This window comes from Melopsittacus undulatus, chromosome 3, assembly GCF_012275295.1.
Source record: "Melopsittacus undulatus isolate bMelUnd1 chromosome 3, bMelUnd1.mat.Z, whole genome shotgun sequence".
In the NCBI taxonomy this organism is placed as follows: Eukaryota; Metazoa; Chordata; class Aves; order Psittaciformes; family Psittaculidae; genus Melopsittacus; species Melopsittacus undulatus.
In genome coordinates, this window is record NC_047529.1 from 99,130,366 (window position 1) to 99,252,261 (window position 121,896).

Sequence of the window (121,896 nt, forward strand, 5' to 3'; positions counted from 1 at the left end):
ATTCATACAGCAAATTATACTGCTGTGGCTTGCATTTGCCTTTATGAATTGCATCCTGTTTATATCCATTTCACAAGTGTTACAATCTGCCTGAACTCCCCTCCTGATCTCCAAAGTGCCTACGATAACCATGTGGCAAATCATCAGCAGCAAATGTAATATGTAACTTTGAAAACAACACCCAGACTGATCATGCAAGTAGCTCACAGCATCAGAGCCAGGACACATCTTCTTCATCTCCTGCAGCCTTGCCCTCCAACCCTGTTGTAGAAGGAAACCAGGCTGTTACCAAACCCATGATGGCTCTTACTTCTCGTCTTGCTATCCTGGTCATCTGCTATTCTTCTTGCTGTCCTAATGCATCTGCTCCAGGGTCCTTGTCAACACTGAAGGCAGACTGGTAGGGCTGCTGTCATGTGGCTACATTTCCTTTACTCCTTTAAGAACAGGTACTACCCCTCTGTCTTTTTTCCCTAAGCATCTGGAACCTCACCCTTTCTCCGTAAGGTAATTGGTACCACATTTAAGATACTTCCAGCCAGGATTTCAGCAGCTAATCTGAAAGAAAGGGAGAGACTCATCTGAGGTCACCGGCAAAAGGATGTGGGAAGTGATGACTTCCCTGGCCCAGCAGGGCACATGGCTCCAGTCTCTGTGCCTGCCTCAAGGGTATACTGCAGGTGCAAGTCCAGCATCTCCTGCAAAGCGAAGAGAGTACGTGAGCCTGCAGACAGCATCCCACAGCATCTGGCCTGTTTACATAGCAAGGAGCTTTAGTTAACATCAGGAGGTTGGCCAACGAATGGAAATTTTACAATTGCACCACACAGCTCTGTTGACTCAAAAGGAAGAGTTAGCTTCAAAGCAACAGAGGCTCCACGTAGCCAGGCTCACGTAGCCCAGCCAGCTGCACAATGAGGCATTTCAGTGGAGGGCCAGGAGGCTGCTGGATGGATGCACAACATTCACACGGGGCAGATAGCAGCTCTCGCTAGGCAGCTGGCAAACGGGCAGCTCCTGGGAGCCAGAGAGCGCCCTGGGAAAGGGGCAGGCAGAGGAGGAAACAAAGGCTGCCGGGAGGCTGCGGGTGTGATGCTGACATCCTCTCCATCAGGCAGGAGCTGGCAGCTGCCTCTGGGTACCCAGGAAGAGACAGGGGATGAACAGGCCGCCGAGTTCCCAGGCCCCTTGGGGGCTGTGACAGCAGCCACACAAAGTGCAGTTCTGTGCATCAGTGAAGGGGGCTGCCCCAGCGTTGTCCCCACCACCTCACCCGCACTATTTTCCGTTTCTTTTCCCAGATAGGAGTGGCCCAATTCTCTGGTGAACACTTTTGCCTTGTCCGTACCTTTAGCCATGAATGAATTTATTCTTTGCCCTGCTTTTTGGTCCAGCAGTTTTCCCAAACGTGCGGTGAGAAAGGCAGGCAGGGGGAATGCTACACCCAGATCTCAGTCCCTTCTCCCCTGCTCTCTGCAGAGCCAGGCAGCCCTGCACACCATTAATTACAGGGGACGGAAATGCCCCGTGCCCAATATCCGGTGAGGCTGAGTGATGACAGCCCACTAATCATTTCCAGAATTTGTGACTGGAATTAAAGGGCCGGGTTTTCTTTTGGTGAGTGTGGGCAGGGCAGCTGGGGGAAGGGAAGGGCCCTTGTTCAGGTAGGGAAGAGTCAAAGCTGTGCAGAATATTACTGCACTGCTGGAGCTATTCAAACACTGGCCAGCTGAGAAGAGATTTATGAGCCTATGGGACAGCCATAGATGTCCTGTGGTACATCTCATGATAGCAATAAGTTACAGCCTTGTGGGACAGCAACTTTCCTCCCATCCATCACACCCAGAACCTTCACTTCCAGCATCTTCCTTACACTCCTGGAAGAGTCCTGCCTCCACTCTGCCAGCCCTACCAGGCGATCAACACTGCCTGCATGCCTGCTTTCCCAACAAGAGCCTGCATGCTCCCTCCCTTCTCACCCACTTGTGCCTAGGAGAGGCTTCCAACACACCTCCTCCAAGCCACTTTCTTTACCATGGTGCTTGAGAGCGTAGGAAGCCCAGCCACTTGCTTTATCCCAGCTGAGTACTGGCCACTGGATTCCCTGGTCCCCAGTGGCCAGTGGTTGGGGCTGCTCCTTGGCTACCTGCTCTGGGAGATGTTCATCCTTGGAAAGGAGCCATCTTTCATAGTTTTGTGTCTCAGCAGGACCCAGCAGCACCCCAGGGACTCTACTTGCAGTAGGAGTGCTTGGTCAAGAATGACCTCCTCAGTTCCCCCACTCCAGACATAAGGTGTGAGCCAGGGTGCAGGACACCAAAAGCAACAAACCCCTTTATTATTATTTATGTCACCAAGAGACAAGCACTCCAAAAGAGAAGCAAGCCTGTGCTTGCTGACCTGGCTCATTGGCCTGAAGCCTCTTATCCAAAAGCAACCCTGGGAGGGCCCCTGAGATGCTTCCCTTTCTAAGCACAGGCAAGAACTCTTTTCTCCTGGGAGCAAGGCACTGGCTCATTTTCCTTCATGCCCCTTTTAGAGGCTTCTTACATCTTTGCCTGAAGCTAAAGGTCTGTGCCATCAGGCAAGGAAGACCCCCATGGTCTTCCCGTACATCTCCACCCTGGGCCCCAGCTATGATGCTCTTCCGAAGGGAGGCTCAGGGCAAAGTCCTGTAGAGATTGAGCTGGCAAGAGCTGTGAAGAGGGAAGCTAGCGAGAGGGTGGGATGCCTGGAGGGCTGAAAGAAACTTCTAATTGTGTCAGAGGAAGAAGAGATTGGGCTGTGGAATGGAAATTAATAAGCTGTCTGCAGGGCATGTGCAGGACAGGCTGGGAGCCTCCTGGAGCTGGGCGACCAGCTCCTGCAAGAGGGACGTCGTATGTAATACCCTTGTGTCAGTGCTATACAAGGAGCTTTGGCGGCAAGCCCAAAGCCATCCTCATTTTGGGATGAGCCTCACTGCCTGACTTCCAGATAAGGATTTTACAGAGATTACTTGCTTCCAATTTCAAACCACTGCAGATGAGATGTTTCCAAGCTTCAGGTGGCCACTTTTTTCCAACTGCTGCAGGCAGGGGTGGAACATCCATTATCAGAGGTCATCAGTGTGGGAAAATCCTTCCCTGCCTAGACTGCCAAATGCAGGGTTTGACAGCCTTCTGCAGTCCCCATCTGCCAAAGCAGGGTGAGGAGGATGGTTGCAGAGAGCTTGGGATGAAATCTCAGCCTGGGAGGTCCCTTACACCAACTTTCAGTCTCAGAGCTGAGCTCAGTGCCCAACAAGGACCCACTTTATGAGCTGTTGCTGTTTGATGTGAAATCTCCATCCTGAGCCCAGGGATTGAGATAGGTACAATTAACAGATTTGATGAAATAACTGAGATAAAAGAAGGTGTCTGATGGATGCCAGGCCAAGCCCTGCCCAGGATCATGCCAACACACATTTTGGAAGGCAAACATGCATCAGGAGTGGTAATTAATTACTCAGGGCTGCTTATCACCACTCTGCCTCCCTGCCTCTCACACCCCACCCCAGTGCCAGGCTGCACGTACGGTAGCAGGGCTCTGACTAAGGCTTGCCTGGGGATCACAGGCAGCACGCTCCCATCAACACACCCCAGCTGTCTCCGGTCCTGCTGGGCTGGGTGCTCCCACCCCAGCCTGGCAGGCAGGGCAGAGCTCTGGGGTGAGCTAGGCAAGAAAGTGGCAGTCTGCGCCCATGAGACCTGAACCCAGTTGGTGCCAGCACCTTGCAGGCCACTGTCAGGATTGAAGCTCTCTGGCTAATAGGGATGCCGGAGTGCTGGTGAGCTTCCAGGAGCAGGATGAAGACCTGGGTGACACTGGGATCTCATGGGGTAATGTAGGGGAGGTCAGACTTCCTCATATGGAGAGCAAAGCAAGGAGGGGCCCCAAGGACAGAGCAGTGGCATTGGGACAGGCCTGCAGTGCATACTGAGGGACAGGGATGCTTGGGAGTCAAGGTGGGTTTGCCCTGCTCCAACTACCAGGGCCACATTGAGGGAAGCTTCCTCTCTCCAAACCTTTAGTCCCATTTCAATGCATCCCTGAATGCACAGCAGAGCTGGCATGTGGGTGCCTGAACAGGATGTGTGCCTGAAGCAGGGGAAGTGGTGCGGGGTGGGGGAAGCCAGACCTCCCAGTGCAGGGTGCCTCCCGCAGGCTAGCCCAATCTCCTGGGCCCTCCCCTGGCTCCTGATGGGCTGCATCTCCCATCACCCCACGGTCACCTCTTCCACCATTGGCCACCAAGAGCTGGGTCCATCAATGTTGTTCAGATCAGCCCATCCCAGGTTGCTCCATCCAGGGATGCTACTGAGGAGCTGGAAACAAAGAAAACCTCGTACCACTGCCCAAAGATCCCACACACTCTGAGATGAAACAAAGAGGCACAAAATGTAATCAGTTCTAAAGTAATGATAAGTTTGGCTTTGTAATGAAAAGTAACCGTTTTGCCTGAAGGCAGTTTCAGGTCCTCAGAACCTCAATACAAAAGGTGTGACAAGAACAGAATGGAAAACGACCAAGGGGTGGGTAGCACCTGGGACTAGCTGATGGCCAGGATGGCAGTAGTTAAAACCTATTGATAAGTAAAAGAACAGGATGATTGCTATATCTGTAATGTTAATTAAGCTGGGAACCACCATCATATTTTGTATGAATGCGGGAAACTTTCTGGAAATGATGTAATGTTCTCAGTGACCATATAAGGATGACCTGTAGAGCAATACGGGGACACACGTTAGGAGGAGCTATCCCCCGTGTCTCCCGGCGCCGTAATAAAGAATACCTGCTTGTCAACTTGAAACTCTGTTGGCGAGTTTGTTCATGGAGTTTTCTCCGAATCAATTTGGCGACCCAGATGGGACCCTCTCTGCTCGGCTGCAGGACCCGCTGAGGACAGGGCTCCCTAGGGCCCTCGGGAGTTTTTCCTGGAGGGACCCCTCGACTCATTCGGATCACTGCGGGAGCAGACAAGGACCATCTTCAGAAAAGGTATTCTTTTATATTTTAAGGGGGGATCCTGCAAGACGCAGTGGCAGAAGGCGTCTTGTAGAAAGCATTGTATATTGGTTTGGTAAGCGTACGCATGGTGAGGAAGCCTTCCGTAAATCGAGATAGGAAATCTCGTGGGTAAAGGCGTATACCCGGCTGCTAGCGTCCGTTTGGTATACACCCACAAGAAGCAGTGGGCATCTTGTGGTTTGGGTTATGCAAGACGCAGTGGCAGTAGGCGTCTTGTAGGAAAGGTTTTTACCGGTATACAATCACAAGAGGCAGTGGGCATCTTGTGGTTTGGGTTATGCAAGACGCAGTGGCAGTAGGCGTCTTGTAGAAAAGGTTTTTACCGGTATACAATCACAAGAGGCAGTGGGCATCTTGTGGTTTGGGTCATGCAAGACGCAGTGGCAGTAGGCGTCTTGTAGAAAAGGTTTTACCGGTTTACAATCACAGGAGGCAGTGAGCATCTTGTGGTTTGGGTCCGCAAGACACAGTGGGTGTCTTGTACAAAAGGTTTTACGCACGAGAGGCAGCGGGCGCCCTGTGGTTTACAGACACAGGGGGCAGTGGGCATCTTGTGGTTCGGGTCCGCAAGGCACAGTGAACAAAAGGTTTTACGCACGAGAGGCAGCGGGCGTCCTGTGGTTTACAATCACAGGAGGCAGTGGGCATCTTGTGGTTAAGGTCCTACAAGACACAGTGGGTGTCTTATAGAAAGTCCTGCAAGACACAGTGGGTGTCTTATAGGAAGGGTTTTGGATTTTACTGGTATTTGACTTCTATTGTGGCTTATTACAGTTGTGATTTTGGTCTTGTGATTTTTGGTATTGGTGACAGACTACTATAAATGTGTCTCTGTTTCAAGTATTGTAACTGTGGAGTGCCTATTCTGTGGCTTGTTATAGTGATGATTTTCGTCTTGTGATGTTAGTGTTGGCAGCAGGTTATAACTATTGTTTGATACGATTTTAGTCTTTGTCTCAAGTGTTGTAGCTGTGTGGAGTGTGTGTGTGGGATCCCGTGTGTGTGTGTGTGTGAATGCGAGATTGATAATGGGAAATCAGCAGAGTGGAGAAATCTTGAAAAAGAGTCCTTTAGGTTGCATTTTGGCCCATTGGAAGGAACTGGGAGGGTCTTCTGGGGGCTCGCTAAATAAGAAAACATTGGTGAAATATTGTAACCAATGGTGGCCTTTGTATAGTTTAAAAGATCAGGAAAAATGGCCTAAAAATGGAACTTTTAATTATGATACATTGTTATAATTAATGTTGTTTTTGAGGTGGCAAGGAAAATTGAATTAAGTAATGTATGCAGATATGACAGATGGAATGCAAAATTAATATACCTTCGCCAGATCCCTTAATTTTGGCTTTGGAAAAGGACAGGGAAAAACTTGAAAGCTAAGCTGGAGAGATGTTGTTCAGATCGTGATACTGGGGAAAGATGTTTAAAGTTAAGGAAAACCAAGAAGGAAAGTAGGGGAGCTCGGGCAGCTCCTGTGGTTGAGTGGGATGAATGCTGGGGAAATGCATGGGATGGCTCCGGTGGCTGAATTGGAGCTAGACTGACGGGGACCTGGGTAATCTACCCTAGTAGATCTACTGGTTAAATTAAAACCGGGGACTAGAGGAAATAAAGTAGAATTTTAGTGGATACAGGAGCAACTTGTTCAGAGTTAAGTCAGAGGGAAAAGAATTTGTTACAGATGTGGGAGCTAATGGTCACCAAGGAAAAAAAAACAAACAAAACAAAACAAACAAAAAACTTTCTGAAACCCTTTCAGACAATTGGAAAAACAAAGGAGAATGCATAAATTTATGCATACTAAATTCTCCAAAATCTATATTAGGACTAGAAGAAGCATTTAAAGAAGGTAAAATGGAATTGAGAGTTAAAAATCAGTTAATTTCAGTTTTGAGTTTATATCTTCAACAGAAAAGCGAACAGGAGGACACCCCCTGAAATAGAAGAAATCCATAATCAAGTATATCTGGGAGTATGGGCATCTGAAGTTCCAGAAATGGCGATAAGAACTGCTGAAAAAAGGTGGACACATGCGTCCTGAGTAAAAGGACCCATAAAAGAATGGAAAAGTTGTGACTGAACCCAGAGACGCCAAGTTGACCCTCAAGAGGACTTGGGATAAGTAACTGAGAGAATTCATATTGACTCCTGTAAATTTGATATGGGAAATGCAGATATAGTTGAAATTATTTTAAGAAACCATAGGATAAGGGCCAGTATTAGTCCATGTCCTATATGCAAACACTGCAATTTGTATATTAGACCTAAGTGTCCCAATTGTTTGAAGCATATTATTACTCGTAGGGGAGACCAGGAACAATTTTTTGAGAAATCAATTACAGTTCTTTTGCATTCGGTGTGAAATTACCACCTCATTGGAACAGTTGTTGTGGGTCAAATACTACTGCCATAGTAGCCGACGGGGAATATACCTTTAAGCTACCAGAGAGGGCAAGACCGGAGGGAATCGGTGCTGCAGCTGAAAAGGTCTGCCGAGGGCTGCAACCCCTGGGGCTGTGACCGCTGAGCACTATGATCCTGACCGGACCTCTTTTGGTGTCGGTTCTGATAGGAACCATATGGGAAAATGCCGTGGCTTCTAAAATCATTCACAACTGTAGTGAATGCATTACCACAACTAGACAAGGGAGAGTAACCTCTCAAATGCTGATCTACCACACCTTTTATGAATGCAAAGGAACAAAGACAGGCAGTTGCATATACAATCAAACTCAGTGAGAACAAATTCAGAAGGAAGATTAATTGGAATAAGTTATAATGAAGTTATAACCAATTTGAGTACCTCACTGTCAATAATTTTTGATGCATGTGATATTATAGATGATGATTTAGATACTAATTGTGGAAGTTCAGAGTAGAGGCGGTACTACAGTAGCCAACCAAAATATATTTGCCCAGGTGGATACCAATGTCACATAAATCCTGATGATGTACCTAGTCAAACGGCTAGATATCAGTCATCACACCTCTGTGGAAGAAAAGGATGGTCTTGTGTATGCTGGAATACTGCAGGCTGGAGATATGACTAAATTTAATAGCAGGAATAGCTGTACAACCCGTGCCTGCAAGCCAGTAAATTTAACTGAAAAATTAGAAACAGAAAAAAAGTAACTAAAATTGGACTTAAAATATATGGAACTGAAGAAGACCCAAATGTGATTATTAGTATTAAGATCAAAGAAAAATATAAAGAGTCAATACAACATCATGTATTATCATGAAATGGAAACTGGAGTCCAATATGAAATTCCCACAGTTGCTAAAAAAATCTCTTTGTAAATCTTGCTGAAAATATAGCTAAAGCATTGAATGTAACTAACTGCCAAGGAAGGGGGGTATAGGCATTTGTTACTAAATTGAATAATAATCAAATGGTTCGCTGTCTTGGATTTAAAGGACTCTTTCTTTGCTTAATATTGGCCAAAGAAAACCAGAATTTATTGGCTTTTGAATAAGGAAAATCCTGACACAGTAAGGAAAACTCAACTAATTTGGACAGTATTACCTGAAGGGTTTAAAACCAGTCCAACAAGTTTTGAAATCAGTTAACACTGGAACTAGAAACATGGAATCCACCCACTCAGAGGGACTCTGTTACAATATGTGAATGACCTATTAATTGCTACAGGAACAAAGGAAGAATATGTCTCGTTAATGGTGGGATTATTGAATTTTCTGGGGCTGAATGATTATCAGGTATCCAGACAAAAGGCCAAACTAATTCAAACCTGAGTTTCCTACCTAGGATATGAAACAACAGGAGAACATAGAAGTTGGAACTGCTAGAAAGGAAGCCATTTATCAAACACCACGACCATCAACCATCAAGGAGTTCTGTACGTTCCTGGGAATGACTGAATGATGCAGACATGGATACGTGATTATGGTGTTCTGGTAAGACCACTATATGAACTGTTAAAAGAAACCTCTCTTTGGAATAGACCGATTCTGTAGAGGAGGGCTTTAAAACAGAGCTAATGAGAACTGCAGCTCTGTGACTTCCAGATGTGACTAAACCCTTTTGGCTATATTCCTATGAAGAGGGAATAGCTTTGGTCCTTGCTCAGAAGCTAGGACCCTATAAGAAGACAGTGGTGCATTTTTCAAAACAGCTGGATGAAGCAAGCAAAGGATAGCCCAGATGCCTAAGAGCTGTGGCTGCAGTTGTCATGAACATTGAAGAGGCTTGCAAATTTACCTTGGGACAAAAGATTACTGTACTAGTGTCTCATGTTGTATTAGCAGTTCTGGAACAGAAAGAAGCCCACTGGTTATCTTCTTCATGGTTTTTTTTTTCTTTTGGTTTTTGTTTTTACCAAATTTGAAAGAAACCTGGAACATGCTGAACAAGAGCCCTGGAACTGTCTAAAGACAAAAGGATAAATATTTGGACTGATTCTAAATATGCATTTGTGGTCCATGGACATGGTGACGTCTGAAAAGAATGAAAACTTTTTTTTTAAAAAAAAAATAAATAAATAAATTTAAGCTGGTGACTCTGATCAGGAAACTGGAAATAATTTGGCCAATATTGGAGCCAAACAAGAAGCTGAACAATCTTAAAATCATTCTTTTAATCCCTGATGACAAACTAACAATTGAGAAATCTAAACCTAGATATTCAAAGGAGGATAGAAAATTGATTGAAGATCTCGAAGGACAGGAAAACAAAGAGGGTTGGGTTCAGATACCTGATGGGCGAATTGTAATTCCTTATAATCAACTCTGGAGGCTAGTTCAAGAGGAACATAATAAAACTCATTGGGGTAGCAACTCTTTGTATAAATATTTGGACAAACAAATTGTAGGAAGGAATCTATACACCACAGTTCAATCAGTGACAAAACAATGTCAGCTCTGTCTTAAGAATAATCCTAAAACTGAAAACAGAAATCAAATTGGGACCATTGGGAGAGGAAATTATCCGGGACAGCAATGGCAAATAGATTTCTCTGAATTACCAAGAAAAGGGGGTTACCAATATTTGTTGGTGTTAACGGATACTTTTTCAGGATGGCCAGAAGCATTCCCTTGTAGAATAAATAATGTAAGACAAGTAATTGGAACATCGTTGTATGATATACCTTGTTTTGGAGCACCAGAGGCAATTTCTTCTGACCGAGGCTTACACTTTAGAGCAAAATAGTTACAAGAAACTAGCAAAAATAGAAGCTGATTGGCAACTACATGTACCATACAGGCCCCAGGTCAGTGGGCAAGTAGAAAAGATGGTTCATCTGATCAGAACATCAGATTGGTAAAATATGTCAGGAAATAAATTAATATTGGTACCAAGCCTTACTGGCTCTATTAAGGCTTTGAACTAAACCTCGGTCGAAAGAAAAGGCTAGACCATGTAAAATTTTATATGGAAGACCATATCAGTCCCAGTTTAAAAGAGAAAGTCTTCTGGAAGTGGGAGAAGGCCATCTCTGAGAGTTTGACCACCTTTACAGCAGTGAAGATAAAGGAACAACCTGCTTGGATACATTATTCAAGAATAAAGAAAGCACCAGAACCAGAGAAGACATGGCAGATTGAACCCTCAGGCTCCTGGTGTATGAAATTGTATCGGTCGTAATTTGAACTTATATGATAACTGGCATACTAGTTTGGGACCAATACTTATACCTGAAATTAATGCAGAATGTTGCTAAAATTGTTAATTGTAGTGGCTGTTGAGTGTGTGCACAGTTGCCTGAATCAGGAGATCAGGGCCGTCCATTAATTGGCATTCCAGTTTCCAACACTATCTCATGGACAAATTTGTGGGTGATATCTAAAATGGTATTACAAAGCCGAATGGCTCTAGACATTATTGGCTTCACAAGGAGGGGGTTGTTCCATAATCAGTGAAAGTTGCTGTTCCTGAAACAAATCTGGAGGAAATTTGGAAATAAATTAAAATCTTTCATAAAATGGCCAAGGATGATACCTCCTGGGGGCTTAAAGAAATATGGAAAAAGTTAACTTCATGGTTACTTGATCTCTCCTGTTTAAGGCAACTGGTTGCAGGATATTGTCTTAATATTAATTACTTGTGGTATAACAAAATTTTCTTTCTGGTATTGTAAATGATCTATAATAAGTTATGAAGACTGGAAAAAGAAATGAAACTTAAGTATCAAGTAGAAACAGGACACTTTCAAAAGACTCTAGATGGTAATGGTATTATATAAAATGTTGCAAAAGAATTTGCAAAAGGACAGAAAAAGGGGGGATTGAAACAAAGAGGCACAAAATGTAATCAGTTCTAAAGTAATGATAAGTTTGGCTTTGTAATGAAAAGTAACCGTTTTGCCTGAAGGCAGTTTCAGGTCCTCAGAACCTCAATACAAAAGGTGTGACAAGAACAGAATGGAAAACGACCAAGGGGTGGGTAGCACCTGGGACTAGCTGATGGCCAGGATGGCAGTAGTTAAAACCTATTGATAAGTAAAAGAACAGGATGATTGCTATATCTGTAATGTTAATTAAGCTGGGAACCACCATCATATTTTGTATGAATGCGGGAAACTTTCTGGAAATGATGTAATGTTCTCAGTGACCATATAAGGATGACCTGTAGAGCAATACGGGGACACACGTTAGGAGGAGCTATCCCCCGTGTCTCCCGGCGCCGTAATAAAGAATACCTGCTTGTCAACTTGAAACTCTGTTGGCGAGTTTGTTCATGGAGTTTTCTCCGAATCAGAGAGCAAAATCCGCCTGGCTTGTAAGTGAGATGCAGCCACTTTTGCAGCTTGTTTGCAGACAGCACCCTGTGTTCACCCTCCTAGCACCTCACTAAGGGGTCAGGGTAGTACAGAAACAATGACAAGGTGCTATATCACTGATGCCTTCTGGCTAAAAAGCCTCATTGCTTTCTGAAGCACCTCATGCTCTGCATGCCTACAGATTTCTGCGAGCACTGGCCATGCTGGGACTGCAGCTTGCAGAAGAGGGCTCACATCTCTGGGAGAACTTGGACACTGTTACAGTCTTGAGAAACAAAAGGCCAGGCTTGGATCTGGATACTCTAAGGAAGAGAGAAAGCTTGTAACCAACTTAGGGAGAGCAGTTTGTGGGAGGACAGGGAGCATGCTCTGTGGGATGGCACGTCGCAAGGTCTGCACACACACAGCAACTCCTGCGTGCAACGAGCTCTTGGAGCAGTGGTAGGGAAGGGATTCAAACATGAGTCAGATGGGTGCTTACTTAGAGGAAGGAAATGGTCTAGCGGACAAACAGCAGACAGCCAGGTGGAGAGAAAGGCCAACAGCTCCTCTCCCGAAACACTGCTCTGACCCTCACGTACCACAGGTTCCGGCAAGAAGAACCAGTAGCAGCACCGGGGGGAAGGGTGAAGATCTCCCCAGCTCAGATCAACAGAAATGAGGAACTCCTTGACATGCTGGTTAATAAAGCATAGCTGCAGCCCATGCACTCACCTTATGATCGTGTCCTAAAACACCCTGCCCACCACGTGCCCCTTGCCCTCCAATGATGTCTGAATGTGTATTCAGCCTGGACAGTGTGTGATACAAGGTGTGGAGGCAAGGCACAGGGACTGAGACCAGCTGGGGAACTGCCTGATGCAAAATTCCCCCCTTCTCCCCACTCCATGTAAGAACTTACAGCAAATTTCTTGACTCCATTGGTATCTTCCTCAGACACACAGCAGAGTACTTAACTGATGGAGAGGACGGACTCTTGGGCTCATAGGATGTTTGTACCAGAAAGCATATGTACTGGCCTTGCAAATAGCACAGCAGGCTGTGAAGGACTCTCTACCTGTCCTGAAGGATGTACCCAACCTGGCATTAAATCCAGCTGGCTTGAGTGCCAAGAGCAATGAAGCTCTGGTCCCACAGACTTTAATATGAATCATTTACCCCCTACACGGAACCTGGATCATGTCCTCGTGGTGACTAACTGTGGGCACTGCTAGCTCAGAGGTGTCTGTATACGTTCTATACCTACTAGCTGCTGTCCTTCCCTAAAGCAAAGTCATCCCCCACACACAAACAGCCCTTGGCTCTACCAGCAGCACCTCAAACAGGTCCCACTCCTTCACAGTGGCTTCTTCACAGTGTCCTTCCCTTGGCTGAGGGGCAGCATAGCTGTGCTATGGGTGCTCTCCCTCTGGTGCTGTGGCCAGTCTGTGGGGACACTGACTCTGTCCTAGGAAAATGATGATTGCAGAAGTCCTCATAACACAGCCCACAAGTGCTGATGCTAACCTGGTTGCCACACTCATTCATGACCTATAAAGCCTGTCCTTTCTGAGTCCCTGGCATTCCGTTTTCCTTGTCAGGGCAGACTACACCAAATGTTGGGTATTTAAAGAGACCTGCTCTCACTAGAAGGTTTCCTTGACCATCCCAGTCCCACTAGCTGATGGGCATCTCACACACACCAATACACACAAGTGTATTTGTGTTCTGGCCCCAGGTCATGAGGAGGATCAGGAAAGGGCTCTTCAGGGTTTGCCTGGTTACCAGGTCACCTTCACTGGTTGCCAGGAAATACTATTCCATTGGAAAAGAGAGGGAATAAGTACCCCTGTGTCCCTTCTGGGAGCAAACCAACCCCAAAGACACTGACCAGACTGCAGGGGAGAGACACAGAGGACCCCACAGTGCTTCCCATGGGGAGAGAAGCAGTGCAAGAGATCTCAACCAAGCCATGGCTCCCAAAAACCTGCTTCTTCTCCTCTGCTTCCCAATATCCCACCAATGTCCCTGCTCGCTCCCTCCCTGCTGCTGCTGCTGGGTCAGTCCGGCTGTGCGGGCTGTGTGATTCGGTCATTTCCTGACATTCAGCACAGAGCAGGATGACCAGGAGCAGATGTACATGAACAGAGTGGGAGACCTAACACTGCGTCCAACAGCACGCTGACAGCATGTCGGGCAAGCCAAGGGAAAAAAAAGAGAAGGAGAGGAGGGGAAAAAACCGAAGCCAACCCACACACGGCTCAATACTTTCCATGTGCTGTGCTGAGAAGGAAATCGCCTCCATTTGCTACGTGCAAAGCCGGGTGTCTGCACAGCGGGCCGGGAAGAGAGGGCAGCCTGTTTCCCAGGTGGGGAGGAGGGGCTGCCGGAGCACGCACAGAAGGGAGGAAGGTGCCCCCACACCCACGAGGGAGCGGGATGGGGCGAGGGGCTGAGCTGCAGGTAGCAGGGGAAATGCCGCAGGTCGGAGGCTGTGTTGGAGGAGCACGCTGGGACGAGCGCCAGGTTGCGTGCTGCCTGGGTTTCCCCATTGCCAGCCTGCAGAACGGGGTGGGAAATCACTGCAGGAGACCAGCTCCTTACCCAGCACCCTGTCTGGCTTCTTGAGCAGGGGTGCCTCCTCCCAGGGGGTACAGCAATAGCAGAGGATGCAGCACTGGAGGGCAACTGTAAGCCCCCACTGGGATTTTGGGAGCTTATCCTGTGGAGACACCCAGCATCCCCCTCTGGAGCCAAGCACCTTAGAGGATGCTTCCAACTACTCCTCCCCACTCCCACCATCCCCACCAGCACAGCAGCTACCCCTGCTTCACCCACACACTTGTTCCCAGGCTGATGCCACGCATTTCACACTCCTCACCCTACCCTACAGCACAGCAAGACATGCTGCAAGCAGCCAGAACATACCTCTCCTTGCCTGCACCCAGGACTGGGGTGGGGGCCAAGCCCTACACCAGCCTTGCCACAACCTTACCTCCTGGCACTCACACCAGGAGGCAAAGCCCATGACTAGAGGTCTGCTACAACCACCCTTGGTCTTTGAAAGCCAGGGAAATTCCATGGACTACAAGATGAATAAGGTTAGGGTGGGGAGGGGGGTTTGGCCTGGGCATAGGCTGCATATCTCACCAGGAGACTCCCACATCTGAAGCGTTTCTCCAGCTGTGAGTGAGGACCACCAGAAAGACTGGAAGAATACCTTGAGCTGTCTGCAGCATACACCTTGGCTGTGAACTGTGAAACTCAGCCTGGTTCCTCTCCAGGCTGCTTAAACACCGGCCCAGAGCCCTGAGCACCTTCCCTATGGCATCTGCAGGCTCGCAGCTGCTGAGAAGGTTACAGTCCTTCCAGGCCCTCACTGGGAAGCCACTGCTCTGTCCTGATTTGACCCACATCCCATGGGCCTTGTCTAATGTCATTTGCACAGGTGTCCCACAGGTAGGGAACCCTTGGAGCCCACAGATCTGAATCCACATCAGTTAAAGCACAGTTAAGCTTTAGGCCACTGCTGTTCCCTGGGAAACAACAGGATTAACATGGCAAAGCAACAGGAAATCCAAACGACCCCTTTCAGAAACTGGGTCTGCTACAGGAAAGGCTGGGAAGGGGAGACAGTATTTTGAAGGCTGTGGAGTCTTCATGAAATCCATCGACCATAAAACACAGGGAAGAAAGTGTGCAGCACAACCCATACAATTTCGTCTGGTCCACCCCTTTTGTCATAGACCTGCACATCCTCAGAAGACCCATTTCAGGATTTTGTGGGGCACACTGGGGTACAGATCACTTGACAAAGCCTTCTGTGATATGCAAAGGAAAGCTTCAGACCAACAGAGCCAAGTCTCCAACACCCCAGTGAGGAGAGGAGAATGGCACTCAAGCTCCCAGAAATGTCCCCTAGTTCACCTCCTGACCCCACAAGGCCCTCTGAGGGTTATGGTCTTTGCAGGATGACACAGGAATTAGGATCCTGGACAGTCCACACTGAGGCCCTCCCCAACCTTTTACAAAGAGCAGAACTTACCTTCAAACACCTCCCACCAGGTGGGACTCTTCCCATTGGCATGTCTTATGGTTCCCCTGCAAGGTGCCATGGCTGGAGACCTCCTGTGCACCTGCTGCAATGAAGAAGGCTGTTGGGCTCAGGGTGATGAGGCTGTGTGTCCTAGCTCTGCAGCTGGCAGCCGGCTCCCGCTGGAGGGGCTGTCCAGCTCTGTATTCGCCACCTCTGTGCTCTATGGGCCACACAATGTTGTCAAGAGCTGATGGTGCCTACTGAGGAAGCTACAGTCCACCAACCTGCAGGATGGGTGGCCCTCTCACCATATGGAGAGCATGGAAGCAGGCCCAGAAGCAGAACTGGGTGCAAAGGCATAAGACAGTGGCTTGTTTTCTCTTGGGAACCAGTGTGGTGCCCAGAGGAGCTAGCAGCCCCCAGGGAAAGCAGGAGGACTTCCAGCAGGGACCCCAGTTCATCTTCTAGGAAGGTGTTGGGTGTCAGCATCTTCTGCTTGCTGATGGTGAAGGCACAGTGGGGATGATAGCACACCACGCTGCCCAGGGGGGAAACAACTCTGAAAGTGGACATCCCCTTTTACTAGGCATCTCCCCCTCTGTTGGTTTATGGATTTACTTTTTATTTTCCCTCCCTCCTTCTCTTCCTCCTCCTTCTTTCCTCCTAATCCATGAACAAGACTCTCAGAGCTAGAAGACAGGCGCAAAGCAGTACAGCTGCACACTCCATCAGCCGCGCGCTGGCAGGCAGGCACACACAGCTGGAGAGGGGAGCGTGCTCTCACACACACAAAGCAGCACCAAATGGAGCACATGGATGAAGGCCAGCCGAGGACAGTGACTCACATACCCCAGCCTCCATTAGCTCCACACTGAGGAACATCAGCAGATGACCGAGGCTAGCAGGAGATTCTGCAATGCTGGAGCCATGCTGGGCACCCACGGACCAGCCAAGTGAAGGATGGATAAATTTTCCTGATCTCAGAGGCTGCTCAACACATCTTGGTGACAGACAGATGTAAAGCTCCATGTTATATTTTATGGATCTAAGTCTAAATATTTATTTCTTCATCCAGGTCTTGACAAGTTCTTCCTCCCTCTTTCCTTTGTCAAAAGTGTCCGTATCACCAGTGGCAAGAGGTGCCTAAACTGGAGAGAGTGCCTGGTGTCACAGACGTGGCATATGGGCAGAAGAGCACAAGATGTGGAGAGCCCTTCACATGGCAGAGCTGGGATGCAAGGAGGCTGTTGTAAAACTGCAGCTGCCACACCAGAGCCCCTGGCTTTGGGGTATTCTCTCCCCTCCCTTAAACACAGCAGGACATGCAATAACTGCCAGATTCTCCTTGCTCAGAGGCTATTCAGTGTCCCAGAGAGAAAAAACATGCTTACGGGAGACTGGCAGCAGAGCAAAACTGGCACCTCTGAGGACACGCAACACCTTTGCAAAGGGCAGTGCTGCTCCCCAGCCCTGCCTGCAACCACTGCAGCACCACTATGGCTGAGTGAGCTTCTCACCTTCTTCACCATTCCAGGGCACAGCAGCAGTACAGGAGAGAGGAGGGAAAAGGGTGCTGTGCTGGTGCAGCATCCATACCCACCTCTCAGTACACAGTGCTGCAGTCTGTGGTGATAACCAGGGCCTTTAGGCTTCTTCCATCCTTTTTAATGCCTCCACCACTGCAGTGTAGCTCTATGCCATTTGCTGTGGCCCAGCTATACATCCCAATGATGTTCTCCTTGCAGTACAAGTTCCTAGCAGTCCTGGGCAGCATCACTTTTATTTGGGATGCTGACTCCCCAGCTTGACAGAACACAGACACACTGCAGAGCACCAGAAGGGAGGCTGGTGAACCACCACTTCATCACACTGCAGAAAAATGGGAGAGGATACTGCACAGACCTGAGCAGTGGTACAGCCTCTCCCAGCCCTGCCTGCCCCTGAAGCGCTTATCTTCTGTGATTTCTTCTTGCACAGCCACACTTCCCATACATCACACAGTGATGCCCGACTCCCCTCTCTCCTCCCCTCCTCACTCTGCTGTGAGGACCGCACAGCCACTCCCCGATGCAGGGTGTGTTGCAGGGTACAACACCAGTCAGATCTGTCATGAGCTATAAGTCTGAGAGAGCTGGAAAGCACTGGTATAAGCTGACCAGCTCTCCTGTGCTTAAGCAACCATACCCTAACTGCCCCAAGCTCCATCTCCAAACCAAGCCTGGGTATCACTCACAGGTTAAAGACTAGGCACTGCCATTCTAACGTGGCGGAAGAAGAAAGTGAAGGCAGGAAAGAAAAAATGAAGTTTTATGGCTTTCTTGTACTTCCTTCACCCCAACCAAACATGATATGGGCCACTTCAGCAGCTCTGTGAAAAGAGAGATACAAGAAAACAAGCATTGCAGGTAGGTGCACTCCTGCCAAGCGCTATGAACATGCTGTCATTCTTCCAAACCAAACACCAGTTTTCAGCTGGTTTTAACTTGGCCATGCTTAAAATCTTTGAGTTGAATTTTGTCTTGCTGGTTGGTTGCCTAATACTGAACTATCTATACAAATATAGATATAAAATATATGATTTCAGCCAAAATGTTTTATCTGTTTCCAAGAACAGTGTAAGGGGAAATACTTCGGTTTCTCTTGCTTTTGTTGCAGAGAAATCTGATGACCTTTTCTTTGAAGAGCTCTCAAAACTGCATGTTTTTGGCATGCGGACTTGAAGTTTGGCAAAAGAAGGAGCAGGGAAGGCCTTTGGTTTAGTCCAGATGCACCCTTTGCTGCTGCCAAACTTAGCCAAGCCTTTGAAATATTCCATTTCACATGTGCTCCCTTAAGACAGCCTTACAGTGCTCACCGGCTAAACACACTGAAACCTTTCCTCTGTCAGGATGCACTCCAGCCAGGGTCTGAGGAGGATTTCCAGATAAGCAAAACTGTGGATCACTGCAATCCAGACCACAAAACCAGGCCCTCCCTGAAATTAGGCAGCTCCTGCCTCCTCACACTCCCCATCCTGGCCAAGGTAGTGTGAGCAATGTATGCATGGGAGGATGGGGAAAGCAGCTGACCTAATCGAGAGACATGACTACAAGAACTGCTGGGAGGAAAGAGGATTTGGGATAGGGATTTGGCTGAAGGAAAACTGGACTGGATCCAGGAGGAAAATGAAAGGTGAACCTCTCTGGGGACTCAGTATGAAGAACTGCATCCAACTGAGAGCACAGAACAAGGATATAGAGGATCCTGCAAGGATGCAGCCATGGAGAAAGCTGGGGTATCCCAGAGCCAGAGGAAACGAGGAGTGATGCAGGAGGAGGATGGCAGCCAGATGCTGAATATCACCAGCACTAAATGAGGCAAAGGCCTGGCAAAAACAAAGAGGTCTTGAACAACATCTCAGGCAGAGGTGGCAGCCAAAAGGTGCACAGGGAGCGTAAGAGCTGATGTTCGTGGGTGTCAGGACAAGATCACATCTGCAAAGAAGTTTCTTTAACATGAAGCATAGAAGGGAAGTTGCGCATCATGGAAACATTGCTATAAGTGCTCCTCCTAGTAGGAGGTGACTCAGTCCTGCACCATGGTATCAGGGTCCTGCCCTGCTAGTGGAAATCAGCAGAGCTCTGTAAGTGTGAGCTGAGGGTCTCATAGAGGCATGCAGGACCCACGCTCTGAAGACAGAGGAGGAATTCATCAGAAAGTAATAAACTGTGAATCTGGACATTGCTTCCAAGCAGCAAGAGACACATCCTGCTTGGTATGGTGCAAATGAAACCCTCCAATGTGGCTGAGGCTCAGAATAGCTCCAGTTGTTTATTTATTTTCATTGTGATGCTCTGGTTTTGCTTGGAAGCAGCCACACTGAAATCTTCGCAGCTCCAAGGTCTCTGACCTCAGCCTCAGCCCAAAGGAGGGCAGAAGGTTTGGAGCCCATCCAGGCAAACATTTGAAGCTTGTGAGCCTCGCTTTGCACTAGCTTTAAGAGCCCCCTTCACAGTCATACTTCATTAGCTCCAAGCACCAAAGCAAACAATCTCTCTATGGACATTAGCTGGCCTTTCAAGGGACCGCTGTTCTCCACGGATGAGCAGTCAACACTACAGTCTCTGGTTTTGCTTTATTTTTCCTTTAAGGAGGAAAATGTTCTTACAACTTCCTTAAAAATAATAATAAAAGAAACAACACAGACAAAAAAATGCACTTACACTCACAAAGCAGTGACACCTTTTCATTTTAACCCCAGAAGCCCACAGGAAGTCCAAGACAAACCTCATCACTTTTTCTGAGGAAACACATCTCCTCTTCCACGTCTCATACCTATGCAAGAGCAGAAAGTTTGCATTCAGGCTGTGTCAGCAGCACAGGGGTGACTTGTCCATCTTCCAGATGGGGTGCCAGCCAGTGACTCATTGGTGATGGAAATCAGGGAGCATGAAACAGGAGAAGAATGCAGAGAGCAGTGGTCCATGTCATTCCCAGTGCGTCACTCCGCCAGGAGACCTTCTCCTTTGCAGATGGGGTCACAGGCCCTGGCAGACATGGTGGACCTCAAGCTGTGGGGAAAGCTGGAGTGGAGCATGTTTAAGCACGCAAGCATCTTTGAGAAAGGGAGCATCTCTGGGCAGCTCTCCACCTAAATGCTTCCTCTATGGAGCAGCTGGACATAATCTGTTGGAGCTATTTCTTTATATTGAATCTTTCATTCTGGTTTAACAGCAGGTTCTGGATCCTAGAGGAAGCTTTTAGTTTTTAACATAAACCTGAACTCCTGGGGGCCAGGCAGTTTGGTCAAGCACTGTTCTTCCCTCAGGCCTTGACCCAAGGTGACCGAACCCTGCCTTGCCAAGCTCTGTCTTGCCATGGCATGCTCTACCCTACCCTGTCATGCTCTCCCCTGCTGTGCCAGGCTCCCATCCAACACCATGGTCATGCCACTACTTTTTGTATCAGGGCACATAGTGGGACCTAGCACACAGTGGGATCAGCAGTCCAACCAGGGTGCTGGGCCTGCGAAAGGGCAAGAGGGGCACAAGCCCCAGGAGACAGAGCAACATCGAGAAGTTGTGAGAGTGAGCATCTAGTGAAGGAGCAGTTCTTGACCAGCTCTGCATTTTAACCTCCCTCTCTAGAGGAGGGCCAGGCAGGCATCTGAACTGCGGTAGTCCTCGGAAACTGAACAGCAGAAGTGGCTTCATAGGAGCTTTTGGAATTGGAAGAAGGGCCAAATGAGATTTGGCTGCTGAAGTCCTTCTGCCCTCGACTTTTCCTCCCCAGCCTCCCTCCTGCCAGCTGTTCCTGTGCCGCAGCACTGCCAGCTTCGGCCAAGCCTAGAGATGAGCCTTTCCAACCTCAAAACTAGGAGCCTGCTGAGGGAAGCAGACCTTAGCAGAGATTCTTAACCTCACAAACTGATCTGAAAGCTCCTCATCAACACCATGAAAGAACAGTGAGCCCACCATTGCTCTGCTCCCTACCTCCCCAGGTGTCTGCAGAGCCATCAGACCTGCAGTGCTTGGTGACTTCAGGCATCTGCTCCACTTTCCCCTGGAGAGACAGCCAGGGCGCTTCCCTGGGCACGAGCAGCTCCCACGCAGCGGGCCAATGCTCCGTGCCAGGGGATGTGTGTGTAGAGCCAGCCGGAGGCAAAGTGTGAGCCTGCTTTCTCTGGGACAGCCAGGGCCAAGCCCAGAGGAAGAGGCAAAGAAAGCCTTTGCTGTCAGTCAGGGTTTACAACCAGCCATAAATGGCCTTGGTCCCTAAAGTTCCCATGGTGACAGTCCTGGTGGGAACCAAGCTGTCTCCTGTGCCCCCTTCCCAGGTCGGGGGTGCAGCTGCCTGGCACAGCCCAGCTGAGTGCACCCAGCTCCAGTACCCCCTGAGATGGGGAATGAAGTGCAGCCCCAGCTCCAGGGGAGCAGCAGCCAGGGCACCTTGTGTAGCATTCCTCCAGGGCCAGGCTGCAATGCAGCAGCTGTGGGGTTTGCTGATTCTCATTTGGCCAAGTGCGGTGTTTGTATTTGCCTCCACTCAGGCTCTAAAAGGCAAAAGATCAGTGATGACAGCAATGGATGTACCAGTCCTCCCTAGGACACAGACACAGAACACCTCCCACCAAAGCAAAGGCAAGCTCTCTGGAGAGAAAGACTGTTAGCAGCCCATGATCTTTGCTATAAGCTTCTCTGGAATTCACTAGCTAGTTCGCTGGTGCCTGGCCAGCCTGACTTACAACTCTTCCTAGCACATGCTTGTTTTATCAACTTGCCTATTCAATGCACCCACATGGGGGAAGGCCTGTTGCAGAAGCATTGGCATGTGACACAGATCTAGGTTTGCTCAAAAGAAAGGCTTCTCTTTGACCTGCTGTGAGACCATGGACAAATTACTTTATCCTTTTGTACCAAAAATACCCATGCATTAAAAAAAAGACATAGATTTCAAAAAAAAGCCAAAAAGTTTTCAAAAAAAAAGTTTTTTAAAAAAAGAACTTTTGCTCTGCCTTCCATGGTATTAGAGAAAAATCTTGTGGAGATAGATGTATGTACTACATCCCACTGTGGGAGCTACTCTAGACTTCCTCCAAGTGGGACTGGTCCCACCAGACTATCCCCAGAATGGCTGCAGCTGCCTCAGCTAATTACCCCAGGCTCCCTCTATAGCTGGTGGGGAAAAAAAAGCACCTTTAGGACTTAATAGGGTTAACCTATTTCAATTGTCTACTTGAGGATGAAAAACTGATGCCGCCTGTAAGTATTACTGGCTGCTCATGAAGCCCAGAACATCATGGTCACATTAGATGTCTCTGCTGCAGAGCCTGAGACACAGTCAGACAGCCCATGTTGGCCATGGCAGCTGCAGTTTGGATGCACAGATGGTGTGACCCTGGTGAGTGAAAAAGATGACTTTCCCCAGTCATCTTTCTGAGCAAAATTCCACTTAAGGCAGAAGGCCTTGCCTTGGCTGCTTACAGCATCGCTGTGCAACGAACGTGAGTCACCGCTGTAACAGCCTGAATTACGACTCCTTGGTTGCTGGGTTTAAAACAGAGGAAGGCAGCTTGAGCAAACGGAAGGGCCTAAGCATGTGAAAAATGTTCCCTTTTCAAAACTGCCATTAGCCAATTGAAAATCTTTGTATTTGGGCTGTAAGTCTATGCCAAGACTCTGTCTGAAGCTCAGTTCAAACACTCAGGCTATATAATCCCTTCCAGTCTGGGCTCATAATGGAAACACCAACAGACCGTTAAGCACAGCGGTATTGCCAGGTTCTACTATAATTAAACACACACAGGAAAAGGTATAAATAACCAGGTTAAATTAAGGCAGGGGCCTGTGGTTGACGGGATCTCCGGGAAAGCCAGCAGCCTGATTGTGTCTGATGGGTTCAGGGGTGGTCGACTTTGTGGGGACTTTGTGCCTGGCCCAGGTGAGCCCTCTCCAGCAGATGCTGTGGGTTAGAACAAAGTCAGCTGGCCATGATCACCTACAGGGCATCATGTTCCAGCCCCCAGGCCTGTGCTCCTTCCCTTGAGGCAAGCTGCTTTCTTGCTTTCTTACAGAAAGCCAGGTGAAGAGGAACATGAGACGCTTGCCACCTTCTGAGCCAGGCTCACCCTTACTGGGTTATTTGTCTCACTGGGAGCCCATGTTTGTTGTTTGCCACGTTGTCCTCATTTCCACAACAGCCAGATGAAGTGCCCTGGGGAGATGACAAAGCAGAAGCCATAGACAGAAAAAGTTCAAAATACAGCAAAGAAAGTGGTGGGGGAGGCAGAGTCCTCTTTCAGGGACATTGCTCCCTGGGACCACTTCATCCACAACCTTGGGATCCTCCAAGGAAAGCACCTCCCAGCAGCATGCAGGTGTTGTGAAGTGGCCAGCAGAGATGTGACAGGTCCTGCTGTCTCTTCTCTGCAGGTTGTTACCATTTCCATGTCCCAGCTGCCTGACCAGAAACCTTCCTGCATGTAGATGCTGGAGAGAGGTGGGACACCCCCAAACAGGACACTGGTCTGGCTGTACCAGCAGACAAGTAAAGCGAGGAAAAAAAGGTAGATTCACAAGCAAAACAGTCCCACGCCAGCCTCTTTCCTTGTGCTGATGGGTGCAAGAAGTGCCGCCAGGGGAATGCTGCAGGACACTCAGGTAAAGCAGAGCAGGTGGCAAGATGCACCAGCGTCACTACAGAGTCCCATGCTCGCTCAGGACAGTGGTACTGGCTCCCGACCTTTTCAGCAGGATTAGCTGCACACACATGGCCCTCCTGGTTTCCCTCTTGTGACTCCAAGCTCAGATTGACTGAGTTTTCTGGGCCAACTCTTCTAAATTTGTACAAGTATCCAGGGAGCTTTAGTAAATAGTGCAGTAAATATTTGTTTTCAATATTTGCCTTTCAAAAAGACAATGAGGCAGCAGTCACGGAGCCACGCACGAGGACACGGCCACGCGTACGACCCTGGGCAATCACAAAGCATCAGAAATCCGAGGCTCACTTTTCTACCTGAAGGAACAGCTCCACCAGGATTTCCATGTAAAAGACCCCCTCTGATGGAACCAGACACACACATGCTCCAGCACATATGTATATTTGTGTACACTCATATATTTTTCTGACCGCAGTCATCAAGCATCAAATCTTGCACTTTCCAAAAAAAGAAAAAGCTCATTTCCAGCCTGCAGACCGACTGTGACCTCAGCCTGTGCTTCCCCAGCTGAGCTAATAACGCTCCCAACCCCCAGAATATGGAGGCAGCTCAGAATGGAAATGTTAAAGAGCTGTAATTCCAGAGGATGTGAATGGCTAATGCTGTACATTCAAATGAAACAGAGGGGAAATATACTGAATGGAGCCCATGTATAAGATCATATGAAATGTAAAAAGACTTGTTGTTCAGTGCACACACTGCCTCTTCAATCTAGTTCTGTTTAAATGCCCATTCTTTTCGTTTGGCATCTCCTTGTCCCTCGACGGCTGAATCAAAAGAGGAACGAAATAATGACACAAAGATTTTAAAAACCTCAGCCCCAGCTGCAGCAGGGAGAAGCCTGAAGCGAAATGTGAGAGCGTACGGCTCTTTGTTAAGGTTTCCTTGGCTATAGAATATGGTATATGAAACGCCTGGCGGATCCCGTTTGGTCCTATGGAGGGAGAGCTCTTAAGGTGGCTCCCTTGGGTTTGGGGAGGGCTGCAGGAAGGCTTCCCCACATTTACAGGCAGCAAACACCCCACCTGCAGAGACCCCTGGGCCCGGCCGGTTCCCTCTCCAAACACTATGGGGCCTGGGTGCTCTCTCCCCAGACAGTGGGCAGTCCAGTCTTTTTATTTGTCTTTTCCCTCATTGTAGCTGCCACTTTATATTGGGAAACCAAACTCGGTGTTTCTTGATGGGAGATGGTTCCAATTTACATACATTTACAGGAAATAAATGGGTTTTTTCCGTGCCTGTGAGGTACATTGTGCATTGCCATCTCCAGCCGGCAGAGCCATGCGCACAAGCAGCTATGAGGTGCTGGTGCCAGTGGGTGCAGCCCATGTTCTCTGGCCACAGCACTTTCTAAACCCTGCATTTGGAAGCTGGTGGAAGAGCTGATGCCCTGAACACTGCAGGGACCCCAGTGTCTCCATCCCAGCAGAGCAAGGGCAGAGCTGGGGCAAGGCTGCCTGTCACCTCCTGGTCTCCAGTGCCCATGTCCACAGGAAAGACTGGTAGACCTTTGCACCAGATGACCCACCACAACCTCCTTGTAAATGCTGCAAGAGATAATGCCTTTTAAGAGAGGGCATCGCCCAGAGCATCCACTTCTGGGAAGGAAACACACCCTTTGCTCAGCCCTCTGGCTAAAAGGATCAACTAGGGATAGAAGAGTGATGGGGAGGAGGAGGCTTAACAGGACAGAGCCAACTCTCCCCACCGCCACCCAGCCACTTGGCCAGAACAGAACACCAAAAGACATCTAGTAAGTGCTGTGGTGACCAGCTCCTCACAGCTGAGCAGCTTTGAGCCATATTGCTTAATCTAAACAAATGTTCTGTGAACATCAACACTAGCTCCTTTTCTGTGGGCCGCACAGTTTTCCTCTCAGAGGCTCTTCCAGCAGTTGCAGCTGATGTCTGCTTGTGCCCAGCACGTCTTCCCCAGGACCCCTCACCTTCACAGGCACCAAGATGGTCCTCAACATATACACTCACAGACCCCACCCCTAGGGACATGCAGCAAGTGGGATCTTTCCCGGGATTCCCTGTGGGAAAACCCAGTGATGTTGGGATATCCTGAGCTGGCATCAGTACTGAAGGGCCAGTGCCCGACCTGTGCCACCTGAGTAGGTACTAAAATTATTCCTTGGCATTGAGGGATTCTCTGTATTGTGTGTTACCAGGCACAGACTCAGGCAGCAGAGTCCTTGTATGTTGTGCGCACCCCATCTCACAGCTGCTGGGCACACAGCACCAACCAAGTGCAGTGCTGGACCCCACAGTAGGATGCTTCCCCACTGCAAGGAGCACCAGTCTGCTCTGCTCAGCCCTTTGCCTGGCAGAAGGGCCTTTGCAAACCACCAGTGAGACATTTCCAAAGCATTGGGTCACCCCAACACCCATGGCTATATTGGCTAAATCGCACAGATGAGGGATGCCATGACCACCACTCCCTCCTGCCAGAGCTGCACCCCAGCCATGTGTGCTGCCAGCACATCAGGAGACTGATCACCTGCCTGTCCCCAGAGCTAGTGAGGAGGAGCACGTTCCTCTGCGGCCACTGGAGCCACCTCATGACACTTGCATGCATGGCTGCCAGGAGGATGGCACAGTGCAGATGAGGACAGCCAGAGCAGCCATGTGATCCCCTCACTGCTATTCCTGGTCCTGGGAAGGCTGGAGGACTGTCACACGGAGCGAGAATCACCCGGCTGCAGCATACAAGCCAGGTGAGTCCAGCTGTGGTGACAGCAAATTCCTAATTAGCTCATTGCATCAGACCGGCCAAACACTCACAGTCATTACCCAAGGAGGGCCTACGTGCCGGGCAGGGTGTACTCCCCTGATCCCTGCTTCCCAAAATGGGACTGGGAGAGCCAGACTAGCTTGCCCTGGAAAAGGGACATGTTGTGTGCTGTGCCCAGCAGGCCGAGCAACTCCAGGTCCTGCAAACCACATGGGGAAAAACCAGTGAGACCAAGTGCCAGGCACACAGCTAATGGCCTGAGTGTGTCTGTCCTACATGATGAGCTCCCATCCTGTCCCATGCATTGATGTGGAATGGGTCTCTCTTGCCCATGGGTCTCTCTTACTCATGCCATGGCCACAGGGACGTGGGCACAGGGTAGTGGGGTGCACACTGGCTCACCCAAACTGCTCCCCTGTACCTGGAGCTGTAGGCAGGAATGGCCCACTCCTCTTGAACTGCTTCATGAGGATGGAGAGCTGGGCATGTGTGAGGAAGCCCCTCAACACAGTGGTGGCAGGGTGAGCTCCCCGTGTGCTCAATGGCAGCTTTGGAGAGCTCTCCCTCAGACACTGCCCAAGTGCTGGCTGGCAGGCCGGAGCTCCACCACGCACCCACTCCCAGTAGCATCAACAGGCTGCAGCACCGCTGCCTTGGAGGTAGCGAAGGCAGGTTTGGCAGGGAACTATGCATCCTGGAGCTGTTTTCCCTGTGGCGGTGACTGGAGTTCATTCTGAATACTTAGCTGGTTTAATATACAAACAAAAATCCCTGAATTGTCAGCTCCCCCAAGCTAGGGACCATCCGAGTACTTGGCAAACATGCAGGGTGCAGTGGAAGCCAAGCAGCAGTAGCCAGTGCTGGTCACAGGGCAGAGGTAAGAAACTGCAAGTGCTGCAATGGGCTCTGTTTCATGCCTGCTCTGAAGTTCAGCTGCTTGCCTTCACTCAAGCCAGGCTCACTCAGGGTGGCAAAGTGTGCCCCAGTCCTCCCTGGGCTAGAGACCCATCAAGGCCTGTGCTGCTGGTGACTTTGAGGTACATCAATCAGGGCCAGGCAGGGACCTCCTGCCAAACATGAGGAAGCATTCACACCACTGCAGGCTCTCCTGTCCTCTTCTGTATCACCTCCCAGCCCCGGGGGCAGTTCACACCATAGGCTGGAGAGTTCCCCGCTTGCCTGCACTCTAGATCCTGTAGGATCCAGGATGCTGTTGAAGCATGGGCTCCTTTAGAGTGGCATGCAGTAATCACCTCCCAGCACACAGCAATCCTACCTAACTGGTTCAGACAAGAGGTGACAAAAAACTAGTCCTGCTGAAACCCTTGTGAGATTTAGGTCAGCAGGTGGGATCACCCAGGCTGGAGCAGGACCAGTGGGCAGGACACAATGCCCCAACAGTGCCAAAGGCAGCACCAGATCTGCAGGATACCATGAGTGAGGCACAGCTGCCTACACTGGGGGTTCAGTGGTGCAGTACCAGCCTTGTCCATCCCACAAGTAATGTGGGTATTGCTGAGAAACATGGCCCAGATGATGCAAGTGCTGGATTGGTGCTTTCTTCAGGGTCGCTTGCCCATACCCCATAACAGCTCTGCTCCTGTGCACAAGGATAGGCACCCCCAGCAGGAACCAGATCAATATGCTGTTTGGAAAAGCCATGCTAGAACATCTCTCCTGGAGAAGCACTGCTCTTGGGTGTCTCTTCCACAGCTCCCCTGAGTATCTCTGCACTGCCCCAGAAGCAAACAAGCCTCACCAATTCAGGCAGGCAAAGCTACCTACCTATGGAGGAAATTCTATCCCCCATGTGGCAGCATGGGCAGGGTGGATGGGAAAGCACCAGTTCCCCCAGCCCACTGCCTTCTGGCATGACCCACACCAGCCTGGGTGTTAGAAGGAAGATTTGGGTGCTGTGCACAGTCATTTCTGCTGCTCAGTCACCCATCCCACAGATGTACCAATGATGCTTAACGTCCAGGTCCCTACACTGTGAAATTCCAGCTGCGTCCAGAAGCAACACATGCAGTCTCAGGTGATGCCTCAGAGGCCCTGGGGAAAAAAATAAGAGGGTTTTTCCTCTCCTTATCTCAAGCACACATCACCCCCAGCTACTCCACCAGCAAATGGCAGGGGGTTACTGAGCTTCTTCTCCCAGCTTTCCCCACCAAAGGTGCCCTCTGATGCAAGTGGGAAGTCATGGGAGAGCAGGATGGGGGGGGAGATGTGAACATTCCCTGGGGCACACAGAAGCTGCAGGGGACGAGGGTGCCCCACACTGCCTTGTGAGACCCGGCACAGAAACGGGCTGTGGGGAAAAGGGAGTTTGCTGACAGCAAAAGGCGGCTGTGCCCCTCAAAGCCCAGCCTGCTCCCAGACCCCAGCACCCCCACACTGGGGCTGACAGCTCTCCAAGTGCACGCCAGGGCCCAAGGTCAGGGTGGCAGCCCGGTGTAAAACCCTTGGGCCACGCTCACACCGACCCACGCTGCGCTCGGGGGTCGTCCTGGAACGGCGCTGCGGCGGGTGCCGGGTGCCAGGCGGCAGCGCCGGCATCTCGGCGAGGACACCTTAAAGCCGGTGCCTGCGGGCTGCCTCCCCGCCGCTCCGCTCCGCTCTTCGCCGGGAAGCAGCTGACTCGGGGCGGCTGCCAGCGCTGCTGGCTGCTGGATCCGGCCTCTGCAACGTGCAGCCTGACATGTAAACCCGGGCAGGCCTATGCTAATGGCTGGGGGAGGGCGCCTGGCGCAGGGGCGAGGGGGAACGGAGGTGGAGGCCGGAGCCCAGCCAGCAAATTCCCCCCCCCCCTTCTCCATCACCACCTCCCTTGATCCATCTGCCTCCCCTCCTCCTCCTCCTCCTCCATTCATAAATCCGGGCGGCACTGCCACCTACCGTAGCGACCACGGCCGGCACCGCTCGGCCCACGGCCCTCCCCGACCCTCCGCCCCGCCAGCACCCCCACCCGTGCCCGTGGGTCCCGGCCCCACGGCGACCCCTCTGCCCAGCAGTGCTCCCAGAGCCCCCACGGGACTTTCCAAGTGGCAGAAAGGCGATCCTGCCCTCACCCTTAACGCCAAATTGGGGTCTCTCGATTCAGTCCCTCATCCCAGCATCAGGCCTGCCTCAGCTGTATTCAGGCGGTCTCCTCTTGTCACTCTCTGGGGCGGCATAGCCAAGAGCTGAGCAGTCATCCCCCTGATGCCGACCAAGCAGCTAGAAATCCAGAAGCACGGGGGCAGCAGCCCTCTGCTGTCTGCTCTCCCACCCTTAGGAAAACCCTCAGCTCGTGTTTAAAAGCACCTCCCTAAAACCTTTCTCAGCGCCTGTGGATTGGGGAGATAAAGCCCAGCTTCTCCTGAAAGAGCCATGGGGCTGCCAGGAGAAGGGTTAGTTAGCCTGAGCCATAGTCCCTGATCGGTAAGAAACCCTCCCAGAGCCAAGCAGCCCCCTCCAGGAGGCTTTCCCTTCGCAGTGCATTCCCAGTTCCCCACTGGGGAGGGGGGGGGCCTGGGCTCCCACTCCCCTTTGCTTAAAGAGTTCTATTCTTCCTCTACAGTGTACAATGAAGCAATCCCTGGTTGGAACTTATTCCACATCCCTTACTGTCACCCACAGGAGAATGTTTGGCCTCCACCCACCCACATCAAGGGACCCTCCCAGTTCCCCATGCCCTTCCTTTTCTTCCTTCCTTCCTTCTCCTCGCTAGGGAGGGTTATCCCTGGCAGCCAAGATGGCAACCCCACATCCCAGCGGGAAGCAAGCAGCCCTGCAGGGCAGCTGAGACCGGACCTCCGGGCTCACAGTAGGAGAGCAGTAGTGGACTCCCTGGCTGAGTCTCCCCCGGCAGTATCCCAGCTCACACCAGCCTCCCTCTTTGTTCACCAGAGCTCTCCCTGCCAGGAATAAAGCCCCAGGGGAGCAGGAGGAAGGGAAGGGTGTGAATTTGGGCCATTCCAATAGAACAACCTGCAGGCAGGTCAGCGTGTGCAACGCAGGTGGGAGACCTCATGCTCGAAGCTGAATGGGGAGCACTGTCTGAGCATCAATACAGGGAAGAGAGAAGGAGGGAGGGAGAGAAGGCAGAAAAAAACTCTAGTGAGTGCAGCGTTTGCAAAATGAGCTGGCGGTAAATAGCTGGAGGATAGACAGAGTCTCTGTACGTGAGGCACGGCACGGAGAGCTGCACCTGAGCGAGGCTGGGCCACTGCTCGCTCCGGCATCACATGTCACTCACTGCTGCATCCTCCCCAGCCTGCCCTCTCCCTGCACCAGCTCCCCCGCCTCCGCCATGAAAATGCAGCGGGAAAAATGGGTTCCCACACACACACCCAGAGCAGCCACAAAGCAGAGAGCTGGGAGAGGCGCAGCTGAACTTGATTCAAGGTCCAGCTTGTGCCTGCCTGGTTCCAAGGGCACTGAGTAGCAGGAACCTCCTGATCCCCTCGCTCTGCTGGGGACCCCCACCCCGGTGAGCCCTGACAGGCGCTTTCTTCCCCAAGCAATGGCAGCTGTGTCTGCCAACACTCCCTGCTTGCAAGCGTCACTCTCACTACCCAAGTCCCTTTGTTCCCCTTGTAAGGCTGCTTTCCTCTCCATTCTGCAGCAAGAGGCTGAGCTCCAGCACAGCTCATCTCACATGGGGTGCTCCAGGCAGGAGACCACCTCCTCTCCTGCACTTCTGTGAAAGACCAGGTATAATTCACACAGCACCTGACAATCTTAGTTCTATTCCTGCGTGCCCTAAGAAAAGGAGCAGAACCCACCTTTCCCCTATAGACAGGAGCACTCGGGGTACCGGTTACAGCAAACCCGAGCAGTGATTTCCCATTTTCCAAGGCTTCTTGCCCAGGCCCACTGGGCTGGCGGGTCCCACGGGTGCGAGCAGGCGGTGCTCGGTGGGAATGCCGGCACCCGCCTGACACCGTGTGGCGGCCGCCCGCCTTGCAGGGACGCGGGGGGAAGCGGGCCCGAGAGCACCGGGATGGGGAGGGAGCCCCCGGGAAGGCTGCGTGGCGCTGGGCATGCAGGGTACAGCCACGGCTGGCTCTCAGGAGAGCCGAAGGTTTCTCGCTCTTAGGTAGCCGGGGCGGAGAGAAGTCGCCAAGAGAGAGGATGTCTGACTCCTGCCACCCGCCATCCGGGGATAAAGTGCTGCATACTTTAATAAAGAAGCACATGCGTGTCCCTGCGGTTTCCATAAGTGCCCATGGATTCAGCACAGCATGTCCAGGAGGAAAAGAATTTCAATTTACTGCTAGCTGATGCCACAGCCTCATGTGAGCACATAAAACCCCTCGATCTATGGGCAGCACATGACAGCAGGGGGCTGCTATTAGAATGCAGCAGACGATAGGCCCCTATGAACAGTCATATGGGTTTCAAGCACATCAGAGTCCTTCCCACTGCACAGAAGAGGCTTTCCATACCCAGCCTTTATAGGCCTTTGCTCACCTCCTGCTAGAAGGCTGAATTTCCACTTCCCAAAGCACAAAGGTTGGGGTCTATGCAGGGACTGCACAGGAGTAAAACCCTACATCCCACCAACCCCACAGGGTGCCCATTTGCTGTGCCCCCCTGTGAGGGCCAGAGCAGCCCTGTATGGCACATGTCACGCACAGGTCAGGGTGGGGGACACGGTTCTGTAACAGTTGAAACACCCCAGCTGTTCCCATTGCTCAGAGCTGATCCTGCAGCAGGTCTGAGGAACCACCAGCAACGACAACACTGCAGGACCGCAGCCCAGGGAAGCTCCAGCTTCAACTGGGGATGGGGATTGCACTCATCCTTCCCAGGGAAGCTGGAGAAATGTCTCCACCTGGTGCCCCAGGGGAATCACTGACCCTTAGCATCCCCTCCTGCAGACAGCTGAAGTCTGCTCTCATCTTTGGAAAAGCTGCTAAGGCACTGAGGGCAAGGGGAGGTTTCTGCTGAGTGGACTTTGAGACCAAGCCACCCTAGAACAGGCAGCCCTTGCTCCAAGTGCTTGTCCAGATACCCCAGTGAAGCCCTTGAACCTTCATGGAAAAGCCTGTCTCCATTTAAAAGGGGAGTCTTTGCATACCCTCACCTGCTTCTCCTCTCCATTTTACAAACCCTAATGGATGTCCTACCTAACTCATGTTGGGGCCTTAGAGAGAGACATCTAAATCCCACCAAGTGCTGAGCATGGCCTCTAGCTCAGTTCTTGTGCAGGTGTAATCACACAAGAGCACCTCTGCTATTGAAGACACGCTGAGAGACTTGGGCTTGTTCAGCCTGGAGAAGGCTCTGGAGAGACCTTGTAATAGTCTTCAAATACCTAAAGGGGACTTACAAGAAATCTGGAGAAGGACTTTTTACAAGGGCATGTAGTGACAGGACAAGGGAGAATGGCTTTAAACTGGAAAAGGGGATATTTAGATCAGACATTGGGAAGAAATTCTTCACTATGAGGGTGGTGAGGCAGTGGCACAGCTTGTTCAGAGAAACTGTGAATGCCCTATCCCTGGCAGTGTTCAGGGCCAGGTTGAATGGGGCTTGGAGCAACCTGGTCTAGTGGAAGGTGCCCCTGCCCATGGCAGGGGGTTGGAACTTTAAGGATGAGCTTTAAGGTCCCTTCTAACCCAAACTCTGAACACCTCTGAAGGGAAAGAGACCATTTCTCGTTCCTAGGCCTTCTTAGAGCAGAGCTCACCCTTGTTGTAGAGCCTGTTGGCAGGAGGGCACTGTGGCTATGAGCTGCTTTCACTGCTTTGACTTCAGTTTCTCTAAACTGGCTGCAGTCAGAGAGATTTCAACGTGATACTCTGCCCCAGCACCTCCCTCTGGTTGGAGCCCAGCAGGCAGAACTGAAGACATTCAGACAGCACTTCACAGGAGAACCATTTTAATTAAAAGCAATGCTCTGGTCAGTGGGGCACAGGCTTCTTTGGGGATGTAGGGAGGAGGAGTAGGCTGGGTGAGTGACACCAGGGAATACATGTCTGCTTGGGGTTAGCTCTGGGCTCAACAGCTTTGCAAAGAAAGTGGGAGGCAGCAGGATGAGCTGGTGCTCACTTCTCATGGGCCTCATCATGGGGCTGGTGCTCCTGGTAGTGCTTACAGTGCCCTGAAAATCCAGTGCAAACTGGGACACTCCCCAAAGCCAGAGCATTTGTTCCTAATACCAATCCATCTCCTGGCAGAGGAGGAGGATGTCTGTGCACTGATTATGGATGTTTGGGGGTACAGGGGCCTCATGTTAGCTCTCCATCTCAGACAAAATGAAAGCTAAAAGCTCAGCAGAGCCCTGCACCAGGTGGCTTATTGTAGCGTGCTGGGCAGCCACTGCAGCCACAGCTGTCATGAGAGGTGGGAACAACCACTAGGTCTGATGTTGCTCTTGTTGAGCTGCAAACCTTACCATGCTATCAGCTCTGGTGGCAGAGGGGATCTGTCACTGCCAGGGATGTACTAAGAGAAACAGAAACAACTTGCAAGTGGGAACAGGGTTTGAGAAGGAAGGAATTAGGTAAGGAGATGTGTCCTCACACTGAAGTGCAGGATCCACAGCAACTGGGAGACTTGACAGAGGGCCAAGTCCTGGTGTCCATTCAAAGGACCCTCTCTCAGGCTGGCCTCCCAGCTAGAGCCTATTCCAACCTGAGTAGCTGCAATCCTCACACTTTCACCCAAGGTCTCTGTGATGCTCTAGAAAAAAGCCCCCAGACACCACACCATGTGGTTCCAGATCACCAGGAATGCGTCTCCTTCCAAACACCCTCCAGGTCTGTTTTCTGCTGCTGGGACAGATGTGGAAAGAAACAGCCGGGTGCTACCCACAGCCATACCCCTGGAGGAGTCGAGAGGTGGAGCAGCCTCCAGCCTGGTACAGCAGCAGGTGCCATGACAGTGAGCAGTGCCATGCTCCTGTCACTGCAAGGATGTGTCCTGCCACCTCCTCACCTCAGCCAGAGGCAGCCCAGCCATGTGAAGCCACAGCTGTATTTGAGGCAAAGCGGGAAGCATTTCTAGCCCATGCCACCAGTCACTCTGAAGAGCTCTATTTGCCAACCAGCACCAGCGCGATGAAGGGAGCGTGGCGGGAGGATGGGTGGCACGGGATGGAGGTGGGGAAGCTGTGCCAATGACCTCGGCAATGCCTGGCGAGACAGCGAGGAAAGGGTGGAGAGCGACTACGTGATGCTTTGCAGGGAGAGCTGATCTTATTAATAAAAGCTGCTTCTTCCCAAGGCCTTGATAATCACTCCTGCTGCAGATTATTTACAGCTGTGGAATTTAATACTCCAATGAACAAAGCTCCCCGAAGCAGAGAGGGAGTGAGCAGACTGTTAACCCTTCTGCATGGTACAGGGGCTTTTGGCTCGGGTTTGATGTCTCAGTGCTGTGGGCATGCGGAGTGGAGTTACCAGCAGTAAAGGGAGCCCAGGGAGCCAGGGAAGGCTGGATCCTGCCCTGCAGAGTCCAGCAGGTGTTTAGATACCCTCTCCTGCAGGCAGGAGGTCGGCCTGGCTTCCCACTCTCACTCGCTGCACAAAACACACCTGTCTGTGCCAGCTCTGCCTGTGCTCTCAGCATCAGCAGCATCCTGCTCGCACCCTCTGAGGAACCATCCGAGAGCAAGAGCTGGCACAAAGGATGTGACAATGCCTCCTGTGCCCAACCTTGCAGCCCACTCAGTCTGTGCAGAGTCCACAGAGGTCTCTGCCCCTGCCCCAGCACTTGTCCTGCCCCAGATCTCCAGTCTGCAGAGCAGGGCAAAGGGAAGCATGGGGGGGAGCAAGCAGAGCACTGCCTGGGCAGACAAGGACTGTCTGGGCTTTCCGCACCCTCTCCCAAGCAGCGTGGTGTGGCCTTACATGGCTGGCACCAGCGAACCCAGTGCTGGGATGGCCCTAAGTGGTTGTGTCCCCATGTCCTGGAGGAGGAGGCCATTTTGGGGCAGAGAGCAGGGGACAGGGCCATGCCTGTTTTCCTGGAGAGAGCGTGAGCAAGGACTGCTCTTGTTACTCACAGCCAAGCGCTCGATGCAGGCCTCCTCCGTGCTGGTGCTGCGTGTCCTGCACAGCCACTGGTCCTGGAGCTTGCTGCCCAGCTCCCTCAAGGCCTTCTCCAAAGTGTGGGGCTGGGACAGCAGCACATCCCACATGGCCAGAGCAGCACTGCAGGCCCAGAGCACTCTGTCAGCAGGGGTGCCTCATTCACCACATGGTGCCCGGGCCAGTCCTGCAGCAGCTAGGGTCACAGTCATGGCATGTGGCAGCCCTAAGGCCTCCTGGCAGTGCCCCAGCACTTACCCTGAAGTAGAGAGTAGCATCAAGGCTCTCCATGTCTGCTTTGGTGGGAAGGAAGAAGATGCTCCTAAAGCAGGCCCCTAAGAGGCTTTTCTTGTTGCCCTCCAGTGCCATCTCCACTGTGCTGAAAAGGGAGAGAGGGACCTGTCAGACCCTGGTGCTGGGAGCTCTGCCTCCTGCCCTGGGCAGCTGGGCACAGACCTCTGGAGCAGAGGTGCCCAGAAGGGATGGAGCCCTGGTGTGCAGGGAGCCCTGCCCGAAAGTGCCTCCTCCCTCCATGACATGGCCCGGGCCAGAGGACAGTCCTGGCAGGCAAAGCCTCCCACCTCTTGCTTCCAGGAGCAGCCCAGTCATGGAGGGGGCCTGCAGGACCCCTCTGCTCTCCCCTGCATCTCTCCACAAACTGCAAGCAGAGCAAAGCACAGCCCCTCTGACGGCACCATCAGACTCTGCCTGGATGGGGGATGCCCCCGGCCAGGCCCAGGGCCATGGGTTGTGCAGAAGTGCCAGCCAAGCCAGGGGCTGGGCACGTACTTCATCCAGGCAATGGCAAGCATGGCTTGCTGCCACACCACCACTGGTCCGTGGCCTCCTCTTCCACCAGCACCTGCAGAGCACAACCAGGATGGTGCCTGGCGGCTGCCAGCACCCACTGCCAGCAGACCCAGCACCAGGTGGCAGTGCTGGAGGAGACCCTCTGTCCCCAGCCAAGCACCAGCCCCCAGAGCAGCCCCTCAGGCAGTGTCTGTACACTGGTCCTTGCCCTCCCCATGCATGGGTCCTGTGTGTCCTCACAGTGTGCTGGTGCCTGGTGACTTGCCCCCTTCACCAGAGCAGCCATGTGTCCCCTCACCTGGATCTTCTCTGCCACCTGGAACTGGCAGTAGAACTTCAGTTCCTGTGAGAAGCCCTCACCTCTGGCAGCTTTGCACAGGGTGCAGATGGTCTGCAGGAACTGCATCCTCTGGGCCTCCTCCTGGGCAGCCAGGGGCAGAGACACGAACAGACAGCGTAAGGAGGGCACACGTGACCAGCAGGACTGGAGCACTGGGGCTGCAGTGCTGTGCAGGAGGCCTGGGGGAGCAGCTCTGCCCAGCCAGCAGCCCTGGCAGCACAGTCAGTGGCCCCGTCAGGAGATGCAGGCACTGCTGCCCTGGAAATGGCTGCAGTTACCTTGACTGAGCTCTTCACAAAAGTCTGGATGAGCTCCATGGATGCTTCCTCCTTTGTGTGAAGGCAGCCAGCCAGGTGCAGCAGAGGAGGCACCTAGGAGAAGAGGAGAGCATGGAGGTCTATAAAGGAGCCAAAGGCAAACACGAGGAGAGGAGGGAGCTCTGCTCTCTCTCCAGCTCCATGCACTCTCCCCTGGCTCAGTGTCCCCGTGCATGTCCAGGCTACAGGGTGCCAAACAGACAGGATGCAATGCTGAGCACAGCACAGCATGGAAAACCATAAGGGCATCGGCCTTAGGACCTCACTTGCAGGCAGGCTGGAAAGGTCTCCATCCCCCACCAGCACTGCCCAGCTCCAGGCCAGGACTCTCATCCTGCCCATATCCCAGAGCAGCAGCTGCGGCCCCTCTGCTCCCTCCCAGCAGCACTGCGGCAGTGCCATGCTCCCTGCCCTCAGGACCCCCATACCAGTGCCCTGCTAATAGGATCCTGAGTCCGTCAGGCTGCGGTTGCTGTCCCCAGCACAGCAGGGCCCCTCGCTTACTCGTCTGCTGTGGCTTGGCCACACAAAGCACATGGGCCTTTGGTGAAGAGCTGCTCTCATGGGTGGCCCTGTCCTGGCAAAGGGATAGGGTGGGGAATGGGTTCAGGGATGTGCCTTGGCACTGCAGGGCTGCTGTGGCAGCAGGGAACAACATGGGCTGTGCTCAGGGGTCTGCAGCACCCTTGTGCTCCCGCTCTGTCCTGTCACCATCCTGCCGGGTACAGGGGTGAGGGATGCAACCGCACTGACTTACACACAGTGCCCCGGAGTGTCACCAAAGGGCATGGCACAAAGGACACCTTGGTAACCTGCCACCCGGGCTGTGAGGCCCAGGGTGTCCTTGTGAGGGGCACGAGGCCAGCTCCCCCCTGGACACTTGAGTCCCCTTGGGATGCCCTGAGCCACTCGTTTCCCTCATGTTACCTGGGGTCTTGTTATGGCAAGATAACCAGAATGTCTCATGATGTCCAGAGCCAGAGCAGTCAAGAGGACTCAAAAAGATCATGAAAAGAACAACATGCTCACTGGCGATGGCATTAGATGACCAATGTTTTCTTGTCTGAGTCCTGTGTTTAAGATTAAGGGCTTAGGGAGGGTGGAACGCAGGCAGGAACAGCACCTGGGAGGGCTCAGGTGCAGGGCAGGCCCAGGCTGCTGCACTGCTGAACCCCGCGAGCTGTAGGAGGTGGCAGAGCGGGACCAGCAGCTCCTGCCCCAATGGCTGGGATCCAGCTGGGAGCAGAGGCAGGCATGAGAGCTCCAGGGGCTGCGGGAGCTCAACCAGCAGCAGAAGCAGGACCAGATCTGCTGCCTGCTGTGCTCCAAGGGGCTGAGCGGTGCAAGCTGCAGGAGAAGCCGCAGCAGCAGCATGCAGCCACCCATCAGGCATGGAGCCTGCAGCAGCAGCTGGGCAAGGAGCTGGCGGGAGGAGCCTGGAGCAGCGGTGAGGGCCGTGCTGAGCTCCAGGATGTCCTCAGCAAACTGTGCTGGAGGAGCAGTGAGGAGCAGCAGCCTGCTGCCGCTGCTCACAGGGACTGCTGCCGCTGCTCACAGGGACTGCTGCCGCTGCTCACAGGGACTGCTGCCGCTGCTCACAGGGACTGCTGCCGCTGCTCACAGGGACTGCTGCTGCTGCGGAGCTTCTTCTAACGCGCATCTTGGAGCGGTTGGAGGGCGAGCAGACGGGTTCCTGCCATGAGCCCAGGGCCAGGGCCTGTGCCTGCATGCAGTGCTTCACCCATTTCTATTTCAGCAGCTTCGCAGCAACAAGGAGGGCTGAGAGGGCTTCAGGGCTTCTGAGAGGCCTGCAGAGGCAGACAGGCATTTGGGGATGTTGCAGACAGAGCTTGGGGCACAAAGCCCTGGCCCCCAGCATCTGCAGAAAACTCTGGGGACTCTGGTGTTCAGGCCTTGGTGGCCATGGGCTGCTGCTGAGCCCTGCTGGACCATGGAGGGCAGTGAAATGTCTCTGCCAGTTTCTCCGGCCTCCCTGATACCCAGGCCACCCCTGCAGGGCCAGCAGGCCCTTCACAGCACCACTGGTCAAGTCTCGGATGTGTACCGTGGCCATGATTTCCGTCTCATCGCTCATGTGCAACACAAGTGAGATCAGCTACTCCACACCTGCATCTGCCACTCGCGTTTCTAAACCACCATGTGCATCAAGTCTTTGAAGATGAAGATGGAGAACTCTGCCCTGGCTTGATCCCCGGTAGGGAGGAGGACAGGAGGACTTCAGCTACGCCACCCCCTGAGCATGGGGATTAGCATGGCTGAGGGAAGGGGCTCAGGTCTCCCAGAGCCATCAGCCCACCATGGAAAAGCTGTGCTGGGCTGCAGAGCCCAGAAGCCATCCCCTTGAGAGCGCAGAGGCATGAGGACGGGCATGGCCCTGCGCAAGTGCTGTCCTCTGGCCTGTGCCATGTCACGGAGGGAGGAGGCAATTTCAGGCAGGGCTCCCTGCACACCAGGGCTCTGTCCCTTCTGAGCACCTCTGCTCCAGAGGTCTGTGCCCAGCTGCCCAGGGCAGGAGGCAGAGCTCCCAGCACCAGGGTCTGACAGGTCCCTCTCTCCCTTTTCAGCACAGTGGAGATGGCACTGGAGGGCAACAAGAAAAGCCTCTTAGGGGCCTGCTTTAGGAGCATCTTCTTCCTTCCCACCAAAGCAGACATGGAGAGCCTTGATGCTACTCTCTACTTCAGGTAAGTGCTGGGGCGCTGCCAGGAGGCCTCAGGGCTGCTCCCTGGCTGCCACATGCCATGACAGTGAGCAGTGCCATGCTCCTGTCACTGCAAGGATGTGTCCTGCCACCTCCTCACCTCAGCCAGAGGCAGCCCGGCCATGTGAAGCCACAGATGTATTTGAGGCAAAGCGGGAAGCATTTCTAGCCCATGCCACCAGTCACTCTGAAGAGCTCTATTTGCCAACCAGCACCAGCGCAATGAAGGGAGCGTGGAGGGAGGATGGGTGGCACGGGATGGAGGTGGGGAAGCTGTGCCAATGACCTCGGCAATGCCTGGCAAGACAGCGAGGAAAGGGTGGAGAGCGACTACGTGATGCTTTGCAGGGAGAGCTGATCTTATTAATAAAAGCTGCTTCTTCCCAAGGCCTTGATAATCACTCCTGCTGCAGATTATTTACAGCTGTGGAATTTAATACTCCAATGAACAAAGCTCCCCGAAGCAGAGAGGGAGTGAGCAGACTGTTAACCCTTCTGCATGGTACAGGGGCTTTTCGCTTGGGTTTGATGTCTCAGTGCTGTGGGCATGCGGAGTGGAGTTACCAGCAGTGAAGGGAGCCCAGGGAGCCAGGGAAGGATGGATCCTGCCCTGCAGAGTCCAGCAGGTGTTTAGATACCCTCTCCTGCAAGCAGGAGGTCAGCCTGGCTTCCCTCTCCTCCCTGCCCCAGTGCCTGAGCTGCCAAGCCTTCAGGAGAGAACTGCCTCTGCAGTTCTGCATTTGATGCCCTGGAGGCCCTTGTGTCCTCAGCTCACCCTGCTGCAGGTGTGGCCTCCTGGGGACCTGTCCCTCCCCAGCAAAACAGTGGCAAGGCTTATCAAGGGCAACCCCGCAGACTTGTGAAGCCAGTTAAACCAACTATTTACTGCTGCTGGCATCATGAAATGCAGATTCGAGGCTTTCTACAGCTTTCTAGGGCCTGCTGGAGGACTGCCTAGAGCTGAGCATGAACCTCAGGAAACAAGGCCAAAGTTAACATCGACCATCCTATCACCTTCTCACTTCATCCACCCCTCTGAGCAATGAGTTTTGTGCCATCAGTGAACTTAAGCCTTTCCCACCATTCTCCAGATGCACACAAGGGTATCCTGAGCCTTGCTTTGAAGAGGAACATAGACATGCTTAGAAGAAAAGCTCAAGTGGCTAGGCAGCACACAACCATTTTCTCTGGTCCAGACATGCATGAATGCAGAAGCCCAAAAGCTCATCATGCAGAAGTAACAGCCCCTCCTGTGCTGAAGACAGATCCCACTTCCCAAGCCTCCTGTGCATCCCACACAGCTCGGACAAGACCATGGGGCAAAGTGTGAAAGTCAGTACAAAACAGCCCCTGGGGGGTGGCAGGCTGGGCTCCCCTAGGGATGGCCTCAAGCGCAGTAGTAAGAAGCACACTCTGACCTGTTCAGCTTTTGCCATCCCTGGTGAGCCAAGAGTAGTCTGTTGTCATCAGGGTGCTGCTGCTAGGCCAGCAGTATGGGTTGAGCATCACTGACCAAGTTTGGCAGGACAAGGATGTTGGAGAACACCTTGGGCTCTTCCCACCTCCTGGATGCAGGATGTGGATCATGCTCTCCAGCAGTACATGCTGTCCTTAATGCTCAGCTGCTGCTCTCTCAACCTACAAAACATTGCTCATTTCAGAGCTGAGAAGGGACTGCCATGATTTCCAAACCCTGCATCGTATAGTTCCAGAAATGGGGTGAAGGTTTATTTTTACCTCCTCCGGGGTCAGACCCCAGTGTCACAAGCTACAGCCACAAATCCTTTAAGCCCAAGAGATGTATCTAATACAGAAACCACACTGAGATGCCATGGCCACAACTGGAGTCCATCAGAGAAGGAGGTTTGGTGCAGAGACTGGGACACATGGCCACAGTTACAAGCTCCATGATGGCACTTCTTGGGCAGGGGTGATGTTGCCCTGCCTGAGAGGTTTCAGCTCTCAGGGGCTGAAGGTCAGACACCATCCGCATTCATATTGGGGAGTTAGAGCAACAGTCAGGAAGCCCATCAAAGCACTGCCCTTGGTTTTGGTATGAATATAGCCCCAATCAGGGGGACTGCTAAACAAGGGGTGGAAGATGATAATTTCCTTGGGGTGACCCAACCCTGGCTCATTCTTTTTTCTGCCCTGGGATACTCTGGCAGAAAGAGCCACTGATGGGCTGTGAATGCAGCTTTACCTCCTCTTCCCACACACCATGGGCACACACCTCTCCCCACACACCTACCTGGGATCCAGGTATTGTGGATGACCACTGGAATCACCTCAGTACCCAGGACAGGATGTTCACTGAGCCATCCACAGAGCTGCAGTCCTTCAGCAGACTGAGGTGCCAGCAGAGCTCACCCCAGCACGCTGCAAGGCAAACAGTGGGATAGCCTCACTGTACAGGAGCCATGAGACCACCAGATCCTGGCCTTGGCCTTGGGGAATACTCACGAGTGCCACCCCTTACTCCACACCCAAGAGCTGTGAGGCTGTAACTATGAAAAGCAGCCCATTTGAGCTAGAGTGAGAAAGGTACAGTCTTGACCAAATGACCTTGGATTTGCTTCCCTTGGTCCATGTTGTATCCTGGAGCTTGAGTGTTTCTTTTTGAAGAACCATATTAGGTTCATGGAGTTTATAGCCTTCAGATATTTTCAAAGCAAGCTTATATTTCAGGTGCCCAAGTGACAGCCTGTCGTTGGTGTTTGCACCACAACAGGGCTCATCACTTCCCATCCTTTTGGGGAGGGTGTGTGTGCTATTCATATTGAGCACGCTCACCCTTCCTGGCACAGAGGTGAGTGCTCAGGTTCATGTTGAGCTGCGTTAAGCAGCGAAGCTTGCTGGTGCCCTGCAGTAATGAATTCCATAGGGCAATTTATGCTTTGGGTGAAAGGAAAAATGAAAGAAGCTAATTTTATTCCCTCTGCCAGACTGTTTGATTGAACGTCACCTCTATTGCACATTCAGAGAGGGTGAATGGATGTGCCTCATGTGCTTTCTCCACATCCTTCTTTTTATCCTTCTGTCAGGAGCCCTCATTAATCTTCCTTCTCTCCAGGCCAGACACTCCTGAGCTTTCCAATTCTGTTTTCTTGTTAGAGGTGTATCAGCTGCCAGCCTAGGAAAATTCCCATCCGCTACCCCTGACTGTTTCTGAGATAAGCTGACCAGCCCGGCACGCACTAGCTCACCTGCGGCACTACCACTGATTTACACAACAGCATTAGGACTACATTCTGTATCATTCACCACCCCATTTCTTATGCTGGAGGAGAAACTGCTCAGAAAATAAGCTGACAAGGCTGCGTCAGTGGTAGCTCACTTACAGAAGAGCCCTTTGGGCAGTGACCACACAAGCTTCTACCTGTGGGCTTTGCCCTGGCAGAGGTGCCAGCCCCAGAGTCCTCCCCTCACCTGCAGCTCTTAACCCCCTCCAGCTTCTGAGAAACTGGGTTTTGTAGTACAAGCGTCCAGCCCATACCATCTCCCTGATGGACATTCTCACCCTGCCCTTGACTATCTTGAACAGTAGTTGCAGGATATAAACAAGTGAGGCCCCAGATCCAGCTGTTTCCCAGTCCTCTTTGCTCTCCTTGGGTCATGCAGATCTTAAGCAGCACAGCCACATCCAGAAGAGAAAGAGACAGCTAAAAAATGACAGCCCTCATTGTCTCATCAGAAGGGCTTGGCAGGGTCCTCCCACTGCCTCTCTTCGAGTGGTTGGGTGGAAAATGCTGCTCAGCCTGTGAACCCCACTCAGCGCCTGAGGCTTGGCAAACCTCAGGGAAGGGGATTTGGCATCTGCCTCTAGGTGAATGGCCCCGGCAGGGGTCTCAATGCATTTTGAGGGTTTTTTCTGCATCAAGAGATTGGCCCAGCTCCAGGCTTCCCAAGAGACCCAGGCTGTGCCTCCCCACTGCCCACCTCTGCCTCCTGCTTTGCAGCCCACTGCCATCCAAGAGCCAGCTCCCCACTGCTGGGCAAGGCATTGTGTCCCTCTTCTCCCTGCCACAAGCAGCTACAGCCCTGTGGGAGTCACAGTGTTGCTTGCAGAGCCCTCTTTCCATTGATTTCCCCAGCCCAGCTCACCCTCACCAAAACAGGATAGGGTTAGATGTGACCCTGCTGTGCCTGGCCACTCAACACCACTTCATGGAGACAGAGCTCAGCTCTGGGCAGAGCTCCCTGACTCTCCCCGGGTCTTTCCCCAATGGACCTGGTTAGGTTGGGTTGCTCCAAAGTCTTCATCTTCCTCCTCCTCACTGGCTGTGGCTCTGCTGTCCTGCTGTGGGCCGGCGGCAGGGGAACGTGCTGACGGAGCGAGATTTGGGCTCCGACACTTCAATCAGTCAGGCGGAGGGGCCCACCGAGTGGCATGGGGGCTATGAGGGCAGGCTGCCAGGCACACCACCATACCCACATTGCCACCTAGCCTCCAGCTCTGGGATGTGCAGCTCGCCAGCCTCACCTCTGCCAACTGATCTGGACCAAAGTCCAGCCTCCAGCTGCATCAGCCCTGGTTCGGCAGCCGTGATGTCAGCTGTCCTCCCCTCCTCCCAGCCCCCAAAGTCACTAGCTGCCTCCCTCAGCTCTGTGGTCCATCCACCCTCTGGCACAGGGCCACAAGACAGGGCCGCCTGTCTTTCAGTCTCCAAGCAGATGGAAGACATCAGCTCCTCGCTGCATCCCTCTGTGATAATCTGTCTCGCCTGCTTCCTTCTGGGGACACCCCTTCTCACGGCCAGCTAATCCCCAGTGCTTGCCTGTCTCTTTCCAGACCCCAGCCCTCACTAGAGAGCCCCATCACGTATCTTTTCTGAGCAAGCATCTCCCCAAAGGCCATCTCTTCCTACCCATGCAGGATGACCTAGAAAAAGACCCCTTTCCCCCATCTGCCATGGAAGAATGTCTGAGCACAGTCCCCACTGTCACTAGGGGAATAGGCACCCTCTTGGGAACTTCATCTGACACAAACCCTGGATCCAAACACATGGGAACAGACATGGACCCAGGCACCCACTCAGAGCTGACCAGGGAGGCACATTTGTAATTGGCAAGAAGACCCTGGGAGGACTCTGCCTTTGGCTTCTCCTTCCCTCTGCAGTGGGTGACAGCTTCCCCAGAGGCTGCCCAGAAGATGAGAGAATTCCTCTTAAGCACCACCTCATGCTGGGAAATTTTCCCATTTACCATATAAAATCCTGTTAATTGCAGAATAATAAACATAACTAGCAAGCAGAAAGAGTGACCTTCTGGCAGCAACTGCGGTAGGTGGTGTTTTGTTTTTCTTCCCTCCTCTAAGGGAATAATCTCACCAGCCTGCAGCCATCATTCAAGAAAAGGACCTGCAAGAATTGCTACCCATGGAGTAAATTGCACCTGATTTCCTAGCAGGATGGAAATCACAAGGAAATGCCTTCCATTTGAGGAGAGCTCAGTCTCAGGTGGATGCCAGAAGAGGATACTACATGCTGGAGCCCAGGAAACCCAGCAGCTGCTCCTGGGAGACCACTGCCTTGCTGCTCAGAAGGTTCTGGCACGTCTGGAGCAGAGGTGGGCCAGCTGGAAGTCAAGAACAAGGAGGTATTTCCCCCTATGCGGAAACAAAAGAGAAGACCTGGCAGAGTTCAAGGCCAGGTTGGACAGGGCTTGGAACAGCCTGCCCTAGTGGAAGGTGTCCCTCGTCATGGCAGGGGGTTGGAAGCTTTTAAGGTCCCCTCCAACACAAACCACTGTGATTCTATGAATACAGGGTGTGCTCAAAGAAAAAGAGAGCCCTGAGAACCTACATCAGCCTAGGCCACTGGCAAGGCACCGTCCATCTGCTCCTGCCTGTGCAGTGCAGATGGATGGTGCCAGAGCACTGCTGGGGCAGTCAGGGGCTGACCATGCTGCAACCATGCTGGGGCCAAGTTCAATGGGATGGCTGGGAGCAGGGGAAGGGCTCATCCACAACCTGGGCCTTACCCCTCAGAGAGATGCTGCTGCAGGCAGCACCTGGAATTTGCAGTGGGACAGGGATTTCTGCCAAGGCTGCGTTCCTCGTTAGGGAAAGACAGGTAAAAACTGCAGGGCATGCTCTATGGGATATGCTTAGCTCAGCTGTCTACATGTCTGCTTATTAAGCTCCGAGGTTAAGGATTTAGTTCCACATATCAGTTTACTTAGAGCATCGCTTCACATTTTAATCTCAAGCATGCTGCATTGTCTTGCCCACTTCCTTTTGTGCCCTCTCCCCAGGACCTCTTCCCCAGCGAAATACTGGAAAGATATTAGCAAATATTCTGTGAAATATTTAATATCCAAACAGCAGGGTCTATGCATCCCAGGAGACTCATAGCCCTTACGCTCAAGACAGGAAAAACAAGGATTGTTTGCAGGCCCTTAGGTCCTACTGGGAGACGATTCAAGGTTGGAGTTGTTGCCAAGCAAAAACTTCAGAGTAAAGCAGCCCTTTAGACGAGTTATAAGGTATTCCAGCTTGGGATGGACTCCTCTTTCACTGTTCCCACAGCCTTTACACAGAAACAAAGGATATTTTGAAAGTATATTTTCCAGCCCTACATTAGTGGAAGCCAGATTCTTTTTCTGTTCTTCAAAGGATTTAATTGAGGATATCTGAGTTCCTGCAGGAAGGCCATAGCAAACATGTCAACTGGCTTATGATTATTAAAATATATATATATATATATATATATTTGTTTGTGTGTTTATTGGGGTTTGGGACTTTCAAAGGTTGTGGAAGGTTTTGTAAAGCAAGACCATACAGCTGTTAAGCGGCATAAACACCTTCCATAATAACGCATAAAGACATACACCCCCTTTCCACTCAAAATACTTAAGCCTGCTGGAGGGATGAGCTGTGAAAGAGCTGGAGCATACCTCAAGAGGGCTGTGTAGATTCACCCGCCGACGGCAGGGCACAGAGCTGACTGTCCCACCCCTTCACCTAACTCGGGTAGATCCAGCACTCTGCAGCCTTGCACGAAACTTGCCCGGTGCCAGGACGCGACCCTCGCTCCCAGCGGCCCCTCGGACTTGAGCAGGGCCTGGCTCAGTCCCATCCTTCCGTCCGGACACCCTAACGGGTGCCGCTAGAGGGCTCGGGTGCCTTGCTGTAGGGTCCGGACAGCCCCGCTCCATCCCCACCGGCCAGGGCGCTCCCCACGTCCGCAGGGCGGAAAGAGAGCATCGCCAAAAGCCTGAGGAAGCCGCTCAACCCTCCCGAAACTGCCCCGGGATCAGCCCAACATGATGCGGGAGCACAATGAAGCAGGGAGACAAACCGTCGCAAGCAGTACCCGAGGAGCTGGAGCGTGCCATGGAGGGAAGGAGGCCAGACAACACCCACTGCACACACGGTTTATTCCACCATCCTGCTTAGCTAAATGGCATCAGCATCACCTTCGAGCATATCAAGTTCCTCCTGGAAGTCGACTGCACTCAGATACACTGGAAAGAATTGCAGGAGCCAGACAAACGCCTGCTCCATTGTTATGCCAGGGGGCAGACACGTATGAAGCAAGCACACCAACTGCTTAAAAGGCAATGCCAGAGGGGTTCGGAGCAGCAGACCCAACATCCACTGGCCCATGGACAACAGCAATCAAGGACGATGCCGCCAGCAGCAGCTGGTTCTGCTTTCCCTCAGAACTGGGCAGCACATAGGTTTGATCCCCTCTAGCTCACAGGGTGGGACAGTGTCATTACTTAAAGGTCAAGACTGAATTTCAATCCAAAGTATCTCTTATCTGCATTACCTGGAATCATGGAGGACAAGGATTCAGGACTCAACTTTTCCATGGGTAATACAGATTCCACAGCAGGGAGTGTGGGGCAGATGCACCTGCCAGAAATAACTATATAAAATGTGGAAGAGCTCAGCACTGAAGTCTTTATACCTTCAGATCAGGGCAATGTAGAGCCAAGGTAAGGAGCTTTCCCAGCTCAACAGGGAGGGTATGGGGAAGGACAAGACACTGCCAGCTGCCACTAGACGTGTGAGGAATTGGCTGAGGGGCCCAAAGCTGGCCAAAGTCCTGTGGGCTGCATCCCTCTCCCCAGCACTGCTATTTCTAGGAGTGCTCTGCCCCCTGTATTCTTTTACCTGCCATGAGCACCGGGTTTCTGAATCCAGCCCCTGCATTACTCAGAGAACACAATTACCTCAGGTTGGTCAGGTGGAGAGCACAGGCTGCATCTCAAACTCACCCTGTTCACCTCCCCTTCCTACCTTTGCTTCCCCATCTCTGGCATACCCTGTTCAATCACACACCACTGAAGTTTGTAGACCATCATGCTCTCCCAGTTCTGATTACTCCTGACGACTTCTCTTAGCAAAGACATAGAAACTTATCCTTTTATTGAATGTGGCCAAGGCACCAACAGTTCATTATGTACCTCTTCTACTCTTATATGTGAATCCATTTTTTAGACCCCACTGGGGCAGGGACAGTCCTTTGTGCCTTGTTCCTGGGGAACTGGGAAAGACAGAAATACAGAAAAGAGTATAAGCAGTAGAAACCAGGAAGGATTTTCATGTTCTCATTTTAATGATTATAGACACACTGCAGATGTTCTGTGAAATAAATCAACCTTCTTTTATAGCAAATCAAGCTATTCCAACATTTAAATTAGTTGCCTGCAATTCTTATACATGAAGAGACTCTTGACGAACCTCAACTTTTTCACTTTTTACCATTTTCTTTCTTAGGAAAGGACCAAGGAACAGCTACTGTATGAAAGCATATAAACACAGTTGCCAGACACCTTTCTTATCTTTCACACAAAGTTGTGGGCAATGGCCAGTATTTTGGAGAACTCTCCTTCTCTCTGTCGCAGGCTATAGGGTATTGGTGTTTTTATTCTAGTCCCTAATGGATTTCCATTGTCATCTATGAGTACCACATTGTTGGAATCAAATCTAGGTGTCATGGTGGGACCAGGCATTTTGTGCCCTACAATTAAAGCCTTCTTCTTTTCTCCTTTAATAGCCAGAAGGATCTTGTCTCCTACTTTTCCAACCCCGGTCTTGTTATACACATGGATACATTTTGGTGGCCGGTGGTACGGTGTGTTCCCCAAGGAGCTGTTGTCCACCACTCGCACACGGGTGAGCTTCTGTATTGCTTGGCATGCTCCAGTGATACTAGCAAAAGACAGGACAGAATAAGACAGATCTCCTCGGTAATCCTTTAGAAGCAAGGGCAAACCCAGCACAGGATCTCATCATTACACAAACCACTCACAAGGCGCCAGCAACAAATTCATACCATATGGGTGACACACTGACTGCATTCAATGTGCTCTTTGAAAGCCAGATGCTACTTCAGGCTTTGCACTCTCTTCACTAAATGTCAAACATAACAACCATTCTACTTTGAAACACGACTAAAAGATGGCATGAAGAGTGGCTTGCATTTACTGGGCTTTTTAGTGACTGCAGATGATTTCATTCAACTTCAATTACAAGCAAAAAAAATGTGCTTGCCTCTGCTACAAACAGCCTACAGGAAGCTCAGGCTCAAGTCAAACTCTTTCAATCTTGTGCACAATCCCCAGCAATAAGGGTTTTTCTGACCAATCTTCCTTTCAGTGAAGTCTGTAAGGGTCTCTCATCTTATTCTGCTCTCAGTAAGACACCTGAGGTCCTGCTGTTGCTGCAAGCTGCCATTAACTAGAACCTAACAGGTCATCACCTTCCCCACGTGAGAGGAATCCAGATATACTCTCTTCTGTATCTGTTTGCTCTGTGAGGTTATCAGGAGTAAGAAACAGAAATAAACTGCACAATACTAAGTTGTTAGATTTGACTCTGACTATGCTTAGGAACAGCAGGAATAAACTGAGACACAATTCAACCTCCTTTACAGGAACAGTTATTTGTTTATCCAGTAAGCTAACATTCAAGTGATGTGTTGTTTGTCTTCAAAGGAGGCCAAAACACTGACCATCAGAAAAACAGGAAGACCATTTCTACTGGTGAACAACTGATCTGCAGGAAGGTACCAGAAACATGCTGGCCAGGCAGCTGCAGGAATGACAAGCTGCTGTCAGCTGAACTAGTCAAATAAACAGCATATGGAATCAACCTAACCATTCTCCTTGCTTTGCAGAGCAGAAGTGTATACAGTATATAAAAATCAATGGAGATCATCATCCCTTCTAGAAGACAAAGGACATGCAATTGCAATGCTACCTAAAAGAAGATCGAGTCACCCCTCTTGCATCAAACACAGTATGGATGTTCATCAGTTGAAGCAGGCACTTTTACATCCAGTAAAGGAGGGTCAGCTGGGTCAGACTGTATTAGCCTAACTGCTGCAGAGGTCAAGTGCTGCCCTCAAGATTTGCTTCCTAGAGCAGAAGCCTACCCCAGCTTTCCTCTACAAGATACCTCTTTTCTCTCTCAGAAGCCACTCACCTCTGCAAGCAGTCACCCTCTCCCATCCTCTGGCAGGGATGTGGTATACCACACTCTATCCTCTGCCTGTCAGCTGTGGCTGCACAGCAGGGAAAGCAGAAAGGAGGAGTTCGGAAAGGGACAAGAGCATTGTCACAGGAAGGGGATGAAGAAACCTAGATGGGCCAAATGCTCAATGAAGCAGTAGGAAACTACTACAACTGCGATTGCCTGGATACCACTGGACAAGATTAACAGCACAAGGAAGACTTTTTCCTTTCCCCTTTCTTCACTTGTATCACAGTCTTGAAGCAAAATCCCACCACAAAGGAAAGGTTTCCCCATTAAGACTACTGACATCTTGCTCACCTTTATGGACTTTGTGTCCCTCTGGCCATCAACATACATAGCTCCCTGAAACATCTACTGGCCAATGCTCTCATACAACCCATTTACAGAGAAAGCCAGTATGACCCAGGTACCTCCTCAAGATAGCTTCTGGGACTATCACATAACCTAGCTCCGAGCATTGTCTTAATACCTTCTCCAGAGCATAGTCACAAGAACTAGTCTCATCCTTTAAACTAAAGCCCTGACCCTCTAAAGAGTTATATGAGTCATACCTGGTACCCCATACCTGTATTGAATGTACTGTGCCATTAGGCTCTAAGCTTTGTGCAAGGCATTGTAAAATATAAGGTCCATACATTTAAGAAGTTTTAAATGCCTTGAGCTTGGAACAAGGACCTATAGAAAAATAACAAAATGGGCACTGTTAAGGTACAAGAAAATAATTTTTCAGGCTACTTTTGTTCTAAATATCTGAAATTATAAACTCTGGAATAATTTTAAACATGTAATTGGTGCTGCATTCAGCAGGGTCTGGCTGTTGCTTATTTGCACCTGGCTGGAAAACACAGGCACTTCCAACTTCTGCTTGCAGGCCACTGCATTGCCCTCAAGCACTATAAGCCTCCTTACACCAATATGAAAATGCAGAGTTCAGACCACATTCAGACTGCCAGGAACCTGCCTATGTTGTGTTTGGGTTCACTTTGCAACCTGGGAAGAGAAAACTGTGAGATTTTTTTCATTATTATTATATTATCCTTTTTGAATCACAAATACTTTATCTTATGCTTGACCTACTTAACAGCACCTCCTTCAATCAGAAAACTCTCCCAAGAAAACAACAGCAAGATTTGAAAATTACCTTAAGTGCCGCTGGATCACCGTACCGCTTAGATGGGTTAAGGATAAACCCAACTGCCTGTTCAAGAGAGCCATTTGGACTCTGGTAATCCACCCTGCACAAGAAACAAGAGAATTATGAACTCTGGAAAATGGACAATTTGTTCTGCTTCCTTTCCCTTATGTAAATCACACACTAGAGCCTCAGCACCTCTTCAGACACTGCAATCCACAGCAGGAGTGGTAACAAAGCAGCATGCCACAAAGCAGATCAACAATTCCTGCCTGAATTTAGGAGGCAATATAAGTCAGATGTGTATACTACAAAGCTGGATTCAGTATCACTGCATTGCAGTTGCCTGCACACGTAAGTAAGGACTCTTCTGTGTAAATTGTGAACCATGTAGCAAACAGCAGGTTTGAGATTTTCAGATGTTTAGAGGCTGCAGTGACCTACCACAGTGACTTGTAAGAGTTATCAGTGTTACATATAAAACAAGCAAAAAGCCAGAGATACCCTGCAGATTGGCACTAGAGCTTCAAGAAAGAATTTGCCAGACAAGAAACAAGATAAAGTTCCATAGCTGAGGGGATGCTCTCCCTTAGCATACACAAGGTGCTCAGCAGCCTATGGTTAGAGACCAGGATCATACTTTTGCCAGTCTTGCCCTGTTAAGGCTGCACAGATCAACCAGCTCCCTCTAACTTCACAGTGCTCAATTAAGCCAAACCAAAACAGTTCCCAGACTGCAGCAGAGCTGGGCTACAGGGGCAACCTCTAACTGAGTGGTTAACACCCTCTTCTCTGACATCTATGGCTGTTCCCTAACCTCATTCTGTCAAGGCTGATGGCAACCAGCTTGCACACGTAACTGGAAAGGCTTATCTGGACACGGGTCACCATGACATCGGGTAGGGAGTGATGACCCAGGCAGATCCAAGAGAAGGGAGAAAACAACACGGACCAAGAGCCAGTCCTCTTTCCAGGCCAGCTCAGGTTGAGCTAAGACTGACTGCAACCATTGCTGTGGGACACTGCTTGCTTAGGCCTTGACAGTGCAACCAACACATGCTCTGCTTCTCTCCTTTCTTAAGTAAAGGTTAAAAAGTCATTGACCTCTTATCTCTCTTTGCCAGTTCTGATGAGCCAAACTGCAGCAGTACATTGTAAAGCCATTTTCTTAACTTTTAACTCTAAATTTTCTTAACTCTAAAGAGTAAATATTTTTAACTTTTAGAACTTTTTACCATTTTCTTAACAAAGCTGACCTAACATCTCTATAGAGAAAAAATACACCCACAGAGCCTTCTGACAAATGACACCACAGCTAGTTTTATTACAACTAAGTAAACCCCAATCTAAATCTTCACTCTCCCTCTACTGTTTTTATTTTTCCCTGGTGTGTTGTGTTTGCTTGCTTGGGGATGTATGTAATTTTCAGGGTTTGCAGTTGTCCTACAGAGCAAGCTAATGCTGACAGCAAGATGAAACGCGCTGGAGATGTGCACCACAGCAGTCCTGTAGCAGTGCTCCCTGAAAAAAGCACATGATTTGCAGCAAACCATCTCACCTGTCATATAGGCAGGTCTGGAAGAGAACAGCAACAGCCAAAGACGTGCTAAACAAAGACACTTTTCAGTGGGGTACAAGACCTTCAAATAAGTTCAGAGCCTCCCTTCAGAGCTTGCCTGCACTGTGTCCTCTCTGACATGAGACTCCAAGAAGGCTGTGTTTTTGCCACAGCTCCTTACCTCACTCTAATCCTAATGAAAACAAGGCCCTGTGGTACAGTGCTGCCGGCGAAGAAGGTGTGATTACCTGGGCATTCCTGCTCCCAGGATTTCTACACAAGTTCAACTACACTGACTTGCTATAAGCCCACAATCTGTGTTAGCAGAGGGCAGCCTGTGTCCTGCTCTGCGCTTGGGTATACCATTTTCCTGCGTGAAACTCAAACTCACTAATACTGCTCCTACTACCTCCAGAATCACACTGAGGTTTTGAATCCCTCTAGAAAACCCAAAGAGCAGCAGCAGGTTGGCCTGTCTGTTGTCTTTGACAGACACTTCCTGGGGAATCCAGGCATCTCAAGTCACCCCGCCTCTATTCCCCTTGCATGCGTGGTGGCCTCGGTGGCAGCAGAGGATGGGCCTCTTCATCCTTACCATTACATAGGCTGATGGGAGAGGTCTGCTGGCTCATGGCAGGGCAGGCACAGGCACACACTATGCCTTTGTCACAGTGACAGCAAAGTCAGGCCCAGCATAGCAAGATATGCTTAAGGCAGCATGTCAGAGTCCTAACGTGCTGCCTAAACTCTGAACTCATCCCCGCTCTGGGGAGGACTCACCATCTGTTTCTACCCTGTGGCAACAGTGAAGGTTTGAAGTTTAAAAACTACCAGCAGGAGCATCAACAGCATTACATGCCGAAGGACTGTTTATTTTTCCAGATGACTCAGTACCCCCTTCTTTGCTAAGAATTATTCCTCAGCACATTAAGATGCGTCACAGGCTAAGAACCTTCCTATGATTGATTATTTGGTATGAAGCATCCTGTTAGGAACTGAGTAAACAGGGGGGATGCTTCCAATTAGCATGAAGGGTGGAGGAAAGAGAAGAATGCACCTGTGGCATGGAGTACAGCATTTAAGGGTGCAAGTAGGTTCACAAAGAGTGAATCACATCTGCAGCTATTGTAACATGCCAGCCTCCGTTGTAGAAAGTTTGGATCTGTCTCCAGGTGCAAATCTACCAGAGCCAGTCGTGACTTACTCCCTCAGCAGCTGGGTGCTTTATCTCTTTTCCCTTCAGTTTTCCCCTCTGTGGAGCAGCTAATTACCAAACTAAACTCCAAAGGGCACAGAAGCCATACAGAGTCACGCTGGGTGCTGCGACATGAATGATCCAAGTTAGTGCCAAAGTTGAAGAGCTCCTATAAAGTGATGACAGCTATTGGCCTCAGCACACCCAGTGTCTCTCTCCTTCCCTGTGCTGCCTCACACCATTAGGCCTTAAATCGTTAGGTACTTAATCACTAATACACTCCTGCCAAGGAATTATCTTGAAAAGGACTCCTGGAGGTCATCTAGTCCAATCTCCTCTTCAAGCAGGATTAATTTCAGAGTTCTTCATGCTAGGGAAGAGCAGTGTTTAAACAGATGCTATCCTAAAATGAAAGGCCCAGTACAAGGACAATTGATACAAACATCAGCCACATGTAGCTGCACCAAAGCAGTGATAAAGAACTGTGCACAGAAACCTCTCCTGGCCCTACCCTGCTGCCCCTAAATTCTATCAGTGGCTCTGTCTCATGGTCAGAGAGACTAACTTCTTAAACCAGAATCAGAGACATTTTGCTTCTCTCCGCTCCACATACCTGCTAAAAGTTAGCACAGACCTCAGACAGAATTTGGAGTAAGATTCAGATGAAGGGAGGAGTTTATTAATCAAATATCACTGAAATGACCCAATTTCTACTTTACTGAATAAATCTGAGTACACAATAACGTGCTGGAGCAAACACTCCCTTCTTGAGGGCCCTTCAGCCTCACCCCATTCAATCCAGCAGACCGATATCAAATCCCAACACTGCACAACAAGAAACTCTTCACCAGTTATAAACCCCTGGAAGTTAATTAACCACTGTGCCATTTTCAAGTGCCATAATAAAGCTACCACTTTCACCCTTTTTCCTTGAGATGAAAGAACTAACTTACATTTATCATAACCTTGAGTGGCTTTTGAATGGAGGAATGCTGAAGAATTCCATTCCAGCCCACAAAAGCAAGCCATATACCATATTTTTGTCAAACATGGGCAAATGCACAAGCTGGCTACCTTAGGGAGCTGATACAAGGCAAGGACGTCTTCCAGATAAGGAGAACAGGATTACATACTCTCTTGGAAACTACATCAGGGCACACATTACCAGGAAAGAAAGGTCTGCGTCCCCCCGACACACATTTTCATCACCTCTCTTATGCTGGCTCTAGCATACATGTAAGTCAGTTTTCAGCTAAATCAGTTCCTTGATCCAACTCATCCCACAGCTGCACAAACGCTGGTGTGAGGGAACACAGCAAAACACAAGACCATAATTTCTTTCACTGCCAACCCGGATTTATATTATGACATTACCTCTGGAGAAACACCAGGAGATGTGGACAAGATATGGATCTCTTCCATTCCAGCAAAAATATTGATGTGCCTGCCAAGAATAGCCTGTATGCACTATGATGTGCACTATTAACACAACCATGGGAGCTCATAAAAGGTCTCTGAACACTCAAGACACCAGTGCAATGGCTCTGACCAAGTCTTTATCAGTGGTGTATATTTTAAAAACCAGTTGAGGCACCATTTTCACCCTGCCTGCATCCTAGAGTAAGCACACTTTTAAACAGTTGTTATCTAACAATCCAGTATTAGTTCCCTTTTTAATCACAAATTTTGGAAATGACCCCTGCTCCCTATATTCCCAAGATCTGTCATTTCACAACCATTCAACTATTTATTTTCCTTCTTTCTTCTAGTAACTCATCCAAACAGGCCCCAGAGAAAACCAATGGATGCTGCAAAGCAAATGCTGAGGAGTACTACTCAAAGCCGGCTGTCAAACATACAAAATAAAATAGGGAAAAATATTCCTCACTTTAACAGCAGTAACTTGATCTGCACAGTCAAACAGTGGGGGCCAACATCCCCTTTATTCTTCTAAGAGAGCAAAACAGACAAGCTCCAGGCACCACAAAGATTTTAACTGCATCTGTCATCCATCATTAGAATGCAGGAAATAAATCCAAGATAATATGTGCCATGCAAATACCTAAACCCCTGTTCTGGCACTGTGGGTTTATTTATAGACCATCTGCCAGGGTGAGTTACCAGAGCCAAGTGTGAACTACAGGACTCAATCCATTCACGACTCTCCTCATAAAGGAAACAATGTGATTAAGGGCAGGCGTGTGTGTGTGTGTGTATGTGTGTGTGTGTGTTTTAAAAAGACACAAGATATTCATTACCAAGACATAATTGGTTTTACATTAAAGACAGCCAGAAAGGCCAGGATTCATAAAGAGGAATTAAGTCTTTTCAAATTCCATTTATGAATAAGATTAGCTATTAAGTAGGATATTTATTGATCCAAGTTACCAACGGAAACTTACTACAGGTACATCTGTTAACAATTTTAAAGCAAAGCACACTAACCTCATTTTCCAAATCACAATCAGGAAAGGCAGACAAAAAAGAAGAGCTGAACACCTTTACTGGAAAACTTACTTAAAATGGCAAAAGTACCCAGGCAACCCAACTCTAAGGTTCTTATGGCTCTTACCATTCTATTATTCAAGCACCTTAAACCATTCTATATATTCATATTCAAAGCACTGTACTAAAATAGAGAGGGATTATTCTCAGTGCACTGGCAGGAAATTAAGCTACAGAGAGGACAACCTGTGTGAGGTCAAAGGAAAGGAGCAGTAGAGTAGGTGCTTAACCCCAGAAGCTCTGGTCTGTGGGGTTGGAGGTGAACCCCAGTGAGGACACTCCCTGTCTCTGCCTTCTGGAATTACATGTGAATTCAGAGAACTGCCCACACTCCTGTAACTCAATGCCCCTATCACCTCTCAAAGGTATCTTTGCTACTTCTGAAAGCATTGAGGTCTCAAGAACAGGATAGGTGGCAAGCCACAAAGCCAGATTCTGCTCCTAGCCCTGACCTCGGCGGCCACGTCCCAGCCAGCAAGGTGCAATCACAAACCAGACAGCAGCAACGGCACCGGGGGGAGCTGTGGCAGGGAGAAGGACACAAGAAGGGAAAAAAAGATGGAGAGCTGTGGCTCAACCATTAAAATAAAGCCAAGAACCGCTAACCTGGGTTACTTGTTCACAGAACAAAGAATGATAGTGGCTACAGGCCTTCCTGACAAAGCCATATCAGAAAACGATGCCTAACAGACAAAATTCAGCCATAAGAAAAACCTACCCTGGAGACAAAGGCACACTCATGGTACAAGGCAGCACAGAGCTACCTGCAGCTTTGCTGGAATAAGCCTCACTTCTCATGCAAAAGCTTCCCTTAACTCAGTTTCCTTCCTTCCAAACAAGACCCTCCCAAGTAAGCTGGGAGAACTCTCAAACCAGACAAGTGAACACAGCTCAGACAAGTGGTTGTATACTGCCTTTACAAAGACTGTACGTCTGCTTTTACTACAAGAAGTAAGCTTTACACACTTACAAGAGATCTGTCATGATGTCTTCTACCCCAAATTGCCTCCCCTTACTCACCGGGCCTCCAAAAGCGTTTTTTTTGGAGAACAACCAGCAAAGCACAGATTAGCACCCACACTTCCCGAGTCCCCGTGACACACGAGTAAATGCCTCTCTTGTCAGGACACAGGAATTTTGGTTTAACTTTGCTGCATGACTACTCATACCTATCCACAAGCCTATTCCCGGCAGCTCAGCTCCACATGGATCCTGAAACAAGACACTCTGAAGGACACACATGCAGGAATCACGTAGGCCAAACTGTTAGGGCAGGGCTGAAGCCCAACAAGAGCACAGGATGCTGTCTCTCGGAGAGGCAAGATGCTAGCCGGGACCCCTTTTACAAGCGACACAAAGTCTCCGGGCTCCAGAGCCCAGGCTCCCAGCAGCTTCTGCAATATGCCACCGCTTAGCGGCCCAGCTGCCTGCCCCTCAAACCCACCCCCGAGGAACCTTGGGCGCCAGCCTTTCCAGAGCAGCAAACCTACACTCAGGGCTTAGACGCCTCAGGCCCTGTGCACACAGTATCTCCGACTCCCGCAAAGGGCTCCCTGTCAAGGGCAGCAGGGCCGCAGACGGCGAAGGGAGGAGCGGGACAACCCAGGCTCACCCTCCCTACCGCTTGTTCTCGCTCAGCCCCGGTCCCACACAGCTCTGTCACGAGGCTGGGTGCGGGCCCAGCCCGACGTGAAAGCCGCACACCAGGAACCCGGCCCGGCGGCAGGGCTCAGGCTGCCCGCAGGCCGCGGCAAGCCCCACGTTGGAGGCCTAAGGCCCTGCGGCAGCGGCGGCTCAGGGCCCGCTCCCGTCACAGCGCCCGCCCCCTCCCAGCCAGCCCGGCCCAGCCCGGCCCACCCCGGCCCTGCCCGTCCCGCCACCGCTCCCGGTGCCGCCATATCCCTGCCCGCTCCCAACCCGCGCACCTCCGACGCACAGGGCCCCGACTCCCTCCTCCCGCGCGCATGAGCAGTAGCGCCTCCCCCCACGGCCCTCCCATGGCTGTGCAGAGCCGCTGCCGCGGCGCCGCGCCCCGCCCACCCGGGGCCCCGCCCCGCGCTCCGCCGAACCGAGCCGAGCCGAGCCCAGCCGAGCCCAGTCGGGCGCTCGCCCCTTGCTCCCGTGCGCGGTGCGGTACCGCAGCGCCCGGCCCGGCGCTAAGAACCGGGGTGGCGGCCGCGGGGAAGCTAGTACGCGCCTGACAGCGGGTGAGTGAGGCGTCGGCGTGGCGGGCGGCGGTGGCCGTGGCTATCTCCAGGCCAGGCGGACCCGGGGCCGCAGCGAGCCGCAGCCTCGGTACTTGCCGAGGTGGGGGGGGGGGGGGGGGGGGGGGGGGGGGGGGGGGGGCTGAGGGAAGGGCAGCGGCCGCATCTGCGGGCGGTGCGGGAAGGGCTGGGCGGTGCTGCCGCTGCGCGGAGCCCTCAGCGGGGGCGGCCGGGCGGGGGGCGCCGCTGCCATCTTTGGGGCGGAGTGGAGCGGGCGGGGGGCGCGCTCGGGTGCGGCGGCCGCGGAGAGGCCTGTGCTGCCAGCCGAGCCCCGCCGGCGCTGCCATGTACGGGGGTTCTCGCCCGTCCTGTGCCGGGGTCTTCAGTTCGGCCGCGGATGGGTACCGCGGCTTCTGAGCCCTGGGGGCCGCCAGACCCCCGGGTTTCTATGAGGTGGCACCGGCTACCGTCTCACCCGCGAACGCGTCGGAGGTGCTGAGCCCGCTTTTGTGCGTGCTGGAGAGCTGCCTGTCCTCCCTGCCTGTCCTCCTGGCACCGCTGTGGCGGAGAGCAGCAGGGAGGCAGGAGGGATGTTTCAAGGGTGGGAGCAGCAGGCTGGTACCGCCCTGCCTCTCATACCCTGGAGAACTTAGCAAGGAGCTATCAGGTAGGGCTTGTGTCTATTGCTATGTAGTCGGGCAGGCACTTTCTGCTCTTGTCTTGATCGCCATTCCCTCCAAATCAGCAAACCATGGTTTCTCCTCCTGTCCTAGAATGCGCCGTGTGTGGAGCTACCTGCTGGAGGCATCATGCCAGAAATCTGTGATGAGGCTGCAGTCAGCCCAGGGCTCAGAGCAGGTTTGATAGCTCTCAGCTGGATGGAGACCAAGTGTTTAGGGAATCTTGGATTCTGGGCACCTCCCTTCTCTGCTTTTCCCTTGACAGTAGGTAGGAGATAGAAGCAAAAAGCCAATCGGTGCATGCTCAGGGTGGTTAATTTAGTTGTTCATAGTCCCTGAGGAGCCTCCCCCCCCGGATTTGTCTGTTACAGTGGAAGTGTCCTCCTCTGGAGTAAGCACACATGGAAAAACACTAGCTGCACGGCAGGAGCATCCAATTAGCAGTGGTCACAAAGCCACCAGAGGGGTGCAGGACACAGGTAGGTGCCTCTTGGATGGTCCTGCAGATGTCCCACTTGGGTGTGGGACAAAGCCTTCACAAGTGCAGGGTCTGGTACCCTTTACCTCCAAACACTCATGCTATATAGTCCCTAATAGCCTTTATTCTCTTAATGCTCTGAGAGTGGAAAGCTGACCACACAGCTCAAAACCAAGTTCAGGAGGACTCTTCAAACCAAAAATAGCAAAGCATTAAGGACGTTGCTTCTAATGATGGCAATTAGCTGGTATCTACCTAGGAAAGGCCTTTTCATCTTAAGCCTTTTAGTGGTAGGAACGCACATTGCCTTTACAGGGAGAGAAGCCTTTTCTGCTGTCTTCACCAGGGTACCATAGGAGCAAGATAAACATGAAAGAAGATGCCTTTGAGGGGGTTGGGAAGACACATAAGTATGTTTTGTTGCACTCTTAGCTCTATTTTTGTCTGTTCCTGTCTTCCGTAACCTTGGAAGGAACTGAAGCTACTGTATTTTCTGAGGGTGTCGGTTTTCTTGTCAAGAAGGCATTGCCGTGGGGCTTTGCAATGCTCCGTGTTCTTCCCTTTGACCAGAGTGTGGTGTGACTATCCTGAAATGTCCTGAAGCTGCAAATTGAGTCAGGAAAAGAAAAATACCGAGGGCTTTGCTTCTTGTTTGTTTATGTTGTGTGGTTTATTTTTTCCTCCAGGGCTTTTAAAATATCTTTGGTGATATTTTTTTGCTTTCTTCAGCAATGAAATGCGCTAGGAGCTTGCTTGGGGATTTTTTTGATAAATATCCCCATGAAGCCGCTTTGTTGCAGGAAGTAGGACTTTGGAAATGCCAGGTAGTATGAGATCTGCAATGAAAGCCTGAGAGCTGGCAGTGCCGAGGGCCTGCTTTTTGTCTCCTGCTAATTACGCTTTCCTTGAGCCCTGGAGTGACATAGGTCACGGGAGCCCCGCAGTGTCCTGCCAGCGGCTCCGCTGACAGCCTCCCCGTGCGCACCGAGGTGAACCCAGCCCGTGTCTCTGTAAGAGCCCCATGTCCGGCCCGAAGGCCAGCGGGAGGCTGTGCTGGGGACCCCGGGCTGCGCAGGCGGCACCTCCCACTCCCGGCAAGGACAGCGGGACCTGCGCTGTCTGACGTGAAGCCTGCGCAGCCGTGGGGCGCCTGCTTTGTGCCGGAGGAGGCCGTGGTGTAGGATATACCCCGCACGCTGTGAACTGTAGACGGGGCTGGTTATAGATCCTGTGCCTGATTTACATATCAAAGCATCTCGGAGCTACGCGGTGGGTAAGGATGGGCAAGAATGATAAGGCTTGCTGGAGGCAGGGGCTGGATCTTTGCCGGGGCTTTTTGTGGTGCATAGATGAGACAAAATGATGGGAATGTTTGGCAAATGGAGATTGTTTCCATATCCTTGAATGACAGTACTGTAAAATTTTTTAATTTAGCAGCTGCTTTCCAATGGGTGGGAACCAAGGAGAGGGGAAGCAATCCTTGGTGGCAGCCCCTCCAGCTGCTCCTGCCCTGCCTCCTTCCTGCCAGTGAGAGCTTGCTTGGCAGCATGCTGTGTTGAGCCCAGCAGCCATCCTGACCACCCCCCACCCGCCTGGTGGCTCTGTGATGAGCAGCTGGTGTGCCAGCCTGCTGCCTCTTCTCTCTGCCACTTGAACAAGGAGGTGGAGGCCCTGCTTGGAGTCTGAAGCAAAGGGGTAGGTTTGCTACTGCTTCAACTGGCTCTGCAGGGTCCCAGGTGTTGCCTGATGGCTCAGGAGGGAGGCACTGCAGGGGGAACAGTGGAGCCTCAAACTGGCTGTGGCCCCTGGGATGCTGCCTGAGTCAGAGGAAGGTTCTCCTGTGTTTGGTCTAAGCACAGCTGTCTGCTGTTCCTCCTGGCTCTGCAAATGAGCCTGGGGAGCTCAGAGCTTGCTTGCAGGTTTTCAGGCAGGGAGGGAGTCCCTGTATCCCTCCACCACTTTGATTTTCACAAATGTGTGGCTGGTCCTGATGCTCTAGCTTTGAGGGGCCATGGCAGGGGGCATGCTCATCTCTGCACACATCATGGAAGTGCCTGCTGCCTGGAACTGCAGCCTTCAGCCTCTCTCCTATGCCCTGTGTAGCTCAGGCTCTTGTTGGGAAGGATTCCTTGTCTCACCAGCCGTATGGGGAGCTGTGTGCAGGAGCTGCCCTGAGCGTGGACTTCTCAGAAGGCATCTCTCTGCCTGCAGCCCTCAGCCTGCTGGCAGCCCTCAGTCATGGGAGGTGGGGGCAGAGGGCAGGCCTGGTGCATTGGCTAGAAAGTTGGTTAAAAGGAGAAAACCAAAAACCGGGTAATGGAGAAGAAACGTGTGTGTGTGTGTGCACTCTGCAAGAGAAGGGGCAAAATTGGTGAAACCAGTGCCAAGCTTGTAGTATGAAATGGCTGTTCTCTGAGCCTGCAGGCCTGTGGTTGGCACTGCCTTCTCCCTTCATGCCTGTCCAGCATGGAGCTGAGTGTCTGCCCTCTGCTCCAAATAGAGATTAGCTGCAGGAAGCTCGAGACTCTTGCTAAGTGCACGATGCAGAACATTTTCCTTTGTGATTCTCTGTGCAGTGCTCGCTGCCCTTCCCAGGGCTGTCTCTGTATGATCATTATGCGTTCCCTGCATGTGATTGCTAAGCAGTCTTAGAAATACCCCTGTTCCCCCATGGTCCTTGCAGGTTGATATTGCATGCCTGCTGTTCTCCCTCTTGTGCTTTCAAGTCCCTTCTTCCCCATCCCTCATAAAAACAAGTGGGGGAGAGGGAATGCTTTCCCAGTGTCCCTGTGCTCTCCTTAGGCCAAGCTCATATGGTGGCTACACAGCTTATACAGGCAAGATAGGCATCCTGATGGCATAGGCTACTTCATCTTTTGAGCGAGATCTGCTCTTGATGTGCTTTGGTCTAATTGGTGATGCCAGCAGCTTCTGCCCACGTGGTTATTGTGCTGGGAAGAGAGAGAGATCTTGTTTTATGTGTGCTGCTTTTCCCCAGAGAAGTTGGCAGTTAGTAGTACAGGTCTGGCTTAAAGCAAGGTTTTGAAGATTCCTATTTGTGTTGCCCAATCTGGGAAGATCTTTGTGCTATTGCATTAAAGGAAAGGGCTGGATCTCTTAAGGGACTGTGTATCTGAAAGGCAGTGTATTGCATCAGCACCAGGAGAAAGCAGTTGCAGGCAGGATTCATGTATGCCTGTTTTCAGTATGTTCTACAATTGCTTTCCTGAACCATCACCGCCTCTGAGCAGCAAGCTGAAACACACGCACACGGTTTTCTCTGCCTGGAAAAGTGGCTGCTGTGGGCCTTTTCTGTGTGCCCATTGCCTGTCATTTCCTAGAGGAACTGTATGTGCCCAGAGCTACTCCTGTGAGTCCCTGCATCCAGTGTGCTCATCCCCTCTGTAAACCTGTAATTCTGTGTGTGGAGCAGTTGCTTGCTTTGACACCCTGTTCCCTTTGACACCCCTTTCCGCTAGGGAATTCCTGCTAGTTTCCATGCCGGTGTCTGCTCCCGACTCAGTGCAAAGCATTGCCCTGCAGAGAGACAGCTGCCACTGATGTGACCCTTGGCTCTGTTACGCCAACAAGGAGGCCATGTGGTGTGGCTCGAAGGGAGATGCTGTGATCTCTCCTGTTGACCTGCATTGAAGAGCAGCTCTGACAGGTTCCCTCAGAGCATCCAGCTGTCTCTTGATGTGTTGCTGACTGGGGTATTACATTTAGCAGGAGAGTTTTGTGTTGGCCTGGGCCCTGCTTTTGCTAGTTAAAACAGTGTCCTGTAGTAGGCTCTGTCCCAGGTCCCTTCATCAAGCCAGGGATGAGCTGGGATGGTCCCTTCATCAAGCCAGGGATCTTAGCATGAGGAAGACAGTCTTAAAGCCTGATGCCAGCTAAGCTTCATTTGTCTTCTGCTTGAAATTATTATAAATATCTGATGTCATCTTCTTGGAGGTCAAAGATCATGGCGGTGACTGACAAGGGTCTCTGCACTGATCTGGGGATACTTGGGCTCTTGAGTCAAAAATTTAATGTTTTTAGTTTCAAATGGAAATCTTAAAAGGGATTAATCCCTCAACTCCCTGTGCATATGGTCTAGACTCCCTTTGTGTGAGACCAGTGGACTCTGGAGGCTCTCGGGTGATGCTGGTAAAGCGGACATCTTCTCCAGGATGACTGCATATGAAAGTTGGTGATTTGGTTTTGCTGGTTTCTTCAGATCTCTATGCTTGGGACACAGACCTGGAAATGAACTATTGTGTGTCTGCTGAACTGCGGTGGCTGCCCAGGGTCTCTCTATTACCCACAACACAGGAAAAGCTGCCTGGTTTGGCATGAGCTGCAAAGTTATAAATTTGAGAGAAAGAAACCGGATTTTTGCTGCATGTGAAACTCAGTGTGATCTCACAGCTAGGACAGAAGGAGCTGATGCAGCTATTGGATAGAAGAAAGAATTGGCTTTTGTCTACATGGAAAAGAGGAGTAATAAAATGTGACAGTAAGAACTTTGTTCTCACCTTGCAAAGATGGTCAAAAAGGTACAAAGTTCTTAAAGGAATTAACGTTAAAAAGCAAATCTAAGCACAAATTGGAACAAGTAGGTAATGTAGATGTGGACATGTAAGCAAAGTTCTGTAAAATTTCCCTGAAAGTACTTAAAGGATAGACTTAAGGCAACTTTTGCATGGTGAGCAGCCACTTTGGGGAACATCTGGTATTTCAAGGCTTGACCCCTTGAAACAAAAGGAGAAAGAATGGTGGTACAACAGCCTGTTTAAGAAATGTGGAATCAACAGTTAAGCAGTTAGTGTATATCTTGTTAAGGAGGTGGGCGAATGTGCTGATTAAAAATTCATCAGTGTGCATTTATCTGGCATGTACAGTGTCAAGTTGATCAACACCCTTGCCTGAAAGGATGCCCTACCCAGTGGCTGAGCAGCGGTGATAGATGTAACACATCTTGACTTATGCCAATCTGTGCTAGTGACCCAAGGGTCAGCCTTATAGACAAATGAGGAAGGGGCAGGAGATACGAAGAGTCCCTCAGGTGGACCCACAACCAGTTAAAAAGCTGTACTTGAAAGGGCTGCTCTCTGGTAAGGAGACTCCGACTAGACAAGACAGGAGAAAATGTTGGTATTACCAGAGTTTGTGAGTAGGATGAGTTAGTGCTCAAAGAATCTCCCCAGATTCTTTGGTTCAAGCCTGACAGTGTGAAGTGGTTGATGCTTGTATGGGCATCAGTGAGTAGCCCCTGAATGAGACTTTACTGCCATAGAAGGTTCTGGGAATACTGGTACTAAAATACAGTCTACATCCAGTGTCAGTGTGCAGAAAAAGATGCTGAAAATTTGAAGAGAATGCGGAAAAGAGTTACAAGATAATCTGAGGGCTGGAGAGAAAGCTTTATGGTGAGAAACATAAGGAGATCAATCTGTTTATCTAATCAAGAAAAGATTACGGTGAGACTTGCTTATCTTGCGTAAGCATAACATATCTTATGACTATGTATCATTAGCTTGGTAGGATAGAAATGCCAGGCCATGAAGAGTAGCAAGAGAAACCCATGGTGAGATGCTGGGGCTATAGTCACTTTCCAAGCCATGCACCCAGTTCTGCCTTCTCTTACACAGGTGGAGAGCTCTGTCTTTGCCTGTTGCTGCTTTCTCTGTGCACCCTTGTTCTCTGGGGTTTCAAAGCTCTCCTTATTTGTTGCTCCTGCCTTGGTATCCAAGCCCTTTCCTTGAGACTCCTTTAGCTTAAGAGGAGGCATCTCCAGTAAAAGAAAGCACTAGTCTGGACCCAGCTGATGCAGGGTGATGCCCTGGCAAACCCATGCCTGCTCTCTGTGTGTGCCTCCAAAATTACTCCTTGCCTTTCCTTGCCCCAGCCCATCGTCTGCCTCTCAGTGATTTCTAGCATCCCTTCCTCTGTAGCACTTGGCTGCTTTGCCGAAGAAAGAAGCTACCTGGAAGCAGTCAGCACCTACCACTTCTCCAGACTAAGTGCCATGGCTGGTGAAAATGATGAATGGAACCAAATATCACCCTTGCCTCTGGTTCCTGCCAGCCTGCAGTTCAGTGCTCTGTCACTTACAGCTGCCAGTTTATTTAGGGTCATTACACCCATTTTTCAGTCCATGAGGTGATGTTTCTGCCTTAGCCTGATGAACAAACCTCGACTGGGTGAGATGCTGCAGCAGATGGCTTGTTAAAATCTTACTACATGCATGACTTCCCTTTCACCCACTAATGCTGTGATGCTGTTAAAAATAAAGATGATCCAGTGTGCCTGACAGGATGTATCTCTTGTAAATCCCTGCTGCCCGGTGCTCCTGGAATCTCACACTCTCTTATCTTCATGTTTTAATATTGCCTGGGGTAGGAGGGGAATTTCAAAGCTAGTAGATAGATCCTGAGTATGGTTGTGAGTCAGGGGGAAAGCAAATGCTTTGATATGCTATGAGAGAAGGGGGAGAAATCCCCATGTTTCACTCCTTTGGTTTGATTTCTCTCAAGCTTTGTTCCATTTGATGTGAGCAGAGCTTTGATTGTAGGGAATAACCCCAGTAAGCATTTGTCCCCTCCTCTGGGACAGCTGCTACAGGGTAGAACAGCCTGAGTAGCTCCAGAAGAGTGTTACGGAGCAGCAGCCATAGCTCAGCCCTTCTCTGGTGGGTAAGAGGTGAGGGATGTGCCTTCACAAATCAAAGGCATAAAAACATGGTCTGGACCATGTCTGTAGGGTGCATTAGGTGCTTCCTTCAAAACACCTGCAGCTTCTGGCCTGCTTTATGTGTAGGACTGCCTGTTTTGAATACTCTGCTCATACATTATTTTGGCAAAAATGCTTCTGCTTCCCAGCCTGGCTTTCTTCCACTACCTCAAAGCAGAAGCAGTTTTGCCTGTATAACTGCCCTTCCATCAGTGCAGCAGACTTACACCTGTGCAGACATGTTGATCACTCTGCCTTGATGTCTGACCCAGCTGTGCTCACAGATATCTCTGGGGTTGGCTTCGTGCAAAAGACCAGACCTCTAGCTGGAGCTCAGAAATCAGGTGAAGAGATGGGGCAATCAAAGTAGAAGTGTGCAGTTTTAATAGGCCTGTTTTCAAAATACATGGGAGTGACTGATGTCTGCATAGGAAAGCAGTGCTGGAAGTGTGTGGCTGATAAATAGAAAACAAAGGAGTCAGTTTTGGAAGATGGAGCTTTGCTATTTGGACTGCAGCACATGTGCTCTGTCTCTTGTTTCACTGCATTTCTTCAAGCAACAAAAGCGATTTTTAAACCTAGAGTTTAGTGAAGGTAGACTCCAAGCCATGCAAGTAGTGATGGAAGTAAAGCTGGTGGTGCTGTGGCTGAATGGGTCCATGCACTGGAAGCTCCCAGCCTAGTCCTGAAAAGCTACTGCAGGGTGGTAAGCCTGTCTGGCCCCTGCCTGCTCTTCCCTTGCCTTTCCCCTGGCTGTTTCCAGCCCGTCAGTCATTCTGATCAGTGTTTAATTGCCTCCCAGTGTTTCAGAGCATCCCGTGACTTGCAAGGTGTTAGTGACTGTGAAGCTCACCCTTCCCATCAACCCGTCCTTGCAGAGCGGGCTCTGGAGGCTCCAAGCAAAGATCTGGGGCAACACCCTCTCCTACCCCAGCACTGGAGCACAGCTGCCTTGTGATTCCTGTTCTGCCTCCCCACTTAGACCTGTGTGCATTTTCATGCCCCATGTTGCCTGCAGGAGCCTCATGCCAGGTGAATTTCAGGATCAGTGAGAGATTGAGATTCAAACAAGGCTGGAGGGGGGTAGTTTGAGATTGGTTGGTTGCTTTATCTGCCCACACTTCTTAAGGTGTGTGTGTTGGGCATGATGGGACAAGAACTGGGTCATCCCTTGTTAACCCAGCAGGTGAAAAGATCCAGGAGGAGACCCTGCTGCCTTCTGTGCCAGGGAATTGGCCTGGTCCTGATGTAAACCTGAAGTCCTCCCCAGGTAGAGAAGAAAGGGAAGGGCTAAAGGAGAAAAGGTGACAGTGGAGACAAGCGGGTAGGAGGAGGTGACATGTAGGAGCCGTGTGAGGCACAGAATGAAATAAATGCCCATGGATGGGGAATGGCAGAGCATCCTGCAGCACCACTGGTCTCACAGGTACCTGGAGGCAGGCACAGCCCACAGACAGGAGAGGCCATGCTGGGGCTGGCAGGAGTCCTGTGACTCAGGCCATGGGTGGATGGGGAGTGTTTCATTCCTTCTTTCTTGCTTTTTTGAGACAAACTTGCTGCTCAGTGCCACTTCCCTCCCCCTCCAGGACAGGGGCATACCTCATTCTGATGAGCCTAAGTGCTGACCTCGGATGGAAGATTAAACCAGCATCAGCAAAGCCTCCTAAGGTGCACTGGAGTTGACCTGAGCTGGCAGAGGCAGTGTAAAGCTTGTGTACTTGCACTTACCCCTCAAACAAGGGGGAAACCATTTAGAAACATCTTTGGGTTTAATCCTGTAGTTGATGCTTTTGAGCAGGGACAGTACAGGTGTTGCTTACCTAGGAGAGGGATAAATCCAAAAGGAATGGGCAACAGTGCCCTGCTGCTTTCCCCAGGCCTCACCAATGGGAGCAGAGGACCATAGCTGCAGGACATACCCTTCATTCCTAGTAACTCAATAGGGATTTTGTCTGACTGTAAGTGAGGGTGCAAGCAGCAAGAAATACTTGTATGCTGCTGGTAGGTCTAACCTGGAAAGTGGACTGTCTTCCCAATGCGCGTGAATTAATTGTGTGACCTCCCTGGGAGGGGTTTATATGATTCCAAAGGACAGAAGCAGAAGCACTGGGCATATCAGCAGCATGCTGTCAGATGTGCAGCCGGTCTGGGTAGGATGCAGAGCAGAGCCAGGCTGTCCTGCATCGTGGTTCCATGCTGCTTCCCTGCTGCTCTCTAAAGCAGCACTGACAGCTTGCCCTGCGACTGGAGATGCTGGAGGCAAGCTGGATGTGTGAGCAGCAGGGATTGAGTCAGTGCTGGGGGCGGGTGAGTCGGTGCTGTGAGGAGGGGTGGGCTGGGACACAGGTGGGAATGGCCCGGAGCTGCCACATGGACATGTGGGAAGCTGGCAAAGAGTGGGGGTCCAACAGCAAATACCATGGTGAGTCAGGAGGTGACAATCATCCTGGGCATGGACAGCACCACTGGCTGGTGCCTCAGCATTGAGTGCAGAAGTCTGTACCCTCACTGAGCCCATAGCTTGTGGGTGGGGAGAAACCATGTTGAAAGATGTCACATGAGGGTGAGCTGTGTGCATGGTTTATAGCTGAAACTCATGCAGTTGACCTGTGATGATGTCTTGTATTCCCTCAGCTACAGCAGTGTTGTTTAGGCACAAAACTGGACTTCAAGCCTTGACTGAATACACACCCAGCTCCAGCTGAGGCTTTCTTATAAAGCCCTGAGCCTCCTTAAGCCCACTAGGAAATGTTAAAAACTCAGATATTGATCCAGCCTCTTAAAGTAAATGTACATCCTTGACAGCCTGTTTGGGACTGGTGAGTGCAATGGCAAGGGAGACTGATCCGGGAAATGGCAGAAGAATGGAGCCAGGAGGTCCATTACCAGTTTGGTAGGTGGAAGAGGTGTTGGCTATTTGAGGGCAGGAAAGCAATAACTTTCTTGAAGACAGAGAGGAAAATATGAGGCTCTAAAAATGATCCTGGCATTGGGAGGTGACTGGATGCAGCCTGGAGGGAGGAATGGAAAATGTGGCGGTGTCTCTGGGAGGAGCCCCAGGGGCTGGCACTGGATGTTTTGCCTGGATGGACTTCAAGACTCTGACTTGCCACCATATGGGTGTGCAGCTCAATAACAGTACACAGAGTCTGTTTCCAGTCACCCAGGAGGGGGAATAGCTTGGGCATCAGAGAAAGTCTGCAAAACTGAAGGTGCCCTAGGAGGTACTCATTTCATGCCTTCTGTTGTTTGGGAGCATATTTGTGGACAGTATGCCAAATACAAGACACTGCTATGGGGGCCTGGGGTTGTAATGCCTTTCTTCCCCTACCCCACTTGAAGACCTGTAGCAAACTTTGTTGTGGTCACCTCTACCCACTGCTGAAGGCTGGTATCATTAGTGCCTCAGATGTCCTTGCTTTGTACAGGCCTCCACACTGAACTCTACCAAGAGATGCTGAACATGTACCGTGATGGAACAGCCATCACCAGAGTGGAGCCTCGGTGAGCAGCATAGAGCAGGCTGCAAGGGGATTCTGGTGCTGATTTCACCCTTTCGCACGAAGATCTTCCCAGACCTTAAGGGTCTGGTGTAAAAAGGATGCTGAGTGTGCATTTGAATCTGCTTGCATTGGTGAGGGAGCTGCAGGTGATCAGTGGTGCTGCAGCACCCAGCCCTAAGTAACCCTCCCACAGTTCCCTCATCTTCCCGTGACAGGAGAAAGGTCCCTTGTTCATGCTTTCTTGACTCATCCTCTGCTTCTAACAAGAGTGCTTGGTGTTGGTAAACAGCATGTTATAAATAGGCAACTGATGCTATATTGGGAGGAGTTTTGTCTGCTGGCAAGCATGGGCATAGTGGGACCTGGAAGCTCTGAGCTTGGCTGGCAGGCATGGGGAGACACTGGTGACCCCTTGTCAAGTGGCTGTTGTGGACGTGGCTGGGGGAAGCCTCCTAAGCAACAGCTCTGTCCCCGTGGCCCCGGGAAGCCATCCACAGCCTCCCACCCCTACCAACATGTGAATGGGGTCATTGGAGAGGGGGTTTGAAAGCAGCTAGGATTCAGGGGAAAGAGTGAGATGCAGATGGCTGTGTTGGGCTACAGTTATCCCTGAAGGGCTGCAGGTGTTTCATACAGGGACCAAGGTACCAAGCCAGTAGCAGTGACGTAAAACTTGGGCTTGGTAGCTGTCATCTTCCTCCTGTTGAGATGGTCCCATACTCAGGAGAAGGTATCTCATATACCCAGGTATACTTACGTACCCAGAAGCCAGCATCTGAGTGAGACTCTGAAGATGAGCAGATGACTGCCCCAGGCTGCTTTGCAGGGCCTGCTGGGGTCCCAGGTAGAAGGCACCAAGTGAGGGATCTCATTTTTCTTGCTACCTGATGCATGACTGCCCTTTGGGGAGAAAGTGTTGGCCCCAAAGTACTGCTGGGGCTGTGGATTCCTGATGACCTGCAGTAAAGGAGGCAGCCCTCAGTGTGGAGCCCAGCAGAGCTGTGTGTGGCAGGGTAGATCTCGGAAGTCCTAGCATTGACCCTGATGGGATGTGTCCTTCTGCCTCCAGACCCAGCAGTCAGTTTCCGGAAGCCATGCCTGGTGGCTGGCACTGCCACCTCAGCAGAGGCCTGATTTCCTTACGCCGGAATTCCTTGCAGGCTCTCATCAGGATGCCAGTCAGGTGGCGTAAGAGGAGGGCAGGGTGCCAGGGGTGAAATTCCAGCCTCCCTGCTGGATTATGGAGCTGTGGAAGGATTGCCATGGCAAGCCTTGGGCATAAGCAGGCGGGTAGGATGGCAGCAGCAGGGCTGGCTGCCCGAGAGGAGAGGCTGGTGGAGATACTGCCATCCTGCATCCCTGTACTTTCCCATTTCAGGTGCTGGAGGAGCAGAATGTGGCTGCCAGGTTTGCTCTGAGGGTAGCCAGGCACCTTCTTCTTTGGAGGCTGGCCCAAGAGGTGTGCTCCCAGCCCTAGCAGCACAGGGTGGAGAGGGGATGTCCCACCACAAGTGGCTGTGATTCAAGAAGGAGCTGTGAATTGGCATGCCTGGGATATGCCTCTTGCTAGGGTGATGGGAGGCTGCTGACTTTGTGCCCTTTTCCCTTTTCAAATGGGAGAGTGACTGGGGGAAGGAGCTTGCTGGGAGCTCTTGGGAGGGCAGTGGTGGCTTGCAAAGTGCAAACTGAACCTGGAAGCTCTCCAGTTTGAGGAGTGGAGGCCTTGCTTGGTCCGGTGCTCAAATAAGCAGCATTGTCCATCCTTACTTTGCATTGTCCAGGTTGTGTTTTAAGTCACGTAATCATAATGCTGCCTAGTGCTTTCCTGTATTGGGCTGGCTCCTCTGAGCTGACTGTGAGGTGCTGGAGGAGCCAGGCAAAAGGCACCCCAGGAACAGCATGATTGGTATATGAGAGGAGGTGGTGTAGCCGCACTTTCTCCATTGATAAAAAGCAGACTGCCCTGAAAGAGGCTCCTTCCTTATCTTCAGGGTGTAGCACATGTCTTTCCACATCATGATCTGAAAAGCAAATGTTAGGAAGCTGCTTCTTCATCATGCATTAATGGAGGTCATCTCTGCCCTGGGTATCTGTAGGTTGCCTGCCCTGGCAGGAGTGCAGGAGTCCCTGGATCATACAACTGCCTGGGCAGCTCTGAGGTACTCGAGTGCTTTAGCACAAGAGACGTTGTCAGAATCCTTCATAACCGCGATGGTGACACAGAGGCTGTGCCGGTTGTGTGGTGGTGTTTGCCAAGAGCCAGACAAGCCCTAATGCTAATTGTTAAGAAGTCTGGCAACAAGGTTCAGGTTTGTGTCCCAGAGTAAAAAGGGGACAGCTAGGATGTTTGGATGTTTGTGGGTATAAATGGGAAAACTGAAGATCATCCTATAGCAGTTGACACTTGTCAAACTCCTGTGTTTATTTGGAAATGAATAAAAGCTTGGTTTGCCCTCCCACTTCAAACAGTTTGGGCACCATGGGCACCAGCTGTGCCGGAAAGAGATGGAAAATGAGAGGACAAGCTAGGATGACAGGATACAGGGGTTTAGATTTTTGGCTACGATATGACTGAAAGAGAACTCTTTGGCCTCTTGGGCTATGAATGCAAGGGTGTCATGCTGCAGAGCAAGGAGACCACAGTACAGTTATCTCTCTGGCTCTGGCCATATCAGTGCTTGGGACTTTTGGGCACAATATGGCTAGAAAGATGCTGACCACACAGAGAGACATCAGCTGTGGAAACAGTCAGAGGCTAGAAAAGTGTGCTTGAAAAAATGCTTAGTTTGAGCATAGCAGGGGCAGGTGAGATGTCTCCTCACAACAAAGGATCTCTGGTCTCTTTGCTGAGAAGGGGGAGGAGTGTTCTTGGAGGAGCAGCAATAATGAAGTTTGGAAATGGGTTCAGGAGGAGTGGCATACTTTTCATGCTTGCCAGAACCATTTCTCCATGAAGAGAAGAAAGCTTTCTGATCTAGGACCATTTATTTAACCAGCCACGATGAAGTGTACTGCAGGAACCTACTTCTCATCATCAAAGAGAAACTGTGGTTAAGCTACTTGGTCTTTGCTGCCTCTACCCTGAGACACTGAACTGGGCCTGGGTTGATAATCAGTGCACATGGAAAACATCTGGTGCTTGAAGCAGAGCACAGTGCTCAAGTCTGATCCTTTTTAGGTAAACACTTGAATTTAGCCATGTACTTAAATTATGATGACTTCAGTGAGAGCATTTGAAGTGTGTATGTAGGAGCTTTCCTGAGGAGGGGCGATTTCTTTCACATGAAGATACTTCAAGAAACATCTTAACAAGCAGAAGCCCATACAGCTGCCAGAGCTAGATTTGTGATGGGAGAAATACAAAGCAGTAACCTCATCTGGGTTATTAATTAGTAATTATCTCAGGATGCCATAATCTACTAATTGTTTTAATACTCCTGCTCTTGTGGTGTGTTTGGGAAGGCCGGGCAGACTTCGTGCCTGTAAGGAAAATTCTGGAGGAAACTACTTGCTGTCATGTCAGTTTATATTAGAGGCCTTAGCCGCTGCTTTAGTGAGCCTTTTCGTGCCATACATTCAGTGTGTTGTCCTCATGCAAAACAAGGTATGGAACAGCATCCACACCTTCTCCAGTATCTGAACCAGTTTTTTGTCTGAAGGTACCCTGCTTGTCTTTGGGATCCACTGGCTCCCATTTATTTATCCTGCTCACTTCTGTGATGCTGCACTTCATGTTGGTCCATATGGTTGGATGCCCCTTCCATGGAAGGGGAACAGCCAGGAGTGTGATTTCTTGGTGGAAACCTAGGGCATGCTTTGGTGTGTCCTGCAAGTATTGTGCTGTGTGCTGGTACCCATGTCCAGGGGAGGGTTGGGGCTGTGGCTACTGGGTGACCTTCAAAACTGAAGACTTCATGCAAGGATGGAGACACAAAATCAGCAATGAGATTCACCCCAGGCTTGGGGCACTTGGACCCCAGGCATCAATGCTGTCATGCTGTTTTCTTTTGTCATTAGAAGTCATTTGTGGAAGCACAGGATATGGGGGAGCACTTTAGGAAGGAGATGTGGTGTTGGGAAACATGTGCAGCAGAAGTGGTGGGATGAGAGCAACACTGTTCTGAGCATGGTCACTCCTGGGGCTGCCACAGTCAGACAGCACCCCACTGATTTGCACTGTTTAGGTGCTGTTTTCCATGGAAAGCAGCCTCCAGATGCACAAGGCTGCCTTACAGCAGCTCCAGGCTATGATGCTTAGCTGCTCCTGGGAGTTCTCCAGGCTCAAGCCCATGGAAAGCACCCACTGCTGGTTTCCTTCAACACCACAGCCTGGAGGAGCAGAGCTTGGGGGATGCTGTGGCTGCCTGACAGGCATACCCGAGGCAGCTGCCAGGTATCCAGTCTTAGTTCTGTGTGATGCTTGTCCATCTGGGCAGAAGGGCCCTTCCCAGCTTCACCTCCAGCAGCCCTTGGTGCACAGTATTTGGTGTGCCCCACATTTCTTCTGGGGGGACCTCCAAGCTGCCTCCTTCATGTCAGGTCGGGATTTCAGTGTTTTAGTAAGTGTGAGCACCCTGGTTTCAGCAGGGGCTGTGAGCAAGAGGAGCGCAGGTGACCAACTGCAGGTCTTCAGTGGACTTTCCTAGGCTTGATATTTGCTTTTGTGGAGCTGAGCTCCATGGATAAACAGTGAGTCAGAGCAGCTTTGCCCAGTTAAAGTACTGTTTCTTTGTTTGTCCTAACATTGAGATGGAGTCCGGATGACACAAGATTTGCATTACCACGTATTGCTGAAAATGCAGTGCCCTCCTCTAAGTCCAAGCAGCCACTTCATCTCACACACCTTTATCTGTGGTCTGGGAGCCGGGCTGCTTGCCTTGAAGTACCACTTTGGTGTTCCTGGTCTCAGCTAGGCGCCGTAGTCTCTGTGCCCAGAGCCTGACCAGTGCTTTGTTCCCTGTTTTCCCAAGCCAGGCCCAGCTCCTTTTGCCAAGCCCCACGGGGTGGAGGGAGACCACTGAAAAGAAGAGCCCAGTCAGCATCTCTCAAGTGCTGGTGGCTGGCCGAGAGCCCAGCATCCCCAGCCTGGTGTGTGCAAGTGAGTCCTGCCCGCAGACCCCAACCCCAGCAGCTGAGCTGCCCTGCAACTCAGAAGGAAGTGTTCCACCCTCATTCTTCCCAGCAGATAAAGGTTCCTGAGAAGCTGCCTCTAGATTAGATCCCCCTGGCAGTAGCAGAGCAAACATGCTGCAGAAGAGGAATTGGCACTGATGTGCCATCTGAGGTCCAGCAGTTCTCTCTGTAGCATAGATGAGGGCTTGGGGGCAAGGACGGTCTCAAGGCTGTGTTTAATGTCCATTTCACTCTATGACCTTTGTTACTTATTTCATGCCCAGCAGGAACTCAGAATTGGTGTCTCACAGCCTGTCTCCCTTGTTGGAGTTCAGCAGGCATTGGGACAGAGCATCTAAGGTGCCATAAAGCCTCGAGTTTTTTTCAGTGTCAGTGTCCTAGTTTGGACATCCTTGTGGGCAAGGTTTCCTGGCTGCTCTTGGTTGTACTGGGTGCTGTTCCTGCGCTGGGTGTAGTGTGCTGGTGCTGTTCCTGGGTTGGGCAGTACTGCTGGTGCTGGAGCTCTGACTGCAGAATGCTAGTTCCTAGATGTTCTCCTTTCCTATCCTGGTTTGCTGACTGCATCGAGATCTCTTGCTTTGAGAGCCCTTTGCTGATGTCTGCTGTTGTTGAGGAACAATTGACTTCTTTCCTCTTCCTGCTGTGGCTGCCGAATCTCTTCTCAGCACGGAGTTATAAAGGGAGCTCAGTTCTGCCTGCTGCAGGGTTGTGATTACGCTGACCTTTGTTGCTTGCCTGTGTTGTGGGTCCTTTGTAGGCCAACCCTGCAAGGCAGCTGCTACCCTAGGAAAACTATAGGGAAGGCGAGGAAAAGGTCAGAAAATCCCCAGCCTACAAACTACAAATGCTTGAAGCTGCAGTGTTCCTTAGGGACCTTTGAAAAGATTCAGACTTTATTTGTTATAGGAAGGGTGCAGGTGTCAGGATTTGGAGTAGATGCTCCTGTTGTAGGAACAACACTGAGAGGCTGCTTGTGCTGGAGGTCATGCAGCATCCTGGGTGCTTTCCTCCCAGTGCCCATAAGGGAAGAGGTTTCCCTCTAGGCATCCTAGTTTTACATCCCATGTGTTTTCTGCTGGATGAGAGAGACAGGCTAGTGAGCCCTTCAGTGCTAGTGCCAATCTTCCTCACCTCCTGATGTGAAGGAGGGTTTTCTGTGTGCTGCTAAGCATCATCTCCAGGGATGCTGCTCTAAGCAGCCCATACACCAACTTTACCACCATCCCTGAACTGATGCAGGGTTTCAGTTTTCCTGGGTCTCAATGGAGTACTTGCTAAAAGAAGGGCATGAAGCTCTTCTGAAGTACCATCCAAAAGAGAATGCCCCAACACTGTGCATGCTGAGTGTGGTGTGTTCAGTGCTCAGGGCAGGAGGACTGGGCATGAGAGCAATTTAACCCAAATAACATCTGGGTGAACAGCTTGCATGCTGCAGAGTAAGGAAGTAGGGATGCTTCCAGGGCAGATGCAGTAGGTATTCTACCAGCCTCTACTGAGGAATTGGCTGTGGAGCCCTTAGAGGCAGCTTGGACAACTGAGAGATGTTTCTTACTGCTGCTTGGTGATTTCCACAACCAGTGGTTTCTGTGGTGGGAAGTGCTGATCATACTGTATAGGTAAGTGATTGCAGTCATGACCAGTGAACAAAATTTCTGTCTTTGAGCATTGTGCTGCAAGGAGGTAAAGGCTCCTGTCATGCAGAAGTGAAGAGGAGGAAACAGTCAATGTGACCTTGAGAAACTAGCTCAAAAACCTGGTTTTATTAGACATACTTTTTGCTCAAGAGGAAAAGCTGGCTGTGGATGAGAATACCCAGTCTGTGACAAACAGATATGGGTCATGAGGGAAGGCAAGTATGTTATATTCCCCTATGCACAAGAGGATTAGGATCAGAGATAAACAAGAAGCTTGAAGATGAGGTGAGCTTCAGATGAACAAAGGAAAAAGGGAGAGGTGCAAAGCTTCTGCTAAAAATGTGTACTTGAGCAAAATAGACACGTTGGCATTTGGTCACTTCAGAAACTGAAGGGAACATGGAAAATTTCAGAGTAAATAAAGGATTGGCAAGGTCTCCTTGGTCCATGTTTCAGCCAAGCCAGATGTTATGCACCTAAACACTGTGAACAGTAAGTAAGGGCTTAACATGCACTGTTATGTTCTCCTTAACAGTGCTCGAAAGCCAGAGTGATACTTGTACAGTAAAGATCCTGTATGAATAGACACTCTCACCTAAAAAATGAAGTATGGAATAGCCAACCTGGGGTGGACCCACAGGTGTGTTGTGAGGAAGGTGCAGACCATGTACAGGCAGCTTAAGCACTGATAATAGACATGCAGGAGATAGCCAAGAAGGCAACCCCTGAGGATCAGCCTGTGTGCTCCTAGGTCCACAGACCAGAAGGTGGAAGACTACTGGTGTTAAGAGGTGGTGGAGTCTCCATCCTTGGGTTTAGTAAATGTCTGTTGGGAATGGGAGTTGCTGCTTCTGGTGTGTTGGGTGATAGGTGAGGAAGCCCTGTTTTCTGGGACTTGCTCCCAACCAGGGCTTGGTTGCCATATGGCCACTGCTCTGCAGAATATATAGCGTGAAGTCCAGCACCTCGTCAGTCTCACCACTCAATCTATTTATGTTGTGTTTGCTGTATCACTACCAGCATATGCCTACAGGAAACATGGGAAGCCAAACAGAAAGTGATATTTCTTTATAGAGTATAAAGTACAAGCTGGCAGGCAAACTTGATTTCTTTCCAGTAGATTTACAGCCCAGGAGCTTGAAGGGAAAATGACAGATATATTTGGAACCAAGGTGTTTGATTCAGTGAGTCATGAAATCTAACACTCAAAATTTTAATGCAAATCAGGTTGGCTGTGATGCTGCCATGCAGACTGAGAGCTGATTGACATGGAGAACTGTTGGATAGGTTTGGGATGCCTCTTGATGGCAGAGGAGGAGATGGGCCCTTGTTCTGCACTAGGGTGAGACACATGGACGGGACCCTGGGGGTGTCCGTGTGGCTTTGAGACTCCATAGTGTTTGTCAGGAGGCAAAGCAAATGACGTTGGTGCTGGGTACTGTGACTGTGTTTATACCTTATAGCCAGATGGAGGTGGTTGGACTGTCTTTTTGGTAGCAGAGCTGCAGCATGATGTTGCTGTGTTCCACCAAACCTCCCTGGAGGGGAAGGGGATGGAGACACCATCAGCCCTTCCCTGACAGCCAGAACAGGGATGGACACCACTTGTCCAGGAGCACTTAGTCCAATGGGATGTGAAAACTGAGGCAGGAGGACAACAAGGTGCAATGTGGGAGAAAAACACAGAGCCAGAGCAACCAAAAAGTCTTTGAGGCTGAAGGCAGATTAGCCAGGAGAGATGAACCAGGATGAACTGTAGCATACTAAGGTTTTAAGCTGTGATACAGCCCCTCTTGGCATGGAACATTATGTTCAGGGCACCATATGACTTGCAAGCACTGCCCCCAGATTGGAGGGAATTGCTGTAGAAGAGGCATAATAAAGAGCAAGTTGCCTGGAGCTGAATCTGTATTGCTTGGTAAGGCTGGCAGTTTCCAGTGGGTGAAGGCAGCATATGAAGGGTTTTGCTGATGTTCAAAGGGAAGGTTTTGTGATTGGTTATCCTGGGGGATCTTGAAAGGGTCAGAGGCATGAAATGTAGAGGTTCCCTGACCTTCATGGAAGATAGCCCCCAAAAGCTTTTCCCCTTATTGAAAATCATGAATCGGAAAATAACCTCCAAGAAAGAAGTGAGATGTGGCTTGGTCAAGGAGAAATAGCTGCAACAAAATGGCTTGGTTTCATCTCAAACTTGAAGATTTCCTGATGCTGGGATTAGACAGCTTGTGGAATGGTTTTTCCCAGGGAAGGGCATCTTTCAAACAACCCCATTTCAAGTCTGTGAAACAAAGGAGCAGTCTGGTACTGAGCCCCAAGGAGTAACTAGGGGTCTCGAATGCATCAGTGTCCCTCCAGGACCACCCTTTAGCAAGTTCAGGACAGAGTTCCTGGAGGAGTTCCCCTCCTCCTTTCAGGTGGGGGGAAGCAAGCCATGCTTCCTTCCTGTTTGCTCATTCAGTTTTCTCTATAGGCCTCAGTTGCCTTTAGGGGAAAAATCTAAGCCCAGTTTCTCATCGATCCGAAGGCTCCCTGCTGTTACAGGCTATCCCTGTAGTTTCAGTTAGATTACAGTTCCATCCCTGCCAGGCACTTGTGTGGCTGGCCGTGCTTCCAGCTGCGCTGGGAGCAGGACCAGCAGGATGGACACAGCCAGCAGTACACAAGCTGCTGCGAAGCAGTGCTCTGAGCAGCATGGGGCCAGGGGCTGGCTCTGACAGTGACAGTACCTGCCAACCCACGGGCTGGGAGCTCACACACAGAGAAAAAGGCGTGCTGCCCTTTGCTGGCACATATTTGAGGCCTGATGCAAAGCCAGCTGGACCCAGGACCCAGGACAAGGGTGTACTTCGTCTTTGCTTTGAAGAAACCGAGTCTGCCAGATCAAAGCTTTGGAGGCCTGGTGTCTGCCTGGCTAGCTCATACAGATGATGAAGCATGCAGGGAGCTTTGTACAAGGAGATGGAGAGGAGGCAGAGGGATGCAGGGCTTTGGCAGGTCCTCCTCCTTTCTGGTGATACAGGACTGATCCCCATTGTATGCTTGTCAGTGCTTTGCCTAGGCTTGTTTGAAATGCATTGGTAGCACATTTGCTTCTAGATGCTTTTCCCCTTGGCCTGCAGATCATGTTCCTCCTTGATGCACCCTTCGTATCAGCATTTCTCCAGCCCTCAGCTGCCTGAAAACCCCATACCAGGTCTGAAGCATGGTGCAAGGCAGCTTTCCCACCACTCTGTCTGCAGCAGGAGTGGTTTTTACCCCTTTGTTTTAATAGCTGCTGTACTCTGGGAAAGGCTTTCAGCTAATTTGCTGATCCCTTCTTCCTGTGTCTCCTGAGGCTTTTCCCTGCTTTGCTCTCCAAGGGTCAGCCTGTTCTTCTTGTGATCTGTTCATGGCTGCAGGCGGCTGGCACAGAGCTCTCTCGTTGGGCTTCACTGGCAAGGTGTAGTTAACATAGGTGGCTGTTTGGGGGTTGGAAAGGTTTCCTCCGTTTTGAGTGCTGGCTGCTGTATGAGGGTCCCCAATGGCCAGTGCAGGCAGGGCTCTGCTGCACTAGCAGAGGGTGGCACACCTTCAGGATCAGGTCCCTGGCATCCTGGCACAGCTCACCTATGGTGCTTGGGTGACCAAGGGCACCCTAGAGGAGCAGGTCTGCAAGGTACAGGCCATGTCCCCAGCACCCTCTGGGGCCAGGAACCAAAATGCACCTCACCTCCCTGAACACTGAATCCTAGAGATTTAGCACATTTGGGGTTGGGTTGGTTTGGTTTTGTTGGTTTGATTTCATCTGGAAATCTTTTGTGTTGTAATCCCAAGCCTGCTGGTATCCAGGCAGGTATCCTGCCTGTCTCTGTGCCTCCGGTCTGTGGTGAAGCTTTCACCTTTCCATAAAGGAATGTATGTGTACCAGAGCACAATCTCACTGTACTAATTACAGATGGGTTATTAACATTTACTGGTGAGAAGACAAACGAACGTAGCTTGTGTGCTGACGTCACGCTTCCTGCAAGTGCAGGCCCATGCTTTATTGATTTACATTTTTCTGCAGGCATTTCTCAGGTCTCCTCCTCATGACATCAGTGGCGTGGCTGGAAGAACACAGCTAGACATTTGTCCGTGTTGGCGCATCTGTCTGCCTGTGAGCCGGCTGTACAGCTTCTGCATCAGTCCTGCATGAGTCCCGGCAGAATGCGTTCTCTTTCTTCTTTCCCTCGTGTCAAGGGTTTGGCAGAGGATGCAAACACTGGGCATGAGGGGCAAAGACTCCAGGATGAGCTGGTGAGAATAGGAAATGCTGCATTTGAAGGCCCTGCAGTGCTATTTTTGTGTGCCCAAGCAATGCTGTGCCACGGCAGAGTTCAGGGTGGGGAAGGCAGCCTCCTCAGTGGGTGCCTCTTGTTACCCTGCCCTGCAGGAGCCCCTCAGGCCTCTGCTAGGTGGTACCCCCTTCCCAAACTGGAGGATGACTCTGTGAGCATCTTGATGCACACCCTGCAGGCTGACACACAGCCATGGAAGGGCAAAGGCATGTCCTCCTGGCCTTCCTAGCCTCATGCTGCTGCTGTTTCCCTTTGCAATGGATGGATGAGAGCTTGCAGGCTTGCTTGGCTTCCACATGGGTGCTCATCCAAGAGGAAAAACCCAGCAAGATGTGGTGACAAAGGCGAGGAGGATGAGAGCCCCTGCCCTGCCAAGCCCTCTAGAGCAGCAGTTCCCAGCACTGCATTTACACAGGGCTTAGTGGGTGGGAGCTTGTGCTCTGCAGCACTCAGTGGGATGTGCTTTAGGGTCTTCAACTAGGAAACAGGATGCCTCTTCTCCTGACATGGAAACATGGGACAGCATGGACATGTCAATACTGCTGGATGTGTGGAGCAGGGAGCAGGCTTCTCTGGGGATGGGGAAGCAGGGGGACTGCCATTCCTTCCTCCCCCCTTCCCACTGTTCACAGAGAAAGGGGATGGAATCCAGAACTGCTGAATAAGAGCTGAAAATGCCTTTTGGCAGGTTCTTCTATGCTGTCTTTGCAGTTTTGAGGAAGTCAGCATTAAATGCACATAGTGCAGGAGGGGAAGGCTCTGGGGCTTGCATGACACCTGGTTTGATGTCCTGCTCTTACTGCCTCCTTGGCCACTCTGTGTGCTGTGGTGGAAAGCTGTGTTAATGGTCAGGAAAGGGCTTTGACACCATGGGCTGGTTCCCATAACCCCATCCATTGCAACAGCTTCCCACCAATTCCCTGAGTCTTGGCTCTTGATGCTTTTACTGATGTTAGCATCTCAGCCCAGGCAGAGCTATGCTCCCCTGTCCTACAGCACACCAGGGGAAGGAGGGACCAGGAAAGGCACCTTTTAACCATGTCCCTGCAAGCTTTCCCAGCCCTCCCACACCCCTGAAGCACTTCTGTCTCCATGGGGAGCCCCTTCTTGTGCTTACCAGCCTGATGGGAGCTTGCATACCAGAGAATGGTGCTGATTGCCACTGTGCTACCTGTCTGGGCTCATGAAAAGGCAGCGTAAGCCTTGGGCATATGCCCCAGCTTTTCCATTACTGGGTGTTCTGGTTGGGTTGCTGGAGAAGCTAAGAAAACTTATCTCCTATCCCTTCCAGGCCATCATCTAGGCTTCAGGGAAAAAAACTACATCTCTGGAACTTGTCTCTGTGAAATGCGGCTTAAATTACCCATAGGCTTGCAAAGTTCATCTTGAACATATAATGGCTTATATGAATAATGATTATGGTAGGCTCATGGGCAATGTGAGTCTGTGAGCCTCACTTCTGTAGAAAGACTACCAGAAAATGGGTCTATAAAACATGCAGGAATGAGGTAAAACAGTTTGCTCTCTGCAGAGGAAAATTATACCTCCCTGATCTGTTGCAAGTCTTTCAGTACATCTATAAGATAGTAGGTAATAGTCAGGCAGCTTGTATAACTGGCTTGGGCATTCAGAAAACCTCTGAAATCCTTCTCAAAAGATTGTTGAGAAAACTGCCCACTGGAGAGATGCATATTCATGGATCAAAAAATTGGCTGAGGGTCCACCAACAAAGCCTAGGAATGAGCCATTTCAGTGTGACAAGAGCAGAGGGATGAGGTTCGTGGTTATTAATGACCCAGAAAAGATAATGTGCAGCAAGGTGCCTAAAATCTGCCGATACCCTGGAGTTGTTGAGGTCTGTCAAGATGAAGTGACACCCTGTGAAGTGGTGTGAGGCAGTGAGAAAGTGGGTCCTTAGAAGTGTGCGGCCAGGTGTATTGGAAGGAATGATTTGTTCTGGGACATGGCTGGCTTCTAAATTACTGTGGCTACTCAGGGCAGCAGCATTGCAGGCTGGTTGGAGATACTTGTCCTCGATGTGCAGAGGTGCCATTGGAGAAGTAAATCATGCTCGACTGCGCAAGGAGTAGCATAAGGAGAGATGCTGAGAGCATTAGGATGCTGTTCTGGCAGCCAAGGTCGTTTTCCTACTCAGGATATTGTATGCGGTTCTGGTCACCTTTCCATAGGGTCAAAAGAGAGGATATATTTGGGGTGTGTGGTGAGAGTGGTTAGAGCTGGAAGAGACTTTGTGTCATGGGAAAGAGAAGGCATTTAATAGTAGTGAACTTAAGGCTTTTATTCTTTGGCTTCTCCCACTATGCAAGGAGAGCTGAAGGCTGGGCAGTTGCAGTAGGGTCATAGCCTTTTATTCAATATCTGGAACTCGTTGCTGCAAGATACCATATACAACCTAAAAGTTTACAAGATTCCCAGAAAGAGGAATGAGAGGTAATTTCTCTTTGCAGTGAGTCCATCTAGGCTGGCACTTGGGAGTAAAACCAGAGGGATATAAGCATTCACGCTCCAAAGCATGTGACTTCTCTTTGGTGAGTTTCATCCCATCATTTCTTCCCATCCCTCCCCTGGAGCTTCCAAGTTTCTTATTAATTCAGCCAGGGTGAATTACCCTGCCTGGCTTCCCAGTTGTTTCCCAACTGTGATCTCATGGCTTGGCTTTCTTCTCCTGCTTTTATACTCCCATTTTCTGCTCCCAGCAGCCCCGCTCCAGCTCTATACCTGTGACTATGTCTTTACAAGCTGATTGGTGGCTTTTCCAATTGGGCTGACCCCCCTCAGTGACTGTACCCAGCTGGGCATTTGCTTGTTGTGTTGCCCTTCATCACTGGTGTTTCAGCTGGTTTCCAGCTGTGCATCCATACCAGCAGAGCTGGGAGGCCTCACTTGGAAGCAGAGCTCTCCAGGACAATGCAGTGAACAATGTGGTGCCCATTATGCAGCCAGGGCTGTGTTGTGCTGCTGATAAATCTCTGCAGCCAGGCAGGAAATTGCCAGGATGTAGCCGTGAGCTGGAGGGAAGAGCCCTGTGCCCTCCCTGCCAATGTCACCATCCAACGCAGAGCTGCAAGGGCTGGTGGCAGGGGGCATCTCTGGGACATGTGTGAAGCCAGCACAGGGCAGTGGTGGTAGCTTTTTCATGCTTTGGGCAAGTGACAGCTCTTTTGCCCGTCCCACAAGGATGACATTTCTGGGCTCGGGTAAGCAGCACCTGAGCATTGCCCAGAAGTGATGCTATGCTATCCAGCCTTTCTATGTGGTATGCAGTAGTAGGGAAGGATTTGGGATGGTTGATCGATGCTGGATAAGAGGAGAGATTCAGAGATCAGCAACCTGGGTAGGTCTTCCTGTCTGTTATCAGTGCTTCCTTTTGCAGATGATGAGAATTTTCTCTCCCTGTTACACAAAGTGGTTGTGGTTTTGCTGTCAGTTTGTCATTTCTAGATCATCCCAGTGATGCTCAATTTTCATTTATCCATTGCTAACATAGTCTTCTCTGTGTTTCCCATGGAGCTGCTCTGCGCAGGAGAAAGATCTCCTCATGTCCAAGCAGTGACACTGCAGTGGTGCTGACCCAAATCCAGCTGCGGGTCTTGTAGCAATCTGAGGTGCACCAAAATGAGTATTTGACAAGCTAAGCCTCCTCTCCAGCCTCTGTGTGGTGGCATCTCAATGCATCCAAGTCAGAGGAAAGAAAAAAATAAGCAGGAGGTGTAACTAGCTCCTGATGGGTGCCCTGGGACCTGGGGGCTGAGGCCTGCAATGAGCAGAAGGTGGTGAGTCAGCCTAATAAAGTTAATGGCATGCAGACAGGCAGAGGAAATTGTGGGATCATGATGCAGCAACTGTCCCATAGCAGTTTGTTTCCATCATCCAGATGTGACTTCATCCCCCCACCACCCCACCCCTTTGTTCTTTCCTGTACCTGAACATTCTCTCTGCTGAGGTGGAGAGGATGACACACCACCTCCCGGGAACAGTAGTAGTCTGTGAGAAAGAGATGCGCTTAAGGGGCATGAAGGTGGGGAGCAAGGAAGGGAGCTTAGAAGCTGTGGGTCGTGGGACCACAACTGCTGAAGTACCTGGGCTTTTCCAGCACCCTCGCATTCAGTAGGCTTCTCCAGATGACCTGTCCCTGGACACTGGTGCCCATGGAAATCCTGTAGGGCAGAGGAGGCCTCAGGTGGCAGGCAAGGCAGGCCCCGAACTCCAGCAGTTGTTCAGCTGCTGTGCTTCTAACCATGCCTTTCTCTTCTTTCCCCAGGGAAGACAATGAAGCTGTAGAGATGCTTCCCTACGTGATTGCCACCCTTGGCTCAGCAGGGGCCACCTGCAAAACCTCCACGTGCAACAACAGCACCAAGGACTACTGCTACAGTGCCCGCATCCGCAGCACTGTGCTGCAGGGGCTGCCTTTCGGAGGGGTGCCCACTGTCCTAGCCCTTGATTTTATGTGCTTTCTTGTAAGTCTGCCTACTGTTGCTTCAGCACCTTCTTCCACGATTAGCCATGAAGGGAGGTGGTTAATGTTGAGGGCCCCAAATGCCATCCATTACTTCACTGCTGGCTGACTTTGCTACTGGCTGACTTCGAGGCCCTGATTGGGGCCCTTACCTACTGTGGGGTTAGCCACTATTGACTTAAATACTACCACACTGAGCCCATTGAAGGCATTGCAAATTTTCCTAAGGATGTGGGTCAGATTAGGTGAGTCCTGCATCCCAAACCTCCTGCTTATGGTCTCGGTCCCTGCAGCTTTACCCACCCAAAGGCTTTGCTTGTTCCTCCTTAGAAACTGCAGGACCACAGATACTGTAGGAATAATCTCACCTCTCTGGGACCTGAGCGGCCTTTTGATCCTGTGGCTAACTTAGCTACTGCGTGTTGCACCCTGGACCTCTGCCTCCCACAGCCATCCAGTTAGATTTTTAACAGCCCTGGGGAACTTGTGCTGTCCCATGATCTCAGTGTACTGTTAGCTGCACAGTTCTGTCCCCTTCTACCCTGCCTGTTCCTGTTGCTCTGCACAGAGTTGGGCAGTGTCTCATCTCACAGTTCTTCCTTTGCTCTCTTCTAGGCACTGTTGTTTGCCTTTTCAATTTTGCGTAAAGTTGCTTGGGACTATGGACGCCTGGCCCTGGTAACTGATGCTGACAGGTAAGCATGGGAGAAGGGCATGCGTGGTACCCTTTCTGTGAGGCAGAAAGGATAAATACCCCTGCATGTTCTGGGGGCAGCTGGGGAGGAGAGGCAAGCATCCCCTGAGCTCTAGGAACAGGGAAAATCCTCACATACTGGCTTTTTTGCTACAACATCCTTTCCCAACCCAGGGAGTGGCTACTGGCTCCATGTAACTTATGGTCCCTACAGTAACAGAGGTGTGCAAGAGCCCTTACAGAGGAACAGCAGATGGAAGGAAGAGAGAGAGGAAAAAGGTCACAGGAAGGGTGAGGGCTGCCACAGTGAAGCCTTTGTTAAGCCTCTGAAGGTATCTTTGGTTGTGCTGGGTGCCATTCTCATTAAGAGCACTTCAAAGTGGTAGGCTGCATTTCCAGGTGCAGTACTGCTGTGCTAATGTGAGCTTAGCTTGCATCTTAAGTGCTGATGAGTCCGTCTGGGTATGGATCCTTCCTACCCAATGCATTTTTGGGCTATAGTGTATGTTGGCAAAAGCTAGGGCCCATTAGGGATGGCAGCTCCACAGCAGAATGAGATGCTATGGTTGTTTTTGCTGGCAGCAGCAGGAAGGACAGTGATTATTTTCTTTCACTGCAGAACAAGGAACTCTCCTGGATTAAGGCAGAAGGGATGTGCAGGTAGTCTGCCCTTCTCCAGGGGTGGTTTGCTGTGCCTGTGGTGCTAGAGGCAAAATGCAGCTTCTGAAGGCTGGCTGTGGTAGATGGTTCTTCCCTTTGAATCAGCTCCATGAGCTCATTGCACCCAAAGGCTTAGGTGGGGCTGAGCTCCAGCTTCTTTGGTTCCTTTGGCAATACAGATTCAAGCAAGCTGCTCTTCAGGTACCCCATGCACAACAGTGCAAAGAGTTGTTTTCTTCCAGCACCAAACCAGGGACTCTTCTGGTTTAAATAAGTGGTCCTGGATGGCATTAGATAAGCAGTTGTGTCCCTGTGGCTCCTCGGGCCCCCTTTTGTGGCCTGGCTGGGGGAATCGGCAATGTAGCGACATTGGGGAAAAAAAGAGGAGAAGGTAACAGCTGTATGATGGCAGCAGCTCCTCAGGGTTAAGCTTTCTGGGTCTACATGAAAGCTTAGGTCATGCAAGTGCCTACTGTTGGTCACATGATGCACAGGTCTGGACTTAGGGGCTCTTTTTCTGATGCTTGAGGTGATGCTTGAGTACCTTTGATGCAAGGTAGTGGGAGCAGTGGCTGTAGGCAGAAAGCCTGAAGGATGCCAACTCTTTGGTGAGGGACAGCTGGTATGTGTATGGTGTGGTAAGAGCTGTGGATCACCAGGATCCCAGGGAGGACCTGCTGCTGCTTGACCCATGTGCAGAGTGGGATGAGCGTTTTGGGAGGGTAGCATGCAAGTGTGTTGGCTGCCTGTCTGGGGAGGAAAGGCATGGAAGGGGAGTTTAGACGGCAGTTGGGCAGCCGTGGCAGGTTGTCCTGCTTGGCCTTATCCCTCAGGGGCTCCCTGGGGCACTCATGGTGTGGAGCCAAGCCAGCTTCCCTTCAGCTGGCAGTAAAGCACTCTACCCCCAGGCTGTTGGGGTTTTGGGTTGTTGTGATTTGGGGTGATGCTGGGCTCTGGAAGCAAGGTCTTCTCCAGTCTGACCATCATCAGATTTCTCTTCCCCAGGACAGTGTGGAGCCATGCTGGGTGGATAGCTCCTTGTGACGGAGGAGACCCAGCACCTGTTCCCAGGGTTGTAACCTCTCCCTTTCTGTTTCTGTGCCCCCAGGCGCCGACGCTGGCAGATGGATCGAGAGGAGCGGGAATAGTATGTTGTTTTCTCAGGGTCTCGTTTCTTCTCTCTTGCTTTCTCTCCTTCTCTCTCCTGTTCCCTTGCAGTTTTCTGTCTTGCTTCTGAACTAATCTAAGTGGCTGGGAGTTTGGGTTTGAATTTGTGCCTTTCAGTGGATTCACGCTCTTCTCTTTCCCTTTCCTTTGTGTCAGCCGCTGCCGCAGCTGGATGCGCCCTGGCCTTTCCCCTGTGGTCTTTAAACACTTCACAAAGGCAGCAGTGCCAAGGAGCTCCCTGTCCTGGCCAAGGTGGAGGTTGCCATATCATATGTCCTACTGTACCACCTCCAGCTATCCTGCCTTATGATGGAGAAAATAAACTCAATTGAGCCCACAGCACACTTGGTCACGTCCTTTGCCTGATCCTTGTTGTGCCGGGGTGCCATGAGGACTGCTCCCACACTGGCTGCAAGGGCAGACGGATGCACAGAGAGGATCTGGCAGGCAGTTGTGAGACTTGCAGCTTTTTGTTTACCTCATGCGGCTGCTGGGACCAGGGCAAGTGCTGGCCCTTGTCTCTTGCCACATAACCCCAACTGGTAGCACACCCAGCAGGGCAGCACCTTTGTCCTTTCTCTCTCCCCCTGCAGGAGCAAACTTCTTGTCTCAGCACTGCTGAGAGCGTGCTCCAGCACCGTGGCCTGATGTTGCCTGTTAAACCCTGCCATGGACCCTCTCTCGCTGCTCTTCCCTCTTGCTGCTTTTATGGCTAAGGGCATCCCCTATGCCTTGCCAACTGGCTGGGTGGTACACACCACAGGGGAGACAGTCAGCTGATGGTGCAGAGCCTGCGAGGTCACTCCAGCCAGCCTGACATAGGTCTAAGGCCAAGGCAGCAAGCTGCAGCCTCACTTCTCATAATCCAACCACTTGCAAAGCAGGGACCTGACACTGCTACTGTCTTGAGAAGGTACAGGGGTGTTCCTATATTTGTAGCTGCTCCTTGTCCCCAAAGCAGCAGAGCAGTTGGAGTTACAAAAATAGAGACACTGGTACCTGTGGTATGTGGCATAGAGGGGACCCCTTATTCATGCTTGAGTGCTTCACTAGCGGTTGGCTCTGCTTCAGGTGTGTCTGGCAACTTTTCCCTGCTAACACCTTGTGGGGGAAGTAAGGCAGAGTTAGCAGAACCATCATGCTATGAGGCTTCGGGGGGGGGCACCTCAGTTATCCTCATGAGTGCTTGTCTCTCTCCAGGAGGCCACTTCTTCCTGCTCCTATTCTTCATCTGAACTTGCTCCTGCTTCTCCCCTACCCCCCAAGAAACCTACTGCTTGAGCTGGGACAGTGTTGGTAGCCAGAAACTTTCAAAAGCCTGTGGAGCTCAGTGAGAAAACCTCATCCTGCCTGTGCTCTTCCAAGGCTGGTGGCACTTTTGCATCCCCGCTCTGCTCTGTGCTGGGGGCTCAGGGACACGTGTATGCCACCCAGTGCTCCCAGCCCTTGAATGTGCAACATCACTCTTGGTGTAAAAGGGTATGTTTGTCTGGTGTATCCACTTGCCAGTTCTCAAGCAAAGGCCCTTGTCCTGTCCATTGCCAGGACTTGTAGCCATCAGCACTCTTAACTGGTGACTCAGTGTACCAGCAAGTCATGGCAACCTACCCACACCCCTGTATAAGGGCAGTGTTCACAGAGCCCTGTGGGGCTTGCCACCTGCACAGCCACCTCCTGCCTCACACTGCAGCAAGCCCTTTCTATGGCATGCCTGGTCTCCCATCCTGGAGCCTGTGATTCCCTTGGTCTGAAGCTAGCCGTGCCTTGGACCCTGTCCTTCTCCTTCCCTGGTGGGGCTGGCACCAAGCCTGGGGCAGCAGGTAGAGTCCCACCTTAATCTTCTCATGGTTTAGGGCAGCCTTGCTGCCATCCACTTCCTTTGTTTAGTGCCTTGCTTTAAAAAGCCTCCAGCTAGGTGCAGGTACCATTGGAGCTCCCTCTTTAGCTTCTAGTCTTTGGCAAGGTTTGGCCTCTTCTGTCTTATTAGAACTGCAGGTCATTCTCACTATTGTCTCTGCATCCCTGCAAATGGAGCTGAGTTAGCCTGGTCATCTCATAACATGGCACTCTTCTCAGTTCTTCCCTCCAGTGCTGCTTCTGCTCTGCCCTTTGCTTTTCCAGTACTGAGGAGTCAAAAGCACACCATGTCATCACCCTGGGCTCTCCTCAGGGCTTCAGGCAGCAGAAATTTGCCCTTCCTCACTGCACCCAGCTGCAAGCCCTCTGGAGCTGAAGGTCCAAGAGCTTGGTTGAAACTCAAGTTGTCCCTCCAGCAGAGCAGGGTGTTGGGCTGCACAGTTGCAAGGCTGCACACCACTGTTGAATCTGCACTGCTGTAGTCCCATGACCTTCAGCTAATCTCTTTTCTCTGTTACTTCCAGCTACGGACTCAGCAGGTGCTGCTGTGCTCTGACAGAGGCTATGTGTCCCATCCTCTTTCCTTCAGCAGGGTTGTGAGGATATTTTGCTTGTTCTCATTCCCACAGTGTCATCCACCTTGTCTCTAGTACTTGTCTTTCAGCTGCTTCTCTGAGTTCTTGTCCATCTGATCCTCCTTGAACCTTTACTGGTTACAGGGAGACCATGTTTTCATCTTGTTTTATCCTTTGTTTCTAGCCTTCAGATCAGCCATATCTCTTCTTGCACCCCCAAGGTCCCAGCCTGCTGTTGTCATCTTGCAAGTGCTATTTAATTTAGGTCTGATCGTTTTCCTGTCTCATTTGCCAGCTGCCTTCTGCTTCCTTTCATAGCGGGGGCTGTTGTCTGCCTTGGTTGATTCTACTGCTGGTTCTTCTTCTAGGACCCTGCTTCTGCCTGGGATAAAGCAGTCTGTGATATTCACCTCTCTTGCTTTCCTGTCCTTTCACTTCTAGCTGTCTGCCCTGCTCATGCTGGAGGGATTTCCAGGCAGGAGGCTCAGCTGAGGCTGTAGAGCAGGTTGGGCTCCAGCCACCCACTGGGGCGCAGCTGTGTTCCTCTTGCTTCTGGGTTTCCCTGCGCTGAAGGTGTGGAGAGCTGGTCTAGCAGGATTGAGCTCACCAGACTCCCAACCTTTCTCTTCCCCACGGCAAGCATGGAGCTGCTGCCAGCACCTCTCCGGAGCTCTGGGGCTGCCGCCTTGTGGCCACACCAGAGCTGGAGGAGCTGCGGCTCCCTCTGGTTCCCACCTCCTGTCTGTAAACTGTGCTTAACAGACCTCACCTCTCCTTCACGGCAGGCGCTGCCAGCCCGTCCTCACAGGTGCTGCTGCATAACGCAAGTGCCTCTCAGAAGGTGCTGAGCGAGTAGCATCCGTGGCCAAGCCTGTGGTCTGCAAGGCTCAGGGTGCTGTCTGAGGAGGGGTCTCTGTTTACTGCTGTCTCTGATCTCACCTCTCTCCATCTCAACCGGAGCAGACTGACCTGAATTAACCTCTGGGTCAGTCTTCTGGGTGCTCTCGGTTCCTGGCCAGGCTGCCTCCTCGCATCTCCTAACTTTCTCCCTCACCTCCCACTTGTCATTTTAGCGTAGCCTCCGCCCTGCATTCCGACAACCATGACCGCTATGAGCGCCTCACCTCCGTCTCCAGCTCTGTGGACTTCGACCAGAGGGACAACGTGAGTAGCAGCAAGAGTCAAGCACCTTGCCTTCATGTGGCCAGGAGCCCATGGCTTCTCTGAACCAAGGGCTCTTCAGAAGAAACAGGGTTTGCCAATCCCCAGCCATTAAGTCCCACACCTTGTAGTGTGTGTGACTGTGGTGTAGACCTCAAGGTGACATAACTATGCCTTCTAGACATGTGCTTAAATAAGTAAGCTGTACATAACTGTGGCTTTAACGGACATCTGTTCAACCTGTTATCTCAACATGGCAAACAGTACTTGCCAGCTTCTCCTCACGCTGCTGTCTACTACTGTTTTCCTCTCTAAAGGGGAGTACAATAACAGGGTGTGATGGATGGGTGGTGAAGCACCCAGGAAATATTCCTCCCCCAGGTGTCCTTTGAGGAGCACTGGCTTGGCCCAGTTTTCCCAGTCCCCACAGAGCTCTTGTTCAGAAAGATGGTTAAAGTGGTGCATTTTCCAGGTGTCCCCAGAGCCCATGGGTTGCCTGGGAGGTTGGAGAGCCACAGGTCCAGCCTGTGTTGAGCCCCATGGAGCAGCACAGTCATCTTCATCTTGGCCCATCCATGGCTCTGCATGTCTGGGTGTTCATGGTCTGTCCTCCACCTAAGCCAAGTCTCTGGAGGTGCAAGGACGCCAGTGTGGTCCCAAGCCTTTAGAGGAGGGAGTGGGGATAAGGGAGCATGGAATGATGTGAGCCCCTCCTGTGTTCTTTCTGCACAGGGTTTCTGCTCCTGGCTGACAGCCATCTTCAGGATAAAGTAAGTGGCCCGGGACCTACACAGGGGATCCACATGGGGAAGAAGGAAAGGCATGGCAGGGTCTTGGAGCACCCAGCGCAGTACATCTGTGTGAAGTCGCTGCCCTTCCTGCAGCCCTCTCTCGTGAAGAACACAAGCAAAGTGTGTGTCCTCTGGAGAGGACAAGCAAAGATGGGACTAGATAAAGAGTCCTGAAGCCAAAACTAAGATCACATAGTGGGTCTGTGACAGAGAAGAGCTCCGAGCCCAGGTCTCCCGTGCTCCTCTCCCTGGGACTCCATCCAGGGGCACTGCTATCCAAGGAGATGCCTACAAAGGTGGAGCTGAGTGATGCAGAGAGACACCCCCAGCCTGATGATGCTCAGGCATAGTCTCCCAAGTACTTAGCTTCAGAGCACTGTGGGACCGTATCTCAGCAGGGGAGACAAGGCCCACCAGAAGGGTGTGTGCTGGGGTTTGCATGTGTCCAGCTGCCTGTCCTGTGTGGCTGAAGGTTGGCTGGGCTGGGGAGTGGGGCTACAGTAAGAGTTGAATGGACACGTTTCCACCCAGGCTGGTTCAAGGCTGGGTGCTAGGCTCCCTACTCCAGGGCCTGGTGACAGATGTGTATGGCAGGACCAGGGGTGCTGTGTGGGCTCACCAGGAGGGCAGCCATGCCCTTGTGCTTCTCTCCATCCAGCACTTGAGGGAATGTGGAAGATTGAGGGTGTTTCTCTCCCTGGCAGGGATGACGAGATCCGGGACAAGTGTGGGGGTGATGCAGTGCACTACCTGTCCTTCCAGAGGCACATCATCGGGCTGCTGGTGGCTGTGGGTGTGCTCTCCGTGGGCATCGTGTTACCTGTCAACTTCTCAGGGGATCTGCTAGGTGAGAGCAGGGAGGCTTTGCTGGGCTTGGGGACTTGCTTTCAACACCATGTCCCAGACCACTGGAGAGCAGTGGAGGGCAGGACAGGACTAACACAGACAATCCCTCACTGCTGTTTCACTTGGAGTGTGGTGCATCCAGAGGGTCATCCTGGGCAGCCTGGGTTTTAGGATGTTCTGCAGGTGACATTCCTGCAGTAGCCCACCCTAGTGGTGCTCTGTGCCGCTCGGTATAACTGAATGTGCTTGTGTCTGCCTCTTTCTTCCTAGAAAACAACGCCTACAGCTTTGGGAGGACAACTATCGCTAACCTGAATTCTGGGTATGTGTGGGCAGGGGTGGGATAGATAATTGAGGCCCTTCGGGGGCATTTTGTAAATGCTTATTTGTTGCAGAGCCTCACCTCTTTGATGGTTGTATTTCTGCCCTCACTGTGAGGCTAGTGATTGTAGGACATGTGGTTGTAGGGCATGTGGCCATGCTGGTTGCACTGCTCATGGCCCCAGCACCTTCAGGGCCTGACCAGTCATACATAGACCTGTAGTGGTAACCTTGCATTGACCTTTGTGGTCTCCCTTGTGACAGGAATAACCTGCTGTGGCTGCACACATCTTTTGCCTTCCTGTACCTGCTGCTGACAGTGTACAGCATGCGCCGGCACACCTCCAAGATGCGCTACAAAGAGGATGACTTGGTGAGCAGGACCTGGTCACTCTTCCAGGCATATTTTCCCATGCCCTTCTGTCAAGGTAGCCTTGACAGGAGTGCCAAGCACCCCGCTTCCCACAGCAATTTGGGGCATTCTTATTTTGACTGTTCTTTTATTCTGCCTAGCCAAAGGCAGCTCTCCAGAGCAGCAGCCCTGACTGCCTGTCAGGAAACAGAAGTCTGCGCTGGGTGAATGCGGGGAGACCTCATGTTTTCTTTGGGATTTTCTCTAGCTGCTTCTGCTGCCTTCTTAAGGATACCCCTTGTTTCTGTTCAGGCAGCTGCAGTGTAAGCTACAGTGTAAGCCTGCTGGTCTGCAGCACATCAGGATGCAGGATGCCAGCAGCTTATGGAAGCATAGAAGAAGGGGGATCCCTGGGGACTTAAAGGGATGGGGCTGCATTTTCCTGTCACTGACTCAGGCCTTGGAGGGCTTTGCTGCCATGTGGTCTTTCATGCCATCCACACCTGCCTGCCCTCTCTTTTTTTTCCCCTTCCTTTCTTCCTTCCAGGTTAAGAGAACTCTCTTCATTAATGGGATCTCAAAATATGCTGAGCCAGAGAAGATCAAGAAGCATTTTGAGTGAGTCTCCCTGTATCCCTAATTAAAGGCTACCCTGTAAGAGTGATGTTATTTGGGGTAGTGCTACTGTTACTTAGAACGTCAGTAATACACTGAGAGCAGAAAGAGGTGAAATCTTGCTGTTATTTTTCTGCACACTTTATCTGAATGTGCAGTTGCCTTAGTATTATGCCTTCGGATATACCTACCTATCTCTGGCAGAACCATGCTGATCAGTGTGGTAAGTAGTGGACAGGGCATATCCTGAGATACAGTCAAGTTCAGAGGTGAGATGCAGGTAGGAGATGCTAAAGCAGTGACTGTGAGATGTTGTGCTACTGCTTCTGCCCTGATCACAGTCCTTGCAGAAAAGTATATTTTTAACAATCAAGTTTAATTCCTCTCCTGTCAGGACCTCAGTGAACACAGTCAGGGCCATGTTTAGAAGGGACACATTTAGAAGTGTCATGGGGAGAGAAGAAATGCTTTGTACCTTTTGGGAACCCTTCTGCCTCTTCCCGATCGCAAGCCCTCTGGTCCATTAAGGCAGAGGGGGTGTGGGGTTAGAGGAGTTCTTTGCTGCCACAGGGTGAAAGTCCAAAGAGGTATCTTGTGCTAGAGCCAGAGGATGTAGCGTTTGTCCTAGGTGTTGCCTCCTTTATAAGGGACAGAGCCTGCAGGCTCCCCTGCTGCCCCCAGCAAGCTCTTGCTATGCATCGTGATGCTCAGCCCCCAAGGCAGGAGAGAAGCCCTGGGTGCATGGGATTTGCTTGAGGATACACTTTAGTGCCAGGTGATAAGCTGCTGCTTTCATCTGCAGGGAGGCCTATGCCAACTGCACTGTCCTGGAGGCCCGTCCCTGCTACGATGTGGCCCGGCTGATGTTCCTGGATGCAGAGAGGTAATGGCTGGTTTGGGAGAGGAGGCAGGGTGGGCTGGTGCCATGGGCTCCCCTCTGGTCTGGTGCCACAGGAGCTTTTCTGAGCCACCCTGTTTCTTTCTCTCCTTCCTTCTCCTCCACTCTCTGGTTTCAGGAAGAAAGCAGAGCGTGGCCGAATCTACTTCACCAACCTGCAGAGCAAGGAGAACACCCCATCCATGATCAACCCCAAGCCCTGCGGCCACCTGTGCTGCTGTGTCATCAGAGGCTGTGAGGAGGTGGGAGCAGAGCTGAGGTGTTGGGTAGGCGGACACATGGGGGCTTGGGTCTCCAGGTCTCTGATCTGACTTTTGTCCCCCTGCTCAGGTGGAGGCCATCGAGTACTATACCAAGCTGGAGGAGAAACTCAAAGATGACTACAAGCGGGAGAAGGAGAAGGTGAATGAAAAGCCTCTGGGAATGGCCTTTGTCACTTTCCACAATGAGACCATCACAGCCATGTGAGTGCAGAGTCCTGTTCTTCACAGGAAGATGACCTGTCCCAGCTCTCACCTTAAATCAGAATGCCAGCACTAAGGCATTCTCCTCAGTTTGTCCCTGCCAGCCCTTTTTGTCAGCATCTCCCTTTCTCTTCTCCAGAATCCTCAAAGATTTCAATGCTTGTAAGTGCCAGGGCTGTGCATGCCGTGGGGAGCCCAGGGCCTCCTCCTGCAGTGAGTCCCTCCACGTCTCCAACTGGACCGTCAGCTATGCCCCTGACCCACAGAACATCTATTGGTGAGCAGTTCTATGGGGCTCAGTGGGCCTTACTAAGGGGAAAGGGGTGCATACTCTCTGTCTCCCTCCCCATCTGCTCGTCTGGTAACTGAATGAGTTGTTCTTGCTGAAGCCCAGCCTGGCTGAGCTAGCAATCTGTTCTGACTTGGAAGGGGACAGCCTTGGGCTGATGCCCCAAGTGCTGTTCATGCAGGCTGGGCCATGGTGTGTATGTGGGGCTCTGGACCTGACCTTCTCCCCCATGCAGCCATCCTGATGCCCTCCTTCCCCTTTCCCAGGGAGCACCTCTCCATCCGGGGCTTCATGTGGTGGATCCGCTGCCTCGTGATCAATGTGGTCCTCTTCATCCTTCTCTTTTTCCTCACCACCCCTGCTATCATCATCACCACTATGGACAAGTTCAATGTCACCAAGCCTGTGGAGTACCTCAATGTAAGGCCTTCAGAGATGTGTCCAGGATGGGTAGCATGAGAACCATGCCTACCACCTGCAAGGCTGGGGATAGGGAGAGAAATTAGCCAGGCTGCAGTGGTAGCTGCTGTGCTGGGGTATCAGGGTCAGCAAAGGCAGCTGTACCTACTGCTGGTGCAGAAGCAGACACACCATGTAACACATGGTCTCTTCTCCGCCATTGCAGAACCCCATCATCACCCAGTTCTTCCCCACCCTCTTGCTGTGGTGCTTCTCTGCTCTGCTGCCCACCATCGTGTATTACTCTGCATTCTTCGAAGCGCACTGGACCAGGTGAGGACAGCCAGCGCCTGCTCTGAGTCACACCAGCGTGCTGCCTGGCCACTAGATATTGTCACTGACGTAAAGCTCCTGCTGGATCCTTCTGCTTGACCTTCTGTTTTGCACTCCAAACATGGTGTTATGTTGCACCTCTTCGACACCTGGGGTCTGCCATAGACAGCTGTTCTGACAGTCCTTAGCTGCTGTTATGCAGCATGCTTGTCTGAGCAGAGCTTAACATAGGTCTACAAGAAGATGGAAGCTGGCAGGAGTTGAGGCTGGTGGCAAATGCTAGTAGTGAGAGAAGTCTTGGCTCTGGTGGGCAGGCAGGAATGGTGTGTGCCTGTGCCCATGTGTAAGTCATAGCTTTTCCAAGGAAAAAATCACCTCATTTGCTATGGCTTCTGGACATAGGGAAGGTATTTGAAGTGAAGAGCATTAATAATGTGCTGCTTGTGATGCACGTTCCCCATAGGACATGCAATGTAAGCTTTGCTTTCTGCTCTATGTTGCAAAGGCTGGTGGGGAGGATGTGACCACATCAAGAGAGATGACTCTGAAGAGTCATCATCAAGAGAATCCTCTAAAGATAAGAGGGGTGGGAGGGCCTGTGAAACAAGGAGGGGAGGAACTGGGACTCAAGAACAGACTTTATACACAGTGGGAAGGACAGGGAGCGAGTCCACATACCAGCAGTGGACAGGGTAGGATTCAGATTGGACACTGGGAGTTGCCTTCTGGTGGAAAAGCCATGGAGGTATTTCTGCTCATGGCAGGGTAATGGTGAAAGATTAATGGCCTCCTCTCTGCCCTCAGGTCTGGAGAGAACAGGACAACCATGCACAAGTGTTACACCTTTCTCATCTTCATGGTCTTGCTGCTGCCATCACTGGGCCTGAGCAGGTACAAATGATGGGGAGGGAAAGCAAGTGCAGAGACCAGGAGCATGGGGAGGGTTGAGATGCACCCCTGGTAGTTCTCTTACACTATATTCCCACTGCACAAGTGCTCTGGTCACCACTCTCTCAGGAAGGTGACAGTTCAGTTCTGGCTGGGTCTAGGTTGGACCATACCTGTTTGTGTCTCCGAGAAGCTCACTGAATCAATGTGCAGATGCATTGACATGTGTTGTGATGTTACAAATAATGCAGACAAAATTGGAATGGTTCATGGATGCGTGTGAAAAGCCTGCTCGAGATCTGCTGGTGAAGGAGGCACTCCCCACATCTGTGCCCTGCACACCCCAAATTTGCACAAAACTAATGAATTTGCCATTCAAACCAACTCAGTGTAGGTTACACCTCTTGACTGCATGGGCAAGTTATGTGTAGGCTGCAGCAATGCTTGTCTGTTTGGATGTGAGCCCCAAATCTTCCTGCAGTTACAGAAATGCTCTGTGGCAAACAGCAGTGCATCGGCTGCCAGCCTTAGGCACGGGCTCCCAGCACTGAACGGCGGCTGAGTAGGGAAACTGGGAGGTGGGACTGGGGGTCCTCACTGATGGGAATTGATCAGACATGATAGTGAGGAGGATCTTTACCTCCCTGCATTCAGGGTGCAGCCCCTCAGTGGTGAAGTCAGGCAGCTCTTGAGAACAGAGGCAGAAGAATAGTCCTGCTTCCTGGAGCACATAGTGATAGGACAAGGGTAACAGTTTTGAACTGAAGGAGGGTAGATTTAGATTGGATATAAGAAAGAAATTCTTTATTATGAGGGTTGTGAGGCACTGGCACAGGTTGCTCAGAGAAGCTATGGTTGCTCCTTCCCTGGCAGTGTTCAAGGCCAGGCTGGGCAGGGCTTGGAATAACCTCACCTAGTGGAAGGTGACCCTGCTCATGGCAGGGATATTGTAACTAGATGAGCTTTAAAGTCCCTTCCAACCCTAACCACTCCCATTCTGTGATACAAGCTTACAAATGAGGCAGCTAAATGCATTTTGATGAGAATACTGTTAACAGACCATGCTTCCTTCTGAGCACTCAGCCCCCTGCTGTCGCCTCTGGAGCTGTGTACTCCAGCAGTGCCCAAGGTGCCAGAGGATTGGATAGTTTTATATCAGAAAATCAGAATTGAGGAAAATGGGAATTTTTTTATTATTATTTTTTGTTTGTTTTTAATCTCTGTTTTGGAGAGGGCCTCGTATCTAAACAGTTTCTTCTGTAGAGTCAGTCACCTGTTCCTGGCATGAGGGAAGAACAAGAGGGAAGAAGAAAATACTTTACTGACAGGATCAGGTCAAAAGGAGAAGAATACACATGAAAGCAGGAAGCTTTACACCCTTTTTTGAGTGCTGCACTGTTTTCTCCAGTGTTTGATTTACATAGTTGCTAGTGACACATCCCAAGAGGGAACAAAGCAGTCTATGGTCAGAGCCTTGGGTCCTTCTAGCGCAGCTTCCACATCCTTGCACATGCATGTCTGTCTGATCACTGTGTCTGACTGTTCCTCTTTTCTTCCTGCCTCCTCCCCCACAGCTTGGATGTGTTTTTCCGCTGGTTGTTTGACAAAAAGTTCCTTGCCGAAGCTGCTGTACGATTTGAGTAAGTAGAGCTGAGCAGAAGGCCCTTTGCGAAGCGGGGAGGTTCTTGTCGGTGTCCAGCGGTACTGGGTGTTCCTGGCTACTGCCCTGCAAGGCAGAAGCACCTCCTGCAGCCTGCTCTTGCTGCACCTCCCTAGGTGTGTGTTCCTGCCAGACAACGGAGCCTTCTTTGTCAACTATGTCATTGCCTCTGCCTTCATTGGGAATGCCATGGACCTGCTGCGCATCCCTGGGTTGCTCATGTACATGATACGGCTCTGCCTGGCCCGCTCAGCTGCGGAGCGCAGGAATGTCAAACGAGTACGTAGCGGGGCTGATGGGGGTGGGTTGTGGCCTCCACATGGGGATGGGAGTGCTGGAGCGGGGCCCTGATGAGGCTGTGTGTGTTACCCCTGCTCAGCTCCCGGGGACATGCTGACATGTTTCTGTTCCCTCTCGCAGCACCAGGCCTACGAGTTCCAGTTTGGGGCTGCTTACGCATGGATGATGTGTGTCTTCACTGTGGTCATGACGTACAGCATCACCTGCCCCATCATCGTCCCTTTTGGTAAGTGATACCCCTCTGCCTCCCTGTATCAGAGGCTAGGAAGAGCTTGAGGGGAAGGCAAGAAGGATGGTTTGGGGGACATAGAGGTCAGTTGTCAGTCACAGATGTTGGAAAAGAGGATGATTCTCTGCTGGCATACCTCCCTTTCTCCCAGGGCTCATGTACATGCTTCTTAAGCACCTGGTGGACCGATACAACTTGTATTATGCTTACCTGCCTGCCAAGCTGGACAAGAAGATCCATTCAGGGGCTGTGAACCAGGTGGTGGCAGCCCCCATCCTCTGCCTCTTCTGGCTTCTATTCTTTTCCACCATGCGCACAGGTGAGTGCTGGGCTGGGATGCCAGCCCCTGGCCTTGTACAGAGCCACTTCCCTTGCCAGGCTCTGGTCCTGGCAGCCATGGAGCACAGTCCCTCTGACACCACCACTTCGGTTTTCCTTTGCCCCAGGGTTCCTGGCCCCCACTTCCATGTTCACCTTTGTGGTCCTTGTGATCACCATTGTGATCTGCCTGTGTCACGTCTGCTTCGGGCACTTCAAATACCTCAGCGCTCACAACTACAAGGTGAGGCAGAGTACTGCGTAGGGCTGTGGGACCTTCTCCTAGGGAGCACAGCTCAGCCACGGAACAGCAGGGGCCCTTGGGAATCACAGCCTGCTCCCCAGAAGAGCCTCTCAGCCCTGGGGTCTCTTCACAGAGGGGACAGTCCCAAGGCTGTCCCTGCTGTGTGTGTGCTGCTCTTGTGGTGGGACAGCAAACACGTTGTCCAGCAGTCTTAACTTCTTATTTCCTCCCCAGATTGACCACACAGAGGTGGATGCTGTAGAAAACAGGCAGAATGGGAGACCCGCCACCAGTCTGCCGGCTCCCAAATCAGCTGTGAGTCCATGTCCCCACCTCCATGTCCTGCTGTGCTCCTTACCCAGGTTTGGGAAGGGGATAACTCCCTGTCAGAGTAACTCACTCCTCACCGCTCTGAGGCAGCACCCAGAGTCTCCCAGTGAGGGTGGGAGGCGAGTGTTAGGTGCTGTGCCCCTCGTGGGGTGATGAAGTGTAACACCACACATACACATGCATGCACACTCAGCCCTTTCCCACTGCTCCTCAGATGCTGTGCCTTTACTCTCTGCCTCTCTCTCAGCTGGGACAGTGAATCCAGCTAGGTCAGTCTCACTTCCCATTCTGCATCTTTGCATGTTGCCTGTCAGCAAAGGCTGTCACACACCACAAAAGCAACACAAGGGGGTCTCTGAGGGCATAGCCTTGAAGGCCATGAAAGTGCTTGGGGATTCTCCCTCCCCTGCCCAACTCTTGAGATCACAGAGTTAGTTTTCTGTATTTCTCCTTGGTTCACTGTATCATTCAGCTGCTTCCTTCCACCATGACACTTTTCTAGTTGGGTTATGTGCAGAGTGGTTCAGGGGGTACATGTACAGATGGGGTACAGCAGTGCCTCCTGCTTTCTGAGGGGAGCTGTGCTGGGGTGTGTGTATGTAATCCAGGCTCCTTACTAGTGTCTGTGTACCTAAGGGCAGTGGCAACTTGCCTAAAGGAGATTCCCATAGGGGGCAAGCTCAGCCTCAGAGGGACACATCCACTGGCAAAAAGGGAGCACAATCTTCTAGTCCACATGGGCCCCACAGAGCTGAGAAGCTCCATGCTTTCCCAGCCCTGGCTCCCTGGGGATGCTGTGGTTTGGCAGATCCACTGTGCAGAGCTCAGCCATCCCCACTTTTAGCCCCTCTCCCAGTATGTCGTGTGAATTCTGGACCTTTCCTCACCTTCCAAATGTATCTCCACCTTCAGCCTCTTGCATGGCTCTTTGTGTATTGTGCTGTGCTGCCAGGAGAAGCCCCTGGGCTCACGTGTGTTTCTGCTCTCTCCCACCCCTCGCCTGCCCTGTGCCTGGCCTGGCAGAAGTACATCGCCCAAGTGCTGCAGGACTCCTCACTGGAGGGCGAAGCAACAGAGTCAGAGGAGCAGGGCTCACAGGACGAGGAACTCATCAATGCAGATGGCATGAACGACACGGATTTCCAGTCGTGTGAGGACAGCCTCATAGAGAACGAGATCCACCAGTAGGGACCTCCGAGGGCGGGAGGGGAAGGAGGCCCAGGAGCAGGGCAGGCTGTGCACATGGAGACCTAAGGAGAGGCACCCAAGGGTGCTGGCTGCTGCCCTTGCCCACCTGCCCCCCAGGGGCCTCTGCCTTCAGTGGGGGCAGGAGCCCTGTCACAAGCTCTCCATTTTCCTGCCCTTCCACCCTGCGCCGGCCCGGCAGCTCGGCGGGCATGCTCTTTTACTAGCTACCTTCTTCAGTGTGTCCCCAGACCCCAAACCCCAGGGGCTGGGGAGAAGGGGGGCTGCGACCCCCACGGTGCTGCTCTGGACCTGCAGGGAGGAGGAGGGCTGGGTGAGCTGTGGGGAGGGGCACAAGGGGAACCTTTGGGGTCTTTTCAGCAGGCCCCTCTGTCCCCCTTCCTCCTGGCAGGAAACACTAATAATTTATTAGACTTGCAGGAAAGCGATGAACTAAAAGCTTTAGTCAGTGTATGGGAAGCCTCACCTAGGGAGGGGGTGCCTTCTGTTGCGCCTTCTCCCTTTGCTTGCACGTGCCCTTTCTCAGCCCCTTGCAGCACCCGCTTGGTGTGACATGCCAGGAGCTGGGCCAGGCACTGGGGTGGTGGCAGACATCCCCCCACATGGAGAAGGGGCCAGCCTGGCCTCGTGGTCAGGGGTGGCACCGTTGTGGGGAAGGAAGGTGAGCCAGGCAGCCCCTTGCAGGGTGAGGAGTGCTGAGCGCAGGAGGAGGCGCAGGCAGCCTCTCCCCCAGGTCCTGTCCCCTCCTCCCCAGGGGCACAGGCAGGGGGTTGCAGCATCATTTTAAGTGGCATTTTACTCCCCTTTCAAACAAATCAACCTGACCCCTGTGTGGTACCGTGGCCCCCTTTGCTGCTCTGTGTCTGCACAGCAGGGTCAGGTCTCAGGGGCAGGGGGACTGTGCTGGGGGTCTCCTGGGTGCTAGGGAGAGGAGAGAAGGGGTCCTGAACCGCAAGCCCTCAAGCACTCTACGGGGCCAGTTCTGCCTGGTTGCAGTGGGACCCCATGGGCTGCTTTCCCTGAGCTGCCGCAGGGTCTTGGCCCAGCTAAGGGGCTCAGAGAGGGAGGGAGCCCCGGGAGAGCAGCCCCTGGGGGCCCTCTCTGAGCAAGACCATGTCTTCAGGAGCACAGAAGCTTCCTGGGGCTGTGTTGGCTTTCTTCAGCTGCCCCGACTGGGTGTAGGCTCCCCTGCCATCACCCAGCCTGAGAGGGGGCTGTTCATGCCCTACCTCTGCCCTTGACCCTTTCCTGGTTGTAGCTGTGTCCCAGAGGCAGGCAGGGGACAGGTTGGATGGGAGAGGTGGATTGGAGACCCTGGCACCTGCAGGAAGGTCTGACCCTGTTTAAAGGCTTTTTGAGAGGAGGCTTCTGGACAGGATCAGTTGCCCTCAATTGCTTACCCCCTCCCTTTGTGTAAAATGTAAAGGAAAATAATAAATCCCCCTGCTATTGAGCTATATTTATTTCCCTCGACCCCTGCCACCATCCTGTTTGGTGCTCATTGCAGACACTACCACCCTCCCTTTGCCTGTCCCCTGTGGGTGCTGCACTGGCCCAACTGAGGCCGTATCCTCCAGGGTCTGACAGGCTGGGTGGAAGGGGACAGTCATTTACCTTTCCAGTCACCTGTGCTGGCCCTGGAGCTCCAGGCACTTTAACAGACCTGAACAAGTGACACATCAGCCCTGCCATTGCTCTGCTATGGGGCAGGGTGGTCCCATCAATGGCTTCTCTCCCCATCGTTCCCCAGAGGAGGGGAGCCAGACACAACAGAGCAGGGGGGCTGCTCTGGGAGGATGTAGCTGACTTGCCTGCACACCTCTCTGTAGGAATCCTAGGCCTGGAGGAAAGGGAGATGGAGGGGAAAAGATGTGGGTCTTCAGCACATGGGGAGGGCAGGCCAGCTGGCTCCTGGGGCTGGAGCATGTGTGAGTGCAGAGGGGCATGGTGAGTGTCACCCATTCCCCCAGGGATGAGACGGAAATGACATGAGAGCTCCCAGGCTGAGGCAGGGGGGATGTTGGTCCTGTTCCCTGTTCCTGCACCCACGTACCCCCCAGCCCTGGTCCAGCAGGTGGCTGGGATGCTCCAGTCTCTAGGCACAGCCACAGGCTGGGGCTGCCCGTGTGGCTGTGGGGGCTCTGCCCACAGAGAGCTGTGTGTTCTGAGTGGCACTGTCTGTAGAGATGTGTATAATACCCTGTATATATTTGTGTACAAAAGAAAAGGAAAAAAGGAGCTGTTGTTCTTGCAGTCTTTTCTTTGTGGAGTGGGTTGGGGGCTGGGGCCTGGGAGGAGAGCACCCCAGCTGCAGCAGGGATGTGGGAGCATGCGTGGTGCAGAAGGAGGAGTGGAGGGTTGTGTGCTCTCCCTGTGTGAGTGCAAGCCCTTGCCCTCTGCCCAGGAACCCAGCCGTGGCTCACAGGCTCCCCAGCCCAGGCAGGCCTTCCCTCTGGCTTGCAGATGCATCAGCAGCTTTGCTGCTAAAAGCAAGTGGATGGGGAGCTGCATGCACTTAATGCTGGGGTGCAGGAAGAAGGTTTGGGGGTAGTGTGGGAGGGGAGGGGAGTGCTGCTGGTAGCCTGGTGGCAGATGTCAGCCCAACCCTACAGTCTCAGTAGCCACTTAAGTGGCTGCTCCTGCCACCTCAGCCAGAACCTGTCTCGAAGCCTGGTCTCTGTGGATAGCTAAAGCCTTTGGGAAGGGATGAGGGGTGCTAGACCCCTGGCATGCAGCTTGGCTGAGTCTGCTTTCCTGCTGTGTGATGCTGCTTGCAGCTCTGCCATCCCGAGCACGGGGCCAGCCCCCAGGACTGCTCCCTGCTGCTCTGGGGTGCAGGCTGGAGCCAGGGTGCTCCCAGCAGCTGCTGCACGCACAGGTTTGTGTACAGTGGCTGTTGCTTGGAGGCTGGCACAAGGGAGAGGCGATGTGTGGGGCAGGCCTCAGAGACGGATGGGTGAGCGCAGGCTCCCAGCTCGGTTCCCACCTCCCTGTGTTCAGGCTCTGCAGCTCGATGTGCCAGCAGCACAGCATGAACGGAGGGCACAAAGCTCTTCCCACAGCAGCCCACAGCCAAAGGGACAACGCCTGGACCCAAACAAAGAGCTAAAGACCAGAACGGTGCCTGCTGCCAAGTTCCTGCAGGCATTGCAGCAAAGGGAAACTTGAGGGAAGAAAACAAGGAGATTGCACAGGTATTTGTGCAGGTATTCGACAGAAACTGCTCCCAAGCACAAGGGGCAGGATATGGGGAATCCTGCGTGATGGGATTATGCAGGAGGTCTCTCCTACCCCAGGAGAGTCAGCTGGGAAAGCTGCTTTAAAGGTCACTGAGGGGTAATGAGGCAAGAGATAAACAGGAGGTGAATGGGGTCACAAGGATGGGCTCTGTCCTGGGTGGCTCTGAGCAGGCAAGGCAGGCAGTGGTGGTCAAGGCCAGTGACAAAGCTGGCAGATCCATTCAGGTAAAAACCAGGACTTGTTCTGTCCTGGCACTGCAGGACCTCTTGCTCCTTGCCAAAGCACGCTGCTGCCTGCAGCTCAGTGCAGAGCTGTGACCCCAGCAGGGGCCCTTCCAGCCTGTGGGCACAGGCATAGCTGCCTTTTGGTTGAGATTAAGCTGGAGTGGCTGCTGTGGCTGGGTTGAAGACATAAAGGGCACCCCAAAGCCTCCTCTACATCAGGTGGCCAAAACAAACTGCCTATGATGGCTTCTCTCAGGTGGGGATGGGAACAGGACAGATCCAGTGTGTCCTGGCCAGGACCTTCCCTTGTGAGTGCAGCAGCAGGACCATGTTACAACTGGTTTTGAATGTGCTGGTTGCCCTTCCCACAGGCAAAGGATTCAGCTCCTGACCCCAGGTGCAACCTGCTCCCTGCCTAGCAAGGATTTACCCCCTGGGGCAAGGTGGTGTGGGTTAGAAAGTAGGCACTCTGGGGAGCACTGAGAAGCCATGCACGAGGGGAGGAGAAGGAACACACAGTTGGTGACATCCATTGGGCTGTGGGCCATGCTGGGCTAAGCTGTGCCAGGCTGTGCTGGGCCATGCCATGCCATGCCACACAAACCCATGTTGCTGTGGCCACGTCTGCTGGCAAGGGCACCACCCAGCATTGCTGCACCTTGAGTCACAGAGGGCATGCACGGGCATCCCCGCTGCAGGCAGCCCCAGGGCAATGGGAGCTGCTGGGGTGGCCCCACTGGCACACAGCAGCAAGGGGCAGCTGGAGGGGGGTACTGGCCCTGACTGCTTGCACCTGCAGGAGCGGGGTGGTGCCTCCCCAGGCAGCCGGGAAGGAGACCGCAGGACTCGGCAGACCTGGGTGAGTCCATCCCTTGGTAGTCCTGGGTCCTTGATGATCTTAAAGGTCTCTCCCAACCTGGTTGATTCCATGAGAAGGAGGCACACAGCGGATGGCACCCACTGGAACCACCATGCTCAGCCCGGGCGCCAGAAGGTCAACAAGCCCTGGGCTGAGGTGCAGCACAGAGCTTCACCCAGCTAAGCTGAGGTGCCAGCAGCATGGGGCAGTGCCATGTCATCCCAAAACCCTTTCCTAGGGAAAGGTCTCTTCCTCTTCTCCTTTAAGCCCCAGTTTCAGGGTGCACCGCACCCTTAGCTCGGAGCAAAGCATAAGGAGCGCCCCAGCCCGGCGGGACCGCAGCTGGGAGGGGGCACTGGCAGACGGGACCGCACCAGCAGCCCCGATAAATCCCCTCCCCGTAGCTGGGAGCTGCTGCTACGCCTTTAATTCCCCCTCCCACCGCCCTCCCTGCATCCGCACATCCCGCCCGCTGAAACCCCACCTTCCGTGGGGCTGAACCGGGCCGGGCTGGGCTGAGCCGGGCAGGGCGGTGGCGGCAGCAGCTTCCGTAAGTCACCCCCATCCCCACCCTTACCCGACCCCATCACAGGGCTAGCACCAGGGTGGGGGTTCCCCGGGCTCCTCCAGGACTGCCGCTCTATCCCACCATCTCCTTCTGTCCCCGGGGAGGTTTGCATTAGATAACGCAGCCACAGAGAGCCGGAGGCTTCCCGAGCAGGGCGGAGAGGAAAATGGGTACCGCAGCCACCCGGGATGCGATGCCAACCCCGCATGTCGCCGAGGGGATGCGGGAACACACAGGGGAGCTTGTGGGAAAGGAGGGCCTTTGTCCTTCGGAGGACTGGGGAGGGCCTGAGAGCTGTTTGCGCAGTGGGACCCTATGAGCAGCTGTGGCTCCTTGCCCCGAGCTGAGTATGCGGCAGGATGCGGTGTCAGGGCTCGGCCTGGCTGGTTTTAGGGAAGGGAGCTCCCCCTTCCTTCGATGTCTAAGAGCAGCTGGCTCTCAGAGACCTCTCTGAGACGAGAGGTCTGCAGAGTTTTCTTGGCTGGACTTCAGCAGTGATGCTTCCATGGGGTTTTCAGTATGGGCTATGGTACCACGAGGTCAGGGACCCTGCAGCCACCAGTGTGTCTTTCATTCCCACCTGGGAGGATCAGAGGTGCCTGCACACACAGGAAAGCATCATCCTGTTGTTGGATGGTGCCTGGTGTAGAGAACTGACTGCCCTGGGGGCTTGGCTTGTCTCTGCATGCACTTGCCTCCACTGTGGAGGACCTGCAGTGCCCAGCAGCATCAGCCTGGGGAGGTGTCAGCAGCTGACCCTATTTCTTCAGGCCCCACGTGGTTCCTGTCCCATATTGGGGTCTCAAATGTTTTTCCTCACTGTGCGCTTGCGTGACCTCCGTCTGCCATGAGCACAACCTTCCCGGGTATTTAGAGCCACAGAGCTAAGAATAACTCACATGCTGCCCGTGTCCAGGCAGCACAGAGCTCCCCATGGCCGCAGCCATGTCCAGCACTGGTAGGCAGCATGGGAGCGGGTGCAGGGGGCTGTGGTGTGAGTGTTGGGGAATGGGAGCTGGAGGCTCTGTGCATGGCTGCGTTTGGGATTCTTCCTCCCGCAGTGCCCATGGGCTCTGGGCAGAGGCCTGGACCAGAGGAGCCATCCCACCAGCTCTGCAGGCAGTGAATGCCTTGCTGCTGGGGGAGACTGCCAGGGTGCTGGCTGCAGAGCAGGAGTGGGAGGGAGGAGATGGTGGAAAAGGGCCATAAATTTGGAGCCATTGTGGGGGATAGAATGGCTGGCGCTGCCTTGGAGAAAAACAGTCAGTTTAGAGCAGCCCAGGACGGGAGGAGTGAGGAAGAGGAGTGGATTTTCCTCCTAAAAAGCTTCTGGTTAGGGCAGCCCCTTCAGTTAGCCGCCAAGTTTATGCTTTCTGCATGTGCTAGGACCTTGCACTCTTTCCATTGTTGCCTGCCTTCCTTTTGCTATCACAGCACTGCAGGACAAGGAGAGCCACCTCTCCAGCACCAGGCTGCACCCTACTCCCTAGGATGGGGCACTGGGAAGGCAGCAGGCCAGCACTGGCACCCCAGCCCAGTGCTCTGCATGGGTCACTGGCTCCTGGGTTATTTACCCAAGGACTGTTCCACTGCTTTGTGTGGGGAAACCTCCCGTGTATTCAGCACTGAGAGGGAGCTAAGATCGGGGGAGTGGGGCAGGGTAAGTGGCAAACAACAGCGGGCCCATGGTGATGTCCCCTGCCCCATGGCCCTGCTGCAGGTGCCCTGCTTGCCTGGACGGTTGAACCAGGCAGCACTGGAGTGACCGATGCGGGGTGGGGGCTCTGCCCTGCCTAGTCTCTTGGTGCCGGGGTGCTCCGCTGCACCCCACATCCCTTCGCCGGTGCCTCCCGCAGGCTGCTCCGCCGGCTTGAGTCACCCTGCCCGTGTGTGCGCCGGGAAGCGCCGTCCCGTCCCGCCCCTTCCTTCCCTCGTCCTTCACCGGCCCCATAGATAGAGCTGTGCCTGCGCCCGCCGGGCTCCTCCCTTCGCGGCCCTATTGACTCAGTGCTCAGGCAGCCAAGGCGGCTTTCGAGGGAGAGGGAAAGGGAGAGGAGCGCAGGGGCTGGGACACGCTGCGGGGCGGCCGCTGACGCCCTCTCGGAGGCGACGGACGAGGAGGAGCCGGGATGAGGGAAGGTACCGGGAAGCTGCGCAGGGAGGAGAGGCTGTGAGAGAAGGAAAGCGGCAGAATTTCCCTCAGGCCCTTCTGTGTGTGAGGAACAGGACAGGTCGGGAGAGCTGCGGTGTGGCCGCTGGTGGGCTGTGTCCTCCAGCCAGCCCTCAAGTGGTCTGCTCCCTTGCTGTCCTCTAAAGAGGGTGCGGTGGCTGGGCTGGAGGCCGTGGCTTAGAATGGGGCCAGGCTGGGACTGGGATTTAGGGGTGTGCTCCTGGCACTGGAGCCACCCTGGGGATGTTCTGTGTGCTGCCTCTGCTCACTGCCCCGGGACAATGCTGATGGAGAAGGTCCCTGCCGTGGGAATGGTGGTGAATTGTGGGTCCAGCTGTGGATGTGAAATGGCTGATGTCCCCAGGGGCTGCTTGGCCATCGAGCCCTGCCTCAGCCCCACCATGCCTATTCATTGCAGGGAGCGGAGCTGAAGGCAGTGCTGCCGGTGCCCTGCCATGAATCCCTTTGGTGGGATGGCTGCCCGTCTGCAGAGAGACCGCCTGAAGGCCGAGGGGCTCGGCCAACACAGCAACGCCATCAAGTACCTCAACCAGGACTATGAGGCTCTCAAGCAGGAGTGCATTGAGAGCGGCACCCTCTTTAGGGACCCCCAGTTCCCAGCTGGCCCTTCTGCCCTCGGATTCAAGGAGCTGGGGCCACACTCCAGCAAGACACGGGGGGTGGAGTGGAAGCGTCCGTCGGTAAGTGCTGCTCTTGGTTCTCTTCGGGCTGGGCTGGCATCCCTGTCCTGCAGTGTCTGCACTGATGTGGTTTGCCAGGCTGCAGCCTGGTGCTGGCCTGCTCCTCTCAGTGCTCAGTCCCTTCAGTGCTGCATAACCTCCTTTCCCAAGGGCCTAGAGCAATGCCCCATGAGTTTCTAATAATAAAAGCATCATGTCTAGCAGGCCCTGCTTCCTCTGGGCAGCAGGCTGTGAGCTTTACAATGTGTTGGCTATGCCATTGCTTCTAGGTGTCATGACATGGATGTGTCACCCTTGGTAACTGGGGCTTTTGAAGATGTATGTTTCCTGGTGCCATGAGTGCAAGGAAGATGCCATTAGTCTCTCTAGCTGTGTCCTATGGCTATAGCAGCCTTACCTTGATGGCCTTGGGGTTGCAGTCCCCAGGCAGAGATTTCCCTGTCAGAGGGCAGGTGGCGTGCATCTCTCAGGGACCATATACCCTTCCTCCTGAGTCAGAGCTGCAGTGGGTGCCAGTCTCCCAGAGTCCCAGGCCCTGCCAAGATCCAGCATCTGACTCCTTGTCTTCCTGCAGGAATTAGTGGATGACCCCCAGTTCATCGTTGGAGGTGCAACCCGGACAGACATCTGCCAAGGGGCTCTGGGTGAGTGCTGGAGCTCTGTCCCCAGATCTTGGTCTGGAGAGCAGTGGCTGGGGAGGGCTGGAGAAGAGGTTGAGAGTGGAACAGTTTCACAGCACCCTTCCCCAGGCCTGTGCAGCACATTTTCATGCCAGCATCTGCACAACCATCCCTGTACCAAAGCTGCCTTCCCATTTAGTGCAGTGGAAGCTGGAAGGTGGAGAAGGTTGATGGGTTGATGTGTGCACAGCCAGACCACACTGTGATCAGTGGAGATGTTGGGTGGATCCATGCCTGACACATGCTGACAACAGTGCCAGGAGCTGCTCCAAAGAGCTCCTTGCTTTGGTGAATGGTGAGGGATGGCAGGTGGATGGCAGTAACAGAGGTGAGGTTGTGCTGGTCATGACAAAGTGCTTGCAAAGGAATACATGGCAGAAAGGAATTGCGAAGGGAGCTATAGAGTACGGGTGGTGATTTGTTGTTTCTCCAGGGGTGTCTCCCAAGGCAGAGGCACTGAGACAAGGAGAGCAGTGCTAATGGGCTGGGTACATTGTCAGGGCTGGCAACTGAAACCCGATCTGGGTACCACCAAGAGTGCCATCCGGATCTGGATAAGTTGGGTACCCAACTGGGAGCAGCACACACAGCACACTGGTTTCAGGGCTGACCACATTTACCACATCCAGTAATTAAACAAACTCGAGGCGGTAACTGGAGCACCTAACAGCCCAGAGCACTGTGGTGATGTTCAGTTGGTCATTAAGAAGTGTGGATTGCCAGTTTGTCAAGCCACAGCTCAGTACAGGTTTTCCAGGCTCAAGGCTAAGGTGTGACATGCTTCAAAGGCAAAGGAGAATGGAGAACCAAAGCAAACAATTTAAAGTGGTGCTGGCCTGGAGCAGTACTTGTGGTTAAGAGCACTTGGAAGGAAATGCACAGAGGTGCTGCTCACAGTGTAAAGAAGCCAGGGAAACGGTGTTAAACCACTCGCTGGATAGAATGTTTTTTTAAATGCACATTATAATTCCAGTGCAGAACTTGCTGTCTGCAATGTGGAGGGCAGTCAGGAATGAGCCCCAGGAGGGTCTAGATAAATGGCTGCAGGAGGGGGTTATTAGTGATCTGGACACAGGCTCCTGGTCAGGGAGGGTTGTTCCCTGTTGCTTTGAGCTCACACACTTCTCTGCAAGCAGGCTGAGCAAGCCTGGCTCCCTGAGCTCTGTTTGTCTGCTGGACCCTCTCCATTCTCTCCACGTGCTTTTGGAGCTGGGGAGCCCCAAATGTTTGCAAGGAGAGCACACCACAGGCTCCTACACATCCACCACCTACCCCAGCTAGGGAGATGGTGGGTGCTCACACCAGCTTCCTCTCCTCCCCCAGGTGACTGCTGGCTGCTGGCTGCCATCGGTTCCCTCACGCTCAACGAGGAGCTCCTGCACCGTGTGGTGCCCCATGGGCAGAGCTTCCAGGAGGACTATGCCGGCATCTTCCACTTCCAGGTGAGCTGGGAGCTCCTGGCCCTCCATAGCTGGTTGGCTCTGGGGGTGGGATGGAGGGTGGTGGGTTGAGGGTAGGGACAAGCAAGCTGTGTGCTGGTCCGAGCTCACCCCACTCTCTCCTGACCCCACAGATCTGGCAGTTCGGTGAATGGGTGGACGTGGTGGTGGATGACCAGCTGCCCACCAAGGACGGGGAGCTCCTGTTTGTCCACTCAGCAGAGTGCACCGAGTTCTGGAGTGCTCTGCTGGAGAAGGCCTATGCCAAGTGGGTACCTTTGTGGCAGGCATGTGGGGGACAGGGCACCCCTCACTGTCGGGTGGAGGGAGGGGTCTCTTCTATCTTGTGCTGGGTGCCAGGGGAGCAGCAGTTGCTGTGTCCTTGCCCCCTCAGCTCTCCCTCTCGTGCAGGCTGAATGGCTGCTACGAGTCGCTCTCGGGGGGCAGCACCACCGAGGGCTTCGAGGACTTCACCGGTGGCGTGGCAGAGATGTATGATCTCAAACGGCCACCACGCAACATGGGCCACATCATCCGCAAGGCACTGGAGAGGGGCTCCTTGCTCGGCTGCTCCATCGACGTAAGTGGTGAGGCAGGATGGGCCAGGGGCTCTGCCGCAGCAATGGCCAAAGCAAGGGCTCACAGCCTGAGATTGTGTCAGCAGGGCCCTCACTGGGACACTGGGCAGGAGGTTACTCCTTTCCCCTCTTAGCAGAGCATCCTGTCAGAGCTAGCGTGGGGCTGCTGTGAATGGGCTTCTTTGGATGGAGCAGGAATGTCCATCTTGAGTGCTGGCTGTTGAACAAGGGTCTGCCTACAGCTCTGGCCATGTCTTGTGTCAGTGTCTGCAAATTACCTGGAGCAGGGGTTTCCAGCTGCTCCCTCTCATGCTTTCAGAAGTTTGGGTGGTTCTCTGATGCATCTTCAGCATCCTCCAACAGGAAAACTGTCTTTAAATTGTCCTCAGCCAGCAGCCCTTGCGCACAGGGAGCTGCTACCTGCTGCTTTTCTTGGCTACAGCAGTGCAAAGCAAGGGGAATTCTCCATGTGGTGGAGGGAAAGGGTTCAGTGTTTTAATCATATTCACTTGAGTCTTGCACATTGTCCTCAGATCACAAGCGCCTTTGATATGGAAGCGGTGACCTTCAAGAAGCTGGTGAAGGGCCATGCCTATTCTGTCACAGCCTTCAGAGATGTGAGTTGGTTAGATGAGACTTTAATGGCAATAAAACAGCCCAGCCAGTGGCATGGGCTCAGCGTCCCATGTCTGGTTGTTGTCAGGTGAACTACCGGGGTCAGCAGGAGCAGCTCATCCGCATCAGGAACCCCTGGGGTCAGGTGGAGTGGACAGGAGCCTGGAGTGATGGGTGAGTTGGCCAGCAGGCACTGCACACACAGCATGGCACTGCAGGGGAGGTTCAGTGTGCAGTGCCCCTCACATCAGAGAGGAGGGGGCAGTTGAGGGCCAGCTCTGAAGTGCTCTTAGTTCACCTGGAGTAGTTCTCGTCTAATTGTCTGTCTCCTGCTATTGCAGATCCTCCGAGTGGGACAACATTGACCCTGATGACAGGGAAGAGCTGCAGCTGAAGATGGAGGATGGAGAGTTCTGGTGAGTGCCAATGCTGCTCTTTTACAACAGCCAGACTGGAAAAGGAGCAGAGAAGCTGAGGCGAGGCCTTGAAACACATGACCTGCATTTATGAGCTGGCTTTCCAGCACTGGGGAGCCTGCTAGCATTTTCTGATCTCATCTAGTTAATAATTTTCCTCTGTTCAAAGAAATAACCCAACAAAATGCAAAGCATCTAGGAAGGGTAAACCTCCCTTCTCCCCCAAACCCAGCAGTGGGCTTTAAATGAGCTACAACTGCTCAGGCTAAAAAAAGCTCTTGCTGTCACTTAATTCTGCCAAAATCTTGGCCTGGCCTGGAGCTGCCTGCACTCCCCTTCCTAGCGCAAGGAGTGCCCTGGCCTCAGCCCCTGCCTTCTCCCACAGGATGTCTTTCCGGGACTTCATGAGGGAGTTCTCCAGGCTGGAGATCTGCAACCTGACCCCTGATGCCCTCACCAAGGATGAGCTCAGCAGATGGCACACACAAGTGTTCGAGGGCACGTGGCGCCGGGGAAGCACTGCTGGGGGCTGCAGGAATCACCCAGGTACCTCTCTCCTCCACATCTCCACTCGTCAGTGTGATAGAGCCGGTGTTTCATCTGCACATCCTCTGCCTTCCAGCCACATTCTGGATCAACCCCCAGTTTAAGATCAAGCTGCTGGAAGAGGATGATGACCCTGGGGATGACGAGGTGGCCTGCAGCTTCCTGGTGGCTCTAATGCAGAAGCATCGGCGGCGGGAGCGGCGGGTCGGGGGTGACATGCACACCATTGGCTTCGCTGTCTACGAGGTAACCCCTGCCCGCCCCAGTACTGCTTCCTGGGACTGGCTCATCCCTGCCAGTCCTGCCTCGACCTGGCACCTCAGTCCTCAAGGAAACCTTTCCCACCTGCTTTGCCAGCCTGTGGTTCATGTGCCCTGTCCTGTGCTCCCTGCAGCTGTAACGGATGGGGCAGGTACTGGGATTCTGACTGTTTTTTTCCCTCTTCTCTCCTCTGCAGGTTCCTGAGGAGGTATGTCCTGAGCTGCCAGAGCTTACCCCCTCCTGGATGGGAGTTCAGCAGTGGGCAGGAATGAGTTAACATAAGTGCATGCACACAAGTGCACCCAGTGAAGTGGGAGCTCCCACCTTGCTCTGCTAATGGGTGCTGGGCACCTCCCTGAGGGAGGACTGACTCCTGCTGGAATGGCTGCTGGGATGGGCAGGGTAGGAATGTGCTGCCTGATCAGGCTGGCTTTGGTCCCCCTACATTGCGGGGCTGTGGTCCCCAAGCCCATTCATTCCTCAGGCCCGAGGCAGCCAGAACGTGCACTTGAAGAAGGATTTCTTCCTGCGAAACCAGTCACGGGCACGGTCTGAGACCTTCATCAACCTGCGGGAGGTGAGCAACCAGATCCGGCTGCCCCCCGGTGAGTACATCGTGGTGCCCTCCACCTTCGAGCCGCACAAGGAGGCTGACTTCGTCCTGCGAGTCTTCACCGAGAAGCAGTCGGACACGGAGTGAGTCTCTGCCTGGCCTGGGGACACTGTGTCTGTGGGTGATGGGACAGTTCCCCACCGCAGGCAGGCTGCTGGCTGCTCATCGCTTTGTTTTCCTCCTTTCTGCCCATAGGGAGCTGGACGAGGAGATCTCAGCAGATCTGGCAGATGAAGTAGGAGCCACTACTTTGGTTTTGTTTGGTGCTGATGCTCTGCAGCTTGGGAGGGGGAGCTGAAGGCTGGAGGTGGCTGCTTGGGCTTGGGATGTCACTGGGGCTGGAGAGAGGCTGGCAGGGTCAAAGTGATGGGGATATGGGAAGTAACAAGGATGAGAAGAGCTTCCCTTCCAGTTCCGGTTTGCTGAGGCTGGGAGGCAGGACAGAACCCAGCTTTGACCACTAACCAATTCTTTCTGTCCTGCATCACCCCAGGAGGAAATAACTGAGGATGACATAGAGGATGGCTTCAAGAACATGTTCCAGCAGCTGGCAGGGGAGGTGGGTACAGCTGTGCTGAGCTCTGGGAGACCCTGGAATGGGGAGGGGACAGGATGGGACCCCTGGCTGTGAGCTCCAGCCTACTCCATGCTTGCCTCAGTTCCATCCTACAGACAAGTCCATCTTGGCTGCTGCTCAGCCCATCTTCCCCCAGGGGTGGTGAAGGAGCATCCAGCTGTGGCCCAAGTTCTTCTGGGCACGCAGGAAATGCAGTAGCACCCTAATGTTTTGTGGTTGAGGCAGAGACGTTTAGGCAGGGGAGGGAGGAATGACCACAAGTGGGGTGGGGAGCAGGGAAGGGAAGGGGTGCTGCTAACGCTGCTCCTGCTGCAGGACATGGAAATCAGTGTCTTCGAGCTCCGCACTATTCTGAACAGAGTCCTCGCTAGACGTAAGCGCTGCCCTCCCTGCCCCTTGCTCCCTGCTCAGCAGGTTGGGTTTTGATGCATGTGCTCAACCTCCTTCTTCCTCTGCAGACAAAGATCTGAAGACAGATGGGTTCAGCCTGGACTCCTGCCGCAACATGGTCAACCTGATGGATGTATCCTCTTGGTGCTGTGAGCAGGGCCAGCTTCCCTGGTACTCAGCCTGCTCACAAGATTTGTCAGGAGCTGGGGCTTGGTTCTCTGCTTGTGCCAAGGCTGTTCAACCAGAGGAGGGAGGGAGGAATCCTTGTGGCTTCAGGGTCACCTGCCTTACATCCCTGGGCTTTACCAGCCCTTTGTAGACCCTGCCACCAGAAGCCCAGCCCAGTTCCACTCCTGCCTTCAGCCTTCCCCTCCAGGACAAAGCTCCCTCTGCTTCCCTTCCTCTCATAGGCTCCCCATCCTGATGTGCTGTGATACCACCCAGCCTTCATGGCACTCCCAGAAGGGAATAAGGGCTGATGGGCAGCTATATCCCCAAACCATCCTGCCCAGCACATTGAGGATGAGAGATATAAAGTGACAGGAGCCATGGTCTTTATTCTTGCCTGCAAAAGGACATGGAGCTGAGGGATCAGGTGGAGGAGCACCCCCAAGGTCTTCTCTAGCCTGGCCCTGCAGCATCCCATTTCACTACAGGCCAGCCCAGTTTTCCCAAGGACACCATGGATGAAGGAGCATCACAAGGTGCAGGTCTTGCCTTGGGAATGGGGGTTCTATATGTGTGCTTCCTACAGCAGCAGCACGGCTGCTCCCAGGAAGTGGATGGCAGATAGCTTAAGTTTTGTACTGCAAGCTCTGATCTTGCTAGTGTGGCAGGACAGAGAAGGGAACCTGGGAGGGAAAACTGGGCAGAGCAAGTGTGGCCAGGTTTCTCTTGCCTTATCTGTCAGGGATCTCATAGCTTTGCCTTTACACCACCCCCTTTGCTGGCTGCTTTCTCCTTGACCCCCTGCTCCCCAGAAAGATGGCAGCGCCCGCCTTGGGCTGGTGGAGTTCCAGATCCTGTGGAACAAGATCCGGAGCTGGCTGGTGAGGAGGAGCAGTGGGCATGGCACACTGTGCAGGGCAGCAGGATGAGGGGATAGCCAGGCTGCACAGCCTGCTCTTCATGGCTCTGTGATGCTTTTGCAGACAATCTTCCGGCAGCACGACCTGGATAAGTCCGGCACCATGAGCTCCTATGAGATGCGCATGGCTCTAGAGTCAGCTGGTAAGTCTGGAGAAGGATGGTAACGGGGCTCCTGCTGTCAGCACAGTCCCAGGTAGCTGGAGAAGAGTGTATCCAGCCTATATTGCATGCTTCAAGCCAACCTGCTGTGGCAGTGAGATGTGGTCCATGACTACACTGGGCTCCCTCCATCCCTGCTGTGCCAAGTGCTGGAGCCTCAGAGTTAGGCATACACATAAGGTGGTCCCTACCTCTGTCGTCCTCTGAGCTGCAGGGTCTCATCCTGGCAAAGCAGAGGCCAGGGTGGATCAGTGATCTAACTAGTCATATGGCTCCATGGGGAGCATTCTCTTCCTGCCGAGGCTGGACATGATGTCCTTCGTTGGGTGGGTTGATGGCCCCTTTGGTACTGTGGACTGCCATAGTTACACCCTCCTCTTCTGCTTCACTGGCATGTTGACTGCTCTCTGCCTTGCAGGTTTCAAGCTGAACAACAAGCTGCATCAGGTGGTGGTGGCCCGCTATGCAGATGATGACATGGGAGTGGACTTCGACAACTTTGTCTGCTGCCTTGTGAAGCTGGAGGCCATGTTCAGTGAGTGTGGCTCTGGGGCAGGACAGGCAGGCACAGAGGGACACGTTGCTCACCTTGCTCTTGTGCCCCTGTAGGGTTTTTCCAGAGCATGGATACTGAAGGCACTGGCACGGCCGTCATGAACCTCACTGAGGTGAGAACGCAGTTATGTGGGAGGTAGGGTGGGAGACAAGGAGATCAGGCACTAGAGTGAATGGGGCATGTGGAGGGGGTGGTAGAAAGCCCTCCAGCTCCTTGGGTATGGAAGGAGACCATAAAAGATTGATATAAGAAAACAGGATTGCTGCAGTCTACACGTTTCTCATCCCTTCTCCCTCTCCTTCCCAGTGGCTGCTGCTGACGATGTGCGGCTAGGAACCACAACGGATACTCTATCACTGGGACACCCCAGCACCCAGGCCCCCTCCAAGTGCCTCCCTTTGGATATGTGGGCACAGGATCCTCTTCCCTCCTTGCTCCATCCCAGGCTGAGCCACCAGCCCTGCCTCTTGGCAAGCCTCATGCCACCCTCTTCAGTGGACCAGGGGTCAAGGCAGGCAGGGGATGCCCTTCTCCTTTTCTGAGCTGGGCTTCTTTCCACTCCCACTCCTCCCTCCCCAGCCCAGAACAGCAGGAGGGCATGCAGCACGGGGTACCTGTGCATCCCTGCACTGAGCAGGGCAGGAGTGAAGGAGTGGGCTGGGGGACATCTGCAGAGAGGGAGAAGCAGGAGCTGCAGGGGAAAAGAGGGGATAGAACTCTTATCGCTTGCTCTAGTGCTGCCCTGTCCCCACTAACACGTTAGTCTCTGTGCCCATGCTTGGGAGCATTAGCAGGTACTGCCTTGCTCAGGCAGAGGCAGAGGGTTCCCAGTGAGCTGCAGTGGCTTTCTGGGAGGAGGAAGGGCCATACTCCTTGATACCCTTGCACTGCATTCACCACTAAGCACGACCAAAGCATAGAGCCCAGTGGCTCCTTCTGTGTGGCCTTCAACACATCCTTCCCACCTCCATGCCCATGAATTCACCCCACCGCTGGGTCAAGCCCTGCAACTTAAGTATTGAATGTCTGTGGGCTCCTGCACTGCATGAACATGCATGACCTGCAGCAGAAGGCCCTCTCTTCCACATGGACACAGCAATGCCACCACCATCACACTGGCTTTGCCTCCCCTCCTGTCCCTGGGAGCTCCTGGGACATCCCTGCCCCTGCTCATGGGCCCCAGCAGGACAGGGGTGCCAGAACCCAAGCAGCAATGCCTTCCCCCAGAGAGAGGGGTTAGTGTTTTGAATGGGGTGTTCTGCACACGTTTCTTTGTGCTTCCCTTCACCATCCCATGCAGTTACACTCTCCTCTTCCCTTGGGCTCCTCTGCCCTGTGCAGATGGACCCCAGTGCCAACATTCTTGCACTTGTCTATGGTCCTCCATTACCCTCCCCTTCTCCTGGGTTAACAGGGTGGCTCCAGCTTGGCGGTGGACAATGGCCAGTCCTTTGCAGGCAGGCAGTTAGATCCCCTCAGCCCCCTGTCATGGCTGGAGGATGCTCCTGCAGCAATAACCACTGCTGCCCGCCCAGCAGCTCCGCTTCCTTATCCTGCTCACTGTGCACTCCAGGAATAAACCTATCTGTTGGACATGTGGCTCCGGGCACTGACTTGGGGGTTGTGTTCTCCCTCTGCTCACTGTGGCCTGGGTCTTGGGGCATGAGGTGCAGAGCCAAGCCCAGGACACACAGCTCGCCCGGCCTGGGGCATGGATGAAGGAGCACCACAAGGTGCAGGTCCTGCCTTGGGAATGGGGTTCTATATCCCCTGGGATTTTATAACTTGCCTTTTCCTGTGCAGTGGAATCTTAACACTGACACATAGTGGAAGCACCGTTTAAGAAAGGTGTAAGGAAGCACTGCTCCTCAAAGTGAGAGCAAGCATTATGCTGTTAGCAGGGCTGTTTGGTTAATCCAGGGATTTTTCAAGCAGAGGAAAAGCCAGTGCTTGCTCCCCAGTGTCAGTGGCAGCAAGGGTGCATCTGCTCTTAAAGGGGAGGAAATGTCTTGGGGAGGTTGGGTATGGGAAAAAGGTCTGCTTGGATAGCATGGATTTAACCATGGAGTGGATGGGAGTTGGGGGCAGCCTGGAGCTCTGGACCCTGAAAAGGGACCACACAAGGTATGTGACCCTTGATAGGGGCTGTGGGAGGTTGGTGTTTTCCCCTCATTCTTCTGAGATTACAGCTGGAGGCAAAAGCCTTCCCCAAAAATGACAGTGGAGGGCTGAGTGATCCAGCTTTCCACTGCATGGCAAAGAGCAGGACTTGCTGCCAGTGTGCACATCCTGCCCCTCGCTGATACCCCAGGAGGGCATCACAGCCCAGATGGTCCTAGGGGAACTCAGCATTTGAAAAAGGAGTGCCTCTTGTGCCCCTCATTCCCCCAACATCTCAGTATCCCTTACGTGAGTGCTGCTTGTGCCAGCCCAGCTCCCTGGGACCTGCAGTGGGACAGCACCCAGCTCTGGGACAAGCCAACCTGACTCAGAGCATGGAGGTGAACTGAGGTGTGATGGTAGAAAGGAGCATCCCATCTGCTGCCCTCTCCTCCTGGGGCTAGACGGAGGTGGGCTCCTTGTATTTGGCTACTTGTGAGCTGAGCTGCCCACCATGGGGTGGTTGTACCTTGCAGCTTGCCAGTCCAGAGTCCCTGCTCCTGCATTCAACCCAAAAGCCATTGCAAAACAAGGGCTCAGGTGGGGTCAGGACACAGGAGCAAGTATGCAGAGCTGTTGCTGCTGTCCCAGCTGTGGGGCCTTGTCACATACACACACAAGCCTAATTGTAGGGTAGGGCGACAGCCTGGCTTTGGGATGACAGGTGCCCCCATAGCCTTACCAGAAGCCCCCTCCCTCTCTCCAGGGCCAGCTGGCACGTCCCCTCCCTCGCCACCCAGCAGCTGCCAGACCAGTACTGGTGGGGGGCCAGCAGGGAGGGGCCCAGCTAATGCCACCAGGAGTAGCCTGGATCATCCCCCTTGTCCCCCAGGACAAGAAGGAGGCCCAGCAGAGTCCTTAAATGCCAGTGTAAGGTGGGGAACAAGGGGAGCTGGGGGCCACATGTGGGCAAAACTGCTGCTAGCTTTGGGTTTGTCTTGTGATGGGTGCTCCCACCTCTCCCACACCTATCCCAAGGGCAGGAGTGCACCAGGTGGGCAGTAGCACCCATGGGTGAACAGCACCCCTGCTCCTGCTCTCCAGCACCCCATGCCCTGTGCTACTGCCTCCCGCATCCAGGGCAGTCTGCCCATGCTGGGGTCCCCCCACACCCCAGCTGCTCATGTCGATCCTGCACAGGATGGGGGGAAGGACCACAGCCCATCCCCACCTGGCCCCACCAGCTGCCCTGGCAGCCGGGCTCTGATCCCATCTGCGCTGCCCCAGACCCATGGCTGCAGGAATGTCATTCCCATGGGCACAAAGGGCCTTTGTGCGAGCGGAGCAGGCTGGCAGGGTGCCATGGCGCAGCCCAGCATCCCAAGCTGGGGCTGGGAGAGCTGCAGCCGAAGGCAAGTGTGTGGGAAGCAGCTGCCACCAGCCTTGTGTGGCCTCACAGCTCCTGGCCACACTCAGCAGTGTCGCCGATGCTGCCAGGGAGAAAAACCCTCTCCCATCCTTCAGCAGAGGTGGGAGCATCCTGCAGCCGCCAGC

General features: G+C 52.2%; 3 protein-coding genes across 9 annotated transcripts; 2 read left to right on the top strand and 1 right to left on the bottom strand.

The window, feature by feature from the left end:
- Positions 1-48,487: 48,487 nt before the first annotated feature.
- MRPL14 (mitochondrial ribosomal protein L14) lies at positions 48,488-55,949 on the bottom strand. The gene is made up of 3 exons (XM_005145336.3): positions 55,692-55,949; positions 51,574-51,667; positions 48,488-49,106 (listed from the first exon to the last, which is right to left on the bottom strand). The coding sequence occupies exons 1-3, from the start codon at positions 55,810-55,812 to the stop codon at positions 48,740-48,742; spliced, it is 582 nt and encodes a 193-aa protein (XP_005145393.2). The 5' UTR covers positions 55,813-55,949; the 3' UTR covers positions 48,488-48,739.
- Positions 55,950-58,900: 2,951 nt separating this feature from the next.
- On the top strand, positions 58,901-104,790 carry TMEM63B (transmembrane protein 63B). 3 transcript variants are annotated; one of them, XM_034061120.1, is made up of 25 exons: positions 58,901-59,029; positions 83,953-84,033; positions 85,767-85,965; positions 86,580-86,659; positions 88,427-88,465; positions 91,991-92,081; positions 92,811-92,848; positions 93,574-93,716; positions 93,986-94,037; positions 94,301-94,409; positions 94,936-95,006; positions 95,806-95,886; positions 96,020-96,143; positions 96,232-96,365; positions 96,505-96,642; positions 96,921-97,074; positions 97,280-97,386; positions 98,191-98,277; positions 99,849-99,914; positions 100,051-100,213; positions 100,355-100,460; positions 100,615-100,782; positions 100,910-101,025; positions 101,260-101,340; positions 102,379-102,543. In XM_034061120.1, the coding sequence occupies exons 3-25, from the start codon at positions 85,789-85,791 to the stop codon at positions 102,541-102,543; spliced, it is 2,490 nt and encodes an 829-aa protein (XP_033917011.1). In that variant the 5' UTR covers positions 58,901-59,029; positions 83,953-84,033; positions 85,767-85,788. The 3 variants fall into 3 exon arrangements, with proteins under 3 accessions (XP_033917011.1, XP_033917010.1, XP_005145392.3); XM_034061119.1 differs by lacking the exon at positions 83,953-84,033; XM_005145335.4 differs by lacking the exons at positions 58,901-59,029; positions 83,953-84,033 and having other exon boundaries at positions 85,789-85,965; positions 102,379-104,790.
- Positions 104,791-107,351: 2,561 nt separating this feature from the next.
- CAPN11 (calpain 11) lies at positions 107,352-119,835 on the top strand. 5 transcript variants are annotated; one of them, XM_005145334.3, is made up of 22 exons: positions 107,352-107,434; positions 110,041-110,323; positions 110,898-110,967; positions 112,327-112,445; positions 112,577-112,710; positions 112,854-113,022; positions 113,554-113,637; positions 113,724-113,809; positions 113,977-114,051; positions 114,437-114,597; positions 114,674-114,843; positions 115,055-115,066; positions 115,343-115,554; positions 115,667-115,706; positions 115,965-116,030; positions 116,364-116,421; positions 116,507-116,571; positions 117,419-117,487; positions 117,590-117,668; positions 118,105-118,221; positions 118,296-118,354; positions 118,549-119,835. In XM_005145334.3, exons 2-22 carry the CDS (start codon positions 110,078-110,080, stop codon positions 118,573-118,575), a joined length of 2,118 nt encoding a protein of 705 aa, XP_005145391.1. In that variant the 5' UTR covers positions 107,352-107,434; positions 110,041-110,077; the 3' UTR covers positions 118,576-119,835. The 5 variants fall into 5 exon arrangements, with proteins under 5 accessions (XP_005145391.1, XP_030901501.1, XP_030901500.1 ...); XM_031045641.2 differs by lacking the exon at positions 107,352-107,434 and adding an exon at positions 108,394-108,410; XM_031045640.2 differs by lacking the exon at positions 107,352-107,434 and adding an exon at positions 109,494-109,591.
- Positions 119,836-121,896: the final 2,061 nt, after the last annotated feature.

Excerpts from the sequence above, each read along its gene's own strand:
- MRPL14 (XM_005145336.3), bottom strand. The coding sequence starts at position 55,812 with ATGGTTGTGTTAATAGTGCACATCATAGTGCATACAGGCTATTCTTGG. Across the intron at positions 51,668-55,691 it reads CTCCTGGTGTTTCTCCAGAG|GGTGGATTACCAGAGTCCAA; the intron begins GTAATGTCATAA and ends TTTCTTGTGCAG. Across the intron at positions 49,107-51,573 it reads GTGATCCAGCGGCACTTAAG|TATCACTGGAGCATGCCAAG; the intron begins GTAATTTTCAAA and ends GTCTTTTGCTAG.
- TMEM63B (XM_034061120.1), top strand. The coding sequence starts at position 85,789 with ATGCTTCCCTACGTGATTGCCACCCTTGGCTCAGCAGGGGCCACCTGC. Across the intron at positions 85,966-86,579 it reads TTGATTTTATGTGCTTTCTT|GCACTGTTGTTTGCCTTTTC; the intron begins GTAAGTCTGCCT and ends GCTCTCTTCTAG. Across the intron at positions 88,466-91,990 it reads GATCGAGAGGAGCGGGAATA|CGTAGCCTCCGCCCTGCATT; the intron begins GTATGTTGTTTT and ends TTGTCATTTTAG.
- CAPN11 (XM_005145334.3), top strand. The coding sequence starts at position 110,078 with ATGAATCCCTTTGGTGGGATGGCTGCCCGTCTGCAGAGAGACCGCCTG. Across the intron at positions 114,052-114,436 it reads ATGGAGGATGGAGAGTTCTG|GATGTCTTTCCGGGACTTCA; the intron begins GTGAGTGCCAAT and ends CTTCTCCCACAG. Across the intron at positions 116,572-117,418 it reads ACATGGTCAACCTGATGGAT|AAAGATGGCAGCGCCCGCCT; the intron begins GTATCCTCTTGG and ends CCTGCTCCCCAG.